The sequence below is a fragment of the Bombus vancouverensis genome, chromosome 12 (genome assembly GCF_051014615.1).
Source record: "Bombus vancouverensis nearcticus chromosome 12, iyBomVanc1_principal, whole genome shotgun sequence".
Lineage (NCBI taxonomy): Eukaryota > Metazoa > Arthropoda > Insecta > Hymenoptera > Apidae > Bombus > Bombus vancouverensis.
In genome coordinates, this window is record NC_134922.1 from 4,901,617 (window position 1) to 5,023,512 (window position 121,896).

Consider the following 121,896-nt stretch of genomic DNA (forward strand, 5'->3'; position numbering starts at 1 on the left):
GACAATCACGGACAAATAGGAAATCTCAATCCTTCCCGTCGATTGTACCATCAGTCAATGTCCATAGAAGAGAATACGACAAAATTGGGAACGTTTTAATCTGTGGATAGATTGAATTCGATTGCCCTCACAAGGAAATGAATTGGCGTCGTGAGAAGAATGGCTTAGAAGGAGAACCGCGAATTATATGAATGTGACAAATGAACTGCTGCAAATATATGCGACGAAACAATTCTCTGCGTTCTAATAACCAGGAAAATTATTCAAAATCAAACGATCAAGAGTATTTTCTATGCAGAAAACGAATGTTCATAGGTCGAGACAGATGACCATGGGTTTTATGATTTTTCTGCCTATAAAATCGTGAGTTGAATGACGCATTTCAGATTCATATCGACACAGTTTTAAAGAATTTGCACCCCTGTTTATTTGCGATAAAGGAAGCTTTACTTTACACAAAAAAAAAAGGATCATCCTCAATTAGTTTTTGTGTTTCCTGTTCGATGATAGATCATGCCAGTAGGCATATGTCTAGCTTTTTCGCTTCCAAGCGATTCGAGAAATAGATATTTATCACGTAACGTACGATTTCTTTGATCTCATCTCTTCTTACCGTGTGTGTGGAGTAATGCGGTATCTTTCGGAGTCACTTTGAACACGCAATGCCATTGCTATCAGTTCGTATACTGCTTCTAAAAGCGTGTCGAGGTTTCGACTGTGGCTTGTTCCAAGCATTCAGACACCAGTGAAAAGACATAGGGTCCATTTGGTACAAAGCTACGTCGTCAATAGATGTCTCAAGACAAAAATTTCTTAATAGAAAGTAATATTAACACCGGACGAAGGTACTCGGATTACCCTCGCAGCGTTTCTAATTAAAATAAGGCTTCGAACTTTATAATATTTATATAATGGACTAAGAAGTTTGTAGTGAATTAGTTACTTGAATTTTATTTGCTAAATAATCGGCTCTACCAATTTTGGGAGAGTGAACACAAAGTGTAAATACATTGGCTGCTGCTTTTTATCAAAAAAACGTTAGCAGTGGATAAGCCTCGACATAATGGAGAGTGGTGGTGACATGAATCAAGAGGCTTTAGCTAATACGCTGGATATTAATCACAATAGAACCTTACTGTTCCTATGAGTAGAAGAATGGAACAGGGTTTGTAATCTCGGATGCTGAGCTGGTGTGACGGTATTTCGGATGTAATTGTTCCTCCTAAGGAAGATTAACTCGAGCTCGTTGGATTTTATCGTGTGACCATGAATTTAGTTACTTATCAGTAGTTTAATATATCCGTTTACACACTTCGGCGAGATGTCTTGCGACTGCTTTCCGTTTGACTAACATTGTATAATTACAATTTTCTTATTTATTAATCTATCAAGAACATTATACCTTCAATTCAATTTCATATTGCAACATATTTCAATTACAATATAGTCGACAAAACCACAATTTAGTCAATTCCAGTTTGAATAATGAAAAACACGTTACAGAGGATGTTATATATGTATAATAAATGATCCTGTAACAAATTAAGAAACTGGATCAACGAATAATATAATTGCAAACATATCGGAACACGTGGATGTATAATGTTGATGCGAATATAAGTACGTCATTTAATTATTAAAATAGCTATCAAGCATTTAATCTGCTTACATGGGAAATTTGTTCCATATTACATAAACTGTTTATCTGTGCCAACGAAGCATGGAACTCAAGCATACTTTGAATAATTATTTGCCTCTTTCTTCATTTTCTAATCAAACGAATACTGTTTCCAATACTGTGTTTGACAATACTGTCGTAATTGGTCAATGTAAAACCTGTTGAATTACATAGTTTATGATCATAATACGATAACATAGTAAGAAGACAAGTTTTCCGGATGGCGAAATATGTAGGACTCTCGAGTTTGAGGTTTTGAGACTGTTATAGATTGTCTTCCTTCCTGGAGAATAGGAAACTCAGTAATTCCTTGTTTCGGCACGATCAAAGGCTTAGGCTAACAATTGCTTTACAGCAAGACAGTTCCTGGACTTTGATGACGCTCATATCGAAGGGATGTAGGGGGTGTTTGTATTATCAAACCTCTATACGTCAGTGCCCCTGTATATTGCGCGAATTAATCATTGATTTCATTACCAACTCTGGCTAGCTTCGACGAAATCTGCATAAATTTATTAATGTTGCTTGTATGTGACATCTTTATTCAGTGGCTCGCTTTCAAATTCCTGCTTGCTTCAGTTATTAAAATCGAATAAAATGTAATTAAAATCTTATAAAATTACGTGAAATTTATTTCTGGTTAGTGGAACATAGATTTTTAAATATTCAAGGAATGAAAATGCGAAATGAAAATTTTTAATATCCATTACATGCAATGAAATCAAATTTTAATATAAATCGCATGAAAATCTAATATAATAGATTTCAATAAACGTAGAGCTTAAATATTAATTTAATAATATTTAAAAAGAGTTTTATACACGTTCGCTACAATAAAACTCTTTATATCTTTTCAGTGACTATTTTCATGATAATTATCGAGCAAGTTAATTGAAAATGTCAACAATTGTGAATTTGAAGTGCAACGAGAAGTTTTTATTGGTTGCGCAATGACACTGGATTTTGACGTCAATCTTTTTATAATTATATTTTATATTTTTAATGACCCCTAGATACCGTTAAACTGCTTGAAACCATTCACGCGAAATATGTAGAGCTTTCCAAAATAATCGTAATATAGATTTTGTCAAATTTCTATTTAGCTACAGTTTCATTACAAAGTGTTTGTTAATAAATTTACGATTCGTTTCGATTAACTAGAAATTGTTTAGAAACGTAGCCGGTAATAATACCAGTTAGTATGTCTTTTACTACAACTATTTCATGAATGTAGAATAACTATCTACAAAATTTATCAGTTCATACAAGGCATGTGCAATGAAAATTAATATTCTGCATTTCCTTTATTTATACCGGGAAGAGTTGCTTTCGAACAATGCATACCCGCATTTCATCTCTTTATTTCACATTTCCGCTTTAGTAATTATTATGTTAACAAACACAAACGGGTTTAATCAACTTGGAATTCTTGTATTTTGTTTTCCATCTCGCATTTGTTAAATCCTTTGGTATCTCCTGTCATTTGTGTCACCTAGTGTTTGTTAATCATAACTCTGACTTCACAAATTTGTCGTGCCTACACACGTAATATGCGCAACGATTTCCGAACAGTGATTTACATCAAATTAACGAGGCAAATCTCATCTGTTTGGTACATAAGCGACAAGATGAAGAAGTATCTCAATGGCAAATAACACAGATTCAGTACAACTCATTTGCCAGGATATGATCTGTTTGAATCTGATGATTGGATCTCGTATGACGCTGTTTATAGTTCGTGTTGAATAGAATATGAGTGGACTTCTCTGGTCTATTTACCATGATCAGTGTAGTGGTCGAATTTTGTATTTCTTGGAAAGTGAGATATACTATCGATTAAACTTGAATTAGAGGTAAGGATTCACGATAGCGAGTAGTAGATAGTATAAAGCGATAGTTGATAAATTTATGAAATATGCTATCATGAAGGAGGATCAAAAACATTATAGGCGATTTGCAGCCGATACAATTTTTAAGTTGTCCGATCAGTTCGAACTCAAAACTTTTTATCGTTGGTCGATAAATCAGTTAAATATTTTCTGTTGTAAATATTTTTGAGTATCTTTCATTTCGAGTTCTTTGGTTTCAGTTTTACCAATTTTTATACGTTGTAAATCGTTAGATCTGACGTTGAAGCACTTATAACTATGAATCACTGTTTTTATATCGGACAACGAAGGAGCACGACAACAGGAGGCTCACGAACTTTATTCCATAAGCTTTGATGATGGTCAGTATACATAAATTTGCAACTCTGCTCTGTACGTTAGATTCTCGTAATCCCTGGCAGTAACCTGCGCAACGACCGAATCGTGAACTTTATAATACAAGCTTATGCTCTCATCTGCAGTAACTTTCGAGGTTCAGAGTCAACAGGAGTTTATCTCTTTGGGTGGACCTTTGTTCACCATTATGAACATACGTTTATGATTGCACTTAGGCATAGTATATCTACCCAAACAAGATGGACACAGAAAACATTTGCTTAACACATTTAGAGTTACTTGAGTTGGAATTCCAACAAATGTTCTTGAAATTTTCATCGGATTTCTATGAATATTTTAGTGAATTCGAAATTTTCTTTATAAATTTGTGAAAAGGCGTATGAGTTAGAAGTTAGATGTTAAACTTCTTTTAGATATCGCCTTTCCAATATGACGTTAAATATTTATTGTGATCAAAAACTCATGCACGCCGTTGTACATATATTTTCTATGTATTCACTTGCAAATGAACTAATGACATCAACGTCATTCAGCTTTTGTTTCAAATATTTTTACGTGAAAGAAGTAATTTTCGTATAATTTCCTGTCATTCGCATAGTTATTACCTGCATTTCACGTGCCAAGGAACAATTTCCTGATGCATCGTCAAAAGGAAAATGCTACCTCTCTATTAGAGGCTAAGAGACAAAAAATACTGTAAATAAAGTTTAAAGGCTAAGGGGCATCATTCAATTTTTCAAAAGAACGAAGAATAATATTGGACACGGGGGATGAGTGTGCGATTATATTCCCAATAATCGGTTATTGGATTAAAGCATTTCATGAAAAGAAGCAGGAGCTTGGGATCATGGTTTTGAAGAAAATCGATGCAGCAGAAGCTTACCCCTTCAGAATGCAAACAACGAGTGCCGTCGAGTTTCAATCTTGGCAGCGGTTTACGAAAACAGATCGGATGTTGAACTTTATCAAGTTCTCGAAAAATGAATGGCTCTCTGCGGGTCCAACGACTGATCAATAAATTCAGCGGATGGCGTAAAAACATTCAGCGCCAAGTTTACCAGCGGAGAAAGTTTTAGGCACGTGTAAACGTTGGCCAAATTGCAAATTCTGAATAGTAGTCGAGTGAAACTTTGTCGAAGAATAAAGCATTTCAGCCACACGAGATATGGGATTAGTATTAAAATTGAGAATTAGGACACGTTTCATGAGACTTTAAGAATTTATGTCGTTGTTATTTTAAAAAGACGATTGCTTCCAAAATATCGAAGTAAATATATGTAAATTTCTGAACTTACCTCTTCAAAAATAGCAAAGCTTTACTTTACCAAGAAGGAGATTTATACCACAGTCGGCAAAAAAATGCGTCGTTTGGTTTTTACTTTGATTTACAATTTTCACTTTAATCCGGTAAGAACGTCGAACAGCGTAGATTTAACTGGCATTGGTTCTTCCTTAAAGGGGATAGAACTTTTCACTGTTAACGAAAGTTCCGCTGTATTCCACTCTGTCAATACTATAAAACACAGATTGTACGCTTTCACGCAAAAATGTCGACAGTTTAAAACATGTGTTACAAGGTAACAATGCCATTTCGTAATGTTCTAGGACGTGGTGTGCAATAAATTGTCTTGTCACAGATATCAAAACCTTCAGTATGAAATAATTAAAATACTTTTTAGTACCATATAAATGGTGAATATTAATTTTTCTCTTTCTCTCTCTCGTAGTATTCATTCCTTTTAGTGTGTTTCACTGTTGACATTTTATCATAAGATAAAACCGAAATTTTAATAAAATGTTTTATATAGGATGATGTATGCTATGACTGTGACCGTATTTATTTCGAACATTTTTGACGACAAAAATATGTTTCCAACAAAAGTTAATCAGTTTTTAGTCAGCTACAAATTGCAATATAAGAAATTTCCAAAAAAATGTTGCGATAAAAAATCAACATTACACTGGGTTTTTTTATGACACTGTGTATTTTTGGCTTCACGATGTCAACTTTTGCTTGACATTTTTTTATCAAATTAAAATCAGAAATTATTCAATACACAATTTTTCTTCTTAGTAATTATTCGAAAATTATTGTTTGAACCGTTCATTTATTCTACTTTTTATTCATTATCGTTCAATTTCACCGTTATTACCCTGACACTACATTTTCCTCGCGACGTAAGCTAGGAAAACGACGTTAAAAGCGGAAACTCTTTCGTTGCGAGAATTTCTTTTTTTCTTTTTTTCACGTATGCACACACGTTTGCAGCCAACACGAAAGTGCTCAAAACCCAAATCTTTCTCCTGAAAGCTGAAACGCATCTCCCGTTAATGGTACCGTTCAATTTCGTGCGTCTTGATTCTTTGCTGCTTGCTCAGCTGTAAATTTCTCGTTGCTACTCGGCAGCTGTTGCCAGTTGTTCTTTTTCTCGGGGAACCAATCTTCCTGGCTTGTTTTGACTGTTTACTAGCGAAGAGGTCGAAAAAAGGGGGAAGAGAATTTTTGGAGTATTTCCTTAGCACACTGATCTTGGAAAAAATCTGAAAAACAATATGCTATGATCATTTACACTCGAAGGATCATTTCGTTTCTCATTGATTTGTGGAAAGCGAGATAAACTCAGGCAGCTTCTGACCTTATTTTTTCATTGGGTTTAACTCGGCGAGAATAGTCGTTTTACGAAAAGAGAAGTTTTGTCGAGAATTGTGCAAACTTCTCTTCTTGGAGGCCAGTTTACTTGATCTTCTTGGAAAAATCCGTAAACTATGATACTCTTTATCACCCTACGAACCAGTTACAAACTGTTTGCTACGGTTGCGCATATTCCGCTATTAGCTTTCTCTTACGTAGAATGGATAAATGCATTGTCATTAATTTCTATGTAGAACTTTGTGGAACTTTCCGAATCAGATGTGCTTTGTGCAGTTGACGGTGCAGTCTTTAGCTGTTGGTCGGATTGCTTTACTTTTACACTCGTGTTAACGATAATGGCGAAAATGGACGTATTTTACTGAGAAAAGGTAGCTAAACGAAAGTTAATTTCATGCAAATCTGACGATTTCATGGAACGGAACTCGTTTTAAAACATAAGATTTCGAGGTAACGTTATGTAAAAGCGGGTGTTAGGAGATGGAAATATAGATTGAGGTGGTACGGCTATAGCTGTAAATCACTGTTCGCGGCAAATAGGGGGCGAATTTATAGCGTTCGATTACGTTTATCCTTGGATAGGAGGGTGCAGCCTTTCCAGGAAAACCGAAATTCGTTTGTAAGGAACGTTCTCCTTTATTCACACGTTAATAATACACGCCAAATTGAATCTATCAGTGTCCCCTATGATTAACCTAGTGCCCTAATTGAGAAGGTAAGCAATGGAACTGGGTTGTTCATGAGCGAATTTCGTTCATAAGATTGATAGCTATTTAATCTGTTATGAAAATTTTCTAGTGGATTGTGTCCTTGTTACGTTCAAAAAATCAATCTAAATGAAGATGAAAAATAGAGTAAAAGATGGAGTGAATAGATTTTAATAAAGGGGAGAAATATAACAAGTATGAAAGTGAAGCGTTAAGAGCTCGAACTCGTTCGAAATGTTACAAGTATAAAGTTTCTTCGTGAATAAAACTTCGAGAAAGTAATTTTGTACTCTTTGAATAAGAATTCGATTCATGAGAAATTTATGTTTTTCCTATAAAAAGAAAATGTCAAGATCTGGTTTTTGTTAATCAATAAATACCACCAGTTCTAAATTTACGAAAAAGTATTTATTTTTATGTTACGATGGAAATGTTTCAAAAATTTCACGAAATCATCATTTCGTTTAATACTTAACGATATCAAGTATCATCTTAAAGTGAAGATTAAAAACGTAAATAAATTCCAGTTCAGTGTTTGTAATTCTAATATTAATCAAATTATTAATCCAATTATTATTATTAATTAATTCAATGTAACGAATATAGATTAAGCAAGCAGGGCATGCGTTAAATGCTGTACAAGCTAACGTTCAGGGAAATGTTTTTATTCATTGAATGCATAAAACGATGTTCCGAGGAGAAATAGGGTAAATTTGAAATTTAAAACAATTAATGCTAAGAAAAGCGTCCGTGTACACATATATAATTGTCATCATTCTCAGTCTTAAGACGTAAAACAAGTTTTCAGGATTACAGAGATCGGTAAAAAGGTGTCGTTATACTCTTAAATCCTTTTCAATATCCTCTCAGCTTTCCATAAGTTTCTCCACTCTTTTAAAGAAACATAAAACCCCCAAACATTTTCTTAATTTTGACTATCGCGATACATTTCATTAGTACACACCATTGTACTAGCACAAAATAATTTACTTGTTCTCATTAGGCTGTAGACATTTATGCAAACTTGTATTTTATTTAATAACCCGTATTTAATATTTTTCTATACATATTTCCATACTTAAGGTTCCTATATTGCAGAATTTATTATAATGGAGTATACCTTTTTTTTCCTAAACTTCAGTTACAGCTAGTTAAATTTGGAAAAGCCAAAATTCTATGAAATGAAGAAGTATTGCGGAGCTTAATTGAAAGCCTTACATTTGGCAAAAAGAAAAGGGAGAAAATGAGAAGGTTTGTTGTTATTTCTATGAGGATTATGAGATATAAACCAGGATCAGAAGAAAAGTACCGTTTTAATTAAACAAATTGTTTCTCTTTGTACGTGTTATACGGATTTAAATTACAGCGGAATTTCCCGTAGCTTTTCAATGAAACGAAATCATCCTGAGAGTTAACGAAATTAACTCTGCGCTTTTATTCAGCTGCATGGGTTTAATCGAACATCGAGCAACGAGGCAGACCATTTTGATTGCACCTCCATCTGGTCGTATATTCTTTCAAACATCTGCTAGAATTAACTCGGTCGTACGTTCGTCTATTTGATTACTCCAAAAAATTGCGTTACTAATGAGTATAACAGAGGAATTTGAATTTTTCCAAATTTTTCCTCAGTTTTCATTTTGAATCAGAAAAAATATATTTGTCGGTTAAATTTAGTTTACAGCACGATCTACAGTTTATTGTTCGTCGAATATACAAAAATCCTGTCTTTCTCATGTTTAGAAACATAAGGATTCCTTCTATTACGTACCACGTGGTTTCTTCCATGGAATGCCGTGGAAAAATTGAGATCAAATAGCTATGAGCAAGGAATGTAAGCCGTTCTTTCTTCTGTCATCCTATTTATTTGCCTGATGCCGAACGAAACGTCACTCGTTATAAGATCGTAATGAAAATTCCGTACCACGATCATCGGTGCTTCTTCTTTACAGTTTTGGATCTTCGCTTCTAAATTAATGAAATTCTGGGAGACACTCTTTCCATTTTTCGTTTCCTATTTCTTCGTGGAATCCGATGTGGATAGAATACAATCAAGCATATTTCGTTCAAGATGCGATGTGTTTGTGTAAAGAATCGATAAGATAGAATGTTCTTCGAGTTCTTCAAATTTTTCGTCGTCTCGTTAAATTCGATCTGAATAAAAACTTTATAAGTGTCTTTTATAAAGTCGTATGACATATTCTTATCTTTAATATTTTGGTAATTAATTGTCGGTAAATTAGAGAAATTATTTAAGTAATGAATAATAAAATGTCTCATTTCAAAGTTTCGTCCATCTCTAAAGTAATTTCAGACTGTTTGTTTAACTCTTTCAAACTCTTTGCTGAGAATGGATATTTACATCGTCCTGCATCCGTGATAAATGACGGTATCCTTCTGTGCTCAATGGATAGAGGTTTCCTCCTTCAAGAGAATTTATTGCCCGTTTTGGCCCGTATAATGTTGAACGCGTGCGGTTCTTAACCACGCCGAATGACTGAATTTCGTGAAATTCTAGGGAAATAACAGCTGAAATATGAAATAATAATACATCATGTTCGAAAACATGGAACGGCACAATTTAGCGACATTAGGACTTGTAACTTGTTCTTCGCCTGTTGTAACTTGTTGAATTAGAAAGTTGCAAATATTCTTTGTAGAGTTCACGATAATGTAACGATTCACTATATAATTTATTCTTGACTTCTCGGCGAGACTTGCAAGTTTTAATTAAGACGAAGAACCCCATTGTAACAGAGAATGTTAAGCGCAAGTGAGGATAATGTTGCTTGCGTCATTATGCGCCCTGTAACTGTCACGTCATTCCACTGCACCGGACTTTATATAACTTGCGTTTAATAATTTCCATGACAGAATATTATAATTTAAAAAACGAATATTACATCTAACAGTGATCGATGTTATTTATGTTATTTTAAAAGGATGTATTAACAAAATAGTTGGTAACATATGAACTGATTTTCTATAGAATTGTTCATAAAGTACGGATAAAATTATTAGACGTAGAATTATTAACAACATAAGTAGAATTCTAATATATGATGTTCTTAATGAACGCTGAAGCAAAGCATCCGCAACTATTCATGCACCGTTTTTGCTAACTTTTTGGCCACGCCTAACGTGAAAAGTAAACAAATATTTTTAACTACATTAAATGGTTGGCAAGTACGTTGCAATCCTCGGTATGTACGGTCGAGTGATACTCGAGAAGCAGAGGAGAAACATTCTTTATTGTATGATACAAATGGACGTATCAACGCCAACGCGCCATAACATAGGGATTCTCGGAAATTTATCTCCGCGGAGAAAAACGCAAGGAAAAAGATGCACACAGTTACGCGGATTTTCGCTATTTATAAATGCAGGAAAAAGGTGTTCTAATTTTCCATGATTTGTGGCATGTAAGATCTTGTCACAAGTTTGTTACTCTTCTTTCTGGTATCATAACGCTGCATAATGCTGCATAATGCAATAACGCAGTTTATTATACGAAGCAATACACATGGTCTCGGGACAATATCATTCTTTTTCCAGAGATATGAAAGGCACGTGAAGCACAGCGACGTTGTGTCTTCGTGGTTTTACGGCTGGCGATAAAAATTTGTAACGCGCGCGACAATGTTGCGAACTCTCAAAAATAAACTAGCCAAACACCTGCAAGCTTCGTAAAAGATCACGGGGAAATTTGTACGATCGAGGTAAAAAGTTGCTAGAAATTTATCAAAAATGATAAAAACTTCTTTTTGTTGTCAGTAAATTCAACGAGCATTGGGTATTTATTAAAAGGAACTATTTCTAAGCTCACGGCTTAACTAGAAAATGTAAATTGGTCTTAATTTGATGGAATAACACTTATTAGGGAATAATATTTCATTAATATGCGTTAACAATAAAAATATTTATTAATTAAAGGAACGATAAGCGCGATTCATTTACACTTTGCAATTATTGAGCAACGATGCTGAGCGAATTCATAAATCGAACGTGTATTCATCACGCGTGTATTTTGTCGCGATGTAACGCAGCGGCAAACAGCATACTGATGCAATTTAATTCATATAAGAGCATCTGTGTGATATACATGTATATGTGCATCGTATATCGATTCCACGAGCAGAACGATGTGGTCATGCTTGAACTGAATATTTTCTCGGAGCTTTAGTCGTGCACGCCACAAAGGTGCATAAAAATTGTCGATCCGTGCAAAGCTTTTAGCACAAACTATGGCCGACGCGACGGGACATTCTTATCCTCGAATGAAAAGAAAAAAGCGAGAAAGATATCGAAGAGAGAAAGGGATCCTCTTGTATTATAAGGGATTTAATCCATTGTTTTTCTTCAATTCTTCAACAGCATTAAACGAGGGACCGCAGAATGGGCAGGGAGTTTTTCAACCTTAATACTTTCTAACCAGCAAATAGCTTCCACGAAGAACAAGACAGTTTAATTAACTCAAAGCAACCCCATCGTTCGTACACGTACACTTTGAAATTTATAGATTCTGAATGTAGAGAGAAACAAAGCATCTAGAAAAGTATTTGACTACTTTACAAGAAATAAAGACGTAATTTGGTAGATTTTATTTCTGGAATTCAACGGTGGTTGTTGATAATCGAAGAGAGGAGATAAAAAATGTTTTTAATTTTCATTTCGTGGTTCATCATTTCTCCAATTTTCAAGATATATTTAAGTACAAAACTTCAACAATTCAACGAATATAAACATTTCGATCTTTACTACTTGCAGCAAAATGTTGGGAAAATCTGCCAGCCATTTTCATCAGATTATGGAGCTTGTCGTTTCCTATGTTTATCCGAAAAATTTCAGTTGACAGCAAGTCTCACCAATGCGATTTTTGCGTGATTTAAAGAATTAAACGACTCGACAATGAACAAAGCTCGTGATGCAGGAGGAAGGAGAAGCGACGAATGAAAATACAAAGACGTTGTGATATTCGCGTTCAGATTCGAAAAAAAAAGGAATAAGAATTTCTGAGGCAAGAGCGAAAATTGCTAGAGAAAAAGTATGGCCTGACCGTCGGCTGTCGAACAATAGCTCGCCACCGTCGCAATTTGACGTCAAAATGGCATCGCTTCTGAAATTGGCAAACCGCCTGGTTCTAATGTATCGCCTTGGCCTATTCTTTCCAGTTCATTACAAATAAACAAAAGTATAGACGCGGACGAATAGAAAATTATGCGAGTTGTTGAATGCAAAAAGGTAAATAATGAATATAAGTTATATACGATAGCTAAAATACGGTATTTAAACTTGCCACGTGGTATACAATAATTACTCGTTCGAAAATAAGGACAATGTTTGTAAGTCTTTTTCACTAGATTAGCTTTCTGATAAATGTTGCGTTTTGCATAAATAAAATGGAGAGGTCTTGAAGTAAAATTGCTTTTAATTGCAAAACTAATCTCTTTAGAAGCCTTGAAAGATTAGCAATTTTACAGAATTTAAAATATTACTCTTTTCGAGGAATTGTTTTCCTGACTTTTACAATTCTCAAAATTGTAAGAGATTATAGATCGTTTTCGTTCAAGGATATCGTGGAAACTATTCGTTCCTTTTTCTTGTTGCTCGATTTTCTTTTACCTCTTTCGTACACGTGATATTTCGTCTCATTGTTCCTGCACTATTATTCCACTGGAATTTTCTTCTACTTTCCTCTCTAGCGTATTTTTCTTTTTAATCTTGTACTGTATTTATGCTGCTGCCTTTGTTCGTTGAATTTTTCGTAATGTTCGTACTTTTTTCTTTTTTTGTTACTAGAATATCTTTATTCTTAACACCCCACATCGTGCTATTCTCCCGGTATTTTTGAACAGCTTCTTGTAATTTTCGGATAATCCCCTTATCTGGTACCTTGCATCTTGTTCTTAGGATTACTACATTTTTCTTACTTGGGAATCTGATCTCCGTTTTCCTTCCCTCTTTCCTTCCCTAGATTCTTCGTATCTAGCGAGATTGCTTCCTCGACTATGGAAAATTTTTCGAGATCCGAATTTCATCATGATAGAAAGAGGGCAGTAAACCCATGGCCGAAGGGAGGAAAATGTTCGAGAAGTGATAGATTATTTCCCTCCACTGATCCATGTGATGGTCGCTCTTCATGGAACTACTTGGAACCGAAAGTTTCTGTTACTCGTGTCAGGGATGATTTTGGAGAGAGTTGGTCATAGAGATAATAGCGGCTGACCATTGATTGACTGAAGGGTGAAGGCATCGTCAACGATCAATAGCTGGATCAAAGGGTAGTTGATTAGTATAGAAGGGTAGTATAGCTATGGCCTTGAGCACTTGCAGAAATCGAAAACACGGTAATTGGATTGGAACCTTATCCGTCAAAAATGTGTGCACCTATCGTTCCGTGAATCTCGACGAACGGCGCTTATCTTGTGATAATTCGTGACTGGCGACACGTACTTTGACAGTCGAGCCGATTTGCCTTTAACAAAGTGTAAGTAGCAGTAGCAGTAACATCTTAATTGATTTCGTATCTCGGCTTGCATACGTAGTATGTGCCGATTACTGCAGATCGCTGTATTAGCCAATCGCTTTGACATTGAGGAAATAATTAATAAATCGATAAATGAAGTACACGGAATGAACAGGATATGAGCGATAGAGATACTCGAAACTTTATGGTCTTCACAGAGAAGTTATGTTTCAGTCTCTACTAAAAAGATGACTGTTAATAATAGTACTACTAATATTAGAATAATAGAGTATAAAAATAGTAGAATTATATTATACTGTTAATATAGTAGATATATCTCGTATTACATGCTTCTTAAAAAAGGGAGGAAATACAGAAACGTAAAAAGAATCCAACTGCTAGAAGCGATAAAAGTTTCTTACTTAAAAGTCTCCTTAAGCACAACATCGCGATCCCTGCTTTGCTGAATTCCATGGAGACATGAGGTAAACGACTTCCTTCCCCTTCAAACCTCTCGTCTGCTTTCTTTTTCTCACGATGCAACTTAGCACGAATGCAAAGCACATATATGCATTTAAAAGACCTTACACCTTTACGGAACCTGCAAACAGTTGGAAGAGATTGTCTCGATAGAATAAATTACGATGAGCTTCTCACGCGAGGGTTAAGTCACGTCGATATACTTGCTTGCATCGTTCGAGTCACGAATAGAATCCTTATTTTTGTTACACTGCATTCGCGAAGTTGATCGAATCAAAATATTCAACAACGAAAGAAAAATATTCTTAACGGAGAGATTTATGAGATTTATGAGATTTATGAATCGAACTAAATTATTTAAAAAGAGGGACGTTATAGAAGGTAAAATAAAGAGTTTGCCTTAAGGGCCATCATGGTCGAGCAAGATTTTAAGGTCGAGGCATTACGGATAGAACCTGCCTTAAAATCGCGCTCAAAGCTTTCTTCAGAAGTAGTCTACAGCTGAAGGAGCACTTTAGTTATAATGTACTTAGATTCAGGTGATTTAGTTGTCGGAGACAGACTTGCAGTCTAAATTCTTTAACTTCTTAATAAAGCTTATGCCTTGAGAATAGAACCTGCGTTACATCGAATGTTGAAATACGTGCAATCGATTTTCTACCGAAATCAGTTCACATTGGTAATTTCCGAGAATGGATGATGGCACAGATCGCCGCGATCATGTCGTAATAGAGGTGAGTCGAGGAATTTATCGTGTCATCGAAGCAACGTCGATTTAGCAAGAACCGTGTGTCGCCTAAAAACTTTTCACGGCGCGGCGCACCCGTAAGAGGGACTGATATTTTATCAATAACGATCTCCAGTGTACACAGCTCTAAAACGAATCCGCCTGTTTTATATTTTTATAAAGTCTACGCGTCGTCGTTGCTACGATTTTTGGAAAATTTTGTAATACTCGATACGTTAAAGTTGATCATTAGCGAAATTACAAGCTTTAAACGTCATCAAGCAAAAAGTAAGCGATTGCAGGCGAATAAAAATATTCATCGAGCATTGAACGAGATTTTGAAATTTCTCTTACTACTTTTAAGTATTCGACTTTTAACGAAATTCAAACTCTCTGCGACGTTTCTCTTTTAAAATAGAACATCTTTGGAAAATATGATTGTAAGCGTATCGCAAACACATACAAATATCCATTCAACAATGAAACTCTGGGGCGATTTCTATAGAGAATTTTCTTTAATAAGAATACTTGCAGAAGCTATGAATGCTCTTATTAAACCGGGCAAAACTTTTCTTCACCACACAACCTCAAGATTTCTTGAATTACCTACAGAAACTTAAATGCCGTTCAATTGTAGTAACTGTCAGTTCACGTGTTATTGGAGCTAAAGCAAAAGTAAAAATCGTAAACTGACGTATCCTCGTCCGCTGGCTGATACAGTCACTTGCATCTGCAGGGTAGTTTCATAATATCCATAAAGAAATCTTAATTTCCATTTGAAAACGCCTGAAAGCGTCCTGTCGCAAACAGACGCTTCGGTCGCATTGTTTCCATCGTAACGTTGCCTGATTGGTTTCTGTGCCGTTGGAAAAGCCTGATGTGAAGAGTTTCGGTAAGAAGTTTCGTTAAAAACCATTATTTTACCGATTAGATATCTTTAATAACTTCGTCATTTGACAACTATTCATAGACGGAATGCATTGAACAATTTTTATATCTTCGTGATCATTTGATTTAATTCGACTCCTTTCAAAATTTTTCACGTTCCTAATTTTGTTCGTTACTTTTACTTCTCAATTTGTTTAAAACATATGGATCTCCTCATATACGAATTTCTTCATATTCTTGGACGAGACACATACACAGGTACACGACACAAAATATTGGAATATGGTAATAGTCCCTGAGAAACTGAAAGGTAGAAATGAAACGAGGAGAATAAGTAAAGCAGTTGGGAACTTCGAAATAGATCTCGCACTCATCTTATTTACGCTGTTATTGAACGAGTTCTTGCACTGCATTTCGAAAATCATTATACCTACAACACGAAATTGTCAAGCGTTTTCAAACATCTCGCGATAAGTGTCGAGTTCATTGGTTGGAAGTAATTCGTACTTTCAGAACGTAAGGCAATTGTCTTTCCGAGCGATGCGAAGCGATAACTCTACCTCGAGTAGAAGGATGACGTAAAGATCTTACAGGACTATTAAATTTAACTCGGTCGTGTTACATCACGTTATTGTGCAATCAACACAGTACCTTGTGAAATACAAAAGAATAGAAGATCATAAATACGTCCTCTAATCGTTCTATATTATTCGAAAAATTAATTAACGCTTTATGAAGCCGTACAAAAAATCAGAATTAAAATGAATCCTTAAACCGAATGTTTTCTGTATTATTTGCAAAACTAATTCAGGCTCCGTGAAATCAATAACTCGGTTTAATTTAAAGTCGAACATCGAAACATATCGAACATACGACATACCGGACATACGATCTCAATTTTAATGTCATAGTTGGAACAGCACGAATTGTTCGAAAAATGCCACGTACTGTGATCGTACTACTCACAAAATTGCAACTGTACCTCTTTTAGTCTCGTTTGCTCAACTCTTGATTTCAGCAGAGCGATATATTAAAACAGAAGGCAAGAATATCCGTGATGACATAGAAATTTTACAGGGGCGTCTTCGATTTCGTCGCAAACGTAACTCGACTTCGTTTCACTTTATGATGAAACAAAGTTACTAAAACCTCCGATGCTATGCTTAATGATCAGAACGGCTTCCACTTTCTACTAATTGCAAAAGTTTCATATGTCTGTGCGCAGATTGAACGGTCTGCATGGTGGAAAGTCATATGTTTGTTTTCGTAAAAAAACGTAGAGTGTCACTTCGTAAATTGTTGCATTCGCAAAAATAATTGCAATACATTTAGAAGGAGCAAGGCGATGACACGTTCCGATTTCAATAACGAAATTAACGATAATACCGGTAATAATAATAAAACTACCCAGTCACTGATAATGGCTACAATATATGACTACATACCTTGTCTAATTTACATTATTCGCAAACAAAACACGTTCTGGTGAAGATTAAATGTACTACCTGACCCAAATCACGTGATATCGTCCGAATACACTAACACTGATGATACTTACATTAAAATAGCGTTCTACGGATCTTCGTACGTGAGCCTGTCATCCTAATAATCTTTTGTTTCGCACGATGCAAATGTCGAGTGAAACATACAAGAAGGAAAAAGAGAAGCGGCAAATTGATTGCCTCGATAGGTAGAATTTTACTCGAAGAAACTAACAATTACGCGGAAACTGGATTGAATTCTAGCTGTGACATTGTACTATAATTTTGAATTTCCTAAAAGCGAACAGTATTTACAGAGAAGTTCAGTTTATATTCTAATTTCAATTTCAGTTCTCCGGAATGAGGATCACTTAATAAAAGTTATTTATAATATTCCAATATTTTGCATCTGATGTGATGTTAAAGCAGTTAATAGGTTTTTAAACTATTGAGAAAGTTCATATACTATGAATAATGCTATAAAGTAAAGGTACATAAATACGATGAAAATTTTTCGATAATTTGTTTTTTTGCGTGATAGATTAATTTAGAAATATAATTGAATTTCTCTTCAATCATCTGCTCAATTAAAAAGATTTAAATGGGAAAGACGGATGCAATTGAAGTTAAAATTAGCGTAGTAAAGAATGAATTAATATTTAATAAATGAAGTGAATTTATTTAAATATTTAATGAATCAATAAATTGTTTCTGTATAGGAGAGCTTCTAGTTATAAAAGGAAACAAAATTGACATTTTATTGAACTTTATTTTTTATTTAATAAAGAGATAGAAGAAATTATCATCGATGCCTGTAGCACTAATTCCGAATTAGTATCAAAACTCGCAGAAGATTCATATCTATAACTAGGAAAACGATGCCAAATTCAGAACTTCATTAACCGAAACTTTGCGAGGGTTAGATAGTTCACCTGGTTAAGAGTTCTAGCTTAAGCTTCCCGCTATCTATGATTTCTCGTTGGAATACGTCGAATTTTGGATTCAACGTGCATCATTTCGGTTAATCAGGCATTAACTAAAATTTCGTTCGAAATAACTGAACCTCTACTGTTCCTGATCGACTGTACGTAAAAAATTAACGCATTCACACCACGTTTGTCATCTGTCACACTTTAGTAAAATTCCAATAATTTTCATACTTTTTATGTGACCGACGTGACACGTATGTTAATACGAAGGAAAAAAGAATTTGTTTCAAAACGCACGAAGGGACAAAAAATGGGAACAATATTTCTAGCTATTCATAGAATGCATAGGTATGATAATTCTCCCAATACTCGTCAGCAATTCATCGGTTCAGTACTTATGTGGTGAAGGGTTGGTTGAGAGCATGCCGCGTCGCAGAACAAGAGAAAATTGTCAGCAACTAATGACAACTATTCAGAGCATAATACTTAGCTCAGTTTCCGTTTACGAAACCGGGTTCCCTTACCGAACACGAAATTTTAACCGCTGAAACCATATCAGTCAGATCTAGCATACGGATTTATCGGTGTTTGATAATGGCTATGTCACACACGCGTCCACACCACAATTTGTAGAATACCACTGGTACTTGCAATCGAGATGCCTGTTAATTACTATGGCTTGTCGTATCCGCCTCCGATGTCGGTTTCCGTTAGAGAGACATTCACCTTGATTGACGAGAGATCTCATTTCCATTCGAGCCACTTCGAGTCGTTTCTGAACCGCCGTAACGGAAAAGCGAAAAGAGTACCACCTACGCGATGTATCCCGGCTTCTAAGAAAATCGCTTCCGTTTCCAACAGCCCACCATCGATTTGCATTACCTTCGTTCACCGTTCTCATCTACACGAACGTAAATTCGTCGTAAAGAGTAACGAAAGTTGTCGAACAACTGGGGAATCGAGACACAGGAGACAGCAATTTTATCGATATTGGAAATTTTTCATGAACATTTTGTTCGAACGTTTAATCTTCAAAGGGACGTTTTATTCGAAATGAGTTGATATTTTGAAAATCAAAGATTTGCATTTAGAAATACCTACCGGGCTTTCATTCTTTCCAAACGTGAAAAGAATTTAGATGATACCGGCGAAGGTTTTTATCTGTTGATAGCTTCGCACAATCAAAATTTACATGCACGTGTTTCCGGAGGAATTTCATCAAACTCAATCTTCTTGAGAGCAAAGTCTTACGTGAAACAATTCCAGTCCAAATTTCCGATTCATCTTTGCACGTGAAGCGAGTTTAATTTTGATCTTACCACTTCTTGTAGAACATATATCGTTGGTGATCGTATATCATGTAACAAGAAGGAAGAATGTATAAAATACCAGATATAGAATAAATTATGTAAAAGCGAAAGTCGGAAAAAATCGTAAATATCCACTGAAGTAAATGAGAGTAAAATATCAATGGCTTTTATTAATTTTATCACGATATCTGTGTTGTAGTAAAAATGTAAAATATTAGATACAAGATAAGAGATATAAAAGCGAAAGTCAGAAAGAAATCACAAAAGTCCACTGAAGTAAATAAAAGTAACATTTCAAGGGCTGTTATTAATTTTATCGCGACATTTGTGTTGCAGTAAAAATGTAAAATATAGAACAATAGATACAAAAACAGAAGTCAAAGAAAATCACAAAAATCCATTGGAGTAAACAAAAGTAATATCTTGAGAACTCTTGTTAATTTTATCGCGACATTTCTGTCGCCGTAGGAATGTAAAATATCAGATATATAATAAAAGATACAAGAACGGAAGTCAGAAAAATCATAAAAATCCACTGAAGCGCACAAAAGTAATATCTCGAGAATCTTCGTTATTTTTATCGCGACATTTGTATTGTAGTAAGAATATAAAATATCTGATATAAGGAAAAAGATATAAAAACGGAAGAAAAGATCATAAAAATTTGCTGCGGTAAACAAGTAATATCTCAAGGATTTTGTTTAATTTGAATTTTTCTTAATTTCGCGACGTATATATTGCAACAAAAAGGACGAGAAAAACAACATTTTTCTTCGTTCTCTAATTTCTGGAAAGATTTTTTTATCCCATTTCATTATATATTAGAATATTTATTTCATTAGTTGTCATCGACACGCTACTTGGCTTATAATCCACAAAGTGTTTAAATATTGAACAGCTTGTGTAATTTGCTCGCCACACGGGCTTATACTATACAATGGCATTATCGTGCATCTTGTCTATAGCAATAAATCCTCCCCGTCTACCGTGTCATTAAAATAATTTTAGAAATTGCCGATGATAAGACTAATTATTTCGTGGTATTCTTGCACACAATCAACAACCTATGACTAAATACTAACACACGTATGAAATATAAATATATAAAACATTTAACACTCATAAATGAATGCAGTTTTAAGTCATACCAATTTATCTCACGTGGAATATTTATAAGCTAGCGGTACACTTGGAAAAATGGTTAGTGATTCTATATCGATAAAAATCATCGTGTTAATTTCTCCAACAACATATTTCTAGTAACCAAAAAAATAAAAGATCAACAGCAACTCCAATTTCTACGTACTCGTTTAGAAACAAAAATACTGTACTTGACAAGTGTGAGTCATAATTACCTCGTACGTAAGACACAGGCCAAGTACGAGTAAAATATTCAGACCTTCCGTTCAGCTAGAGGTGCTCTGAATGTCGATTTTTGAGGAAGGCGTCACTTCCAGGAAGGTACTCGAAGGCTATTTACCGTAACATTCGGAACAGGAAGCTGAAAGTCCTTGCCGGATATGTCACGTCCTCGCGTCTCTTCGGCGAACATCTTCCATTTCACGAAAGAAGAAAGGAGCCACGATTACGATCCTGAGTTTTCAATTGAAGTATTTCCTGCTAACGCCAGCAGCGGAATAATACATAGTGTTGATGGCCCCGATGATCGTTATTCATCGAACATCAGATTGCATCGTTGTAGGTACATCAAGTAAAATGTATAAGATGTATGGATTGAAACGAGGATAACGACGAGAGAATGATTAGTAGACATCCAGAGAACGTATTTGTGATGCCATTAATCGATATAATTTCACGTTGTATGTTTTGCCTTTGATTCATATTCCAATTGCGTTGCCTTTCAATTAGTACAGATATTCAGAATGGCTGACAATAAGCTTTGAAATAGCAATATTACGAAAAAAATAGAAAAAATATTCTATTTAAATGAAACGTGTTCTATAGTCTGCATTTACATTTCGTTATAACTTCGCATGGTCGTGGAGAATAGTTTGATCTCTGGAACGACAGTTTCACAGGAAAATATAAATTCCTCTGTTTTGAATCGAAAACGGAAGTTAACACGAACAGACTCGCGTGAAACTGTCACGTTGAAGTATAACGTCGTGTCGTTGGTCATAACGATTCGTCCATTTTATAACGAAAATCGTATTCCACTTTGCCAAGCTCGGATTCTCGCGTCTCTCTTTATGACAAATGTACCGCCTTAGGAAAAATCAAAGCCGGGTTTACGCGGCGAATACGAGACGTGTGTTTTTATCGTACCGAAAGGAGCGCGAAAGCTTTCCCTCGATATTCCATAAAAATCACTCGCGTCTCGCTTCTCGATGCGATTGAATTTTAACTCAGCTGTTCCCTCGACTCGATTCAACAAGCTGCGTACGTGGCCCTTAACAGGCGAAATCGGCTCAACTGTAAAGAAATACGAAGTAGCTGACTCGAATGTGCAAATTCTAATCTTTCGAGATCAATAACAAGTGTGCACGCGTACGAAACTAGAGGAACCAGTATTACAAATTAAATAAAAGAAAATATGTAGAGAATATTTACTATAACTACGAAATTTGTAAATATAAAAATCCTCATGGCTGGTGAAATAAAACGAGGAGTATTTTATGGTGAAATAATTCGTAACAGGCAAGTACTTTCCAATTTAAATTAATAATATTAATAATTAATATATAAATATATGAATATATATGTATAATGATAATAAATAAATAATAAACAAGTATATATATAATAATAATTCATATTAAAATAATTACATGTGTTTATTTTGCAACGTATGTAATAAAACACCGCAAAAGTGAATCTAGCCACTTGATATAGAACTTTTCGTGTACAACGAAATCTTGGTAAACAATCGAAATTATAAGGGGGAAAACTACCATAAAGTTTCCAGGAAGGTTAACCACTTTCTACCCCTCTGTTAATATCTTGAATGTTCGTAAATTACATTTCCAGTATCGACGCCTGAGGTTGGACGAGAGGGCACCTTTCAAACACGTCGTAGATTTCGACCCTATACCAATCTTATCAGATTTCGTGCTGCCGGCATACGATAGGTTGAATATATAGGTTGAGCGTGGACATTAGAAGTTGAGAGCTTTTTAACAGTGATTTGCCGCGAATATTTCACTAGCGCTGTAGCTACGAATACCCGAACACCATAGTTTATCGCGAAAGCGTTTTACCGTACGACAAACTCTCGACAACGACCAACTCTCGACCTGAACATCGAAAAATATAAGAGGAAAGCTTCCAATTTTTCCGGATTTATATTGGAAAATTTTGTATTTTTTATCTTGACTTTTTGGTGTACGTGCACATTGAAATGTGACGACTCTAGAATTGCTTGCTATTCTTTTTTTTTTTCAACCTGCTTTTAGTCTTTCAAAATTACAACGAAATCACAATTAAATTATAAAAAAGAAAAAAATAACATAGAAATGTTGTAACTCTTCTCTCGATAAAAAATAAAAATCTGGACATATTGTCGCGACACGAGAAGATTTCGAAATTTGGTTATCTCAAATAAAATTTTGTTATATTCCAGCCTGGTGGTTCAGCATTCAATGTAAACATAAATGACAAGGGAAAACAGAATTTGGAAGGCAAAGTTGGACAATATTAAAATAAAAATCTGAAGTTATAATCTACAGTATTGTCACAAAACGAGAGGATTTAGAAATTTGATTAGTTCGAATTAAAGGTTTTTATTTGTCAGCTTGACGGTTTGTTAAATATAAACGTAAATGACAGAGAAAATAGAATTTGAAAGCCGCCGACTACATGGACAAGTCGGAAAATATCAAACACCGTGTGCCTTATATCACGATTGAACAGGCATGATTGTAATAATGATCCGATGTCCTTATGTAAGATTTGAACAGCTATCATGTTATTAAGAGTAATGCATCTTACATAAGATTGGAATTTTAAATGGCAATGCATCAATTTGTACTCGAAACCGCGTTTATAAATTTCAACATCGCCACAATTTATCTATGGCATCGATTAAAAATTAATTACAATCCTCTCGCGAATCAATAGCATAATTGAACGAAGATAAAACCGATGAAATATTGCAACCAATTACGAGTGTCAAACATTAATTTCAACGGCGATTCAAATTTTTCTCGTCACACATTTCACGTTGCATTTTTATTGTTTTTCAAACAAAGCGCACTATTTCACAAGGATGAAGTACAAATTATTCAGCCAGAGTTGAAATATGTTTGCAACACATTGTTGTAATGTTGTTACGTAACTCCGTTATATTATGGTATAACCAAATAATAAATGTAGGACTACAATTCTTAGGAAGTGTTACTCCAAGTGTTGTTCATACTGTGCATAATTTCTCAGACACTGCATTTCTTCGGCAGCTTTATTCCAAACGTTGTTAATACCATGCATAATTTCTCATAAGCTGCGATGGAGCATACTTTGTTTAAGGACGCTTTAATTCCGCTGTTTATTTTCAGCCATGATCTTCTTCCGCCAACGGAACTTGGATTAAGTATGCATTAGAAAAAGCTCGTCTCGAGGGATAATAAATAATAAATAGGACAATTATCATTCTACAATAATATCAAATAAGCTAAAAACTACTTAAATCTGTGTGTTTTACTTTAAATATTCCAAGGTTGCTTCGTCACTTTTTCCTAGGAACTTATACAATATTTGTAGTCAAAAATTCCCACCATATATTTGTCCATGTTACCGTAACATCCGCCTATTTTTCTATAAGAAAGAAATCAAAACTGACGGTACTGTAATTCCTTGAATGCGACCACTTAAAAAATGTCATCCTCTGTATTCCCTGAAATAAACTTTTTCTCGTGAATAAAGATAAGTCCGGTTGCAGAAAGTTGACTTGGTCAACTTTGTTCATTTTGATCTTGTGGTTCGTGCCAAGAACGTATTATTCATCGAGTGGCGTTTAGCAACTTAAAACAGATAGCTACAGCCGTCAGCTATATATTAGCTGTGATAAATAGCGTTTCCTATAATAAATTATTTTCAATTTTTTACGTAACAAAGAACACTAATTGACAGTTCAATTATTCTACAAGCATTCATCGTAAATAAAACAAGATTTATCCGAAGAATCTCGATGATTATCACAAATTTGCTTATTAATGTCTAAACCGTTACTGTTTTCGTGTGATTTACATAAACGTTGGTTAATTAACAGTGATTCTCCTAAACATAGTGTCAGATGTATCAGGTAAATGTCAAATAACGACCTTTTTACGCAAGAAATTATGAATCGTCATCGGATAATTGCTTGAACAGATAATTTTCTAAATAAAATAAACATTCGATTTGGGATATTGATTGATAATCGCGTCGTATTCTATTACGACAGCGTATGAGATATTATCTGCTTCCCTAAAGGAATAATTCATTTTTTCTTCCTAATCTGAAATTCGTGAGCGATATTTACATGATTTACTATTGCAGTAATAATGATTTACTGTAATATCTTACACTCTGACATAACGACAGTGTAAAACGCGGCCACAAATAAACATTCTGAATAGCGTTTGTAATTAATGTAATCTAAGGAGGAAATGTTTGAGCTATCTGGAATACGTGAGCTGCTTTACGGTGCGAGGCACATGATAAAAACTAGTAAATGTTCTCAATAACGATGTTGTAACGAAAAAGATCGAACAGAATTTTGAAAAAAGTTTGTCGAAACGAAAGCGCCTTTGGTCTAGGAATCCGATTGTAAAACGTGGAATTAACACAGTTATGAAGAGTATGAGCGAGATATCAACTGCAATACATTTCATTTCACTGTATATTTTCTGACAAAAAGCAGATGACGGAATAAAATTATTATCTATAGAATTATTTATCTTTCTTTAACGAATTCTAAAGAAAAATAAAAAGTTCCTTATTCCATAAAATTATTATGTATCTTTATTTTCCAATCTTTAGTAAAAGTGAGTGCTAGAGTAAAAACGAGAGATGATTTAGGTATTTCAGTGCCTTAAGTTGCATCATCGATTCGAATCACGTATGGGAGCTTGTATTAAATCGACCGTAATTCGCGGTGCCAAAAGGGAGATGTCGAATAATAAACAATTATTTACGTAATGCGCATACGTTCTCGTTAAGTAATGTTTAGTTTCAATTATGTATATTTCACGGACAAAATTAGAGGAAGACAATATCCGCGACCGTGTATGTAATAATAACAGGAATTAATCACAAAATTTGCCATCCACGAGTGCACGAAACATAAACAACGGATGTTTATGCATTAATTGGAAAAATCGAAGATACCCAAGTGGCTAGAACGCACGCGATACACCAAAATAAATAAATTACTAAAAATATAGTACTTGCAATATTTTGCGAATGAAATAAATTTCTGTTTAAGTTCTACTACTTTAATGCTACCTATGAAACTATAAATTTGCATAAATACCAACAAACTGTTTCTTAACTTCCAGTTAAGTGTAATTTGCGATACATAATCACATGTCAACTAAAATATTGGGTTATTCGTTTATTCAAAATAGAAAATTTATTCGAAGGGGAATTTAAAAAAAAAAGGCGCTTATCAATGGTAATTGCGCACAGAGAACATGTAAAAACTACTATTGCAGATAAGGCATAGAATATTTAGACAAGTATATAAATTGTTGATTATTAAAAATGCTTTGCATGTTTCGCAATACGTCACAACAAATTTGTTTATCTTTTACGTACATCAAAGGAAAATAACTTCTGATTTTGTATTCGTTTCTACTTCCAAATTTGATGAAAACTTAGAAACCTACTTAGAAAATCATCGAAGAATATTAATTTTGAAGTAAATGTACTGTCAAATCTCTTCCTTTAAAATCATCAGTGAAATTTTCGTGATTATTAAGGTTCTGGCGGCGTGTGAGCGCACTAAAGAAAAACTCTAAATCTGTTCGTAATGAATGGATGCAACTAGCACAATTTTCCCATCGTTCCCGTTGAGATTGTCTAGTATCTTTTCGTTGACACGCTCTGTGGTTACTTGAATTATTCATGGGGATAAAAAAGATTTCCATGAGGTGAATGCAAGTTGTCGTGGAACGATCGCTTTTAAAGAGCAATTTGTTTAAACAGAGTAAATTACGGCACAATGTAGCAAACACTTTTTACAAATTACAAAGTACAACAAATATAACAAACGGTAATAAATTTTATACCGTGGGAGATGCCTTCGTTCAAGACTTCTTTTTTTATGGCAACTGAAAAAGGATCTAATTACGTCTAATGAAAAGCTAAATCGCCTGGAATGTCTTCTGTGAGTCTTGTTGGAAGAAATAAACACTTATACGGCAAGTTACGCGTTAAAATAGTTGCAGTCATAAAAAGACAGAAGAAAGAAGAAAATTATTCATCGTTCGAGAATATTTTTAATAGAAAAGTCGACTCGTTAATTTCTGTTCCCGTAGCACAACGTTCCTTGAAGCGGCGTTTCTAACTCATCTCCAACGAAGCGTTAATCAGATGATATGATAATAATTGCAGTTCATCAGCATATAAGAAAACGAAATGATATAGGAGCAGTAATATTATGAGAGAGATCACGGAAAAATTTAATTTCCTTCCGTTCCTTAATAAACGTCCTGTAGCGTTTGAAAAGATTTCTTTTCACAAGAGTCGTTAGTCTTCTACGTTTCATACTTTTTCGCTTTGTACCCGGTTTTTCACATGTTGGTGAGAAGAATTAGAAAAATGTTAAGGTGAACGCGCACGTGACTCTTACGAATCGAATTTAGGTTTCGATAAATGACGAATTTGTTACGACACATTTCAGAAAAACGATGTCTGATGTAGGTAATTCTAAAGTCATTATCGGATCTGAAGAATTTTTAAAGAATTCTTAAAGAATATTGGGTCGAGTTTAATCAATAACAGCTACCCATATCTTATCGAATCAAACCAAACAAACTTTCGAGTTTTCAGTTAATATCAATGAACCGATTATTATAATCATCCAACTTTAACCCCGAAAGACAGTAAACATCATAGTATTTTCGGGATGTGCAATAATCATACTACACGTACCTATAGTAAAATCACTCAGGTCATCTGAATTTGATACTAGAATTCATTTATCTAAAACCTAGAGAGTGATAATTTTGTGCATCATTTGTCAAAGGCTGAAGTAATTGACGTGTTTTAAACAAAATTCCACACATAGTGAACTGTTACGAATAATTACAAAACATGATTAATGATTTTAAGTGGTGACATAAGGGATAGAAACCATTCATAAAATTCGAAAAAATTTCAACGTTCGCACTAAAGGGCAACAGAAAAAGTGACAACAGTAAAAATTACCGTGTCCAAGATGCAGATATTATCAAGCACAGTAATCATTCCTTGTCTCATCAGGGCCTGATCAAAATTCCCCGAAGGAACATTAAGACAAATTCGGATGAAAGAATCACGGACGATCCTTACGCGAGATCCTTGCACGATCGATCACAAATCCTTGTCACGTGCTGGCTAGGAAGAACAGGCAAAAAACTCTGCGTGAAGCCTTTCGCCTTGGTCGCTTAGAAAGATAAACGGATAGTCGTCGCGGTCGCAAAGTTAATCGACAGCCAATCAGGCTGGGGGAGTATTCCGGTGTCAGACCAATGAACAAGCGACTCATTATCAACCGACCAGACTCATATAACCGATCGCGACTTCCGTCAGTGTGCACAAAGGGTTCGGAAACTGAGGCTCCGTCGCGGGCTTCTTTCTCAGCGTTGTTGACCATCGTCTATTCTTGAACGATAAGAAGTGTAAAGTCGCGTGTCTCCGTTTACACATTGGTTGGTCGCTTTCGACATCAACAGTGTCCGAGCGAGCAGCCGTTTGCACCACAGTGTGTCTCGCGTGCTGCAACCGCAAGTAGCGAACTGTCAGCGGAAGGCCAAGCGCGATCGCCAGGAGCCGTGTTTGTAAGTGGCGCGCCACGCGTATCAGTCGGTCGGCTGATCGTCGAACGATTCGGCTGCGTGCTGTTGCTACTGGGTGAAAGAGTCTTGGGCTTGCTGGAAATCATCCACAGGCGTCTGAGTTGAACCAAGGGCCGAAGAGGTTCGTCGACTTTTAACCTGAGCTCACCAGCCGTGTGTGACTCCTTCCAGGAAGCACTATGCCAAGTGGACTTTTGATCGCTGTCGGCGTCATCGGTCTGATCGCTGCCTTGACCGATGCCGCCTCGATCGGACATGCCAGCGTCAAGGCCACGGACTGCTATAGGTGAGTGAAAGGGAAACAGCAAGCGTGTGCAAGGTGCCGCTCGAACCGCCTTCTTCCTGCCTGAAAAGCCTGCTTCCCCCATCGCGTAAGACTGCCAGCGCATGGTATACGCTCTTGGCCCATATACGCTTCCTTTCTTCCTACTTTCCCCCGATGAAGACTCGGTTTCTTTGTTCTTCCCTTTTCATTCCTTTCCTTTTCTTTCTTCAATCTTTTGTCCAGTATCTTTGTTCCACCACGTTTTCTGTTCTTTGCCAATCGGGAATGAGGATTTGGAAAAGGGAACGTGGATTAGGCTCGAAAAGTCGCGTTTACTTCTCGATAGATCAGGTAGAAGAAGAATTTGGGGTGGTCGATCATTCGGGCGAGTATTTTTAGATAGAGTAGGCGATTGTCTTGGTAATGGCTCGTGGGTTTTTCATCGGTTTGTAGAATTTCTGGGTATTTAGTTAAGGTGTTTCGTTCGGACTTACAAGGCTTCTGAGTTCAAGCGATTTGCTATCACTTTAACAGCGTATAAGCTGTTATTTACTTGGATAGAAACACGCTTGTAAGATTTTATCCTTATCCTTATTAATTAGTTGAATTAAGAATAATTATGCGTAGAAATTCATGCATGCTAATAACGATTACGAATTCATAAAAATTGGAGTCGGATTTACGCATAATTCTCATTCAAAATGTCGAACGTTCGATTAATTTTCATCTGTAACGTTCGTGTTTGTCAGTAATGTAAATGAGTTGACTGGAGCGAAAATACTACTTGTTCATTTGCATCGACGCAATCAATTATCGATACGAAACGTAAAGTCCCGTTCCTCTTTTATTAAAAGAAATATATATATAGATATTCCATTTTAATTTCACTTGAATCGTATCAATACTGGGTTTAAACAAAGAGAAACGAACAAAGTCAACGTCCCGTAAATACAACGATAATACTTGAAAGCGTATTTAACACAATAATATGTTTACATCAGTTTGTAATGCCGACTGTTTCTATATTTACGAGTGGTACTTTCCTTTCACCTTACTTGAAAAATATTTCGGCTGTCTATCGATGTTAATTTTTCTTACTCACGAATGGAAATCCTTTAACATCTACAATAGTATACGATACAAAAGAATAGACAGGGGCAGTCATTGAATTGCAATACATTGCCAATAAATCATCTATCTACCCCATAAATACACTAGTTCATATCGTAGTACATAAAATACAATGCTATTAAATCGTTTCTTAGAAAAATTTTGTCGAACGTAGAATTTAAAGTAAAATAAACACAAATATAATTTTACTGGATACGGCTAGTATATATTGCATGCTCGTACATGCTGGTTTAATTACAAACGATAATATTCGCTTTGCAATTATTATACAAGAACGATGCAAATTTCCATTTTTTCTAGTCTTTTTAGAACGAACAAAAGTTCCAACGCGTAGTACCGCTGAAAATTCATATCTAAACAACTTCACTTTGCATTAGTACGAATTATCACTATCTTATTCGTGGCCTCAGCAGGGAAAGCACTGAAACCTCAGATAAACTTTGTTAATCTACTTTTACGTACGTGCACGAGCCTGATTGGCGATAAAAACAGAAATTCTGATATCATCGAGATACTATGTTTTATAATGATGTGGGAAGTAATAGAATATGGTCAGCACTTGTGTCGATTGCTATGAACACACACCATGTGCATCATCCTTGCATTCATATATTTTCGTATTCTTTTTTTTCTTTTTATTAAGGTAAACGTAGCGATTTGCAAATTTGTTACTAATAAATCCGCACGTGTTTATATTCCGGAAATATTCTGAAAATTAAATGGATTTATTGTTCCAAAAATTTTCTTGAGTTGTTGGAACTTACAAAAATTTCAAACATGACGGTTCTGGAATTTAACACAGATTTATAAATTAAAAAGAATTTTCTTTCTAACGTACATTTCTTTGTCAAATCAATCGTAAGGTGAAAATAAATATCGACTCGATAAAATCAATTTCTCGTAATCTATTCTTACGATCGTAGTTCAACAAAAATAGAACTCCGTTTCAAGATAAGTTTCCTCTTTCAGAAATTTGATGAATGAATTTAATAGATTCCAGTTTTCTTTAGAACGAGTTAATTTACGATTTATTTATTGCATACTACGTCGATGCAAGGTTGGCATCCATTCCAATCCCGTAAATGCACGTTCGTTAGGAGCAGCATACTTGGTTATCTTTTTTACGCAATCGTTTCACGCATCCACGAGTATCATTATGCTCGGCTTTTTGCCGACATTAAACTGTATGGGAAAACAACAAAAAATGACGAGATAAGCGGAAACAGTATGAGTAGGCTAGTGCTAATGAGATCGATAAGATTACAATAATTTCTCGCGAAAGTACGCTTTGTACGCACTGCTCGTGGTTTTGAAAAGCCGCGATGATCGTTGTTGGACACCTGTATTTGTACCGTATGATGATGCAAAACAGATACACGATTTCGTTTATGCTCGTTATGAACACGAAAAGTAAATACTGAGAAAATTTTTGTGCAATTTGTAGCTGTAAAAGAAAAAATTAATATTATGATATATTTGAAAAATTTGTATTCAAGTTCTCGTTATTTTATGTATCGCAAATCTGTTCTTGGAAAAAGTATTTTGTTGTAAAACACTGTACATTTCTTGATAATACCGTTATCGGAAAACATACTATAATTGATACAAATATCGACCTTATTTGTTTAATTCACGAGCGATAAATTATGCAATGATGCATTTTTGTGGAGTCATAGACCATTGGTATCTCCGTAGATAAAATGTTAGTAATGACTGCACAAAAGTGGCAGGAATAAAAATTATCATTAATATTTATTTTCCGGTATTATACCGGCAAGATAATATTTTCAACGATAATTTATTCAGTTCTAACTGAACAATGCCGTATAGTTATAAGGAAACAATAATATTTCTTCAAATGTTGTTCCTGATAACAACATATTTTCAGTCTGTTCTAAAACTTTCGAAAACACGTGTCCTTAAAGAACTCCGAATGATAATTTTTCTTTTATGCTGCCAGCGATTACTGTATTGTTAAACTGTTAAATTGTGGCGTTAAACTGTGTTGTTTAGAACTAGAATAGTCAATTACTCCGGAATAGATAAGCATACCATCTTCATCAATCAAATATCCCATCAGATCAATCGGTATGAGCAGCTCATTTTAATGTAACGCATTTCGAGCACGTGCATAGTATTTGACCATTCATGCTTGCATGCGACTCCTTGACCAAGGGCATGATATAAACGTTATCAATTTCGAATGCAGATAAATTATCATTAATCGTACGCCTCTGTTTATCTGTATTATCGCTTTAATGAACAAATCGATGTTGCAAACAAAGAAATATTTTTTAATTCGTCCCCTTTTGGTTAATCTCCGCGACTTTATTACGAGAGATTTAAAGTAGTATATCACTTTCTTCCTTCTAATTGAATCTACTTTTATTCCTCGCTAATCCCATTCTTAATAAGAGCTCTACAACAATATATTTACCAAGAGAATTAGGTTACCCTTATCTTCGCAAATAAATCGATAATTATCGGTAATATGTCGTTTCTTCATTTTTATTTTTAACGATGATACTTCTTAGTCGCACATTCGTTTCGAGAAAAATTATTTCTTCAGTCGAACGATTGCTCCAATTCGATTCAGAATCTGATTTCTCCGATCAATGATCGAGCGAAAGAAACGCGAACGAGAAACGGCATGCGCGAAAGGACCGTAGTAGACTCGTTCACCAATGCAAGCTAAAACAAACGAGAGGCACTGGTACAGCACTTTCGACGCTATTAGATATAATTGAACCGACCTCATTATCGCACTGTGAATTCAGTTCAATGGCTTACCTTCGAGTTTAAGATTAATTCATAATTCGTTACCGACCTAATGCACGGTTTTCAACTTTTTCTTTTTTCACCCGTTTTGCAACTTTGTAGCGCAAAGGATACAAATTTCCTACTCTCCCGCGAGCAGTTTCAAGAGAATCATCGTACAATTCTACTTTCTTATATTCGATGAAATAATCGAGGACTGCAATTTAGTCGATATAGACTCTACAATCAGCATTTTTTGGCTAAGATATGACATTAAACTTATTTTTAACATTGACTTAGACCATCCCTATTTCACGTTAAAGCAAATTTACATTCCTCTCTAAATCAATTTACCTTCGAATAGAAGTTTCTCCTAGCAAACACTGTACGGAAACATAAGTCCCAAAAGGCAAATGTATTCTCCTTAACATTGATTGTACGTAAGCTCGTTGTATTCTCCTGGAACCAATTTCTATTCCCCTCTGATTATCGATTCGCTCTCGAACAAAATCGTCCTTGTTCCTCGCCAACGAACACAACACGGAGACATATCTGTTTCCCGTAAATTTAAAAGCAAGTATTGTTCTTAAAGCATTGATTAAGATCACCCATTGAGTATTCACGAGAATTTTGATTCCCCTCTGGACATTCGATTCGCCTGAGTATTCGCTGAGCCATTCAACCGAACCGCAATGATGGTAGAAAGTTGGAATCTCGGATTTCCAGAGATTTCAGAGCGGGAGAATGGCGTAACTTCTTCAAGTCATCGCAGAAGAAAGAAGAGGTAACTTGTTCAAAAAAATTTCGCGTCGTTTCAACGGTTGAATTGGCGGCAGGATTTGAAAGCATCCCGGTTTCTCCTTTCATTTTGGTAGCACGAGACGTCATTTCCAATGGAAGTACAACCATTTCGGTCTGGTATAATGTCGCCATAAAGGGTCAGGTTTACGATCCCGATGAAAGCCGGCTCGTCGATATCCCATAAATTCACGACACAGGTTGTTGCCAAGGCAAAGTGTCCAATGATAACGGCACCGTTCGTCTCGTTACAAGTCAGATTATAATCTAAGAACCTATAGAATTTGTGTTTAATTCCGTCAAATGGATCGTAACACGCAGAAAGAACAATAAATTCGGATGATTCAACGCATGAAAAGGATCGTGACGAATAATAGTTATTAACGATAATAAAATTGAAAGGATTGATTACGATATTATTGATATTGGTACATGGTGATAGATATTGATTCCTTGGAGATGTACGGCCCCTTTCGCGAGGATTGTAGCGCTGCCATGAATTATTACGTCGTTTGAAATGAAATATTCATTATTTTATGACACTTCGTGTTCATTATCTTTCAACAGAGGGAATTAATTGAGTAGTTAATATTCTCAAGTATTAGTTGTAGTTGTGATATTACGTGCAATATATATGTATATATGTATATATGCTAGTTAAGAAGTATGTAATACTTCGCGTGCAAAGCATTCGAATAATATGGTTATCATCGGTATAGAGAAGGTGTGTGCATTTATATAACCAAGAATAATATTCCTTCTTGAAAAAAATTTGCCTCTATTATCGCGTAAATCACGCACTCTCTAAACGAACATATACCTACTTCATAACAGGATTTACTTTATATAACGCAGCTTCTCAAAACTCGATATAAGGGGTATTATTAAAATTCGAGGAACGACGTTCGTGAAACATTCTTTTCCAGGAATACATACTTTAGCAAGGGAAGAATACGTATCAGCTGTATAAACTCTTTACATAAATTTTTGTGCAAACTCGTGATATTTTACATTTATTCGAGAATCTTAGACATTCTTAGATGAAGAAATACCTTGGAAAAATCGAATATTCTTCTTCTTAAATGTTGGAATTCCCAGAATGATTGGAATAATTGCATTTGTAAAAAAAAATACTATTTGTACATTCGTGAATCAGTCTGACAAAATAACCTTTCCTGAATGCTTAGGCAGATATTTCCTTGTGGCTTGATATACGCTCGCTACGTACTAACGTAGAACAGCAATCATACGTCAAACTTTTCTCCATAAATTCACCGATTTGCTAACATTCAAAGAGATACAGGAAGGAATGTATTCATGTCGTCATGTATTATGGAAGAAAGCGATGAAGAACGGATTGAAGGTTGTTTCAAGAGGTGCGCACGAACCGCGGTATTTTCCTCGTAGGATCAAAGATGCGCCAATAAAAAGGACCAAGCACGAGTACATTGAAATTCTTATTACGTGACGAGCTCTTATACGCGAATATCTGTTCCTTTGTAGGGCGTTAGACTGTTAGAAATATATCGCGCGTCGGAAGAAGAAACGGAATGGACCGATGAAACGTGAGAAATAGAATGGACGAATTTTATTGCTTCGGCATGCTGAAGATATCGGTGGAAATTATTTCGCAGCTGTTCGAGCTCATAAAAACTTGCAGATCTATATGTCTTGAGCAATAAGCCGGTACTAGCAGTAAAATATGGTCCCAGCTGCATAAAGTGTCAAATTTAAATGAGAGCACAGGGAAATAAATATTATCGAGAATTTTCTCTTCAAGTTTCAACGTTACAGTATTTCGTCTATCTTCGAAGTCTTCCTGCTCTCCGAGATCTTGGCTGTGTAAAAATGTTTATAATTATGATTGTGAATCGATCAGACATCTAAAGAAGTGAAACTCCAGGCATGTCCTTGTTATGAATTCGTTACGAAACGTTGCTTGTCCTACTCAACATAGGTAAGCAGCCGATAATGGCGTTTTATATTAGATTGTCTCTTAGAACCAGTCCATTGCGACATATAACGGCCGTTAATATATACTTGCACAAAGCTTTGTGTTGCTTTAATTATCCAGGAAATAATCAGAATCTCCCTGTGCTAAAGAATTTTTTCTTGTTTTACTTGATTATTTAGGAATTGCTTGAATCTTAAAACATTCGTGCGATTCGTGGAAGCTGCCAATATCGGAATTCAGAAATTAATTTAGAAGAATAACAGTATTTATATGTACTCACTTTAAGTCGATAATATCAGGATACCAAAATCCTGCACAATTTGCGAGGAATGTAACTAGGTTCGTCAAACGAATCAGATTTGTAGATCAGATTTTCTAATAAGAATCTAGCCACGTATTAACACTCTGGAACGAGATCCATGGCAATTCCTGAAAATAGCGTTGCTCCAAAATGAGGAATATTTAAAGGGAACGTGATAAGGGTGCACCGAATGCCGGAAAATTGCTAGGACAAAATACAGGCTGCGAAAATAGAACGAAGATAAAAGCGGACGGTTAAAAAAAAGCAAAAAGAAAGAAGTAATATGAACCGTTGATTCTAAACCAGCAAGGACAGTTACTAATTTCTTGCTGTCTCTGTCGGTACATAAGGAGGCATAGTCGTGCAAATTTTTGCTAGGTTACGAAAAGTATCGAGCTTGAAAAATTTTAGGAAGCTTGGTTGACGCTTGGAAATTTCCCTCGACGCTTCATTTCTATCCGGCTGCTCGTCGTAACTGAGCTATCTGCTTTTCGATATACTCTTCGCCTTTTTGTTCCGCTGATAGGAATAGTTTCGAATATTTACACCGCTCATCTGTCCTTCAATCGAAATAACTTCCATTCAAAAGTCGGTGATCATTTAGATTTATCCGTATCGAATGTTGAATAATTCCAGTAATCAAATGGGAACCAATTTCCTTTTTAATGTTTTCAGCGTGATTTATTTAGATTTATACATTTCATCATTTGCAATTCCTGCTTTCAATTATAATCTTTATGCACTCTGCATACCATTTTTGAAATTCATTTCGTGCTCCGATAGATACGAACGCATGGAATATTAAACGATAAAGAAGAGCAACGAAAAAGAGATACGTGGATGAGGAAAGACTCCGTTTGTGGAAGAAATTTTCCATCCCGTGTAGCGGCGAAGATCTTGCTAGATCAATCTGTTGAGACTTTCGTCTGACGGTGGTTGATGAAGACAGAATAAATCGAAGGAAAATCGTCGCAAGAAGGAAAACTGAAGGAGAAATAGACAAGCGCGATCGACTCTTCAATTGACCCGTGAAACCCCGGAATAGTTCAATCTCGTATCGAGAAGGTGATAAGGCAGGGTGAAAAGGTCAAATTACTTCGATCAAGAAATCAATTCGATTTGCTTCTTGCCCGAGTCGATTCATAAAAAGGAAGTTAGTCTCTGGAGAATCTCGCTGACGTTCGATCGACGTTCGATTCGAAATTCGAAAAAAGCATACGAAAACTCTTTAAAGAAATGTCACCAACCAAAATATGAAGGACCAAGTTAGAAGGGACTTCTAGAAAAATGATCGCTTCTTTATTGCAGGAATATTTAATTATGCGTATCTGTCTCGTAAATAATAACGCGATAGCAATTTAATTACACACAATGATTCTTACCTTGCACGATAACACTCTACCTACGACAGTAATTCAATAATTTTTATTTTCTCTCTCTAAAAGTTCTGCTACTCACTTTAAGCTCTAACTCGACTGTAGAGAATTTCTCTTTTTGTAAAAAATCGAAAAGGAAGAGCAAAAAAATGATAAAGAGTACTTATATTATGCGGTTTTTTACAGTTGTCGTGAATTTTACGGTATATTGATTTGACCTAACAGCCCCGTGAACTTCTCTCAAAGTAAAATATCATTGGCAGCGAACGTATCGAATTCTATTATCGACTTAAATTTCTCAGTATTTTACCTGTTGCTCCTATAGATCCAGGTTTACCTGTACGATAAAGCACACTCAACTCACGTTACACACGGTGCATCTTTGAAACGAGTCTGGCGACACTCGAGCTCTTAAAGCTGAATATACAACTTTGTCGCGTTTTACTTGTTTTTCTTTTTCTTTTTTTTTTCAGCCACCCGATTCCTCAAAGACATCGTATCCGGGAAATCGACGTGCAAACAAAATTACAGAATTCTACCGAGCAAATTTACAACCATCCAATCGGATCGGGTGCTGAATACCGACCGATTACAAACGATAAATTTTCGCGTGTCGCAAAATTATCCGACGAATGTAATTTCCACATTATCGATAGCATATCTTGTGTCCCTTTTCATTGGCGTCAAATTGCAAATCTTGCAAACAGAATTGCTCGAAAATTACTTCTACGTACATACATAATAGCGAATGAAATCGCTGCGATATAAAGCTTTCGCGAAGAATATTTGTTAAAATACGATTCGAAAATGCTTTTCCGAATTATGTTCCGTATCGCTGAGAAAATTAACGCATAATCAAATATAAATGAAAATTCCAACGTGTTTCATATAAAGTAATGTTATTTCAACGACGTACAAATTGCGTACCAATTCTCAAAGAGAAACAGCGAGCTTTACGTTTAAAAGGATTTCCGTTACGTGAATGGATAGCTAGTGTCCTAGGACACCGTTTCGAGAATTGTTCTATCAACGCTTTTATTCTCCGATTGAAGATAGGAGAAGATTCCTGATCTTGACTGTGTTCGGTAAAATCAGCGAACGATACACCGAATGAATTCTGCGAACGAACGAATTTCTGCTGTATAAAAGCACGCTTACCATAGAACCTTCATTACGGAAATTGAAAAGGGTGGCAAAGCTGTTGAAATTAAGTACCATACGACTAAGTTGCGCTAAATAAAAGCATAATTGAATGATTAATATCACGGGCTGATATTGTGGTGTAGGTGTTTCGCAACGGTTTGTGTTGAGTTACTCAATTTTTGTGTAATTTATATTCTATTTGACCTGGTTACCATTTTTCCACTTGTTGTATGAAAAATATGCAATCCGTGTAAACATCTTGACGTTTGGAAATATGTAGAGGTTGTTTACAAGTAGAATAATACTTTATCTGCAATTTTGTGATTAATACGTACTACTTCATAATTCTAACTATGTAGCCATACGACAATCGTGGAAATTGCCATTACCACAAGTGTACGTTCGATTATATATATACTTGCGTTTTAAGATTTTTTACAATTGAAGCTATTCAAACGCTGAGATCTTCCATTGCTATTTCCGTTCAACGTGAGATTAATCGAAACGAATACGAAACATATTACAACAGAATTCCCGAAAATGGAATATAACAATATAAAACAATACACCGGTGTTATATCCCAACGCTTTTTTCCCTATCAATCTACTGCCACCCTCGAATCACCTTGTTTCTCTGAAATATATTGCCTTCTAGTTAGCAGGTAAGCCACAAAACCATTGTTCTTCGTGCAATTTACTTGGCTTACCAGCCAATTGGTCGCTTTAGAGACTTCCAATTACGTGAACAGTCGCTGTTAACCCTCCGACTTGATCCAATTCAGTTCATAGTTTTAATCCTCGCCAATGCTGGATATATTGATCTGTGTACCACCCCAGGATACTCTTAACAATAATCCAGAAATCGGTAATGGTTCCTTAGGCAAAGACCTTAAGCGTGTACGCATTATCCATAAATACGTATTATCCGTTAAATGAAAATAAATCTCGCTGTCCGTTTCATTGGTTTGTTTTATCATTCTCCATACAACGATGACGATTTACGAAACGTCCCACGAATTCGATATTAGGACGATATTCTGTAATTAATGGTACAATTAATAGCTTGAAGTTATGGAATAAAATTATTTTATAGGAGGTTTTGTTTTCAAGTAAATTCACTTAATGCTTGTCTATACGCTTCATTATGCCCTGATTTAGGAGTTCTCGTTGTTAAATGCTATCTCTATATACTTCTGCTTGTGTTTATTGCTTTAGATAATGTAGAACAACGCACGATGAATTTTATTAGCTTAGAGATTATTTAAACTGTTTCTATTCTATCGAATACGCGATACTTTCCAGTGCGCACCTTATTTTATCTCGATGCTTGTACTTTTTTCAGGATATACAATCGATTTCCTATCAAGTCGAGTGATAGCCACGATCGTCCAGATCGTCAAAAAAAATATCAACGAGGTAAAGCGAACATTAAAGTTGATTTAAAGAATATTATATAGCCAAAACAATCACAACTTTTGGGATCATGGAAGGAGAAAGTTTAATCCGTTTTAAGGCGTGAATCTTGGTAACTTGAAACGTCTATAGACGTTTCTGCAAGCAGAAAATTACGTCGTTTCGTGGATCGTGGATCATTTTACGAGGGAACGCGAGATTACTGGAATTCCGGTTTGATCGGAGTTTCTTAACGGTCCTGGATCGAGCTTCGCACTTAATTGACCGGTCGTCTTGTTGCTAATTTACGAGATACTTTGCAGAATTTGATGGTCGAATAAGTATGGTTTACACGAGTTGTCTGTGATTCGCGTTTTCATGGCGATTCGCCAAGAGCTTTTGCGTAATTTATGTCCGTGAAATTTACGATATCAGCCAGATTTGGTTTCAAGTTTAATCATTTTGAGCAAACGACTACGATTGACTCGCCGTTTGATACTCTGATTTCGATCAGACCATCGCTTTCTTTCAGTGGTTTCATGGTTTTCCAGATTGGTAGATAATTATCGTGGTAACAGGACTTTCCCTTAACTTTCTATCGTGCGGACTTTTCGTGAGAAATCAACGTCCCAAATTCAACAATTTTTTGAGGATTCTGTAACGAAATATCTAATATTATAGATATTAAATATTATATATTGATCTGGTACTTATTATTAAATTCTAAGTAAAATTATTTATTTAAATAAGATTTTATTGTGCTCCCAAAGATAATTTTTAACTTTGGAATCGATGTAAATCAGAAGGATATTTTTATAAAATGCTTTTCCATTTCTAAGATTTAACATGATTTCCCGTCTTTCTCCCAGCTTGTCGTATAATAGCGTCGTGGGAAAATCCACCTTATAATCCCATAATCGTAATCACGGTCATTACAAGAATATATGAGAACGTGCGAGGTGTTTAATAAACGGACATAATAGCGTTATCGACCGTTTAAACACGGAAACAACCATAATACAACCCCTTTGATACTTTTGTTTTATCGCAGCTAGAATTTCAAACGCCTCATAGGTTCATCTCCGGTGTTATATTACTTCGTTTGCATATTATTTACAAAATCACCTATCATCAAATGTGCGTGCTATGCTACTCTTGCTCGAACTTTCCTATCGTCTACTTCCAAGGGATGTAAAAGTATACAAAAGTCGTGATACTTGGCAAAGTTACTTGGATAACTTTGAATATTATTTACGATACTGTATGCATAATATCTTGACACAGCCCGCTGCATAATTCTTTAAACAGGAATATTTATCCCTTCTTGCTGGAAATAAGGTCATCTCTTACTGACGTATGCGCGTAAAATTTATTTTAGTGAGAAAATTTTTCTCTGACTCTTCTTAACTGTTAATCTTATTTTCAACTTTTTAAACGCAGATTTAACCATTTTCAGTCGCAATAAGAATACATGGCTCGACATTTATCTTTTTCAGAATTAATCTTATCAATTCGATTCCAGTGTATCTTTTAATGTTTACTTGCTTTTTCAACAATCAATAATATAATTCAACGATCAACAATATAAGAATCTCTTATGGAATTTGCAATACATACAAACATAGTACGTATAAATACATACAAAAGTACCGTGGTATTACCGCAGGCCAGTTTTAACCTTAGTCTTTACCACTTTTAGGTCAAGTTTTCATCATCGCTATCTATCATTCTAGATTCATGAAATATAAGTTGGCGACGCGTCTAATAAACATATAACCGAGTTCCTCCCGATCAAGGTAACTGACATAATTTCCTTGAAGGAAGTTAGCTACTCATATTTCAAAGTTTGAATGTAGTTCGTTGTTGAAAAGTACATTCCTGCCTGACCTTAAGCGGCGTTTCTCTGACAGAGAGCATCATCCGAAATTCCTCAGAGGCGAAGAGTTAGTCGCAGCGTGGAAATGTTGCGAGGGCGTGTATCTCAAATTACAAGGGAAAGCAGATTTAGTTCAGCGAGCAACCGTGAATCCTCATTCGCTGAAGATGTAACGAAATTTGTTAGACACGCGAAACTTTCCGAGATACTCGATTCAAGTCTACAGATTTGTATCTCGAAATTTGCCTTTAGTTGTTATTTAATAATTGTCTTCTCTCTTTCATATTAATTTTCTTTATTCGCTCTGACCGACGAGTATCGCGAAACTTCATCGATGTACCGTTGATAATAGATTCATAGAGGCAAAGAAGAAACGATCGAAAGAAAGAACAAGTCAAATACCCTAACGCGAGTAATTTGTCTCTCCAGTTGAAAACCATAATAAAGTGGACTGATAAAATATATCATACACAGTAACAAGCCAATTTTCTTGATAATTGTCATATGATATATGTATAGTGGTAATAGTGTATCACAAATTCTATGCAATCCCGATTTTGATTAATTTATTTTATACATCTTGTACGCTTTAAGTGGTAGAATATTATAAACATACTTCATTTCGAACCTCGCAAGGGACTCGAATTTAAGAGGCAATTTATTCTGGATTATATCCCACGGATCCAGATAAAATATGTGTGTGTGTGCGCGCGCGTGTGTGTGCGTGTGTGTGTGTGTATCAGAGAGAGAGAAAGAGGAGTGTTGAATATGTCGATTGAAGGAACCCCCGAGGAACCTTTTTTAAAGCGGAATTCACCATCTTTTCTCTGCTTGAAGCTCGACTGATGTCGATTTCACGAAATAACCTTAATTAATTAAGGAGAGCTCTCGAAACATTATCAGCCGGGCAAATAGACAAAAAAGAAACAAAGGGCCTGGGGGAAAGACATAATCGGGGCAGGGCTTCGTAATGATGATTCGTCGTTTGCTTTTTATTCAAGAATATCGGTTATCGGTATTGAAGGGCGATGGTTTTACACGAAACCATGCAAAACCCTTAAGAGCTCTCAGAAAATTGAGACAAAACCTGAAGGGAGCTTGCTAATCGAACATCTCGCGTTTTCTAAAGTTACTTTATAAATTTTCATACGTAGCTTGAGGGTTCATGAAACATGTATAGGAATTTTTATGACGGGATTGCGAAGAAATTTCGATCCCAAACGGGTGCATAATTCTCTATCGGACATTCACGTACAAGTTTGACGAAGGTACATCCGGCCAAACGATAAAACGATAACAGAAGAAGCAGGTAGCCTCTAAAGAAATTCATGGCTCGGGTGAAACGGCTTGCCTTATCCGAAATATTCTCGAAACGATTGAAGAAGTGGTTCCTCCATAGAGAGGTGACCACCCCGATATGGAAAGATCGTGATTTGTTTCATCGTCCACCTTCTCGTAGTATCTTCTATATTTTTATCTTTCTCTCTATAATTTTACATGTTCTACGCCGTATAATATTTTCTTACATTTCCCGAAGACTGTGGACTGTTAATAACGAGTTTTAACGCTTTGCTATTTTCAATCAAGAAAAATATAGTACCACGACGATAACGACAAAAGATACAGGAAATCTAGCATTACGTACATTTACTTTTAGGATTAGTACGTCCCATGGGAGAAAAACGCTTGGATACACGTATATTTTAACGTGCACACGTATCTGTCGAACTGTGAAAAAAGAAAAGTGTGTCATCCATTAGGAGTTTTGAAAGCTCGAGCAACAAGATTCCATCAATCAAAAGTAGACTTCCGATAGCTTTCTCTGAACCAAAGCCAAAGATAAAACGCTCGTATATATCCGGTAGAAAGGGAAACTGTAACAGAATGACGAAGGTCGACAACCTCGACAGCTCCGTAATATCTTTTTTTCTTCTTCCCTTTTCCTTTTTTCTTCTTTTGTGACTCGCGGTGGTTAGTATGAAATCTAGGGTGTAGCAACCAGCGGTAGTTACGTTATCGTCGTTGCTCTCTTTTCATCTTTCGAAGGGAAGAGAGAAAAAATGCAATGCAAGATCAAAAAAGATAAAAGGATTTCGAAAGCTGAAAGAGGTGGAGGACACTCGGTTTTTTATTTCTTTCTTTCTTTTTTTTTTTTCAAACGAAAACGATAACGTCAGGGAAAATCGAGCGATTTTTCTAGATCTCGGCACAGGATTCTTCTGTTTTCTTCTCTTTCAAGGAAATATTAAATTAAACAAGAAATATATCAGTTGTACAGTGACAATGAAACGTTCATTGACATGGACCGGACTTCTCTACGAACAGAATTTTATAATCTCGAAATTTACCGTGACTTGTAGAAACAAACCTTTTTATTCTAGTGCGCGTGCATGCGCCGTGAAATTCAACGAATCTCCGGTTGGATGGTCTCGTGTGATTCGATGGAAGCAGATAAAAGTTGTTTCCAACGGCAATGTATTCCATAAACACGATTCTCGAGGTTTCGCTCTTTAAACGTCGTGTGATAAAGCTGAGATAAGACCGCAGATCGATAGATAAAACGAGCATATTAGTCGGAGGTAGAAACAATAGTTTTCTACCGAGATTGAATTGATCGCGTCGTAACACGAAAACGTATGTCGTAACACAAAATACTTACATTTCTTGTTTATAGCGCAATTATTCCCCATAGGGCGTCAATTATATGCTATTAAAATGTTAAATCATTGCCTTTTAACTATCAAATAACGTCAGAATCAGAGTCACGAAACGCAAATTGATTTATGTTTTATATATGTGTATGTGTTTCGCTAGCCTTTACGCGTATATACATGCATGTGTTCATCGGTAATAGCTATATAAATGTCATCTGTTTAATGTACCGTGTGTACGGTTGTAATAAAATGGAATTTGATTAGGATTTTCTAATAGACTTTGTGTTTATTCCTTGCCGAATGATCTTTCAATACGACCAAAATCGGATCGCGAGTTAATCGGTTTAGCGAACAGTTGATCAATGTAATCAGATTATCGATTCATGCTATTGTCTACGGCTGCGGCGATAACTCACTATAACTACGTTTATAATTCTGATATTACGTTTGAGAACACTGTTATCTAAGAAATTATGTAAGAATAGTACACAAGACAAATACGATGATTCCAGATCGATAGATTTGTCATTTATTTATTTTTATTTTCCAGTGAGATTTATTGTACCGGAGAACTACTGAAAACTGTGCAGCTATCTAATATCTACAGCGACAGCAAGACATTCGTCGATCTTCAACAGATAAACGACCCTGAAATAACTCTCGCCAAGTAAGTTCGACCAACGATTTTTTTAACGCAATTAAAACTTGTTGCTATCGAACAGAATTTCTTTTAATATCGTAAACGTTCCATCGAGTGTGTCGTATAATTATTATCAACTCAGCATAAATCAGTAATAACATTTCATTTTTCTGAATAAAAGAATACACACAAACGAGACAATTGCTCGATATTTTGTGATCTTAAATAGTAGAGTGAGCTTCATTTCACTTAACACTAGGTTTAGGGGACCCGTCAATTTGACGGATTTCGAACTTCGAAATGAAATATCTCAAAAACCATAGCACCAATTTTAACCATTTTGCATCGTAAATTAATCATTTCATCTAAAGAATTTATACACAAAAGTATTCTTTCCTAGGCTTTCTAATTTTCGAAATCTGTATCATATGAAGTATACCTATCTCTACGGGACCCGTCAAATTGACGGGTAAATGAAAATACGCATTTTTCTCTAAAAAATCGATTTATTCAAATTAAGTCAGAAAGGACAATATTAGGCTTCACATTTAAATAAATTATTAATAAATAAAAAGTCTTTTTTTAAATTATCACTAAAAAAATAACAATAACATTAACGGTACAGGGTAATCATATGTATTGAGCACATTTTTTGCAAATATACTGAATGTTGTTTGTGTATTTTCCGCATATGATCTTTTTGCAATATGTACAATAATTATTACTTCTATTTTTTTGCAATAACCCACTTGGCAACTTTTTCGCACTTCTGACTTTGAAGGTGACAGAAATGAAGCGTCTGATCTTTGGCAAATGTTTTTCTTGTTTTCTCCAGCTAAGTCCTCGGCTAAACAAAATATGAATTCCTTTCTGAATAATTTCGATCTGATGCACTCTCTATATAATATCCACCCGTTTATCGCTGCCAAATCCAAAATATTGAAAAAGACTTGAAGGGGCCATCGGAAACTCCCTGCTTTCACACTATATTTGCGTGCCATTTGGTCAACGACGTCCACACCAAACTTTGTTTTATTGTAAAAAGCAATGGTTTCTGGAACACGATTATAATTATCTTCTCTTCGTACACCTGTATGTTTGGTGCTTAGAAGGAGGACTTTTACTTTAGGTTTACTTTTATACACAGTAAGTGTGCAGTTTTCTGATTTATATAAATCTGAGGAAAACAAAGTCATCTTGTCCTTTTTTCCTTCGATGGTTTTGCCAGTTCTCTTTTATTCGACCGGATGGTCCCAACCAAAGTTGTTTTTTGTGCTAGCAATTTTTTAGTTAGCGGGATGCTTGTAAAGAAATTGTCTGTCGTTATATTTCTGCCTCGTTGTAAATATGGTTCGACTAATTTTAGTGTTACAAACTCGCTCAACGGTATTGAGCATCGAGTTTCATCTTTCCTCATATAAGGGAAATCACTCAAAATATACTTTGTTTGGACGTCAACTGCTAACCAAAATTTAATGCCAAATTTATGGGGCTTATTCGGCATATATTGTGTAAATCTGCACCGGGCTTTCGTTGGAAATAATTGCTCATCTATCGAAATATTTTCATATGGCTTATAACAAGCCTGGCTATTACTTATAAACCTGTTCCATAATTCGGAAAGTGCAAAATAGTTAAAATTAATGCTATAGTTCTTGAGATATTTCATTTCGAAGTTCGAAATCCGTCAAATTGGCGGGTCCCGCAAACCTAGTGTTAATGTTATTGTTATTTTTTTAGTGATAATTTAAAAAAAGACTTTTTATTTATTAATAATTTATTTAAACGTGAAGCCTAATATTGTTCCTTTCAGACTTAATTTGAATAAATCGATTTTTTAAAGAAAAATGTGTATTTTCGTTTATCCGTCAATTTGACGGGTGCTTGTAGAGATAGGTATATACGAAACACCCGTAAACTTAGTGTTAAGGTAAAATTCCAATGTTCCTTCTTTCTTTCCGCGTAACATGAATAAGCGGCACAAAGCCGTCTGCAATTTACGATCGCTCCGAAAACGAAATCACGGTGACCAGACGCGTTTTTAAATTGTTCCTACGTTAAATCACTCCGTTTACTGGGACTTTTATAGTATCCAGTTTACGATACTCGGCTACGTTCGCTTTCGTCCACTTCCATCGTAGCGGATTACTCCGTGAACTTATCCTATCGTCGAATGCAGCCCAATTCGATCTTGCGATAACCATATCTATTAAATAACCGCTACTGCAAGCGAATAAAAGTTTTACCCGATAAAATAACAAGTACTTGGGGAAACTATAAATTCCTGCGATTATGAGATAGCTGAAACGTGAAATTTTTAAGATCGTTAAAATTAATTGTCTCGATAAATCTATCAGCAGTCCCCAGTTTTCTAAATATTGTCCTCTTTAACAATTTTCCCTTTCTTAACTCTGCCGCGATTCTAGAATCTTCGATATTTCAATACCTCTGTTTTAATTCGAACCAAGGAAAGCATTTTTAACATTTTAAGAAAATTATTCACATACGATGGAAACAAGTAATCACACGTATCAATGATTCTTTCAAATCTTTCTCAAGTTGAAAGATTTCTCAACAATGGAAGAATACGATTCGGTTGAAAACGACAGAAAGCTTGTTGCGGCGATGAATGCACGATCAATCAATCTTTCTTCTCCATTCAACGATGAAACGTTCTCACGACATTGCGTTGCCACGAGAAAAAAGTTTGGAAATGCATAAAATTCTTACAATTCGCTACTTGTAGAATGTGGAAGAACGTATCGAGAACTATAGAACGTCTGCACCTTTTCGCAATTTTCTTGGTGATCAATTCGTTTTCCGTGGTCAACCCACCGACATAAAGCGAACATCATTTTGGGCGAATGTCTCGTTCGAGAGATACGGTTGGCAATTTTCGCTGGCTCGAACGAAACGCGAAATTCTCTCTCGTTTTATGAGCATTGTAAAGCGAATTCGGGAAGAACGTAAAGCTCATCGTAAGGTTAGTGTTAACGATCAATGGAACTGATCGTTCCTGTATCAGGAGCAAGGCTAAATTATGAATATATTAGATGTAGATAAAAGTTTTATTTTATGTCTTATACGTTTCTGCGAACAGAAATATGTAAAATGGAAATTTATAACACCAGCATGGTACTTCAATTACAATCTCATCCATTGCAGGTCATTAATTATTAGACTGTGGATTTTTATGCAAATTCATACTTTTGAGAAACCCAGTTAAAAGATAGAACTTTGATAGAAAATTGGTTTACCTACTAAATATTATGGAAACCACTATACTTTGGATGTTTTTTATATTTTTTCATATTATGTGTATTCTGTGTAATTTTCCACATTCCAATTTCTCAAAAGTGCATAAAAAATCTGCAGTTTAATAATTCTCGAGTTAAGGAATGCTATTTTCTCTTAAAGCGATCTTTTAATAAAAAAGAATATTTATCATCAGCATTATACTAGTGAATCTTTCTGATAGATTTTCTTTACATCTCATTATTATGATTGCCTAACTAGACGATCGTGTTTCTTTTCACTCCCTACAGCTTCTACGAGTTGATGAAAGAAACAAACAACAAACCGACTAAAAGCCAGCTGACTCAGTATGTTAATGAAAATTTCGTCGCGTCGAACGAGCTAGTAAACTGGACACTGTCAGACTGGACGAATAATCCCTCGATCTTGCAACGCATCCAAGAACCCAAGTACTACGAGTGGGTGAAAGATCTGAACGAAATTTGGAAGAAATTGGCGAGGAAGGTGAATCCTGAAGTTGCCAGGCAGCCGGATAGGCATAGTCTGATTTACGTGCCCAATGGTTTAATAATTCCTGGTGGTCGTTTCAAAGGTAAAATAAATTTTCCAATTTCTAATACATCATACAGATTCCAGTAACTTTTACCGCTAAAGACCTGCTAAACATTAAATTATTTATTTGTCAAAAAGTTACTTCGTTTAGTAATTAACCGATCGTCTCTTTTTATTTGCTTGTAAAATATCACATTTGCAACAAATATTTGAATTTTAGTTTTTAACTATGCCTATTTTGTAATTGTAATGAAGATAAAACTTGTCGTCCATTGTATTTTGTGCAACTCGATACCATAGATTCAGCTGTATGTTTCACTCTATTGTATTTCATGTTTAACATATAATCCGATTGACTCGAACGATCAGCTGATATACGACCGCCAGCGAATATATTAATAATAAATCACGAACGGTATGCAAATTAAGTAGCGGTACAAAGTATGGTATTCCGAAGTGGTCAGTTTTGAAACAAATTACCAAAAATTTGAAATTTTCACCAATGCAAAAATATACTTGATTTAACCCCTATAAATCGTAAGATATTAAACGCGAATCTGTAAAAATGCCAGAAGTACTAAAATATACTTTGACAATGTTCTTTTATCCCGACAGAGTTTTACTATTGGGACAGTTACTGGGTGATTGAAGGGCTACTGTTATCCGACATGTATCAAACTGCCAGGGGAATGATAGACAATTTCTTATACATGGTGCAGAAATATGGGTTCATACCCAACGGTGGTAGAATTTATTACCTCATGAGGAGCCAACCACCCCTAATACATCTCATGGTACGTCATACCTTTCCATATTGACTTTAAACTCGTTTTCCTCTCTCAACCGTGTACATATGTACGTAGCATCCCAAATATGTAGGATCTATCAAATCGCAAACAGATTCGTTCTTTTCTTTTCTTTTTCTTTTTCTCCTTTTTTTTTTTTTTTTTGTTTTGGCCCGTTAGCCATCGTTTTAACAAATATTTCTCATAATAATTTAAGAGAAAAAATCGTGCAAAATGTGATGTACGAATAAACGAACGATGCAATACACGTAGTTCGCTTAATTTTTGTGATTAATCGTAGCAACTTATGCATTTTGTATTTTGGAATTTCTGTAAAATTACGTAACAGGTAGTAGCCCCCTCGTTCTACTCGAAGATTTGTTTTCTCCCCGAAAATTCGCTATAACTACGAATCGACGAAAGGAATTATTTTTTTCACGAAAAATAAATCTGCTCGACCGCCAGGTCGAGTGGACGCCACTAAACGATAATGTTGTTTGGAATGTCAATTAGCGTCGGTTTTCTATCTCATCGAGACATATTCCATCGAATTTGAAGGTCATTTGACCGCGGCAGATAATAGCTTGTCCTTCGAAATTTCTACGAGCGACGCGAATGATACAGCATCTGAGGGTTATAATAGTCGAATCCTGCACTCGGTTTGTCGCAGAGACTTCGCGGGAACAAGAATTTTAAAGTTGCCTGAAACTCGACTTCCTCGAGGCAACATCGGCTAAAAGTTTTCGTATTTCCTTTCCTGTGGTGTGGCGAGAATAGCACTGGAAGATTTCCACACAATTGAGTTGGGGAAACTCAATAGTCGGAAAATGTCTGTAATTTAAGACCGAGATCGATATAACCATAGTGGTCCTTTCATAGTGAAATTGTTGAATTTTCCTGTTTCTTTCTCTCCTTGGTGCGATGGAGTACCGTGAAAAAGATATTAATATCTCGCGGTTGACGAATGTCGGCTCGCTGCTATTATTATCGGTTTTGTTGTAGGTATAACGTTGCAAGGATTGAAATGAAAGAGAAATTAAGTTTGTCGGACTTCTGTTATAGGGAATTCAATAAGCGAACTTGGAGTCGAGTAATCTTAGTCGAACAAAGGATTTTTTAATTTGAAATTCAATTTAATTATATAAGAATGGTGAAACATTTTTTACCGCTTACCTTGACAAATAAATTTGATATTACCAAAAACAGAGAAATAGAAGTTGTTTGCGCAGAAGCACGTGAACCGAATAACTTGAACAGGTCTTTGCATTTCTAGGAAATAAACGCGGCCTTTTATAAAAATGAGAAAAGGAGGAAAAGAAATATGGTTCGTGGCGAAGAGTCTAACTCGTGAAATTTAGAGTCACTCTCGGTGCATTCGTTTGAATAAACTCAGAAAACCCGCGAGAGCCACGAAAATCATGCTTGTGCAAACTCTTTTAGTTCACGCGGAGAAAATTATTTCCCTCAGCGTATGAAGATTTCAGAATCTGGTAAAAAGATTGCCGTGAATGTATACGGTTCTTCCAACCAACTCTTTGACAAGACGAAGAGCATTCCTCTTGGAATTGTACTTCGGATATTTCATTTTTTATTTTCAGAATCTTTTAAACTCGATCGAGATAAAGAGGTTGGTCTGAAATTTTTTAACGCGATCTCTGTTGGATGTTTCAATTAAAAATATCGAGTCGTTTTACCAGAAAACGCTAATCAAGTAAGATAAATTTGATAGACTTTAATTTTTATAATTTTAAATGTTAATGATTCTTTGTAAAATTCGAAAACGGAAAACCCAGAGATAAGATAGTTGACGAGTTAATGTATCAAAATAAAAAAGTTCAGGTAACAGTGCTTTTATGGCGGGAAGAAGTGTTTAGTGAAACAAACCCGCTAGCCAAGACTATTGTAGTCTATGACGCGCGTTTCGAAACTTTGTTCCGTAGTACCGCACTCGAAAAGTTCGATACGGCAGAATTTCTACTTCCAAATGTCAGCCCCTCCAATGTGTTTTCGGTAAGAATAGTCTGATTGCAGCTACGCCTGTTTATTCCAAAGATATCGAAGTTCTGAACAACAATCGCAAATATCGCGGAAGTTTGCTGGACATGGACATATACCAACGTTTATAAATTACGATTTTGCTCGATTTATACTGGAGGCGCCCGAGTAGCGCTCAAATTACTATAGTAACCAGTTCGAATACTTTGATCATTCGTAATTCGAACTCAAGAAATGTTAAATAACTCTAAAATATATATTAATTTATTACATATTTAGTTATGTATATATATAATATATATACATATTATATATATTTAAATATATATTTAATATATTTTTATATTTTATATTATTTATTATATAAATATATTATAAATATATATTTTATATTTTTTAATATATATTTTAAAAACTTTTGAAATAATTAAATGACCTTATAAAAATTGACGTCTGCAAGTGCCAATTTTGTTATTGCATAGTAGGTTCTACAAATGAATTCTACACTACAATTACGTTCTGTAAAAGATATTGTACATATAATAATGTTCGATTTTGACTGATAGGTATCAAAATACTTGGACTTTACTGGGGACTACGATTATCTGCGCAAAGTTATACCGACCTTGGAAAGTGAGTTTGCTTTCTGGCAACAGAAAAGGATGATCGACGTAAAAAAAAACGGGAGAACGTACAAAATGGGACACTATGCCGTCAACAGCACGAGACCTCGACCGGAAAGTTACAGGTTAATTTTTAATTTCATTTGAGATCGTTTTGGATATTTACATTTCGTGTATAAGCATGCATGATTCCTAATCTTAGATAACGAAAACCACGACGTTGCCATAGATAAAAATACAGTTTATCTTCCATAAGATCTCGAATGTAAACTTTTCCATTAACGAAGTATTTAATTCGATAAACCGACGTGTTTTTTTTTTAATGTATGTCATCTTAAGTTCGATCTACTTTCTTCCAAAGATAACGACATGACTTAGAATGGAGTGATCAATATGAAATAACATCCTACACGTCAATTTTATTGTTTCAATGTCAATGTATAGAAATGAATTAACTTTCGAAATGGATTTGCATAGTGGTAAACGAAATTACATTCAAAGCACGTACACTGGTATATAAGCTTCGAATTTGTTACGACAAATGCACACCCTGAAACTACAATGGAAATTATTCAAATGTTTCAGCTCCTTAGAACTGTTAATATGATGCGGCATAATCAAATGCAAATAACGGATTCACGAGTTATGGCCATATTCATGCTCCTCATACATGAATTTCGAATGCAGTTGCGTTCAAAGTTTGCCAAATTTGTGTTTGTATTTCGCTCACGTGGAAACGATGATCTTATACAACTTAGCATTTGGGAGAGAGTACTCTGAAACTGCTATACCTTTGACCTGATTTACATTGATGTTTGGCTTACGTTGTCACGACATATCGCGAATGATTATGATACGCGACGCGTAGCTGTGTTTACAGTGAAAAAATGTTGGAAATCGAGGACTAGCATCTTAAATTTTGATCGATTGCTGAAAAGATGGTTTTGTTTTCTCAGTAAAGAATTATTGGCGATTATTTATCAGTTCAAGGTAATTCGTGAATCCGCCAATCCTGTCACCTCGGTATCTCTCGATTCTTCGTACTGTCGGCATTGGAATTTTTTGATTTTTCGATCTGTCCATCTGGGAATCCTTTGATTCCTCGTTCTTTAACCTCTTGATCCTCCGATCCCTCGATCCTTCGATTTGTCTATTTTTACTCATACATGCGTGTACTTGTTTTCTTTTTTTGATATCAGGGAAGACTACGAACAGGCGCAACTACTGCCCGAAAAGTCTCGGGATTTCTTCTACAACAATATAAAAGCAGGCGCCGAAAGTGGCTGGGACTTCTCCAACAGGTGGTGTATAGCGGACAACAATAACAGAACGCTCAGTTTACTGAATATCTCTACGCAGCACATTATACCTGTCGACCTTAATGCGATTCTGCAACAAAACGCCCGGCTCCTCGGCGAATTTCACAGTCTGCTTGGAAACAATGCGGTAAGCCGTGGAGCATTCATTGCGAAACCGAGCTTTGTTCAAATTCTCTCCATAAACTCGCCTGCCCGATGTTGTTCTAATATATGGGTAGAGTTCGAAGGGCTCCAGAGAAGCCTAATCCAGAGAAACTTATATGACAAGTGGATAAGCCACCTGTCATAATCTGATTATTTAGAAATTTTATCCCAATGTAAAGAATCTAGAGAAATTATCATCATTAGAAATGTGATAATCTAAAGACAAATCTAAAGATACATCTAAAGAACCTAAAGAAGAATATCTACAAAAATTAGCTCTAGAAATGTTCTATTTACTGGAGTGAGATTATCATAATTATCCAATAAAATAGGATTATATGCAATACACATACATAGAGGAGATTTCTTTACAAACTAACGTTGTTTGTTCATTATGTGCATACGTAGTAGTTTGTTCTTGAAATATGTAATTAAAAATTCTAACGCCATGTCTAGTATATCACACCTCGTTAAACCCGAGAGTGAAATGAAGAATGAAAATGGTATGCTAATTAAAAAAAATATGTGAAAGGAACGTGGACAAAAATGTTAATGGAAAACGTTAGATAAAACTGATTTCTATGCAAGCTTATGTAATATTAAATTTCTCGTGGTTGAGGTTGGTCGATATAATTAACATAATATTATAAGATCGTTATCTGAAACTAATTGAAGGGGAATGTGTTCGCACTCGGTTAAGTAAATTTAATCTTCTTTTGCTTCGTACTCTTTTTCTGATTTCAACCAATCTTTCTTGTAGAAACTGTATCCAATTTCTCGAAATAATTGGATTTATGGGAACTGGACGAAATAAGAAACAATAAGCTTTCTAAAGGTTTCAGTCATCTTAGGTCTTGTTCAACATACAATTGTACATACATTCTTTTTCTAGATATAAAATGTACAATGCGATGTACATATAGTATGGTATTTTTTAAATCCGCTTCTTTTATGATACACACGATACAAAAAGACGAAAATAATATATAACGTAGAAGTCAATAAATATTTATATAAATTTTGTATTAGATTTATATTAATATATAACTTGTAATTTTCTAGAAATCCCAGTATTATCATAAAGTAGCGTCGCAACTCCAAATGGCTATCGACAATGTTCTATGGAACGAAGAAGAAGGAACATGGCTGGACTACGACATGAAGAACGCGAAACCTAGGCACGCGTTTTATCCGTCGAATCTTGCGCCACTCTACACTCGAAGTTACAATCGCTTACAACGCGAGCGCTACGCGTTATCCATTGTGAAATATCTCAAGACACAGAATATCGACACTTTCTTGGGTAAGTTTTCGCAATTAAAAAGTCGAAGTCAGTCGCATAGGCTTTTATAAACGTTGGGTACTTCAAAGTGGAAAGAAATTTAACGAGTTTCATTCGTGTTTCAACCTTTTCGATGAATAATGGCACGCATCTTCTGGTGTCCTCCGCTTAAAAGCGTAAGGGGAAAGCGGCAAAGAGAAAAATACGAAGAATGCTTTTGAGGGATTTCACGGTTAAAGGTTTAAAAGTTTAAAAGGGAAGCGATGAAAAGGAAAATACAAAGGATGCTTTTCGAGGATTCCGTGGTTAAAGGTTATTTCCTATACGAATGAAATCGAATGGAATTGCGATAAGAGATAAAGAGTTGCATGCTTTTGCGTCTTTGGTTACACAAAAAGGAAAACCTTTATCATTCGTAGAATGTGCGAACAGTATTGTTAAACGTCGGTTTAGTCAGCCGCACACTGCATGTCATGCATCGAATATAGTTCCCTAAATTCTTTCTCTTATTTACTGTGTAAATTTAATTTTTGCGATTTCGTTCGAAACGGGAATATTTCATTTCTCCCTGCTCTACTACGATCATAATGAATTATTCGCTGCACGAAATGCACGTCGCTCTAAGCTCTGCAAATTATCATAATTAACAATTCAACCCGCGATTTCTGGTTAGTTACACATCACATTCATGCCGACACACCTTCCATTATCCAGCTTAACAGCTTCGGCTTTAAGCTTGAAAGTTCCCCGTTTCCAATTTCCAGTGGAAATACGTACGAAGGAACTTGAAAATTTTTGGCAAAAACCATTCGGCAAAATAGCAAAAAGCATGCCTTTGATATTGCTTTTTGTTTCACATCGATATTTCAATACCAAGATAGATAAGTTTAAAGCGTTTGCACTTAAGCCACGAGGGATGCCTAATCATAGCCTAATTCGCAGAAGCGTAATCTATATTTTCTTGTTTGGAGCGTACGTATGTCGGTTTGCGGTGGTAGTAAAAAGATGCTTACATGGCGTTTGTCACTGACCACCCTACAGGTAACACACGTGAGACAGGTCAGTGATGCGTGTGAAAACGAGAGGTCCGTACATGGTGCGAGACAGATACAAAAAAAGAAATGTACAAAATATTGGCTCGCTTTAACGACGATGTCTCGGGAACGAAGAGTCATATCGACATGAAATAGGAACGATTCTAAAGTGAAAGGTTTGCGTTTTCTTGCGAAGAAGTTTTATCAGAGTCGTGTAAGTACTTTGGAAACAGCGAGTGGTTAAAGTTCCAGTAACTTTAATAGCTTCAATATTGAAGATTCGCTGGATGTTTTCGATGTTTTGAATTCTATTTAATTTACTAGTTATCCTTTTTATTTACTAATATAGTTATGTTCGGTGAAACATGTATTTCTGGTTACAGTTTTAGTTACGTGTATCGCGCTATAAAGATTTTAATATAACATCGTTAACGGTAAAAAAGTACAGGACATTTTGTTCCTTCATATATAGATGTAGCAAATTATTTAGTGGCTAAAGGTAAATAATAGCTTCTGCGAGTTATTGTCATAGAGTTAGGGCAGCTCTATTAAATTGAAATTATTACGTTCATTTAAGTATAAAGGCAAATAAGGTTAATAAGACCGTGTTGATTAAACTTGTTTTCATTTCTTCCCCTGCAGGAGGTACACCCACATCATTAAATTACACGGGAGAACAATGGGATTTTCCGAACGCGTGGCCACCGTTACAATCATTTATTGTAATGGGTCTCTACTGGACAGGGGTTGAGGAAGCGGTGAACTTCGCCCACGAATTGGCATTTAGATGGCTTGGCTCCAATTACGCTGGCTACGTAGAATATAAGGAAATGTTTGAGAAGGTAAGATAAATATACATATCGATAGACGATTTTCTTGAAAAATGATGGAAAAATATAGGAGCTCAACGTAAAAACAAGTAACTCCATAATTCCTAAACAAAACTGAATAGATAATATTTTAAGTTTCTAAACTTCAGAAGGAAATCGGTGCACTTCTTGAACAAAAATAAAAGGTTGTTACAATATTGTCTATTCTCTTGTATTAGCGCCACATTTATTTATCTAGATAAGAACTCTGTAAATTTTAGAAAGAACTGTTGTTTTCTCGGCTTCCTGTCGGAATTTTAAATCTTAATTGTTAATCCTAGTTCCAACTAAAATCAGGAACAAAAGAAAAGTAATACACATCAGACCATGACTCAGAATATTGAAAGAGCCCTCGCTAAGAGTGATTTAATCAAAGCACTTTTTCACAATATCTGCGATAAAACACGAAGACTTAAAATAAGACAGTCCAATCTTTTCTACTCGAGCAGAAAAATGTTGTCCCGTAAAGCACACAAGGAGGATTCTCACACGTTGAATATCACCAAAGTTTTCATTACTGTCATGACGATATAGAACATAAAATTAATTTCAATAATTCTTGGCATGGTTCTGCTACAATCTCTCCGTTCGCGGTTCGCTTTAAAATAATTCCTGCATCAAACAATTTTCTGGATAGAATAGAGAACATATTCAACCTTTCCAATTGAATTTTACGTCTTGTTTTGATTCTGAATTTATTTTGATTAATAATTGACGATGAAACAGTGAATGATATTAACATGCCATATTCAAACTTCGAAGGTACAACGTTCCATTTGTCCCAACCAAATACAAATAGACACAACCTGTTCAATTTCGTTTCCATAAACGAAGCTTCGCGTCGTTTTGTTGACTGACATACGTATATCTGGCTCCAGAAAAGGGTCTATCAGATCCGCAAGATAGATGCATAAATTCACGTTCAAGTATTCTCCCTCCCTTCTACCCCTGTGAAAGAAAACACACTGGCTGCTCGTATACGTTCGAAAACGGAATGAATCACTGTCCATCATTTTTCACCCGTGGCTATGAATTTTCACGTAGTCAGAACCAGTCAAGCCTCGTCTCTTTCTGTCCGTTTTTTCTCCCCTATACGTTTCGCTCCTTCCCTCTTTTTGCCATCCATTTTTATATCACACGATCGCGAAAAAGATACTGGAACCGACCGCAGGAAACATCATAGACTAGAGAACCATGGAACGTCCCATACCTCATTTCGGCCATGATACCGTGACGCAGAGGGAAATTTATGGAGCTTGTTCGCAACGGGCAGCTTACCGATGAAAAATATCGATACGTTTTTTTGCCACGCATTTCTTTTTTGCACGTCGGGCAAGACAGTGCCAAGCTTAGGCGGCTGTGTTTCAAAAGTTTTCTTTCAACGGTTAACCGGTTTATTGATTCGAACATTGTACGCTCGAAAAAATAGCGAATTGTTATTCTCGCCTAGCGAAAAAGATAAAGAAAAAGATAAATTTGCAAACCGGTAGAAATTTTTCATATACAGGGTGGTTAGTAACTGGTGGTAAAAGCGGAAAGGGGGTGATTCTACGCGAAAAAAGAAGCCGAGAATATAGAATAAAAATTTTTCGTTTGAGGCTTTGTTTTCGAGAAAATCGACTTTGAATTTTCGCTCGGTACGCGCGCGGTACGTTATAACGAATCTCACTGTAAATCGTTATCTCGATGGAAAAATAAAAAAATAAAAAAATAAAAAAAACATTTTTGTTCTATATTTTCGACTTCTTTTTTCGCGTAGAATCACCCTGTATATTTTTCCCGAACATAAATCGCTTTTGAAAAAAATATAGGAACACTCAAACTTTGTAAAATTTTCATTCTTTTAAGATTTAGAAAAGGGACTTAAGATTTAGAAAAAACCAACTGGTCAAACAAAAAATTCAAACAGTCACATTTGAGAAAAAAGAATGGCTAATTTTTTTCAGAATAATCGACTGTTTTCTACGGAGACTGAAATGCGCGAAATTTCGCAAACTTTTCGTCTACGTTAGTTGATATTCTTTCAGTTTATTTCGATATTCCACAATTTCCCACTTTACGCGTAAAATTTTCAAAGTAGAATATATTTCTCTATACATCTCCGAATCAACTTCCCAATAGAGAATTCCGAGGTAATTAACTGACATACATTATCGCTAACTATAGACAGTTAACACTGATAAGTAGAAACGCAAAATTGAATCGCAGTTAACGACCAAGATCGTTACTTATTATGGAGGAGAACGGAGGAACTCTTTGTATATTCAATTCTGTGAACGCATATTGATTTCTTCGTGTGAAGTAGTTCAACGACATTGTCGAACCGTGGGGACAAAAGGAAATAACGAGTGAAGGAGAGAAATTGAGATACACGTAAAAGAGTCAGATTTTCGAACGTGTCAAGGACGGAAAATTAACGATAATTTAAAACATTCGTTGGAAAGATAGAGTGTGCCTCGGGCTATTCCTTATTGTAGCTAACAGAAAGGAATAGAAATAGAGAAGAAAGAGTCGAATGAAAATAGAGTAGAGTTATATATGCATACTGAGAGAAAGGTCTTCTTCTTATTGAAATCTAATGATTTCAAAGTCTTTAGAAAACACAATAGCTTGGAAATTTCATCCGATTGAAAATTGAAGATTTTCTAATTGCTGTGAATTATACGAACGGCATGATGATATATAACGAGCGTATAGTATCATGAGTATCATCTTTAAATTGAAAAGCTTTCCGTTGAGTCGAGTTGACGTTCGCGTGATCTTTGCCGAAGCTATATCGAATCGCGAAAGAAGATTTAATACTATACCATGCCATACTATAATTGCAACGTGCCACGATCGACAATAATTCTGAATTACATTTAAGAAATATCAGGAATGATCATAAACATTAATCTAATTGAACGAAATAAAACTATTAACTTCAGAGAAAATTTATCGAGAAATAATTGACTATTTTTACCGAAAATTACGCGAGTCACTATCTAAGATCGCTTTTCTTCGACAGAAGCTTATATCTGTCCGATAATCTGTAAAATATGAAAATCGAAACTAAAATCGGTTAATTTGTGCTACTTACTAAGGATGTTTAATATGCGTTTGAAGTTTTATCTAGAAGACGAAAAAGAAGAAGAAGAAGTATGTAATTAACACATTCTTAAAATATTCATCTTTCCTTTCTCATAAAACTTCCAGTACATTCTTAAGAATTAGATTTGCATCTTAATCCGACTCTGCCTTTCCTAGAACAGCTCTTTCGCGAATTAAACGCACTTATTTACTTTTAAGCTATAACAACTTGGCGTAAAGAAATGCAAATGACATCCGAAGGACTAAAACATTCTTGAGCACCCTCTGTTCTTGAGTAACGCTAATTGAAGAAACATTCGCACATTTTGTAATAATTCGCAGTGTCACAAAAATTTAAACATTCATATTCGTTTAAATACCTTATTCTAATATTAACCGCTGCTAACTTATTTAATTTTTATCATTCTTTAATCCATTCAATATTCGCCTAGTTTGTTGTAATTCCCAATCTATCTGTTCATTAGAAACTCGAAAGCATTCTTTTAAAATTCCTTTTCCTCCTCGCATTTAAATTTGAAACGTGACTCATCCCACGCTCAAATGATTAATATCACTTTAATCCCGCTCTCTGGTTTCAAATTTATCAAACAATTACTCAGCAACCAGTATAAATACCATCCACAAATCGAAGGGTAGTTTCTGTCTCCTCTAATTATCTAGAATTTCATTAAAGGCGAAGATGGAGTCTGCCGAACTGTGAAGTTTGTTAACTTTGCTTAGCTGTTATTCGTGATCCTCTCCACGAAACATTGATTAATATCGTCGACAATTAGAATACTGTGATAAACTCGTGGCAAGGCATGTTCGAAACTCGACGTTCCTGTAAAATTGACTAAGAGTCTAAGACAGCAAGTAGATCCGGCGCAAGTTAACAAGGAAGATCTCTGTCGATCACCCGGTGACTTAATTAGCCGACCGAGGGCTGGTCGCTTTGAGAAACGAGAACGTGTGATTACTAGGTGTAATTAGCGTTTTAATTGCAGTACGACTCGCTCACGCCGGGGAAAAGTGGTGGCGGAGGGGAGTACGACGTGCAGTCTGGCTTCGGATGGACTAACGGCGTGGTCTTGGAATTCCTTAATACCTTCCCGAACATCAAGGTGAAGGAGATTAGCTACATCAACGACATAAACACAGAAATCAGACAATAGCAGGTGAGTACGGCAAGCTGGTAAATTTAAGAAGTAAATATTAATATTATAATAAATATTAGTTATTAGTTATAGTTATATAAGTAACATTATTTGCAATTAGTATGTGGATGTTTATGCAAATTCATTCTTTTACGAATAATTTGCCACTTATTGATATTAACATTCATACGACTAAAGACGCAGAACTTAAGCGGAATTTGTTTCCTTCGTTAAATATCGTGTAATAACGAGTACCGTAGCTTTGACATTTTATATTTCTAAATGTTGTTAAATTTTGTTCCAGGTTTCATTGGTGATGGTGCAACGCGTATTTTCCAACGAATCTAGTCTACACGGAAAAACAGGGCAGCGCGTTTTATAAAAACCCACCGTTTGTTCCATGTGAATCAACGTGTATATTTTTTTAAGAAAATTTGCCTTCGCCGTTCACGGATCGTTTCTTTTTCAACTATCATTTTCGTTAATGTTAACGATAGTTACAATGACGACAGTTTTATCTTGGACCAAACCCACAGAAGAAGATTTTACATGAAACGTTTGTACAATACTAGCTGAGATATAATATTATTATACGTGTAACGAAAGAAAACTTAACCGACACTAGTTAATTTATTGTTTAGTATTTTTAATCGTTGAAATTTCGTCCATCCAGAGTGTGTTATAGAGTTTAAATAATTGTTAATGATCGAATAGAATAATTTAGAAATGTCGTTCATAAGGAATATTAGAGTTTGCTAAATTTATATCAGTCAAATATTCACATAAAATTTGCGAAAATTATTTTTCAGTACAATCTAAGGATATCATGTATCAAGGTAATAAGAATTATCTCGATGTCAACGATATTGAATGTCAATTATATTTTTAATGGACCTTGATAAATCGTGTACATCGTGTATGCGAAATGTGGGCACAGAAGGTATAGCAATTACGTATGAAACTCGTCAGTATTCTAATTTAGCCCTAGCTTTAACGATAGTAGTGTGTGTTAGAAAACTATAATTGCATGCATCTTTGTTCGTTTCTCGTGCAGGATGACACTGGCGACAGAACTCCGATACCTTAAGTTTTTCGTATATGTATTCTCACAAAATGTATCGCTTTTTAGACAATCGTGTATAAGCTATTGACCTAATTCAGGATTGATAATCGCCTTAATCGCCTTTATCAGGATTGATAAAGCCAAAAAATCAGGGAAGATCGTTTCAGAGACAATAATATGTATATATATATATTTAATACAACATCGATAAGAAGTTGTTTTCAGTGGAACAGAAACAATAAGGAAATTGCATGTGCATAAAAATGTAAAAAAATACAAGATCGATAAGAAAGAAGATTTATTTATTTTTATCCTATCCTTCCTAGGGATCCAAATTAAATCGCATAAAATTGCAACTGAAGGTATTCCTATCCTTTAAATAATTAGAAGAAATTCATAAATAAAATTGGGGAGAAGAAAAAAAATAATTTTTCAAAATAAATCTCAGGCGTCATATTTCTCAAATGGTAAAGTATACACGCACGAAGCTACCTGTCCTTTGTTTTAAATTACTCGTTACGTATTAAATTCGAATTTAATTATTTAATATTATATATAGTCAGTCGGTCATACGTGCTAGAATTATTTGACATTAAATATGGTTAGTAGTCATACGTTGTTTTTGTTCATATCGAGTTACTTCGGATAAAATCCGATAGTGGAGCGTGATATTCATTAAAATTTTCTCTTAAAATGTAGCCGTATCTCATTGCCATTTTCTTAATACGGTGTAACAATAATTCTTTAATGCAACGACTGAATACATATAATTACACATGTATAGTATCTTCCGCTTGGGGATCATTTATCGAATGTCATTCTATGTTACATACGTAACAATTAAGATCTACGTCCTTGTTTACAACGGAGAGAAGAACCATATTTCTATGCTCTCCATTTATCTTTAATTCCCTTCGAATGTTTCGACCATTCATTTGCAATATTTCGAGTGCATGAGCGTGCCGGTAGCGGAAAATATCCGTCTTTTTGAGACATTTTCCTCTTGTACCAAATTCCTCTTGTTGTGTTTACGAAGAAAAATGGAACGACCGTAATTTTCCATTTATACTCATTTACATCGGACATACTATTCCAAGGACAACTTTACCCGATGCTGATGTTTCCGTCATAGTTGATATTTCATTTTTGTATGGATTAATAACCGTTGTTAATACATATCTCTCTGGACAAATCAAATAACATAATTTTTTGGAACAATTGACATCATAATTTTCATTCTATTATCGAAGTTTAACAAGTACACGTATAGCAAGGTTCCTACCTTTTTAAAATAATCTAACATTTATTTGATTCGATGTGTTTTAATAAGCTCGGCAACTTACAGAAATTTGTTCTGAAATTTTAATTCGGTTTTATGAGAGTAACCAGCGCCGTATCAAAATAGTAAAACGATGTACCTTCTCGTTCATTATAATCTTCCGCGAATTCCTAATTAGCGTGCAAGAAACATTATCGCATCCTGTCTCTTGGAATTCCTTTTTCCAAATGATGCGTATTTTATAGTTTCATTTTACTTGGAACTTTACAACAATGTCTGCAACGACTTTCACGCGCGCGCGATTGAATTTATGATACATTAAGTATACCGTTGCGCCTGGAGTTTTCCAGGAACATCGTTTTATAATCGTAAATTTTGCGTGCCGGTAATTCAGCGCAGTCTCCTGCGATGGGACAAAGTTGAGAGAACGCAAGATATACACGTTGTTACACAAAAAAAAAGAATCATGTTATTGAATAACCTTCGAACAATGTAGCCTAAACTCAATTTTTTCCATTAAAAATACCCCGAAGCTTATTTTCACATTCCGATGTAAGGTTAACATTCCCGGATTATGAATCCTTTTCGCGTCCTATGTTTCTACTTTCACGTTCAAGTAAGTAAAAGAAATAATCACCCAGTATATGTAAATGTTATTCAACAAATAAACCTCAAGTTCAAAATAAAACAATTACATTAAACTCCTTTTCTGTAGTATACGTTGTATCCTCTGTATATATTGGCTTATTTGATTTGAAATTATAATGAATAATTCAACATACACATATACATATATATATATCGAAACACAAATAGGGTTTCAAGATTTTCATCGGATCCACTGTGACAAGTAAATCTTCGCATCCCCTACGAATTGGCAACGGTGACAAATGCAACTGGATGAAAAAAGTCTCTCGGGGAATTCCATTAAAAAATGACCATCGAGAATACCTTGGTTCGAACGACGTTAAATTACTACAACTTTAGCTATTTGGGGGAATTCGTGTTGCACGTTAGCTCCGTGCTTGTCAGCTTTTCGATCGGCATTCCGTAGCACGTGGCGTTCGATGGATTTTCACAGCGAAACGGACAAAACGAAATTGCAAAATGCGTCATTCTTTTCATTTCACTTGCCACGCCTGTGTATGATGTCCTGCTTGCGAGTGAAGCTCGCATTTACGCTTGGCCAGTCTTGTGGACATTTGCTCGCTCTTCCAGAAAGCAATAAATGAGAAGGAAAAATAACGCGTGCATTACCAATGCTCCTATGATGCACGTATGATTAATTCGTTCATGTTGATCCATCGTTCGATCAGCCGATTATAGGGAAATTTACGTAGTTACCCGTTAGGTGAAGCGTTTTATTAAATAGTTATCTCTGGTGCAAATTACGTACTCTGATTAATGCACGATGGAAAAATGTTAGAAAGTAGAGAAATCTGGAGACGGAAAGCTATCCAGTAGGAAACTGGAAGATTTCCATAGGAAATGAAAGGAGCTACGTTCAATGTACAATGGCTCGTAAAAGTATTCGTACGCTTACTATAGAAAACTTTTACGTGTGTATTGTGCACGTTATGTGGAGCATTTTGAAATTTTGTTAGCACTATAATGAGACGCGACTGCCATATATATATTGGCAAAATTTGAGCTATTAATTATAGATAAGATATTTGTTTACTAAAAACTTATAATTAATAAAATATTAATATATATGTGAATAGTTTCCTTAGAAACGTATAGTGAACATTAAAGACGATTACACTGAATATTGTGGATGATTGTCTACTTAAATACTTTTATGATATAAATAATTATGTTAGTTAGGTATCATTACAGTACCAATGAAATTTGAAAATGTTTCATATAATCGAACACATGATATGTTCATAAAACTAGTTGACAAGTGTACGTGTAATTTCACCAGCCAATATGCATAGAAATCCTGAATTCCTTGATAAAATCTATACCATTACTCATCCAAAATCTAAACCACTTCGTACCAATTTTTGTTTCGCAAAAACTTAATGGGTCATGCTACAGTTATTAGAATCACATAATCTTATCTGAAATTACGAGCCTGTTGCTAAAGAATACATAGATCACCCGTGGGGCTTGCCATAATTGCGACAGCCGTGTAAAGAATTGAGTATTAGCCAGGAGTAGTTGATACGGACGTCCTCGTAAAACCCACAAAACATCAATACGATATTGGCGGAGGCGATGCCTACCTGTTCAATTTTACACATTTAAATTATCTTCACTTGAGATTATACTTCGTGTTGTTTATTTTTCTTACGATAATTGCGCGGTTTAATCTAAAGGCATCAGATATTCTTCAGTCGTTGCTCCTTAATTTACATTTTACTCGTGACATTTTCCTACGGTGTGTACCTATAGTTTCATTAAAATTATCGCGCTCGTTTTAGCGTGAATAAATTAACAAAATGCAAGTCGAAGCGTCGTCGCGCGAAATGATTTCTTTTCGTTGCCAGGAAATCTCGTTGTCTCTGAAACTACTGAAAAACTATAAGATATGATAAATGTCATCGACAATTCTATATTGCTGTTCCTGTCTAGTTTATCTTTTATTTCAGGCAGAAAACAGAAACACAAAGTGATTTGCTGAAGCGATTCTCACACTCTGCCAATGGGAGCATCGTGATATCGACAAAGGGTCAAAGAAAAATTGGTAGAGCGACATAGTTCCCTTCTCTTTGTACAATTACGGAAAACGTCGTAAAAAACAAAAAGGGAAAACAAAAATACAACACAAGAGGAATTACTTGCTCGATTGATGATGACATTCATATATTGTTTTATGTGATAGTGTAAATATTTTTTTTTCAAAGAGAGCGAAATAGGCGAGAAAAATCCCCAACATATGGAAAAAATACCAAATATATTCCAATATTATTTACAAGTTACAATTTAAGTTATAAAACGTTAAACATTCTTTTAACCACATTTGGTGTTACGGATCGATGAAAAGGTTAATTCATCGGTCAGTATATACGACACTTTTATGTTACACAAAGACTCGCTCCTCGACAAAATATTACTCACACTCATAAGTACATGTTCGATTTCTAATTTTAATTAAACATTGCCTTTTCATTTTTCACAAATCTAGTCGTTCGTTTTCAGGTCTGGTAAATAAGATACATCCACGAATATTTACTTGTAAATTCGCGTCACGGTCAAAGAAATATAATTCGAAGAAAGATGACACGAGATACGAAGCCGCAGACGCGGGAAGCAAGAAGGAAATATTAATGTCGTAATCGAGGGCGTTTTACGTCGGCCAACAAATCTCATTACTTGTTACGTTGCTCGCCATTGTTGTAGCCCAACTTGAAGAAATCTTTCAGCACCACGTTGAATGTTACGGTAACAATACCTTCCACTCTCATGCGCGTGACTGCAATTATAAAGAAAGTTATTACTCGGGGTCGCCCATGATGCGTCGGCTTGCGAAACATCAGGTGCACGTAGCTTTCCAGCACAGTTTATGGCGTCTCAGAGTCGCGGGATTCTCGTGGCGACTGTTTAATTTGAACCACTTTATTCCAGGTCATTCTTAAGAGACGCGAAAATCATAAAATGCCTCTGCAACTGGAAATCGTACGCGATCGTGCCTGCACCCACGAGCGCGTGTCTCGATGCAGTTAGAATGTAGATGCATATTTCTATCGGAGATATTTTTGAAAAAAAAGAAGAAAAAGAAAACTGTAAATCTCTAATCGTGAAAATGGCACGTTTCCAGTTACTATGAATGCGTCATGCGATTGACGTAACGAGTGATATAATTCTCAGAGTTGAACGTCGAGTTCTCGAAAGTGAAATAAAGCATAGACAAAGTTTAGAAATAGAAAGCAAGGTATAATTAAAAATAATTGGCTAATACGGTAACGAAACTTTTACCAAGATACACGTACGTATCTCGAACCAAAGATCGTGGAAAGGTAATATTCTTAAATTCGCCGAAAATGCTACAACTTGGAATATATAAATAATTTCGAATATTTCCAAAATTCCTGCGATCACCGATAAAAGTTTCGTACCGCAAACTTGCCTCTACCGTCTACATATTTAAAAGCACAGAAAGCAACAAGCATTTTCATCGATAGAAAGCTGAAAAAGTAGCTATCGTCAGCAGTTTGCGAGAGTAACCGGAAAAAAACAAGAGATCAGCTACGTCGCGATAACAAACTGATATCAGTAAAATTGGACGTATCGATTAAGTCGTATCGGAGGATTCGTGAGACTCTTAATTCCTTTCTATCGACCGATACGAGAATGACGTAAGTTGACACTATCGACGTAACGACTGTCCTTAATACGCGAGTCTCGGCTGAGCTCGACTAATTTAACGTCAGGAAGAATCGTCATCGAGAGACGTGATATGCTTCAAAATATTGCCTTACGTTCCCTTCCGTCACCAGAAGCCAATATCGCCGGATCAATTAGTTCTGGCCTTCTTCCGGTTAACCAGGCCGCAAATCGTTGCAACGTCGAGGAGGACTCCGGCACGTACACGGATATTCTGCATAATTTCACAGACGTTACAACAAACGTCGTTAACAAACGATTGCGTGTGACTAATTAAATCACGTTTGATGTTGAGCAAATTGCTCGTAATCGACTCTACGTTACGGGCTAATGAATTCTCGGAGTAATTATTCACGGCGTGGCAAATAATTCGGGGAATTTGAGGGATTCGATTAGGCAAGAAATTAGACTATGTATCACTGTAATGTTTTATTGTCTTTCTAGGATGTGAGGAAAGGGAGGCTGGGTTTTAAGGTACGAAATGTTTCATTTGTTATGTGTAAACTGCGATGAGAAATTGACTTTTGTGTTTTTTTAGGAGTGTAATTCTGTACTGTGACTGTATAATGTAACAAAATGACTTGTAATCGTGCTGTAAACTTTACATTTTTAAAATCGTGCGAAAATAAGTACGTCCCATATCTGGAGTTGTTGAAGAGCGTTAGAAAGTAATTTAAATGCAGCACAATCGCAATAACTTAGATTAATCTAACACGGGGCATTATATTTACATAATCCAACAAAACTTAGGTAAATCTGAAAAATATGCACTAAAGTTCCAAAAATATTGATCGTCGTATTATTGATTTTACAATAAAATTCCAATCATAGGAAGAGGTCCTAATAAAATTGCCATTTTTAGCCATCGAGTAACGTCAGAAATAACAAGATTAAATACAGATCTATTTATCTATGTAGGGTTTTCCCCTTGCAATCTTCATTTATCTTTTGGTTCGAGATATCCTAATTTGGTGTATTGTAGTATGGTGATAGACAAGATCGTAATTACACGACGTTACATCGCATTGTGAAATATTAAAGAATTTTTTGGTCATAATCGAATATAATACCTTTTCTCGTGTTGACCTGTTTTCAGCGGTAAATGACACACTCCATATCCTCTGATGACGTCGTGGCCGAAGATATCCAAGCCATAAACAGACATTATTAACTGTGGCCCTAAGACACCATTTTACAGATGATTGGTTATATTTCACGTGTTTAATAATATTTCCTAGTTATTTTAGGAATTTTCAATATTATGAAATCCTTTGATCCTACTATTCGCTATATTTTCTATTCATTATATATTATAAGAAGACAATATATAGTACTTATATAATTTTTCCACTTTTTTAAGAAGAAGAATTCAGCAACAATCAACATATTCTAGAACGACTAGAAACCAGAAAATAAAATTAAAAAAGTAAAATTTATTGGTTCAATCGTAGCTTTGGGGCTTCGATTTCCTCAAGTACGTAAATCGAGTATCATTGAATCCACTTACATCCATGCGGGTTAGTACTCTTGAACGTGACTTCTAGCGGAAAATTCCAGACTGCCAGATTTCGTGGATCGCTGCTGCATTTGCACATCTGCGTCAAACCTTCCTCGATACCCTAAACGGGATTGCACAAGTCACTAAACGATCGACGATAAAATTCCGCCGTTGAAATCGATAGAACACTGCGTCTAGTCGACGCGACAGCGTGTCAGATAGGTAAGCAGAATAACTCACGGCAACTACGCTCCATTCGGGACCAAAGTGAAATCCGTATTTGCAGTAGGCGTTGTCAACATCGTAAAACTCCGCGTGTTCGATGGATCCTGTGATCGAGAGGAAGAATTCACCTTCGACTGACATGACCAACTTACGTAGGAATCTAATCGAATTAGATTTACAAACTCACAGAAAGGGAAACTAACTTAGATTCACGATATTTGTTTATTCCTAGTATCGTTAAAATACATCGACGCAGTACAATCATTAAAAAGTACTGGAACACTTATCAGAGAAAATGTTTATTTCGATCTCTGATCAATATAACTTCGTTAGGATGCTGATGAAATTTCCAGATCTTTTGTACGAAGCACGTAATATTCACAGAAATACTTTTTATAATCAGAGTTCAATTATTTTAGCGAGGAAGGTTCTATGAACGAAACATGACTAATGGTAGGCTTATTTGTGCTGATCGGAGCTTTGTGTACGATTAAGCGAATTGGTTGTCGTGGTAACGAAGCATGCGCCTCCATTTTCCATAGCATTTGGTTCATTTCAACGGTCAAAAGACGCGGTTACTAAATATAGATGGGATCTTCCCCTTTAGTATTCAGAAAGCGTCGGCTATGTTATCTAATATCTACAACAACTTGCATTATTCTGGTAAACGTAGCCTTGACATGGTATGAAATATTAGGAGAAATTATAAGGTACTTTAATTCACGGAGAGACGAAGATGCAAATTAATTTGTTGCTGTGTGAACCTATTTAATTAGAGGAATCAAATTTAATGTCGCCAGGATGCAAGGAGGGTTGATGGGAAATCTGAGAAGACAAATAAGATAAGTCCGATCAGAAATTTGTAATTAAAGTTGAACGTTTGAAATTGAATTGGAACGGAGATCCTGAAATTAATAGAATGTCAAAGAAAAATGTGTTTTCCTTCGAAAGTATTATCCAACTAAATGCTAATCTTTGTAAAAGAAATTGACTGCACGAATTTAATTAGTAAACCATTTGAATATTTTAATGATATCAGATAATCATACGTGAGAATCCAATAATTCGTTTATTTTTGACATTTACATATTATACTATAATATAATATTGTAAAATAATGCTCATTGTATATATGTTTTTAAAATATAGAATTGATAAAAACAGAGGAAATGAGTGCTCACGCCCATAGATCTAGTTGTTTCATAGTACTGGTGCTGCACCATGCGGCCAAGTGCCAAAGAGCATGAACGTTAGCATGTACAAGAACCTATGTATTTAAGCTTAATGTTCGGGATCTGCGCTGTTTGGCTGTACATTAGAATAGACAAGAACCTATTGAGTTGTACGTTACAAGAACTACTTAACCGCACGGTTCTACGGAAAAGTTCATATCTTCTTTTCCATCCGAGATGGACAAGTATGAGAATGACAAAATCGCGCAGTAATGAAAATAATTGTAGATTGTCTAAGAAAGAGAAATTAATTGTTTGCTATATTTCTTTTAGAAAAGAAAAGAAAGCGTATCCCAAACGATAATGGATCAGTGGAATGATGTAATAATTATAATATTTTTCACACACGATTTAGCATTAATTCTTAGTACTTGATATGTCAATTGTAGCGACATAAAAATTTTTTTTTCTCAGCCACGTATTCTTTTTCCTCAGCACGTACGATGGTGTTCGTTGAGACGAATTCAAGGATCTTTTACATTTGATAAAAATAAGAATTATGCTAGTATCCGAATATTTTTATAATCATCAATATAATTATAGTCTGAGAATTTACTATTATCACGGCGCATGCTTGAACGTCTGACGATCATCGATCGATCGTTAACGAGAAAATTAGTGATGTAATATATCGTTCATTTCTGTTGACTAATTTCCCTCCCTTATTAGGCCATTGAGATCTATCTCCAGCCTACCTTCATCCTTTTTGTAATAGGGTAAGTGACTTTATAAATATTTAGTATTTTAATTCATATTGGAGATGGAAAGAATGTTGATTTGTGTTAGTTTCGAGGTTAGATGAATTTATTAAATAAGTACATTGAGTCGTGAAAATATTATACATTGTTTAATACTTACCTTCTAGAGTACTATTTAAAATTTTATTCGATATTTTAGAATATAAATTGCTAGAATCATTTAATACATGATAAAATGTTATTATCTTAATGCTTAAATGTGTTTATTTCGTCTGCTGTTTTCTTGTTTCGGCAATTTAAAAATTCAGTAGGCAATTATTCTGGAATGTTTTTAATGAATTAAAATAGTTTTATCCTCAAATCTTATTGGTTCATCATTAATTATAACGACGCTTCTATAAATCTTCCGAAAGAGACCTATCTATATGTAGTTTTCGTCTTTAACAGCAGATGATATTAACACGAATATTCAATTATGGTCTTCATAAACAGTACTAAATATTTATGTATTTTAAATGTCTGGAACCTCTAGTTTATGAGACCAAACACAAGCTATCAAAAGTTTCAAATACCAATCTTTCCTGCTATTAAAAATTAAAAGGTAAATATTTCTAATCATTAATTTTTCCATCTAAAACAAACATTAAATGGGAATTATATAAAACATTATTCAACAAATTAAACACGAATACATGCGATATGAAATAAAGAACCCACAACGTTCGCTGTTCAGTACAATTTTTTATTCCTCGAGTAACAACAGCGAATCTTACATTTGATCGAATCAATCATAAATACCTAGAAAACGGTATAACCACGATGTGTCCTACATTGCGAACAATATATAGTATGTACAGAAGATTCCACCGAGGTAGAATAAATTTCTCGTCCGATAGAAGCATGCAATCTCGGCGTGCCATTGTCGGCTGTACACGATTTAAAAATGAACACGTTGGCACGCGTGAGTTGCACCGCCGCCTTATCTACTCATGGAAATTTCCTCTTGCACTTTGTACGAAACTCGAAGAATCTGTCGACGCGTGATTTGCATTGCGATACATGTAATGAACAATGAACGATTCGAATAATGTTTACAGAACGATTCGATCCGATTCGCTTCTTCTATGATTGAACTGATGCGCGCTAAAAATTTGTCTAAAATTATTCTTCGTCGTTCGACTTTCACCCGATCATAGTTCATTACCATTGCTTTCTTCCGTTCTTTTCTTCACTACAAATAATACAGCGGCATTGTCACGAAAGAAACGTGCGCTGTTCGTTTTTTCCATTTCTTTTATGTCCTTTTTTTCTCTAAATAACCCTCTCTTTAGTTTCGAAACGTCACGTTGCGCAAAGCAACGACGACAAATCTCGCCATCACGATTTTGTTACGCAAATCTACCTGGAAGATTAGTGTGTTATACCGTAACAGTCTCTGTTCGTGTCTTACTAACGATATACACACAACGAACTACGAGATCGTGGCACGTCTTCTCAAAAAACGATGACGGTTTCGCGATTCTGATAGACGAACGTGTTTTACTTTCCACTAGCGAGCTCCTTCATCCGATTCAGAGCCGACCCTGCTTTGAACCAGGATATTTGTTGCTCGTTCATGGTGTGGTTCAGGGATATAGCGTCCACTTTGCCATCCTTGTGCTTGATTTCTGCTTTTACTGGCTGCAAATTAAAAGGGAAAATTAATCTTCTTTCATTGATTGTATAAGAAAATTTTTCCCTTGGTTGCTAGCCAAATGTTTACCATCTAGGAACGGTGTAGTTGAAATTAAACATTGTTATTCTGGAATCAAGGGTTACGTGCTCGAATACTTCAATGCTACGCATCAGCAATGATTATAATAGTATACTCGATATGTTGCGCTATCGCAAGTGCTATCTTAGTGCTACCTTTGATCGTCTATATTTAGCTGACTTTCAGATTAAAGTAATTATGCTATATGTCATAGTGATCTAATAATAGTTAATTAATTCTCAAAATACACTCGACATAATACAATATAGTGCTCGATTAATATTCCATAAAAAAGTTCTACCATTCAGAGATAGCAACCAAACAATCAATCTAAAACTTTAAATTTCCATACAAGATGTCTTATCTAACAAAAGAAATAATTAATGTCTTCAACAAAAGTGTACCTTGCCAGGCGCCAGATCGTTCAATCCCAGAAGACTGATTTTATCGGTAGGCTGGATCTTATCGTAATCACTAGGATTGGCAAAAGTCAGAGGCAACAGTCCTTGTTTCTTTAAGTTGGTCTCGTGGATACGGGCAAAACTCTTGACGATAATGGCACGGCCACCGAGATGTCTTGGTTCAAGAGCTGCGTGTTCTCGAGACGAACCTTCTCCGTAGTTTTCGTCACCAATGGCTACCCATTTGACGTTATTTTTCTTGTAATGTCTGGCAACATCCGGAACTTTTCCCCATTCACCATTTAGCTGATTCTTTACCTTGTTCATCTCGCTATTTTCGGCATTTACAGCTCTAAAAAATGTATGATAATTTTTTAGACAAAATTTAGAAAATTGTGAATGCTATCACTTTTACGATATTCCAGATTATGAAAAATTTACCCAATGAACATGTTGTTGGAGATATTGTCCAAGTGACCACGATACTTCAACCATGGACCAGCAGCCGAAATGTGATCAGTGGTACATTTTCCTTTGACTTTGATTAAAATAGTCATGTCGGTGAGATCTTTGCCGTCCCATTTGTCGAATGGTTCTAATAACTGTAATCGTTCGCTCGTCGGGCTTACGTCGACCTTGACACTGCTACCGTCAACTGGAGGAGCATCGTACGTCTCCATGCCAGGGTCGAAACCGCGGCTTGGAAGTTCATCACCTAAATAAAATTTTATTTATATTTATTTTAAAATATCAATTAGGCAAGTAATGTACAAAGTTTGTTATCAGTGTTTGAGAAACGTATGAAATGTTTCACAAATTCACTACATCCGAGTTCCGCTAGTAAACAGATTTTATCATCGAAGATTGTCGCATTAGACAGAGATACGGAAGAACTTTGTTCTTTTCATAAAAGACAAAAACATACGGACAGGCGACAGATTCACGAACACTTTATCACTATCTGTGCACGAAGCAGTCTCGCATAGTTAAGTAATAAACCACTCTTAACCTCAATAATCAATTTCAAAGGCGAAAGTCTACGTCCAATATTTCACAATCGGATATCCAATTGGATCTTCGATTTAATCTCTGCATATTATTCTTAACCTTGTAATTATCTAGTACTGGGCACGATAAATTATTCGCAGACATCTCTATGAAACAATCTCGTTATGAAACAGATATATACCATATGCTGTGATTCATGTTTAATCGTCTGCAAATTAACTACGATCTTGGTTACCTTTTTTTATGGTTTCATACATAATGGCAGAATATTTGCATTAATGAGATAATTTGTTAATCATAAGAAAATTATATTTACCAAACGGATCTTTGAGAAGGAATTCCTTCCCATCCTTGCCCTTGAGTTTATCGGTAACAGGGTTAAAGTCTAATCGGCCGGCAATCGAAAGGGCAGTGACGAGTTCAGGGCTAGTGACGAAAGCATGAGTCGCGGGGTTGGCATCGTTTCTTCCCGTGAAATTTCGATTGTACGAAGTGACGATCGTGTTCTTATCTCCCTTCTTGATGTCTTGACGATCCCATTGACCGATGCAAGGTCCGCAAGCATTAGCCAATACAGTGCCGCCGAAGTTTCGAAGGATCTCCGCCTAAATCAAGAGGATTAAAATTTTTTTTAGTATCTCAGTTACGAGATATATTCAAGGGAATACTAGTGAAATTTAGAACAACTTAAATATTCGTAGGGACTTGAAAGTTTTGCTACATCTTCGCAATATATTTGGGACTTTTTAATTTGTAGATATATTTAATAGCTTGGAAGTTCGAAATATCTATATCTAATATTTTTGGCATTTCGAGTGTTTACGAAATCTGTAGTATTTTTAACACAAAAGTCTACAATATCTCTGATATTTTTTTTATTTTGAATAATTTTGCGACATTTTTCAAACAATTGCAATATCTCGCTTACTTTTTGATACTTTGAACATTTGCAATATCTGTGATATCAATTTAAAAGGTGAGAATATCCTTCAGTCTCGTTACATTGTCTTACAGTCTTGTTACATTGCTACAATGTTCTAACAATCTTCATCCCTATCTTTAGCGATGTATTGTTCTAGATTGTATTCTAAGTCGATTTCATTGTCATCTAATGATCCCGTCATGTGAATCGACAATTTCTATTTTTTTACTGACACTGTCAAAATATCGAAGCCAAATTAAGAATTGGCGTAGGTCGCGTTACTTGTTGCTAAGTAACATGTACCAATGTTTGGCACGGTTCCAAAGAAACTATGCAACTTTGACTTTGGTAGAGGCTTTGAATTCTAATCAGAAACTATTATTCTAGAAATTGACTTACAATTCCGTCGCGTTCGATGGTAGCACGGATCTGTTCAGATCCTGGTGTAACGTTAAACGCAGATTTTGCTTTCAAACCGTGATCGAGAGCTTGTTTGGCGATGTTCGCACATCGGCCCATATCTTCGTAAGAACTGTTTGTGCAGGAACCGATCAGGCCAACCTTGATCTCGTTCGGCCAGCCGTTCTTCTTGGCAGCATCACCTAGTCGGGGTACAAGTAATGAATGTCCCTCGTTCAATTTCTTTGATGAATTTAACACTGAAGTTTTTCTAAACTTTGTACTTTCTTCAAATATGAGATCAGATACAAAGTTAAGAGGATATTTTTTGAGTCGATAAATTTCATGTTCTCCGGAGCTACGTATTATCTGAATAGATACATATTTTCTAGACTTTACAGTTTTTTAAAATACAAAGCAGAAAGTTGATATTATATTTACTATATTTTTCCAATCGAGTAGAAAAATATTTACGTAAAATATTTGGAAATTATTTGCACATCCCGCAAAAGAATATTCACAGTCAAATGCCATCGAATTTTAACAAAAATCATATTTAGTTTATCTTCTTTTAAAGCTTTTCAGAATTAAAAAAAATTAGTATTGTAAAATCTAATCAGGCACGCCTACCTTAACTACGTCGATCATTCACTCCACTTACCCAATTTTGAAATGGGATGAGCGAGATCAGGCGTAAACGGTCCATTGACATGTGGTTCCAAGGTAGACAAATCCAATTCGATCAGTTGATCGTATTTAGCATTAGGATCGGCAGTTAAGAGACTTTTTTTATGCATATCCGCGGCAGCAGCGATGTCAGCTCGTCCAGTGGCCTTCAGATAGTCTTGCATACGATAATTGTACGGGAAGATTGAGGTAGTAGCACCAATTTCTGCACCCATGTTGCAAATAGTCGCCATTCCGGTACAGCTAATATTGTCGACACCAGGTCCAAAGTATTCTACGATCGCTCCAGTTCCTCCTTTGACTGTCAAGATACCAGCTACCTTCAAGATTATGTCCTTAGGGCTGGTCCATCCTTTCAAGGTTCCGGTCAGTTTCACTCCGATGACTTTGGGGCATTTTAATTCCCATGGTATGTTAGCCATTACGTCGACGGCATCAGCACCACCCACACCGATGCACAGACAGCCCAAACCACCGCCATTAGGTGTATGAGAGTCGGTACCGATCATCAATAGACCTGGGAAAGCGTAGTTTTCCAGAATGATTTGATGGATGATACCGGAGCCTGGGTTCCAGAAACCAACGCCATACTTGGCACCAGCTGTCTTCAAGAAATTGTACACTTCCTTGTTGATGTCTTTGGCGCGTTTCAAGTCTTTCTCGCCACCCATTTGGGCTTCGATCAAGTGGTCACAGTGAATAGTGGAAGGTACGGCGACTTTTGGTAGTCCTGCAGAAAATTAGCAACTTTGAGTAAAGGATTAAAAAGTACCATAGATGTGTCTTTATTGTTAAAGTCAACTGGACATTTCTGTGAAGTTTAATCGTTTCTAATCTGAATTGTTTCTCGTAAGTGAAAAAGACATTTTCTTATTTGGATATGGAATCCTATAGTCGGGGAGGATTAATGCTAAGTAATTTAATCTGTTCATCTCAAATGACAACTTCATGGTGACATCACATACTATATCATATTTCTTGAAATAATTCCTGCATACTAAAATAGAAAGATATAGTGAGCATCTTATGATTATCATCATATAGGATCATCTTACAATTAATAGCATTTTGTAAATGCATTTTGTTTTGTGTACATTTATATGATTAATGTAAAAATTGTTTCCGGTCGTATCATGTGACTGATTTTTGCCAGACAAGCTTGTAAAAAGCGTTAATACCTTTTGTGTAAGATAATATGAAAAGTTTTCATATCATCATTAATAACGCATTATTGGCTTAGAATGGCCCAATTGGAGAAATTGCACAATTTATAATAAAATTATTACATGAATCCTTATCTTTTACTCAAACGACAGAATATAAGAGAATGTCTTCCTAAAAAGAAAAATAGGAGTTCTTTTTAATTAAATTACAAATGCTTTAAACCATACCAGAACTAATAAATTGTAACATGGCCATCTGGGCAGTGGCATCTTGCATAGCCACACGATCAGGTCGCAACCTGAGGTAGCTAGTACCACGGACGATTTCTTGTTTGTCGGGTTCATCGAGATGGGAATACAAAACTTTTTCGGACAGTGTCAGCGGTCGGGTCAACCTACAAGTATTTTATCATATGTTCGATTAGGAAATCAAAAATACTGTGCTTGATTATGCAGACATCTTATACTCGCCTTTTCTTCACCACTTTAAGTTTTTCCTCTAATTTGTCGTACGGAAGGTAGGTGTCCTTATCGAATTTGGACATTGCCACCTTGTTGGCGGCAAAATTCAACGCGCTCACGCTGAAGCATCTTTGCTGGATGTCTATCGCAAAGATAGCGAGCTTCTACAAATGAAATTCACTAATTAATTATCGTACCAATCTTTGAATATCAAACGAGAAAGAAATTGAATTTAAAAGATATGGAAATCATGTTTCAGAAAAAGTAAAGAATGCGAAAGTTATATCTGCATATCTTAAATTAGGTCAACTCAGGTATGAATTTCAGAAATAATTTATGATAGCATCTAACTTGTGAATAGTATACACAGTTACGCGCTATACCTGAGCCTGATGTATACTAGCGTAATTAATGTTTATTGACGATAGTAACGTTTCGCTTGCAGATAATGCGAGCTTAACATCTTCGTAGATATGTTTAAAAGTAATTTTATTGTTAACAACTCAGTAATATTTCCTGAGTTCAAGTGGAAAACTTACGCCTATACGACAAAAACACGATAGTTGAGAAGAAGATTAATGATAATGAAATAGTTTAGCTATATCTCTACTTTACTGTGTCCTTAACTTGTTACGTATAAGTATGTACATGTGACGAAATAGTATGAATAGATTCATCTACATACAACAGTTACGTAATTCTTTTATTTACGAAGACGAAAAATTTGCTCAACTTCTCGCGAAATATTTTGGAAAAAACCATATTCCGGAAAGTATATAAAGCATCCAGTGTAATTATTCTTGATTCAACAGCACACGCTCGTTATTAGTTAGTATATATATTCTTATCATATAAAAATTTATCGGACGTCTCGAAGAAAAACCAACGGATCGAATTACCGATTGATGAATATTTTCCATTCATCTTTGTCTGTCACGCAGCCCTGGCGCAATGGCCGCAAACCTAACCTCGAAATCTCCTAAAAATGTACTTGTTATATGCAATAATTTCGAAAGATATTATGTAACGTGTCTGTATCGTCTTATTCGGTCCATTTCCCTAATCACTCGTACATTGTTATTATCGCGATATATCTTTCTCTGCTGCACTGTCTTAAGTGCTCCAAATGCGCTTTGCTTCCAAAATACCGATTAAATGATTTCGTCCGATGATTGTCACAAAACCTGGCGATCAAATTATAGAGTACCCTCGAATGTCACAATGAAAATGTAACACGATCATTTTCAGTTAAGATAATCAAATATGCGGCGAATACTCATCACTTGAAAGATCATTGCTCTCACAGACCATGGTTAGTTGATTCAAAAAGAAAAAAAGTGGATTTTTGTCAACATTCAAATCAATGATCGATAGTTGGTCACTTCAACATGACACGATCGACCTTGATAATGGGGTCGAGCGGTCAAACTCAAGGCACAGACTGATTTCATATCACTGATTCAATTTGATATTCTTCGACGATGAAATTCTTTTGGTATACAAAACGTTGAAGAAAATTAAACATACCTGATCCCGAAGGATTCGGGTGCAATACGACATTCTCGTGATAGGAAACCTCCTGGTGACGTCGCGACTCGTGAAGTGGATTCGTAGGCGAAGAAAAGCGCAGGCGCGAGACGAGGAACACTAACAAACCGCGTCTTCTCTTGTGGCAGCCCTTCTCAAACCGGCCACTAGAGAACTGAGTGAAATTCAGCTTAGCTTCCTCGTGTCAATGCAGAGAAGTCACGCATGCGCCCCCTTTCTTCGGCCTATTTAGATACGAATTTTGTGGGAATGAAAGACAGGCGCCCTCACTGCATCGACAACTTTCCGAGCAGACGTTGATACCATTAACGAGCCAATAAGAGTTTTGACAGAGAAAATTTTAACAGCTGTTCATTCAACCTCATGTGGCGCAGTTATCGCTACCGCTGTACAGTTTGATCAATCAGTTCTGGTAATTGCGCGGTAGAAAATTGACGAGAGTGGAAAGAAGTCAAAGTTTAACAAACATCATTTGGAATAACAACACGTGAAACTAGATGTTAAAGTATAGAATTTTAAGAATAAAGTATCATTCAATGCTGCTAACCTAAGGAATAACGAATAGAAAAATAATAAATACAGTTTTAGTGTTTATTCATGAATAACAAATATTGGCACTGTTTAAAGGATTTATCGTTAGACACGAATAAATCTGTAATGTTGTGAGGAATAGATATCGCAAATAAGCAGCGTCGTTTGATTGGTATCTATGGAATAAAGAAAAATCTTCCTCGGATAGTATACATTCATACATGTATAGAATGTTTGAATTTACGACGCAGCTAACTAGTAAACTTATTAATTAAACTGTACTGAAACGTAGTACGAGCAGTTTCTGGGAAGCAGCGCGGCTAGCGTTGCTGAATGGAACTGTGAGAACCGGCTTGTCACTGATAATTCAGGGAATATCCTGAAGGGGGCCTCAAGCTTGTTATCGATCGATGTTTACCGGCTTAGAGTAGAGCAGATGTGGGAACTTTGAATATTGGACTGACTTTATTTTCAGACTGTAACATATTTATAATGGTACTTTTATAAATAGATTTCCACATTTTATGTCTATCTTGTTTGAGCAACGAATTGAATAACGCAGAATAGAAGAAGGGTGATTTCACATAGATATCTTTTATATCCACTAAAAATGTTATCTCTAATATTCATAGTCACGCCAAAAAGAATGAATTGTAAATTAATGATGAATAACGATAATGAATATTTAAAAAAATACTTGAAGAAACTCGATTGGATTCTCAGGAAATATCAGTACCTAATTCTTTCTTAAGTCAATTAAGTTATCTTTATAAATGACGTCGTAATATCAGTTTATCAGTTACTCCGACGTAAGCATTATTTGCAACATATCTATCAAAGAAATAATAAAGCATCATACATTAGTATGAAAATATCTTGAGAGTGATTTCGTTGTTGGATTAAATTTTTAATTTAATTTATCAATAAAATTAACATAAATTATTATTATGCACTGGGCGATTTCAACAGCACCGCAATCAATTTCATCATCGTTACATACGTTTCACGCGTTTCACAAGTACGTGAAGATAGTACGTAAATTGTGTTCCAGATTATTTTTATCTATCAATTAATTCCATTGTTGTATGAATTCTGGCTAGACTTTCGTGATAGTAATGCGAAGAAAATTTTTAATATCTTTGTACAGATGGAACTTATCAGAAATTACGAACAAAGTAACGCAACTCTGTGAAGTGAGAAAAAAGGAATTTTTTTTTTTTGTCTACAATTTGATCGTCAATTCTTTTAGGAAATTAATAGTTACTAATGGCCAACTTTTTTCTGTAAAATTCTATTTTGCATATGATTTCTTCAATTCTATGTATTCTATTAACTATAACGTATATTTACTAACAAAAATAATTCATTTTACGTGATACTCTTTCTGATCCATAAAACGTAATCGCACCGTATCAAACACGCCTCGTCTAATCTAATCAGTCACAATGACAGCAAGTTCGAAAAAATCAGGACACTTTTGCCTTCACGATCTGCTTATGTCACGAAACGGGTATGGTCGTGTTTATTCGACTTACAACCGAATGTTGATAATAAAGGAATAAAAAACGAGAGTAGAGTGGCGTGGTTGGAGCATCGACGATGATCTTACGTTCGAAGAATAGGCTTTGCAAGTCGTCACTGTGGAATTTACAGATGTCAATCGAAATTGATAACTCTTCGATTGCGACTTTAAAACCGTAGTGATCTTATCTGAGCGACGATAATGCGATTATATGGAGTCTATGGAGACTTTATTCGCTTACGTAACCGATTGAAAAATCTGGTGAGTCTAAGCCAGAAACTTTGACTGAAATTGCTCGAAAATACCGATTGTTTCAATGTAGAAGCGAATTGCTCCAATTGCAACCGATATTGAAAGGAAACGCAGTATTTATATAATGGAAAGGGGAGCAAACACGCGGATAAGCTTTGTTAGATACAGTAATTAAACCAGTAATTAAACTAAAAGGCAGCTGATTACTTCAATAGGACTGGATTGCTCGTTCTTCTTCCGAGACATCGCAAATGATTCATCGAAGCTGTCTGAAAAAGATCAATGAGGAATCTAATTGGTGCTCAGAACCAGGAGAATCGATCATGGCAAAGATTGAAGATCGAAACACTATCGTAGATACATTACAATATTGCAAAGTTGGGTCATCGATTATTTCTAAGCCGTCTTATTACGACGTCATAAAATCAGATGACATTTCACTGTTACCATTGTTCTGCAAGCCTGGATCAGAGGGTGATCTAAATATCCATCCTAGGAACAGTACGATTGTCTTGTATCAAAGAAGAGGCCGTAATACTTTTTTCTGGGAATGCGTAGGAACAATAAAAAATCAATTTCTGAGTAGTATGAAATCAGTAATCTGGAACACGAGAATTACTTCATGCATGAAGTAAAAATACAACTATATTAGTTACGAAAGTATAGAATAAGAGTGAAATGAATATTTTTCATATCTAAATTCTTCATTTCATATCTAAATTTCATATCTTTCATTCATTTCATATCTAAATTTCATATCAATTCTACATTTCATATCTAAATTTTCATATCTAAAATCACTCTAAATTCTTCCGAAAGATAATACGATTTAATATTATAATATCCAGTTTTCATGTAAAGTTTATCATTTATGTCCGTGTACTTTTATTTTGTCCGAAAAAAATAATAATCGCGATTTAGAAAATGTTAAAATTTAATCCCTGGGATCTTGATGTGTCGTAACGCAATTGTCAACGTTGGCACGCGTCCGAATTCCTTTAAACTCATTATCATTAAACGGATAAGCGAGAGCCGAATAAAATTGATTCACTGGCGCCCGCGCGTAGGGTTAAGAGGGTATTATAACAAGATTATACGAAGCGGAGAGAAGGCTGAATGGGTCCTTGACATGATTAACTCTTGTTGTAGGTGGACCATGTTTCGACACGCTCACGTTGATCCTGCTCGTTGTTCCACAGACGGATCCTTTCGTTTTCATTTTGTAGCAAACAAATTAGCCAGTTTACGGTGTAACACAATTTCGATATTGATCCTGTTCCTTACACGATACTTGAACACGCATGCTTAATGTTAAAACTCCTTTTAAGATTAAAAGGTTCTTGAAATAACACAATTTTGAAGTGAATATGATTTTTTCCATTTCTTTCTCTGAATTTTTTGTTATCTATTTTATTATTATTTTATCTGTCTATCGTGCGTATGACATTTTTCAGAGATATTTGTGTCCATTGTGAAGCACAATTATATAAAGATATAAATAGAAAAAGGAATGAAACCTGTTGTAATAGGTTTGTGTATAGATGCATCGGTAATATTGATTTTTACAGTTGTACAATCCGCGAAATGACACCTTTGTCACATAACAGATAGGAAGAATTCTTAAGAAGCGAAGGACTTTCGCGTGATGGCCAGTTACTCGCGATAGAAAATTACGAAACACTTTGTTTCAAGGGTGGGAATAAACTTCGTTTGTTCTATAGAAGGCACTCGATATGTCTAATGTCGAAACAGAAGTGACATACATACTTCCTGAACATATGCTCCATTCTCACTACGCAAAGTATATGTAACTACTGTAATTTAATATCACTCGCAATTATTATTCTTCTAATCATTCCGGCAATTTCTTAGAAATTGTACCCCTAATAGAAGAATTATTATTCAGCTATATTTCAACCTTATCTGCTATTCATCTTCCTATCTTACACATACTAGCTTAATAATAAATTTATAGCATTAATATGTAAGTACATTGTTTCTCTTCTTTTGTACGTCTACCTGACTAACCTGTCTTGTAATTTTTATGATTCTTTAGTTTCTAAATTTCTTCGTTCCTTCCCAATACCTTAATCTTAAATTTATTACATTCTTCAATGTCTTCTCTTCCCTCTACAATTATGAATTATTTTCTTTTTGTTTCTAAGTAATAGAAATTTTCGGTACTACAACGTAGGAATGTATAAGTTACTCTATTAACGTTTTTCGTTTATCGAATCTTTTTACATAATTTCATCGGCTGGTCCTTAACAGATTTAAACGCAAATTGTAATCTAAACGATCCCTCGCCCTCAGAACTCGATTTAAAAAATACAGAACTTCGCACATATTTCTCAAGGCCCACCGTAGATAAAGAATCTCTCGTAACGTGAGTCGAGCAGAGCAGTACTCGTAAACCAAACGAGTTTCAACTTATCTCGCGAAGGTCTGGGTTAGGCGTGCGCCAACAGAGCGCGGCCTTGCCGATTTGACAATGCCGATACTATACGATGGACCAAGTTGCCAAAAATGGGGGCACGTTTAAAAATCTGGCGCCAGGGTGAATTGCATCACCTTTCGTTAAAGTCGTTCCGGCTTTACATGTACTACCTACCTACAACGTTTCAACTGTCGAATAGTGGATCTCTCAGCTAGTCAAGGAGCAATGCGTTAATCTTCGTTTACACGCGACGTAGACGAAGGATTGCTTAATTGTGCCGCGTGAATTATTCAACCAACAATCGAAAGCCTTATGTGCGTCGATCTTAAGCCCAGGTCCAATGAGGCAATTCAGAAGGCACTAAACCTCGCGAACAATGCCGCTTCTCGAATCACTTAACGAGAAATCGTAATTTCCGCTGATGAGATTTAACATTATGTAGTTTGAAAATACCGTGACCATTTTGAAGCATTAAATTAGTAGTAAAAATGGTGAAAGTTAAAATGCTTGGCTCTGGCCTTTATATCGTACGGGGTGTCCATGAAAAAGATCCTTCGGAATGGTGATAGAGGGGATGAAACGACAACATGTCCTACTAATATCGTGCCGAATATATGAATATATTGGTTAAGAAGCTGTCAAATCAATTAACGTCATCTAGAGTGCTATGAACTAATTAATTTATACAAACAAGGCTAAGAATCAGGAGGAGTTGTATAATTCTGCACTATATACATTGCAAAGAATGATCGATAGATCTAGAGAGAAACGGCAGAGTTATCTAACGAAAATTTTTTGGAAGTTAAAAGATTAGTATTTAAAATTTCGTAGTAATTTTGTTAACAAAATGATGATTCATAAACCTGAATATCTTGACGCAGAGGTGGAATGGCGTTTTCCATGCCCTGGGACGGAATGCTTTCCTTGGAACTGTTGGAGAAAGGAGGAATGCTCTTAGCTACTATTCAACCTGGCTGACTAATCGAACGATTGAATGTTGAAGAAATTTAGAATCGAGTCCATCTCACGGATCAGTAATACAATACGATGTCAATTCCACTTGCTGAGTAAGTATCTTGCGAAGTTGCTTGCATTCGAACTAGGACCTACGTAATGGCATGGAGAATGTGTCATAGTTCTAAAAACAAATGAACATTTGCACGATACTCGGAATTCTATTATATTCCAATCTTCGATCGAATATTTCATGACAAAATTGTCGTAAATAATTTTTTTCTAATTTTTGTTATTTTATATCTATGACAATTATCGATGATGATTCATACTCCATGATAAAACACACATAAGAAACAATTCTCAAACGAAGTCGTCCAATCAGCCGCCTTCTCCTTTCAAACGTCAATTCCCTCGGTCAAACTTTTTTTTGCCAACTATCGAGACCATTCCCTAAGGCCATCCTATTACAGACATAGCCCGCAGCGTCATCGAACGGCAGCAATTAAGAATTAAAAAAATAAAGATCAACCAGACCAATCTACATACATCAGAGTCTCTGTTGGTTTCACCCGTGCAATTTAAATAATCGCCGTCCACGCTCCTGTCTTTTTTATCATATATCTAGAAAGTCGTTCTAAACGCTTCGTTATTGAACTGTTTGCACCCACATGCGAGCGAAGGGATGTGCTCATTCTAGTCATAATAAAATACAAATTAATTGTCAGTAAACGCATAGCATACAAGCATATAAGATTAACTTATTGAATTAACGGCAGATTTGCTATGATCGCTAGATTATTGGACACAATAATAAGAGGGTAAACCAGGTAATTGGCAATTTAATGACTGAGTAATTTTGTTGATCGTTGAATTTATGTACAGCTGTAGATCAAGGTGACTTATTGACAGTGGTGTTCTGTGAAGCATACCGATTGACCGTGGCAGTAGTTCGACCATGACGAACCATTCTACAGGAGTATCAGAGAACTGCGAATATGTAACGCGATCGTAAATTAGGTAAGTTGTATCATGGAGGGTAAAAATTTTATGGAATATCTGAATGTAGAATAGAAAGTAAATTTGCACATATGATATGCTATTGGATTAAAATGCGAATTCGGTGATCGTCATTAAACATAACGTAGTACTTTTTAAGAAAAGCTGTGAACTCTTTACAAACTCTATTGATGCTCAATAGATTGATTAATCCGCGAAATACGTGAATGGTATTACAAACGATTGCATACCATAGCATATTTTATCGCGATGGCGACGGTAGGGTCATCATGTACATACCACCTTGAAATTCGAAAAAGAGCCAGCGGATTAATGAAAATCGGATGAAACTTGCGTTACCGCCCTGAATAAAATTCCAAGTTTTTATCTCCTCATATTTCTGTCAATGAGCCGGTCTCAATCTCCGAAACATGTTTGCTTTAACACCCGATTGAATTTACGAGCTCTCTGTATCGTTTACACTCGGTATACAAGCTGGTTACTTGCAACGTGCAATGTAGTTGAATAACACGAAGAATTGCGAGTTTTAATTTTAGTACACATACTGGTTCTCCATGAACGAAATAAAGGACATCGTATGGCATGTAATTTGACAGTGAATGCAACTTTGGGTAAGGAATCTGACGAAAAAATAAATTGCAACTTTTCAACAAAGACAAAGTTGATAAAGTTCATTTTACATATAACAATTGTATACAATACGTATATACAATTTCGTACGTTCGAAAAAATTGTGCTTCGAGCTTTAAGAGAATCTCTTCTCTGTGAAGAGCATAAATTATTAATTAAAAAATCGTTATTCGTCCGATTCGACGTTCGCAGATGTGAGAATGAAAAGAACGCAAAATATTCTTTGTTACAAATGGACACAAGTGTCCACACATTTTGTCAACTTGAACTTTCGCCATTCATCTGCAGCTATTGTTCCTTAATGGTGCCTACTCCCTTACCAAAACGGTGGACGATGCTTCACAGTATCGTAACTTCATGAATTATGCAAATGTGCACATCGTACCGCATAAAGTTTCGACCAAACGATTTGATTTATGATCCTCCATCCTATAAAATGTTCGATCAAATTAATTTCGAACCGTGTCGCGAATGATCAATCTCAGTTTTCTGGAAAACTGACCCATTCCATTAAATTCCCACCCTAAATTGCTGGAAGATCTAAGTTGCTAAGAAGCACTTGATTTACTTGGTAACAGTAGACAACACCGATTGCACTACATTTTGGACGAGTTTACGGATAAGGCCAGCGAATTCTCAGCTGACGCATCGATTTGTAGTTAGTACACGTCTCTATTTAAGTGGCAGTTCTGTCACAACTGTTTCCAGGAAGAGTTCTATAACATTTATCTCATTTAATAAAGAAAAGATAATATTTTCAAAAATTTTCGTATATTCTCCGATTGATTACTGAATTATAGCATTGCGATTGCTGAATTTAGAAAGGTTCGAAAATGTCACCTTTGACATCCTAAAATGAAATTTTTCGTTCGAAAAATTCCACTCAGTATGATTTATTACTCTGTTTACTACTTTTTTTACATTCTTATGTGGATAGACTGTTCGTCAAACTGTTACACTTTTACTTCCGTGATCTATAGAAAGTCACGGGGAAGATCGGCATCGTTTTTCGATATCTCGATCGAACGTGGACTTGACGTCACCGTGACTGCTAGCTACAAGTTCACTCTCGTTCCAGACTCCTTTGTGATTTCTAAGCGAACTAAAGACGCAATGTGTGTGTTTCGAGACAACTTTCTTTCCTGTCTACGATCCTTATTGAAAACTGGATTCCTCCCGCGTGGTTTTATTTTCTTTCCTTTTTAGCGTGGGCCGTTAACGCGGGCTAACGCCGATTAAATTCGGGAACGTCGCATTTCCCGCTCGAATCTGTTCTGCGTAATCTTTCTAACTAATCGATATTAAAGAAACAAAATGAAATTGGCCCAAGAAAAGGAAGAATCGTGCAGTCTTGTATAGTGAAATAACTATGCAGGCTGTTTTTTTGAGGCTTCTGAGTACAAACTTAGAGAAATAATGAAGCCAAAATCAATTTCTTTTGGAATGAAATATCATTTTATAGTTGCAAGCAACTTATCTCGTGATGATGTAAATTATGAAACGATTTCTTGATACAAAGAATTTTGGCAATATTATTCAAATCGCTTAGGTAATTCAAGTATGTCTTTCATCGATAAAACATTATCAGCCAAATGTCATATCGTTCATGAGATCATATCCGACAAAATTTATGACACACAAAGATTTAAAAAGATTGCGTGTTCGCGAGTTACGAATACCCAATGACAGTGAAATTGTTCTTTCTCCTTTCTCGTTCGTCCGATGATCTGAACGAAACGATCACTAGATCACGAACGTAATTTCACGCGAACGATTCAAGGCCCGGTATCCCTTCCCAGCGAATAAATCTACAATAGTTCAAATTGCGTGTGACGTAAGACGGGCGCGCGATTACTTTTAAATGACTTTGCGAAAACGAAGCTTTTGTGGCGGCGTTGGCTAAAATAACACGGATTAACACCGATAGCACGATATAGGATGAATAGAATGAGTTGATTAATGGTCAAGTAACAATGATAGAAAGAGAAACTACAATATGGTTTCGTAAAGAAGACCGTGGTGCTCTGTTAAAAGTAACGAGCAAGAAAGATCCCTCGTCACACCGAGTAAAATTGTAAAATACTTCAAATAAGTAACGATTACATCGCACGTGTTCTTCTCGAAATATTTTGACATGTGAAATTTTATGCGATTTATTCTTTGCGAAACGATCTTTCCCGAAAAATACTATAAATAAAATTCGCTCGTGTGGAATATGACGCCTAAGTTACGCTTTTATTGGAGATTTTATTGAAGAATCAAAGCAATAAAAATAAAGGAACGATATTCCGTGTTCTAAGTGTCAGTAAAGTCAAAGTAAATTTGACTGTACTACTTTTTAACCTCGCGCATGCAAAAATTTCCATAGGATACCTATTACAAAAAAAATCTTACACTTCCATATTCATTTATATTTCCATATTTCCTTCGTCTTTGAAAAAGCACGCGATGTTTCACAGCTTTGGATGTTTAACGACTTCCCTATTGCCGCTAATATTCAACGGATTCGGCTGACGAAAATATTTACTCGATATTTATGCGCGTGCCTGTGGCAGCGCCGAAAGCAACCCGCAGCTGTAGGAATGGGGTGCCATGGGCCAGCAGCGTATGATGTAATTCTGGAGAAAGTGGAGAACATGGGTCTTACGAGCGGACATCTTGGGTGCTACCAACGCTGGAATGCGAAAAAGCGAAATGCGTTCGGAGGTGGATCACGGATCGATTACGTAAACCGATTTCGGCCGTGTGTATAGCAGGCGACGATTTAATAAGGTGAAGTTACGCGAGGACGAGAATGGATCTGTTCCCTTGTAATTGAAGAACCATGTAAAGGAAACGAAATCTCCAGTGAAATTAGTTCGCTGTCTTTGTTACTTCTTTTTTACTTTTTTCTTTCCGGATTAAGTATCGTTAATGAGTAGGCTGCTGGTGTCTATTCATATTTGTAAATGGTGTAAATTCATATTTTTATGGACAAGAATTTTTTCACTCGTTAAATGATATAACGAGTAATTTATTTTGGATGTTTTGTATATTTTTGTTTATTATTGGCACTCTATGCATCTTGTGCATTTATGCAAATTTTAATTATCTAAAAGTTCATCAACACTCATGGTCTACTGATCAGATTGTAACGAGTAGAAAAGATAGAAAGAGTGACAAACTTACCAGCTCCGAAAAGCTTGTGAAAAGTCTGGCGCGATAAATATTTGTTTACTGTAATTACTGCTCCCTCGAATATGCACGAATTCTTAAATTTAATGTTCTACATTGCAAAATATCTAAAGTTTATAAGAAAATTGTAGATTGCAAACATTTCTAATTCATGGAAAGTAGAAACAGTCAGATTGAATTCTAATGCTTTCCTTGACTCGTGTTTCACACGGAAATAACGGAAGAAGAAATTCTTGACGTTGAAAGAAGGTACATTCTGCGACGATGAGACCTAATAATTTCGCAACTCGCGTCCTTCGAGTGCGTAACACCGTTATGAAAAAAAATGACTTATTAAAAAACCTTCGTCCTTCCTCTTCAAATCTAATTGCTTCCTTTAAAGCTACGTCCTTGCACATATGAAATTGCAGCCACCTACGACTCAAATTGCGAAACACGAAAATTGCTTTTAATTGTCCGCTTGTCTGTAACTGCCTGTATCATAACTTATTTGTACGAAATTCTTTCCATTTATTTTTCCATCTTTATATTTATGGCAAGAAATTTGAGGAATTTATAATTGGTTTTAATTAAGATACATTCGGTTTGGCGATAAATTTAGTAATAATTCCTTGATGAACGATAAGCGAAAATTATGCCATACGTCACAGCCATTGTAATGAATTTACGTTCAAATGATTCCTCTTCACCTTTCTCTAGCAAACGCAATTAAGGTCTATACACGTTCCTTAATGTGGTACGTAATACGTGACATTTCAGAAAATGCAGAATTTTCCATAATATTTATATATTCGGAGGTCGTGTAAATATAAATCAATCGGTAACCAGTTTGCGTTCATTTTCGATTACCTAATATACTTTAAAGGGTAATCGCAATTTAGTTCCTTTCGAGTCATTTAGAATTGCATTTAATTAAGAATACGATTTTTAAGCTTCTTTTTCAAATCTAAATGTATCGTGCTCGACTTATCTATTATAGTTATTTAGTTTATCGTTGATCCGCATTTATAAAATAATTCATTCTTATGTGGAAAATGAAAATTCTGCATTATGATATGGAACATAAGTAGGATCGAATATGTATAATAATCGTCGTGCATTACAAGGCAAGTATACTTATACACTGTAAATTATTCCGTGAAATTCTTGTTTGATTGCGTCATCGAAGGAGTTGTCAGGACCTTGACAATGCAGAATCGTCCACAGTGTTACTAGTTTACTATACTTCATTATTATTATTTCCATTATCAAATAATGGAACTACTTTACCAATTAAATTTTCATCGCTTTCAATTGGAATTATAAAGCCTAATTACTCCTCAATTACAAGTGTCAATTATCAAGCAAAATAATATGGGGAAACTGAAGTTAAAACTTTTACTTGGTCATCGTAAAGTTTTGCATGCACGAAACCGATAGAAATTGATCTTCACAGTCGAATAGTCACAGGCGAGTTGCTACACATTTGGTCGAAGGTGCGATCCTCTTTTAACCGTTCGCTTCGGCTGTTATCGAATGCAAATAAGCTCTCTCCTGTCGAGTATACTTTCGTGTCACAAAGGAATCGGCTCGTCAAGAATCCACTTACCTAAAACAAGTGGTTCAAAAGCCTGGGGCTTATCTCTGACGTACTTTTGTCGACATCTTAGAACTCACGATCCATCCTTTTCCTGTCAAGATGTAGAAATTGAATTTCATAGCGAACACGCTTGTTATGGTCTCCGACGTTTCGGAAACTTTTTCATCTTCGAATTGTTAATTCCATTATTCCAACTCCATCGCGTATTTTTCCCCAAATAGGTATTAAGACAATTTTAATTAAATTTCATAAATATTTATCAAACGACAAGGTCAAAGGAACTACGCAAAGATTTAAGAATGGTCGCATCTGTTTCAAAAACAATGGGAATACGTACACGATTTATCTTTATACGTTTATTGTAAAGCCTAAAAGTAGCAACAAGCCCGTTCTCATGATATGTTACTCGTGAATTTGCATACGCTTCTTCTATATCGAATAAATTAATCGTAAATTTGTTGCACAGCGTAATTTGTCGGCAAAGTGTCGTTTTAACAGATGCAAAGATTTCATTATGTGGTCATAAATTCTTTTTACATTGAGCTCTCTATAATCTTACGTAATACTTAATTCCATGCTTATTGGACAACCGTTTTTATTATTAATGAGTACTCTTGGATTTAAAAAAAAAGAAAGAATCTTATTTAAATCAACTGCGTCAATGGTATTGTATTATTTATCATCCTCGTAAAATTTTTGCTTTCTTTTCTTTGTTAATACGAGATATTAAACATTGGCGAAAAAGAAAGGTTTATAGCTGGGATTCGTAAAATTGAACTTGTAAAAGAATGCAAAAGGAGAAAAGCAATAACCTTTTATATTATACACGAGTAGGAGTGTGGTTGAAAATATGGTTTATGGTGGCACCGTGGCTTTGTCACCCCTTACGTAACCGCAGGAACTTTATACCCACCTCGTGAGGCCCTCAGGTACTTGGGTGTGGTCCCTTTTTCCACATAAGCTCCATTTATCGAATGATCGCCGCAGATCGATCAATCCGCACGCTTGGAGAGATATAGACATATTTCTTCCGTGAAACGGAACAGGAACACTTGCCCGTTTCCTTTCGACATTTTAATCTATCGACAACGCGGTGCTACTGAATATTTATGCTATCTCTGATATTTATGCTGCACGTTCAAAATAGATAGCCCGTTTATGTCGCTACGTAACATTTCCTCAGGATTACTCTTACGCTAGCTGCAACTGCGAGGAAAAATTATTACCCAATTATAAATTCTGTAACGTGGAATAAAGAGGTGACCGTTATTTTCACCCTTAATGTAAAATTATCTGACGCAACTTCAAACGTCTGTAGTGGATACATTGAAGTGGAAGAATAGACACGAAAACTACAATCAACGCGTGACTTGGAAAATGAAATCGATCTTTTCTATCAAAAGTGGCATATTTATTTGAAACATTTAGATATACCCGTGTGTGTTTCGAAGCAACAACAATTCTTCTGTCTAACATTTCTGGTTCTGCACAATTGATGAAACCTTTTAATCAAAACATAGACATATTAAGATTAAGAAGAAGTAAGAATGTCTAATCTACCAAGAAAGGCAAGGGAACAGAAAGAAAAAAAGGAGACGCCGGTGCGGTATTCAACGTGCATATTCATGTAATTCAGCTAGTCTTACGTCCGCTTTCCTGACCTTGCATGTCCCCGAAGTCCTTTTATTGTCCGGCTTATACGATATTTTGGCAAGCGGCGTGCACGAAGGCCGATTCGCGTGTAAATTACGAAGGAGAGAAAAGGAGTGGTTACCCAATGTGACACGAGCAGACCGATTTCATCCTCGGGCTTTGTGTTTTGACAGATCATTGGTATGATAAGACGAAGGCATTCCCTTTATTTTCAAGTACAAGCTTTTACGTCGTCGCGCCAAATAAATTTGTAAGCGCCTCCTAGAGGTTTTCCCGCAACGTGTTGTGCATATCTGTCTCTGTTCCACTTCAAAATAAAGATTCAGGGATTTTCGGACGTTTTATTACACGATAAATCTCCACTTTTTATTACGTAATAAGTTTAATACAATCGTGGGTGTTTCTTGTTTTTATTTAGCTGATAATAAAAATAGCAAATATATTATAAATTATAATAATCAAAAATCAAGTAATGGTAAATTAAAATAGAATAATAATAATGTTCTTGTGAGTTTGTTATCGTTATAAAGACCAATTTTATTTATAAATTATTCATATGCCATATACCATGGTATACACATTTCCAGGAAAATTGTTTTCTTCGAGCTAACGATACATATTTCGATTGATTTGCAACATATCATCCATTCCTTTATAGAATCATCGGCCATTTAATACTATTCTGTCATCTAATACGTTAATACTATTATCCAATGCAATAATAGCTATAATATTACATATCTGTTTAACGCATATTTCTCTAGCAATCAACAAATGAGCAATGATATTCCGCAGCCTATTAAACTCTAATTTCATCTAGCTTCATCTTCGCAAAAAGACACACATTCATCGTCCATAGATAATCAAAAATTACTACAATTATCAGAAGTACTAAGAATAACTCCTACTTATAAAATCAGTATGCGATTTCCGTGAAATTGATTATCGAGCTTGTGCCAAGACAGATCGAAATCGATGGTCCATCGCGTGGAAAAAAAATATTTTCCCTATCGCGTAATGCTACGTTTTGAGTCGCGGAACGTGCTACCAGTGCGTCACAAAGAAACCCGCGGCACAAGCAGAGTTTGTAAAAGGCGGCACGGCCACCTAGACGCCCACAAGGAGGTAGGTGTCTCCTTTTCAAGTTGATCGCAGCCTTTTTACGGTCTCGATAATTTTCTAAAAGGTTCCTTTCCCTGCGTGGTGCACGTCCCAGTGCGTGTATTGTTGCCTGGTTGCACCAGATCGCCCGAAGCGTGTCAGTGATGGACGCGTGCCGCTTTTCTTTCGTCGCCACCGCGGATATACAGCACTGTATAAAAGTTTAAGATCACTTTGTGTTATCGGTCTCTTAATGGCTAGTCAAATATACTTGTACGAAGTATCTTTACGTGTTTTTTTTTTTTTTTTTTTTTTTAAGAAAATGCGTTGTATAGAAATGAATCTTTAAATATTCTATTTGTCACGTTGATATTTACGATGTTCTCTGGTTTATACATTTTGAAAAAACGCTGCGATAAATACAATCTTCGTCTTCGTAAGTAATATGAGAAACGGAAAGACATTACAAATGAATTAAAATTTCGTTTAGTTAATGATTTGTGATCTTTGCACGGCGCTGTAGAAGCAGTATAAATTCTCGCACAACGATTGATATCTGTCGGACACTGAGATTTTATTGCCGGAGGCGTATACGCAGGACGGTTTTTATCGTAATTTGTTTAGTCAGGACTACTATGCACCACTTGTTTTCCTTTTTTTATTATTTAAAAGAAATCTAATTTATTCAGTTTCTTCAGAGAGAGATTCTACTTTTCTTCCTTTTATATAAATGATGGAAAAAAAATCTTTTATCCATGTAAAATTAAAGGAATTGTAAATGTTTGTTTCTCGTTGAAAGATCGATGAGTTTGAGCGACGTGTTCCTACGGATCGGAGAAGTGAAGGCTCGTAAATAAAGGTAATCACAGGAAACGGATTCTCGTTAAAAATCCGGCGTCGACGAAAATGGCCAAGAGCGCCGAAAGACCATTCTTTCTTTCGACACGACGCAATATTTCATTGAAAATTTATCGCACGCGCAGAGATGTCGATACTATGTGGCAATCATAAAGTCCGGCACGGAAATCGCGACAGTGGGACCGTTCTTCGTCGCTCTTCTGGAAAGTGACGTAATTCGTAGGAAGAAACTGCAATAACGCGATACACGTATGCAGACCTGGATATTCGCGAGACGACCTTATCGACGATGATTCACCTGATCATCCATCTTGTTTTCAGTGTGGGCACGCGATATTTTATTGGGAGGAAATCGGTCCTGCTGAAATAACGGCACAGGGAAAAATGAAAAAATTTCCCCTCGATTATAAATATTCCCGACTCCTGCATTAGGAATCGGCGTTCGCCTCTTTACAATACTGAAAAATTGAAAAAAATTCGGAAGTTTGAAAATTTCAGATTTGAAAATGAATAAATTTTAGTTTCAGGTGAAAGGTCTCACGATCAGAATCTTCAGAATTTTTAACATCTACAGAACATTGAAACGTTGATTTTAAGTCTTCGAAAAATTCTTTATTTCTCTATGGATAATAAGTGGATAATAAAATTCGCGTTTCAAGGAACTCATTGCTATCCGAAGAATTAGGAAACAACTTCGATTGTATTAACCTTTCATTGGTCAACGCAAATATCGGTCTTATCACGAAACCAAACTATCCGCATCGAGTCGCCAATGATTTTCTACACCCTTTCTCGGAACGTAGTTTTCTCACGACTCAATCACTATGTCGATGACGATCTCCTTTCAACGCTCGACCTACAGTCAGATATCGACCCTTTTTTGGTTATCACCTCGATCGATCATGGTTTAGAAAATTTCTGGAACATTACCTTCATAGTTATCCGATCTCTGCGCAAACGTATCATTGTTCCCATATAACAATGACCATTTATATTTTCTAACAAACTATAAAAAAAACCCGCTCAAACCATGAGAACATAAAAAAATTCCAAGCTTTACGAGCAAAGAAGTAGTAGGAATGAAGTATACATAATATAATATACGCAAATGTATCTATTTTGGAATCAATCATCCAATGTAAAAACCAGCGATTTGTTATTAACAACGGTCAATCATGAGCTGAAGAAGGCGCGATGAATGTGACGCGCGTTAATTCGTAATACCTTTCAACGCGAAGTAATACGCGAAACTTTCGATGACGTAACATAGGTACGTGCAACGGTGATCATTGTCGATTAGCATACGTCGCTGATTAATCCACCGGGCAACTGAGTTTGTCGTGGATGCTGGATACCGGATAGACCGGTTAACACGTGCAGCATTATGAAAAGGATGATTCGAAATGCTCCAAGTACAGTTGGAGCGAAGCTGTCGTGAAGCGTGCTTCTGGTCAGCTGTGAATCAGGTACAAAGGACATGTTTTTTCCTCTGAAAATAATCCAGATCGCGAAGCGTGAAATAAAACTTCGCAGGCGGCGCGTTGACTCACCGTCGCAAGAACGCGTTTCCTCGTCCCTTTCTCGTCATCTCGCGAAAGAATTACGATGTTTCATCGTACGGCAGCATTGTACTCGTTGCAACTATCTTTCGAAAGGTCAAAAAAGATTCTGTAAGGATGCTCAGGCTGTCCCAGATTACAGCAGGAGGATCATCCCTGAGATGACAGCCTAACGAATGACAGTGTAAACAGCGTGTCGACGAAAGTGTTAAAAGCGCTTGGCAGTTCGATTGCAGAAGCGGAATCCTGCTTATCCTAACTCGGCCGTTTAATAAGACACTAATCTTACGCAGCATGGTGTAAATCGTTAACAATAGTAGGATTATTACTGGAGAAAAATTGATTCGATCTGTAGTCATCGTGAAAAGTGATGCAATTTCTTATTTTTAAAAGGCACTAGCACATATATATAATTTTTCTATTAAGTTTAACAAGTTCTTCAGACAAAGCAATTTTGTTTGGGCGCAAAGGTAAGATCGAATCGTGTATGCTTGGTATAAAATGACATTTTTGGGACAAAAAAGTTGCCTTGGAAAGGGCTAGTCGAAATCTGATACGTTTGTACATCCAGGTTTCACATGGCGGTAGCCCATTGTAACATTCAACCAAGGCCAACGCAGTAACGTCAAAATTTGCATAAAAATCGTTGAATCTTTCCTTTGTTATTTAAAACTCGCCGAAGCCCTGAAATTTAGTCACCCACCGGTTTGTTAGATCAAAGAACAGGCCCAATCTTCATATATTCAACGAGATTTCGTATCATATATATTTATGGACGCTTATAGTGCATCTTTTCATGTATATATTACGCAACCACGTTGCTTTGATTCGCCCACACAAGCAAGAAGCATTGCTAAAAATAACACCTTACGAGATAATCGAAAAACCCATCGTATCCTCTCTAAGTGCTTCAATCACTATTGTCAACAAACTCAGTGTATCCGCGAAAAATTCTTCAGACGAAGTCTCGAAGTTCGTCTATCGAAAATCATTCGAAGCTCGCTATGCATTCACCTTGATCCGCTGACACGGAATAGGTTGTATGTGTGTCGATCTACGATGAAATAGAGAGAAGGATCGATCGAAGGATCAGAAGGTTCATCTTTGACAGTGATTCGTCATTACGAAGCTCAGCGTACCTATTTTTACGCTTGAAATTAAAATCTGATTTTCTCTCTTACGAAATAATACATTTTTTCATGAGAGAAACTTTTGCTACGTGACCTAGCTTTGCTATCAGCTATTATTTAGAGTAACCAAGTACCATAAACGAAGAAGTAATAACATCCAGTAGCTATTATCATAGTATAATATTCTCCTTTTAAGCGTGAAGGCATGAAAGCATTAGTTATTTACTGGATTGCATCAAGACAATTGACTCTGAGCAACGTATATGTCAGTAATAACGAAAGAGCTAAGTTAACTTGTTTCTTGAACCCTCTGCGGTGCCATTTGAAAACTTGCAAATTACATATGTATATAGCCATGCTCTTTAGGCCTTACATTATTAACAATTATTAACTCCTAGTCTTTAGATTCAAATAAGATGATTAAGCAATCCCAAATCTTTTTCTCATAGTTGTACAACATTCTATTTAACTAATTTAACGATCAGTTTGTGACACGTTGACATGAACTTTCTTACCTTACTACACTTACCATATCATGCCTAAGGGCAGTAGATTATTATTGCCAGAATATTATATTCTACTGACTTTTGCCACTAAATCTCCACAACTTCTGCGGTTTTTACAATACGCACATGTATTTAAAAAATATCGGAATTCAATTATTTCGAATTATATATTAAAAGGATAAAACCGTCAAAGCGAGATTTCAGAATTTGAGAAAGGAAAATAAGAAAAATAATTATTCCCTACTGTCTATTCGTTTTATCAGCGTTATGCGTTTAGTAAATAATTTTCGTAAATTTCCAAATAGTTTCTTATTTTTTCCTGAAAAATTTGTAGCTTGTGTTCGCTCTTTAAATACACACAAATTACTATCTCTTTTTCATAATTTGGCACTGTAGAGAAATTAAGAAGCGAACAAAATCTAAAGTTGATCAGTTTGACTTGCGAGTTCCTCAATTTTGACATGTATATATAGGACACGAAAAGGTAGTGAAATTCAAACCGTTGGGCAGTAGTGTACGTGTAACACGGAAAGTGTTCCGATCTGGGCCAGTCCGCGTCACCCCACCCGGCATCCGGTAATCCGGCGGTTCGGTGTTAACCGATCTCTCGTCTCCCCCTCGATCACTATATCCCTGCGGCTCCATCTCCCTCGGTATTTGTTCCTCGGCCGCGCTTCTATCCGATCGGTAGGGTTTACTAAGAGAGCACGAATCCTCCGAAGGTTCAGTGCGAAACGCGCTCTCGAACTCGAAGGATCCTTCGAGCTTCCTTTGATCCCCCACCTCGGACGTCAACCGGACGAAAGACGGAAAGAGAGAGGCTTTCCTTGGCTACGAACAACGCAACATCTCGTAGACGCTGTTTTGTCGTCGCTGCTGCTGACTCTAACGCGGGAAACATCTCCATCGGCTCCTTCCCCGAAGAGTCCCCTCGATGAGCGACGATCTTGGGGCTCGAGCGTCGATCGTTTGGATTACAGTCGCGGACCGGATCTAACGGATCTCGGACGACACTGAACGCAACAGAGGACTGGAAAGTCAACGGGATGATCAACAGGACGTGCTTGGCGGTCCTCATTGGGCTGCTGGGTCTTGCTTGTGGCTTGCGTAAGTTTGATTTTATGTTATGTTTTTGAGGAAATTCACAGGGGTTACTGGATACACACGAGGCACTTAGAAATCAGACCGATCTACCTTTTTCCAAGTTTCTTAGTTTGAATAGCAGGATATGTAATTCGTGTTTAGTTCTTTAGAAATAAAAAGCTTAATATCCGTGTAGTTGATTAGTTTGATTTTTGTGTGGCTCATACGTGTAAATTCGAAGGGTGTTTTTAGAAATTCGTAGAGTAGGTACCGGTTGGCTTCTTGATTTAAAAATTTGCAATTTTTTTGTGGCATGTTACTACTTTCGTACAAAAATGTTCGATGATTATGGAAACATAAGTAAAAAAGCATTCTTCTATTTGATTAGTGGACCAAATAGAGAAATCGGTATTTTCGGCAGTCCTATATTAATTTATTACTAATGTATGGACCGTAACTTGTTTAAATGCTACGAGAACAGATAATACTGAAAAATCTACGAGCAATTATACTTTAATGAGTATAGCTATACTTCAACTTAAAATTAATGAATGAAATATATCACAACATAGATTGATCCTTCACTCATTTTTTACTAAATTCATCGTTCATCTTGTACTAGTTGATTCAGTCTAAAGAAAGAAGTATGTGTCTGATGTGCTCCTTTCAAGACGCAGTCACCGTTGTCCGTGATTATGAATGAGAGCGATAAGTGGAAAGCACATAATGAAGTGTAACTGAAGTGTACACTGCTCTACGTAAATAACACGTATTATTCACACTATTCATTAAAATTTGCAGCGATTACTTACAAACTGTCTGTTCACAAAATTAATTGCTCTGCACATTACAAATGCATTTCCGTAGTCCCGATATTCCACGACAAGATTCGTTTCCCGTGTCTTGACATTTCAACCTATTCTCATCTAATTCTCATTTCTATTCTTTCTTTTTCTTTTTTTGTCTTTTTTTGTTTTCCAATAAGTTCATAAATTCCAAGTACACATTACCAAAACACTAACAGCATCACTTAATTACGAACATTTAAAGTAATTAAAAGAATCGTATGAAGACACCAAGGTTATGCCGAACGATCATGTTCAGAGCATTTCTTCGTCTCTAACATCTGCAGAACGGCGAGTTACCATTAATTCTCTCGTTAATTAAACCGATCGCCATGTAAGTACCTACAATGATTGTGCGGCATCTATCGTCGTTCCCTGATCTTCTTCTCATTTCACGCGATTTCGCGATCGTTTGATATATCGGGAACGCGTTGTCCTCTAAGGTTAGATTGCGCCATTCACAACTGGAGCAACGATCCGTACAAGGACGGTACACCATTTACGCTGTTAAATCCGGTCGATCTTCACTCGTAGCACGTGCAAGAAACTCCGAGGAACGGATTCCTCTGATGGGCGGTGCATACGTTACCCTATCTTTCAGACAATCGGTAAACATACTTTCGTTTTCGAACGTAGTCGACGATCACGCGATTTGAGAAAATAAAAACGATCCACCGTACTTTCTCCGCCCGATCACCATCTTATTGAATTGGCAAATTTTGTTAGGCAGTCTAATATAATCTCTGACCTTTCACTGACATTGATCGGTTAGATCTTTGTTTCCTGCGATAATATAATACATTAGAAATAGCTATATGAATATTATAGATATCATATATATGTAGAAACAAAATAAAAGTTTGCAATCCTTGGAATCGTGAGACAAAAATTTTTTGCAGCATTCCTAATGCTTCGTATGAAATAAAAATTTTTGACGCTTAATACCGCAAAATAAAGATTTCCAATCCGTGGAATCACGAAATAAAAATTTATAACATTTCGTATCGTAAAATGATCGTAAAATAAAGATTTGCTACCGTTTGTATTCTCCATTTATAAAACTTACAGAGATTTAAGAAGTGTGTACCAAGTTTAGGTGATCGACACTTTTCTATCCTTCTTCATCGTGAGAATGCTTTCCTCGTAGTCGCTATAACAAACCCGACATTAACTGCAGAATTTATTAATAGTAAATGTCGCTAGCTAATCCGCGAGTTGTTTTCTCGTGCGGAGCATCCTTTGCACGATTCTTCTTTTTCTCGTCGACGAGTCGCAAGGCTGCGTGGCTATGTAAACGACTATTATAGCAACGGTTGCATAGTGTACGCGAAGGATGATGTCAACGGTAACGTCCAATCAATGTACATAACAAACGCATCTCTCGAAGCTATTAATTTTTGGCTCGTTTATATTTTCCTATGCACGGTCACGGAAAATTACGGCTTGATCCCGTTAATTCTAGTTCTTTACAATGTAAGTCACCTCGAGCACGTTCGTTAATGGAATTGCAAACATGATATTAACAGATAAGCTCGTTGGTACTTTATTAGTAGAATTTTATGGTTTATCTCATAATGATCCAACATGTATAATTTATACCATTAATGATATAGGTTTATTATATATTAGCGTTATTATAATAATATAAATGATAATATGAATTTAATAAAATAAATAAATAAAATAATGATAAATTTAATATAAATAATATAATAATATAAATGATCAAACTGTTATATTTTTGACACTGGATTCATTAACTAAATTTAGTAGCAATATCGAGGCTTAAAAAAACTATATTGCTTCAAAATAATTTACATAAATTAGAGAAGAACATAGTCTCTTCATTTATTTTTCTTATTGCGCTATTTATTTCTTATGTAAAACAAAACTATATTAATTTTTTATTTAAATATCATTGCGCATCAATAATCTTTTGTGTGATTGAATAATTGTTAAAATAGATGCTTAATCAATTTTTTAATCAATTTCAGAATGCCCGAAGCAAAAGCTATCACCAGGCAGAGAAGTAGTATGCTACACTTTCGTTTCCGACGTCGATCAGCTAACAGAGGCTGTGTGCAAATGCACCTCTTTGGTACAACAAGGCTACGACGTGCGAAATCTCTCGGTTTCCGGTAAGTCCCAGACATATTTCATTAGCGATATGATCGTCGATAATCGTATGCAGTTTCAAACTAATGCGTTAATTTTAACGTAAAATCACGGCCGTTTGAAAGACATGTCCCTTGATTCGCGATAATCGCGACGATCGAAGCTAGACGATTATGTCAGACGATTTCTTTATCGATATGAACAAAACAAAACGTGCAGAAGTCATCATAGTAACGTAATATATCCGGAAAGGAACATTCTTGGAAATGGATGTTTTAAAAATTTCAAACGATTAAGATTTTTCAAATTGATTAGTTTTAATCGTAAATCATAACGCAAATCGATAAATGTAATAAGATAGAATGTGCATACGATGAATTAGAAATTTACTAATTAAAGAGTACGTGTTATCTTAAACATTTATTCCGATCATATGAAAAGACCGCAATGTCGAAGGTAATTACAATCGTTAAGTGGTTTAACTTGGAAGATTCTGTCGAAGGTAGGAAAAACTTTCTAGAAAGGAAAACGAGGTAGTCTTAATAAAAGTGGCGTGGATGGAAATAAGATTCCCCTTAATGTCATGTCGAAACAGCGAGTAATAATTTTTTAACGTATTTTTCAGATTAAATATTTATCGATAAATACGCGTATCAAGCGTTTAACGGTGCATAATTCAAATGATTATACGTTCTGCGATTGCGTAAATGCATACCATCCATATAAATACATCTGTATCCTTGCACTTGCAACAGGATATCGAAATCCAACCACAACGGGAGGTATATTTTTACGTCTAGTGATATCGTCAGCGTTGAGAAATCAACTCTCGGTTTCCGTCATCAAAACTTGTGTAGATGCGTAATATATAATAATGATCCTTCTATGAATCTTACTCGTTTCAATATGAAATTCCTCATTTTTCAATCAGGATGACCAATTAACATATATTAGCTTGATTATTCGACGATAAGCAATAAGAATGATTTACATTGTTGTATAATTGACGGTCATCACATCGTTTCCTGTTATTTGAGACGCTAAAAGAGAATAGTTGCATGATTACACGTGCTTGCGTCGGCTATTTTTGGTGGATCTTGCCATCTTTATTGTCACGATTAACGATCGCTTGTCATCGTTTTAATAAATGATTTAATACGAGTTCGTTGGCTCTTCGCAGTCGGCTACCACAGATTTCATCGATAACCATAGTAGTGATCGCTGAATATTTAGAAACAATGTTAAAACAAATCGGGAATTGATATGCCAAATTTATGTACTCAAGACTTAATAAATGAATGTCAAAGATAGACGCGTTAAAGTCGAAAGGAAATTCTAATCGCAAAGGAAACAAAGTCAAAGACTTCCCTTGAACCGCATGGACAAAAGAATCTAGAAGGGAAAATCTGCTTTGTGTCGAAGTGCGTCTAGAATGTATAAAATCGAAGCAGAAACGTGTTTGACACGGGACGTTGCATTGCTAAAATATTCATACGAGACAATGCTCGATGAATATTCAAGCGTGAATAAACGATGTTAATCCTCGACGAGTATCACACATTTTACACCCTTTTATTCGTGTCAAAAGTTAAGTCTCGAAGGTTCTAATATGCCAATTAATTCGCACCTTTGGATCAACAGAATCGCAACGGAACGATTACATTACATAATCTCAACAAGCTTGTCACTTCGATCTTCTACTGTTTTCCAGGGACATTTACTTACTTAACAGAAGTGTCGAAATAGTTGCAACGTTTAATCGATTGCTTATCAATCATATAATTAACGGCGCTCGAGGCTTTCAATTAAATCTCTCGAGTTCTTGTAAAAGTATTTTCACTTTTACGTACACCTGCGTTCAAAAGCATGAGTATACTTAAAATTTTCAGTGCAATTATCCAGTATAATTTTTATTTCATATGGAAGGTAAAATATTTATTAGATTATTTATCACATATGAAGTGATACGAATGAAATATGTAAAATTTAGTAATATTTATTATAGTTAAGCAATTACACCGTAATACTTTTTAACAGGGATATATCTTGTATCTTCGTACCCTTCGATCATCGTCGAATAATTGATATTTTTTCCCAATTAATTTCCCTATTAATTCTGGAATTTTATCAACAAGCATGTCACGTGGCTATATTCAACATTTCATTTAACTACATAGTATGTTATACCATGAAGAAATACATCGGCATGAATTTTCTTTTTCCTTTCGGATATTTATCCATATGCAGTTCGACTTTTCGACTGGCACGCGTAATGAAGTCAATGCCATTGTTATTAAGTGGTTGCGACAGCGTTGTTTGTCCCCATAAATCTCGCCAACTTTTTGCAACCGTTAAACCCGCAAAAATCGGACGGCGTGCGAAGCACCGTTAAAGCACCATCTGTTGCGCAACACGAAAAACGCCCCGGTGAAAGAAGACGAAGAAGAAAAAAGGAAAGAGGCTGGTTTCGAAATTTCACCAAAATCAATTTGTTATGCATAACAGAGCGGTGGTCGGCTGACGACGGTATGTCACGCGTGAAATTCGATATTCGTCGTGCAGACCGCGGATCACGAGATCGAGAACGAGATGTGTAAAAGGAGAAAAAAAGAAAAATAAAGCGAAAAAAGGGAAGAAAAGAGGGGGAAAAACTGAAAGAAATTCAAAAAGGAACGAAAAGTTCGAGATGTGAGGAAGAGAGACGAGGACAGAAGTGTCTACACGAATCTCACGTTTGTGACATAATCGCGCGAAAACGAGCTGCGTGCTGATCCTCCTTTTTCTCTGGTTGGTGTACCCTTGCCATGAATGGTTGCGACCGACCCGCCTCGTTTCGTGGAAAAAAATATCTTTTTGATAACGACGGAGCCAGTTTCAATTAAACTCGAATGGCAGCAACGAATTGGAACGAGTTTTAATGCGAAACTTCGTTTCTTCGTTTTGTCTTCGGCCAGTGTGCTAATTGGTACGATTGCGTGTTTCGTGACAATATTTTTAGACACCGAAGGATTGACTTCTTGTCGATACAGGGTGTTCAAAAATAAGGATCAAGAATTTTAAGGGTATAACGAGAGGAGCAGAAGTGTTTAATTTACAAGAATTAATAGATTTTAGAACGTAAGGTCAATGTTTCAAGACTTTTGTTTTTTTCCTAACATTGTACGTTCGTAGAAAAATTGAATCGCTTTCACTGTCTATGAATATAGATTCGTATCGCCATGCAAAAAAGAAAAAACTGTTCCTGCTATATGTGTTTGGATAAGTTTCGAAAAACGTCGCATGTCCATACCAAATTCGTGCATGGGTGTGGCTAATGAAACGCGAGGACAGTGGCGTTGAAAGTGGTTCTTATAGATGATCCAGATGTAACAAATATCACTTTCCCTCGAGCGCTGCTGAATCTTATTTTGCATGTCAGCGTCCGTTCTTGTTTCTTTAACATCTAGTCTCTTTCTTGTCTGACAAATATTCCAAAGAATAATAGGATATTTGCGAATCTTTTTTTAATTCAATGCTTTCACTCGTTTGTAAGAATGAATAACAATCAAGATACAATGTTCGTGTATCGATACAATTATCGTGTTTCATACGACTTAACCTGTTATGCGAGTATAATTACATGTTGTTAAAATTACTAAAAGGAATCCATCATCGGACTTGTAATTGATCTGCCTACGTATTACCAAATTTCGATTAAACCAGTTTCCATGTCCTCCTTTTTATACGTAATTTCAAAAAAAAAAAGTTAATTGAAATTGTATGTCGCCAAACTCTTACGCGACGTACTTTGGTAATTTTACTTTGGTACTTTGGTCTATTAACATCATTCCTGAATGTAATTTGTTTTTTAAATATTTATTATACGTAATGTTTGAAGGTATATATGAAGTATTGATAAACGAGACATATCGAAGAATGATAAGAATCAAAATTTTAACTATAAGGATGCTGTACCTTTACAAGGGAACTGGTAATAGGAAGTAATTTTTACGGTCATGGCCAATTACAAAAATACGTGAGAGTTCGTGATTAACTATATTATGGAGACAGAGATTTCGTTTCACCTAACAGCATCGTGTCGTGCTGATTGTGCGACGAAATCGACAATCACGTGGAAAGGAAGGCGGAACTTCTAGCGGACAGTTCTTTTTATTTGTAAGCGTTACTATCGCAAAATCTGCCTCACAACTAAGCCACTTTTATGAAAGTATACCTTAGGAAATGTGAACTGTGAAATTTAAGGAACATAAGAAGACGACATGGTAATGGAATTGTAAAGAAACAAAAATCGATAGAAATGTAAAAAAAGTTGCGAAAATAATTACTTGTTACGTTAAAAATTGGTCGTCATACCTTTTATTCTTTTCTCTCTTTTTCTTCTTTGCAACCATCTATACATTTTACGTATTTTTCAGGATTCGAAGATTTTCAGAAGTCGTTGAAGAAGATTATTCCAACGCTTCAGTTCGTGGTTTCCGTGGACGACCCTGGAAAAACACTAAGCACTTCCGGCACAGTTCGTCAAGAGATCACCGCTCGTTTGATCGGAGTTTTGAAAGAGGCAATTATTTATCCATACTATCCGTCAGTTTAACGATATTCTGCAGTTCCTCTCTAAAGAATTTTGATCGATTTCCACAGGTTGATGGAGTCGAGTTAAATATGACTGCAGGATCAAAGGAACGTTTGGTTCACTTTGTAAAGGGTTTGAAAGACGAATTGGTGAGAAAATCATACGATAAGAGAATATTCCTGGTTCTACCCACAAAATCAGAGGAACTGGCTAAACAATTTGATCTGAAAGAACTGACCAAGTGAGAACTTTTCTATTTCGTTTAATTAATTTATTTAACATTAACAAATATTTCTAAGAGCAGTAGATACTTAATATTTTGCATTAAATTATGGTTTGCTAGAACCAAACAAGAATCGATCCTTTTCAAGATTAGTTTCCCTTTCATGAATTTTAATGATTTCGATACACTTTCTTTTACACAAGTAAATTCGTATATAAATAATCAACATATTACCTGTGTGCATAAAATGTTTCATAAAACGTTATAGCGATCATCCATCAGAAAAAAATCTCATTACGGCAATAAATATACTTAAAGATGTAATCGCTATTCGCTACTTTTCTATAATTAAATATTATGACACTCTTCGACTTTCCATGCCTTCTGATCTTCTGTCACAATCATTACCTTTTGTGCGTCAAAGTGCGTTACAAAATCTCTGTACACGCCTAGGCCAGACCTGAGCTAGACACATTCTACGAATCATGTACCGGCTACATTTAAGTTCATGAATTATTGACCGACAAGTTAAGTGAAAACGGATTTAGTAAAAACTACTCATCCATGTTCGGTGTATCTGCCTAACCTTGTGCCAGTTGCCGGCTGGATAGGTTGTTAGGAATGCAGCGACGAGTCGATGCACCACTTGATCGTACGATTGTCCGCGGATTTTCACGCGCCTTGCAATTAACGGAATGGCCGTCAGACAGTCGTCGTACCGTTCGGTATTTTTTCATTGAATATGGATAAGGGATCAGGTGCAAGGAACGAGACGACCGTGAATGCGAATGAGATCGAAACGACGACGAAAGTCATCCGCGTTGAAAAGATCGTGACACAGTGGGAACGTCAACGCGCGAAATGATCCGCTCTTTTGTACGCGTTTTATTGCTAACTAGATTCTGAGACGAAAAGTCTTTTCTGTTTTGAAAAGTATCAAGCAAATGCTTTCTCTGATTTTTTATAGACTCTATGGTAATCATTTCTCTGTAATCTTTAACTCGTATAATTTCTTTTCGTATCTCTCGTGAAGTAATAATGGAACTTTGAGAGTTTAAGGGTAGAGCTTCGCACACGTATCTGTATTTGAAACAATATTCCTTAGAAAAGTGCAAAAAGAAAAAGGATCGACCGATTTGTTCATAGACCTATGACAAAATATTCAAATTACAGACCTAAATAAGTAAGCGAGTACATAAATGCTAGACAAACCATGCCCATAGTTCGCATATAATACACAGGATGTTTCATTGAATATGGATGACTTGAGAGTATTCGAAGCTGTTCTTGAAATATAAATGAGATCGCTCTCAATGTGTTCTCTAGCCGACACTTTGAGGCAATTGTAATCAGCTTATGAGACAAGCAGCACGTTCTATGGGATAATTATGTTGTTTCGAAACACGAATATGATTCATAGAATTTAATAAATCGAGTGGCGATTATTTATCTAATTTTTCCCTTTTGCTTTTTTGCTTTTACATCCGTAAACATATTGATGCAAATGACGATGAGAGTTCCGTGTTTTTCACTGACAGATACGTGGATCTGTTTACGGTCCCGACGCACTACTTGGTCGAAGATGACGAGGCCAATCACACTTTTCATCCGTCAAGATTGATGGGTCTCTTCGACATGTTTAACGCCGACAGTTTGATCGACTTAATCAGCGGTTTGGGCGCGCCTAAGAGAAAAATTCTGGTATCAGTACCAGCCTCTGCGTACAAGTTTACGCTAAAGGATCAGAACGATAATGCCCCAAGGGCGTCAACTGAGGAGATGCAACCTGTTACCATTGATCAGAAGCAGGTGTGACATCAATGATTGTTGCGAACAAATTTTACTGACACTCGACTGATAAATAGAACGTATGGAGATTATAATAACTGCGTACGATTAAATTTATCGGCTATTTTTTCAGTTGTGCGATTTGATGAACAACGGAGAATGGACGGTGGAAAGGGACGAAGATCTTACTGCTCCTTACGCTTTCAAAGATAAAATGTGGATTGCTTTCGAAGATAGAATATCTCTATCTATAAAAGTAGGGACTTTTCACTTTTATTATTGAGTTTTGGTTTCGAGCATTTCGATAGATAGTTTTGCGACGAATTGTTCTTTTTCTTTTTTAAGGGAAAATATGTACTGCTTCGAGATCTTCCTGGATTGGCTGTGCATAACGTAGAGAATGACTTTAAAACTAATTGCGGGATGCCTCTTACATACGAGGTTCATCGATCGTTCTCGAATTTCAAGAGAAAGTCGAGAGCCGCTGTTTTGAACGCTTTGGAAGATGATCTACACGTAAATAAATATATTTATAATAATTATACTATATATTATATTATATTTTATGATGTTAGTTAATGTTTATCGATTGAAGAATCAGAATGTTCATCAGTACGCCACCTTTTGGTGAAAGCTCAGATCACAGACTGATCTGTACTGATATGTACCAGTAGATGGCAACGTTATTTAAATTAATTTCAGTTTAGATCAAATTTCAAAATTAATAGAAGTAAATTGTTATTTCTGTATGCTTTATTAATAGTACACAATTAAGTATCAGTACTTCGTTTCTTTATTAGTACAAATGTTATAAAGTGTTCGATTAATTGTTAAATGATTTTTAATTTCAGCAAAAAGAGCTTGAGTACTCGACTAAAGTTAAGTCATCCGATTTTCGAGTTGTTCGCGTAGTAGACACCGAAGGACACATCAGAGTTGTTCGAGAAAACACGCAAACCGAATTTACTTGCTCTAGACAAGGATACTTTGTCCATCCTAAAAGTTGTAACAGGTACATCACTATCCGCAGCGAATTAATCATTGCTCGAATATTGTTTCGCTTCTTGTTATAATGGAAATGTCCTACTTGCTCCTATAGATTCTATCGATGTGTTAAATTCAACCAAGAAGTGGAAGATTACTCCGTATTCGAATTCGACTGTCCAGCAGGTTTATCATTCGACGAGCGTACAGAAGTTTGTGTTTGGCCAGGCTCCATGCCTGAGGGATCGCCATGTCCTGGAAGTAGCGAAATTGCGCCAGTAACTCGAATAAGGTTCGAATGTCCTTCCAAATCTGGCTACTATGCAGATCCCCAAAATCCTCGTTGGTTCTTCGCCTGCATCGACCTAGGTTTATATCTTGCGTTGAATAATTTTTCAATTCTGTTCGAAACATTTCATTAATTAAAAATTCTGATGACAGGAGGTCCTGAAATAATGGCTTACGAATTTCGTTGCCCGTTCGGCCTGATCTTTGACGAGCAAAAATTAATTTGCGAGTGGCCTTGGTTGGTAGCAGGCTACTCTGGTACCGGTTATACAAGATCAGAATATGACGGAGGGTATTATGGCACTGGAACTACTGCAGGTACTGGTGGATACTATACAGGAGCATTACCTCATGGTTACACGGGAACATCAGGAGGAGGAGGGTATACTGTTTCTACTGGGTCAGGATTTTCTGGAGCAGCTGGCGTTGGTCATGGATCGTCGTTTGGACAAGGAACAAAATATACTGGAAGTGGAAAAGAAAAGGGATACAGTGGAAGTGGACAAGGAGCAGGATACACTGGATCAGGTGTAGCTGGTCATGGAACTTCATATGATGGTCAAGGAGCTGATGGTTACTCTGGAACAACTGGAAGTGGATATTCCGGAGCAGCAGGAGCTGGTCATGGAACCACATATAGTGGTCAAGGTTCTGGTGGTTACTCTGGAACAACTGGAAGTGGATATTCCGGAGCAGCAGGAGCTGGTCATGGAACCACATATATTGGTCAGGGTTCTGGTGGTTACTCTGGAACCACTGGAAGTGGATATTCCGGAGCTGCAGGAGCTGGTCATGGAACCACATATAGTGGTCAAGGTTCTGGTGGTTACTCTGGAACAACTGGAAGTGGATATTCCGGAGCAGCAGGAGCTGGTCATGGAACCACATATAGTGGTCAAGGTTCTGGTGGTTACTCTGGAACCACTGGAAGTGGATACTCAACAGGAGGTGCTGGTTATGGCACTAAATATACTGGACAAGGATTTGGTGGACATTATGGAACAACTGTAAGCGGATATTCTGGAACTGCAGGAGTTGGTCATGGGTCTACATATAACGGTCAAGGGTCTGGTAGACATTCTGGAACAACTGGAGGCGAATACGCTGGAGCAGCAGAAGCTGACCATGGAACTCCATATACTGGACAAGGATTTACGGGAACAACTGGAAGTGGGTACTCCAGCGCAGGAGCAACTATAACATCTGGTCATGGATATTCCGGAACTGGCACGAGCTATACTGGATCGACTGGTAAGGCAGGTTATGGAGGATCAACTGGCACAGGATATTCAAGAGGAACTGGTACAGGTCAAGTATCTACTGGCACTGGATTTACTGGTGCAGGAATCATTGAACAAACAGAAAAAAGTGGAACAACTGGTACAGGCTATACTGGATCTACGTATTCTGCTGCTGGATCTACTGATGGAGGATATTCAGGAACAAAGGAAGGATCTATTAGTGGAGGGTATCCAGGAACAAAGAGTGGGTCTAGTGGTGGAGGATATTCAGGCGCAACTGGAGGAACTACTGGAGGTTATGCAGGGCCAGGCGGTATTCATGGTGGATCTACTAGCGGAGGACTCGCGGGATCTACTGTTGGCGGATATACAGGAGCAGGAACAACTGGTGCTCATGCGGGATCTACTGGAGGATATACAGGGCCAGGTGGTATTCATAGTGGATCTACTGGCGGAGGATTCACGGGATCTACTGCTGGCGAATATACTGGAGCAGGAACAACTGGTGCTCATGCGGGATCTACTGGAGGATATGCAGGGCCAGGTGGTATTCATGGCGGATCTACTGGCGGAGGATACGCGGGATCTACTGCTGGCGGATATACAGGAGCAGGAACAAGTGGTGCTCATGCGGGATCTACTGGAGGATATACAGGGCCAGGTGGTATTCATGGTGGATCTACTGGCGGAGGATTCACGGGATCTACTGCTGGCGGATATACAGGAGCAGGAACAAGTGGTGCTCATGCGGGATCTACTGGAGGATATGCAGGGCCAGGTGGTATTCATGGTGGATCTAATGGCGGAGGATTCGCGGGATCTACTGCTGGCGGATATACAGGAGCAGGAACAACTGGTGCTCATGCGGGATCTACTGCAGGATATGCAGGGCCAGGTGGTATTCATGGTGGATCTACTGGCGGGGGATTCGCGGGATCTACTGCTGGCGGATATACAGGAGCAGGAATAACTGGTGCTCATGCGGGATCTACTGGAGGATATACAGGAACTTCAGGAGGTTACGGTGGAACTTCAATACCTGGTCAAACCATTACATTTGGTACTGGACAGTCACGAACACCAATTTTTGTTTCTTCTGGCACAACTGGAGCTGGAGTAGATCATGGTGTAACCAGTATATATTCACAGACTCGTAAGTTTATTCTATAAAACCATCTTATCTTTACTCAGACGAAATTAAAATATGTATATAATTTATTTTCATTTAACTTATAGCTGGGCCTATTATCGTGGAGAAACCTGAGAAACCAACCTGTCTCACGAACCTGTGTTATGGGTCTTCTCAACCATCAGGTGGTCAGACTCTGGTAACAGACGACTATGTTTCAAGCCACGGAGCTATTTCTGGAACAAATGTTTACCAAGGTACAACTGGATTCCCTGGAAGCTTGAATGTTACTTTTGGAAGCCACGTACCTTCCATTGGAGGCGTTACGTATCATGGAGGCGTCACACCCGCTGGTGGCTATACAGTGACAACAGGTACGGGTGCTATCGTGACAGGACACGGTATTCAAGGATCGATCATCACTGGAGATTCCACTCCAGGGACGCTCATTACCCATGGAGCTACCCCTGGCGCAATCTTCACAGGTTCTTCTGACCAAGGCACCATAATAAGTGGAGGAAGCCATCCAGGATATACGAAGACTGGTCTAAGTTCACCTGGCTATGTAATTAGTGGCGGAGTCAAGACCGTATTCCCAGGTTCAGTCAGTTCTGGAACGACAGTTTACGGAACACCTTCACCTGGTGTCATAGTAACTGGAACACCTTCACCTGGTGTCGTAGTAACTGGAACACCCTCACCTGGAACTATTATAAAGGGCCAATCGAGTCCTGGAATAATTCTTACAGGACAAACAGCTCCTGGTGTGTCTATTGGGGGATCTATTGTGCCAGGAACAGTCATTGGTTCAGGTTTTTCAACGCATCCAGGGGCTGTTACCCCAGGATCTCCATTTGGAACTAAGATTGGAACCACACCATCGACTTATGTCACCGGCTACAAAACTAACGAATACCATGACAACGGAGGACGTGGTACCATTAGATTTAACAATGGCGATGTGACCACCAAATATACAGAAAATGATATTCCAGACTATAGACCAACTGGCGGCAATATTTTGCCAGATACTCTCATTCCAGGAAGCAAAGGTATTCCCGGTGTATCGCTATCTAGTGGCTTCACTAAGACTGGACCTACCAAGACAGGCTTTACCACTGCTACTTTAGGTGCTGGTGGTAGTTACGTAATTAGCACTGGAAAAACTAACCCCCCACCTAATCCTGACCATATTGGCGCCAAAGCTTTCGAAGGCAACGTGGCAGGATATCCAAAATCATCTACCGAAAGTAGTGCCAAGACTTATTCAGGAACATTCTCAACTTATGGTCCAGGCTTCAGTCAGAAACCTTCGAAGGGCACTGGATATTCCTATCCCACACCTAGCATTCCATTTGATACAGGAGTGACGAAGAATTTGCCTATTTCTTCGACAGAGAGTGGCATCTTTAGTGGAACTACTCCAACGCCGTTCTTGAAGGTTGAAGTGCATAATACACCAAAATTCGGTGAGGCCGGATTCACCAGTTCACCTGCAGTTGTGAATACGTATCAGAAACCAAGTGGCTTTACGCGTGCACCATCTCCAACTGGAACACCTGTGCTTTATACCACTGGTCCATTGGAAAATTACAAGACGACTGTCTTTGAAGCGGCTAAAGTCCCAGTTACCATCTCTACTATTCACCCAGTGATCGATACCGGATACCAGACTGTCATATCGTCGACGCCATTGCCTGTAACTATAAGTCAAGATAAATTTAGCATTCAGACCAAACCTCAGTTTGGTTTTGGAACAAAGACTTCTCAACCTGGTATATTCGGAGATCGAGGTTACGTTTCTAGCACGACACCAACGACTGTATTTAAAATATCATCGAAGTATCCTTCTGGAGAACCACAGGTATGATTCTTTACAATTTTCGTACATAAAAATGCAATTCTCTTGTTGTATGATTTATTGTAATTCTACGGATGGAATTTTTTAGTATGATTATGGACCTACCACTCCATCATCTGGTTCTGGATACTTTACAACTTCGAAGAACGTGTTTGAACATGTGACACCGTCTGGAATCTCAGAGTCACCGAAACCACAGGTGAGATTTTAAGAATAATTATAATAAATCACTGATTACTAATTATCAATATTTACTAAAAAAATATTTCCATTTCAGACTCAGTACATACCTGGCGAATCTATTTCGCCAGCCATTGGAGTAACTTACAGAAAGCCATTCCCATTGCCTGGCGTCACTTATCAACAAGAATTCACACCAGCATCTGTCAAATCGTACACCACTGCTCCATCGGGCATAGGATCAGGTCCCGGCTACAAAGGATCGCCTACGAACATAGCAATTCCCAGAGATGAAGTCGGAAAGCTCGTTACCAATTACAACAGAGGCACCACGAAATATGTTCCAAGCCAATACGACGTTTACACAACAGGATCCGCAGCAGGAGTCGATTACTACCAGTCCCAGACGAAGTTCAAACAGGGTTATGATTCATCGACACCATCCTCGGTTCCTAGAACACAGTCACCTCTCACAGTGACGACTTACTCCGGAGGATACTCAAAACCATCTTCAGGTATCACGTATCAGACCACTGCGAAGTCTACAGCCGTAGGTAAACCTAAAGTGATCGTGAAGTGGAGCGATCTGCACCCTCTTCTCCTTGGAAAATTAGGAGCAGAGTGTACCTGCAGAGGAGATCCTTTCGCTAATCTCAGAGGTCCTGGCTCCAAGTTGATCAACTCGTCAAAGGGCAAAGTGGACTTGTCTAATTATGACGAGTCGGAGATTTATGTAGATCTTGAGAAGGAAGGATCCTACGAAGATCAAGATTACCAAGTGACCAACTACGAATCGTCTTCGAAACAACCAGTTAAGATCTATAATGAACTTTCGAAAGCTCTAGGAGCTACGAGCATTCAAGTTCAAGAAAAGCCATCGTCCACGTACTTACCAAGCGTTACTCCTTCCGTGGGAGTAGGAGGTCGCACTTCGGGCCCTTCAAGTCATGGATTAACTGCCAATTTCAGATCTGGAAAGAGTCTGAGCAACGTTGGATCTCCTATCAACTCGATTGGAGGTGGTAAAGGTTTAGCTTCCACTGTGGATCATTCTGTCATTGGTCCTATCGATGGTTCTGTCAATAGTCCTACCGACGATTCTATCGATGGTCCAATCGATCGTTCTGGAGAGTATGAGGATAGTGTATCGGAAGAAATCATCGATGGAGCTACCAATTGCGCCAGACCAGGTCTGTTCAGACACCCTAACTTCTGCAACAAGTTCTATGCCTGCCATTGGGACGAGTGGAAGAAGAAGTTCACGCTTCACACATTCAACTGCCCCGTCCATTTAACCTTTGACAATGGCGCGGGTGCTTGCAACTGGCCTAGTATGGGCCCCGCTTGTCAAGACAATAACTTGTTAGTTTAGATGGTTCACTGTTGATGGGGAGGTCTTATGGATCTCGCATACCGCGGACTTCTCGTGACACCTTCCTTTTTGAAAAACTGCAGATGGAAATTTGAACGCAGAGAGTTCTTATTATAAAAGTTTCTGAAAGAAGATAATTCTATGAATTTTGTAAAATTTTTTATATAATCTTAGATTAATTTGCTATGTTTGAATTTTATACAATCGTTATATATTTATTAATCTTCTGATGTAATTCTAGATTTCTATTACGTTTTATACAACAACAATTATTTTATAGAGCATCGTAGATTGCAATTATCAGTGTACACACTTTCAGCATTATTTGTAGAATATTAGTCACACTAAAGTAATAACACGAAGTTTAAAAATATTATTTTAATGGCTGAACGTTCAAGTTATGTGGCAAGGCATACAGAGCATGTGAGGTAACATTTAATTATAACGTAGTAACGGTATACGCTCAGTTTCTTTTTAAACTGAAAGACGTGAAACGAGCATAAGAGAATGCTTTTCCCGAGGTAACGAGAATGGAGACAAGGAGGAAGAAAGATCCAAGGCGATCGAGGTGCCGCGATGCGAAAGCACACTGTCCAGAGTGAAAGTCAAGCTGCACTCGCCGATTCGAATCGCGCGAAAGAAGTCGATAATGTGTGCGATTCCATGTCCAAGACGAATTATTGTATATAACGTGCCCTACTCTTCCAAATTTGTAAATAACGACGAATTACCTTTAAAAAGAAGAAGATATGGAAAAAGTTTAAAAAGTTACAGAAAAGAAATTTTGTTTAAATAAGACGAAAGAAAAATGTGAAAATCAAACTAACGAAGCAAAAAATTGGTTCGAAAAAAATGACGAAGAGATATTTCCAATCAATTGATATTATCGTTTCTGTTGATCGTCGTTGACCTGTTGCTTTGATCAAATTTTTTTTCTTTTTTTATAATTGTGTCATTGACGATTTATATTTGTATATATATATATTTTAGATATCGATAACGCGATTTGCATAATTGACGTATCCCTTGAATTCCTTCACTTTCTTTTCCGGATTTTTCGTGCTTCCTGTTTAATACAGGGAAGTTAATTTTGAATATTCTTTGCGCACTGCTTAAGCTTGCCTTGATTCTGTGTTCATCTCGTTCCTATCTCTATTTACTATTTTTCCGCTTCTTCCCGATGCAATTATTATTTATTTGTCGCTTGTTACTATTGTACTAGAAGTTAAGGGTATATTACGACAAAAATCCTTGAGCGATCAACGATCGTTTCTCTGCGTCGATAAGAATTTCTTTTTATCATCTGTCTTGCACACTTAAATCGGAGCTTCGATAATCGTGCCATTTTATCGTGGTTGTCTAATGTAATATTACGAACTTAGAATAAATATGATAATTGTACAAAATATGATAGAAGATAATTTCAAACTAAATTTTTCCTGGATCCAACCATTTTCCGGATCTACTTTCCTTTTATCTTTTAACTATCGTTGCACCTATATTCTAATTCATTACGTTATTAAATAAGAAAAAGAACGCGTTTGTCATTTGTTGATATGGCCTGAGGCTAAACTTTCGTTTGTTTCATATACGAGAGATGTGGTCACCTTCCACTTAAAAATGAAAACGTTCACAGTGACCTTTCGAATGAAATTTTCCATAAAAATTAGTTATATGACAACTTTTAAATGAATTGAATTATCATATTATTTACATTCTTCGTAGCTAATTACTTTTGCAATCGATAGTCTTGCCATGATCTTATTACACACTTGTAAAAAATCAGACGTGATAATCCTTGATGATAAAATATTTGCAATAATTAAGCGCAGCAACACTGTATCCTACAACCTAGGTAGATAGAAAATTATGTCAACCAGACAGCCATAATTCATACTCGACGAAGGGCATTGAGTAGATAGATAATAATGAATTCTATGCCGGATTATCCTTTCTCTTTCTCTTTGATTAAATTAGGAAAGTCTTTTAAGGAACGTGGGAGGGCAGTAGTCATGGCAGAAGTGGCTTAATTCGTTCACAAAGTTCAACGTGTGACTCTAATTGATAGTTTCAATAGATGACTCGTTAGCATAGAAAGCAGTTTGCTAAATGAAAAAAGAATGTGGCCATAAAATCCAGTTTCTCTGCGTTAACCGCAATTGACGCGATGATGAACTACGATCACACCTGGTTGCATGATTTTCACCACTTATACCGATTCGCCTTTTCAGTGTTTAATGGCCAGATCAACATTAAATTTCCAGTTTATGAGAGAAATCAACCACGATGGAAATATCTTGTGATATACACGATTATATCTATCGATCTATTTTTCTTCACAATTAATCAGAGAGAATAGCGAGAATTGTGCGATGATTCTGATGTGTAAAATTCTACCATTTATTGTGCGGTTGAGAAATTGAAAGTATAAAATAACTGAATTATAATTTTAAGGCAATTATACATATTTGTAAGTAGTTAAATAATTATCGTATCATGCGCGAGCGAATATATCATTCTACGGAATTATACGAATGTAATATTGTTCTCTTCAGAGATTGATATTCGAGTCGATCTTTGTAACTTTAAAGATGTCCCATTTCCCATAAAAAGAAATGGAGAGTTCGTGGAGGAGGAGGAATGAAAATGGAGGTCAGTGGAAGTAAACTCTATCTCAAGTGACCCACTGATACATTTCCATCGGCTTCATAAGTGGGTAACGCGGCATACAAACACATTAATTTCATTTTATTCCTTATTTGTGATACAATTGTTTAAAAAATGCAAAAAAATATTCGCCTTTCTCCACAGAGGATTTTTTCGTTTATTAATTTCTTCTATTTCGTCGAATTCAAATTCTTAGTAAATTATATTTACGTAATAGTAGTGATTAGTGGGTGTCAGATAGCGTGTTTGTTATATAACAAAAATGTCGTTATGGAGAACAAAAGAAAGAAAGTTTTTGAAAAGGAAGAAGGAGAGCACGAAATGCTTATAATTTGTAGAATTTCCTTTAACAACGAGCTCCCATATGAGCTACTAGCTACGTGATCACCATAATCATAACTTCATGCTTTCGGGTCCTTTCTATGTAATTCATGGATTGCGCAAAACTTGCACATTCTCTCAGAGAAAGAGCAGTTGTTTGACGAGATATGGCGAAGTATAATATTCTTTCGACATATTTGTCAACCACGTAATATTAATGAATTAGCATGACCAATGCTTGATCACTTCGCTATGTCGAGAATTTATAATTTTATTCTTATTTCTGTAAAACTTTAACAGTATAACTGCAGTTCTTTGGTAACATTTGTTAGAATTAAAGCAATTTATTAAAAAAAAAAAAAAAAAAAGGAAAGTTATGTGGTTATAAGTAACGTGGTTATAAATTCCTGTATTTCTATATTCCACGTTATATTCTACATGTGTTAAGACTTCGAGAATTGAGGAATTTATTAATTTCTGTCATAGAATGTAGTAAGATTATACGTATCATATGTTTGAAGGCGATAATGATCGCGACCAGGTTGTTTTCAAGAATCGGGAGTACTTTCAAAACCGTGTAGAACCAGTATACGCAACGTGGAACCGAGGAATACGTAGTTTGAAAGGAATACCTAACTAATAAACCAAATAACGCGAACCGAAAGCCAAAGTGAAAGTTATTTTTAATGACACACAGAAATCGATATATCGTGGGCGCTGGAACTTTATTCTGATGGAAGATTAGCCACGCCAATTCTTGCATAAATTTCCATACGATTTTAAATAGGAAAATGTTTCAAGACTAGCTGTCCAGTGGTATGGAATAAATTATTCGCTAATTGCATAGGCGCACATACAAGAATGGGATTGAATAACCGATGTTCACGGAATTGAAGTACCGATTTACAATGGCGTCGAGGAAGTGAGCGAATTGCTGGAATTCAAACGACGTTACTGTATGTCAGAAGAGAAAATTCATTTCTATTCGCGTTCAGTTTGCCTATAGAATTTTCTAAGTAATTAAGAATGAGCAACGAATCTTGTGCATAATTGAGATAATACATACTAAACAAACGTTACCTCTAAATTGAAATATCGCTTGCAAGCCCAGGAACACGGTCGACCGAAGAAGAAATTTACTTATTGATTATGTACACAAGTTTGAAACCAAGACTGGTCGAATAACTATGCACTTTTTTTGTATCAAATGTCATCCATTGTATACTGCAGTCCAATAATTTTTATAATAATATAATTATCGTGATAATAGGCGTATGTAAATATTAAAAAATACTTGATTTAAAAAAAAAGCGTGGAAATTAAAACGAACTAAAAATTTTAGCATTTCTAATTTTCTAATATTTCTCTCTTTGTATTATTTAATATTTTTTTTAATTAAGGCTAACACCATAGTAATAAACGCCAGATTTCCATCTCCAGGTCTACTTAACTTCGTATCGGAAAGCTTGCCAAACCAGCCTTCCAGTAATCCGATTGTTACTATCTACGCTCGGTTGTCCCTAACTGAAGTTAGCAGAGAGTGAGAAAGAGAGAGGTGGGGACTTAAGATCGAAGCACTTGACACGAGGAAAAGAAAGGAACGAGACGTGAGAGCACAGATATTGGAGGTGGCGTCAAGACCAAACTGTCCGGGCTCCAAGGTAATATAAAGGCGTACGTCGACTTCACCTGGTTCAACTTACCTGGAACATCGAACAGCTGCGTTGCCCAGCACCATTGAGAACGTTCGCCACTGCCACACCACTTTCTACCATCATGTGAGTCCCTTTAAGTGCTCGCTTTTTAAACCGCTTCTATTTCCTTAATATTGTATATTTATTAAATTAAAATTTTGTTGATATTTTTGATCGATTAGCAACGTGGATGTTTTCTGAATAATTTATATTCAGTTATTTATGCAATTCTATTTCTAATTGATCGAATAACTATTTTTTGTAGTTGTAGAATTTGTAGTTGTAAATTTGTAGTTGTAGAATTTGAATATGTTGATTAATATACCTTTTTTTCTTTTTTTTTTTATATTATACTAGTATACCGATGACGAAGGATTTATTAAGAAAACCTAAAAGGGACTTTGAAGAAGCTAATTTTTCGATGCGATAAAATTCCTGTAATTTTTAGTTTGATATTCCTTTAACTGTTCTATAATAAATCTGTTGTTTTAAATGATAAATCTTAGTATTTAATGCTGTTACTTAAATTTGGAATATTTCAAAATTTAAGCCAAGAATCATTCTTTTGAGTTGCTTGAATATTTAATTTAAGAGCAATCACAAGTTTAAAAATGTATTTCAATATTTAAGTACTTATTCATATATAATATCCATTTGTAGTCGATATATAGCATTTTTAATTTAATATAAAGATTCGAATAGTCCCGACTGTCTTTAAAAAAATAGTTTATCAAAGTTATAATGCAATAAGACGACAATAATGACGATGAATATACCTTACTCTAGAAATAAGAATAATTTACATGTCGTTAGCGTATTTGATTTTATGCGTCGAAGTCGCATTTCAACCTTTTAACTAATGAGATGATTGTTAATATTTTTCGTTTTCGTTTATTGGAATGAACACTGACACAAGATGAGTGAAGTACGTCAAGAAGATCATTCCGCATTCAGCCGTACATACATTATCTCTTTAATTTATACTCCGTTATAAATGGATCACGTTGCATATTATATTATGATGTATGCAGATCCGTTACATAAGATGAGC

At 36.1% G+C, this 121,896-nt stretch overlaps 4 protein-coding genes across 8 annotated transcripts; 2 read left to right on the top strand and 2 right to left on the bottom strand.

Annotated features, from left to right (window-relative positions):
* The first annotated feature begins 28,256 nt into the window (after positions 1-28,256).
* On the top strand, positions 28,257-62,263 carry LOC117160821 (trehalase). The gene is made up of 10 exons (XM_033341848.2): positions 28,257-28,823; positions 44,735-44,851; positions 48,370-48,671; positions 49,247-49,425; positions 51,978-52,159; positions 53,234-53,480; positions 54,560-54,800; positions 56,456-56,655; positions 60,756-60,926; positions 61,210-62,263. The coding sequence occupies exons 1-9, from the start codon at positions 28,717-28,719 to the stop codon at positions 60,921-60,923; spliced, it is 1,743 nt and encodes a 580-aa protein (XP_033197739.1). The 5' UTR covers positions 28,257-28,716; the 3' UTR covers positions 60,924-60,926; positions 61,210-62,263.
* LOC117160841 (uncharacterized) lies at positions 43,296-121,345 on the top strand. 5 transcript variants are annotated; one of them, XM_076623465.1, is made up of 18 exons: positions 71,036-71,250; positions 85,199-85,384; positions 86,157-86,291; positions 99,204-99,588; positions 102,404-102,547; positions 106,940-107,085; positions 107,166-107,338; positions 108,859-109,129; positions 109,242-109,364; positions 109,454-109,624; positions 109,960-110,120; positions 110,208-110,461; positions 110,534-112,774; positions 112,858-114,614; positions 114,700-114,810; positions 114,889-120,107; positions 120,592-120,929; positions 121,203-121,345. In XM_076623465.1, the coding sequence occupies exons 4-16, from the start codon at positions 99,528-99,530 to the stop codon at positions 116,161-116,163; spliced, it is 6,888 nt and encodes a 2,295-aa protein (XP_076479580.1). In that variant the 5' UTR covers positions 71,036-71,250; positions 85,199-85,384; positions 86,157-86,291; positions 99,204-99,527; the 3' UTR covers positions 116,164-120,107; positions 120,592-120,929; positions 121,203-121,345. The 5 variants fall into 5 exon arrangements, with proteins under 5 accessions (XP_076479583.1, XP_076479580.1, XP_076479582.1 ...); XM_076623467.1 differs by lacking the exons at positions 71,036-71,250; positions 85,199-85,384; positions 86,157-86,291 and adding an exon at positions 96,688-96,752 and having other exon boundaries at positions 110,534-111,688; positions 111,767-112,774; XM_033341880.2 differs by lacking the exons at positions 71,036-71,250; positions 85,199-85,384; positions 86,157-86,291 and adding an exon at positions 96,688-96,752.
* On the bottom strand, positions 66,133-69,822 carry LOC117160846 (B9 domain-containing protein 1). The gene is made up of 5 exons (XM_033341885.2): positions 69,318-69,822; positions 69,087-69,198; positions 68,650-68,758; positions 67,675-67,793; positions 66,133-66,668 (listed from the first exon to the last, which is right to left on the bottom strand). Exons 1-5 carry the CDS (start codon positions 69,441-69,443, stop codon positions 66,565-66,567), a joined length of 570 nt encoding a protein of 189 aa, XP_033197776.1. The 5' UTR covers positions 69,444-69,822; the 3' UTR covers positions 66,133-66,564.
* On the bottom strand, positions 71,954-79,751 carry LOC117160842 (aconitate hydratase, mitochondrial). The gene is made up of 9 exons (XM_033341881.2): positions 79,555-79,751; positions 78,037-78,191; positions 77,794-77,960; positions 76,377-77,132; positions 75,716-75,918; positions 74,711-74,999; positions 73,828-74,101; positions 73,390-73,738; positions 71,954-72,912 (listed from the first exon to the last, which is right to left on the bottom strand). The coding sequence occupies exons 1-9, from the start codon at positions 79,585-79,587 to the stop codon at positions 72,772-72,774; spliced, it is 2,367 nt and encodes a 788-aa protein (XP_033197772.1). The 5' UTR covers positions 79,588-79,751; the 3' UTR covers positions 71,954-72,771.
* Positions 121,346-121,896: the final 551 nt, after the last annotated feature.

Excerpts from the sequence above, each read along its gene's own strand:
- LOC117160821 (XM_033341848.2), top strand. The coding sequence starts at position 28,717 with ATGCCAAGTGGACTTTTGATCGCTGTCGGCGTCATCGGTCTGATCGCT. Across the intron at positions 48,672-49,246 it reads TCCTGGTGGTCGTTTCAAAG|AGTTTTACTATTGGGACAGT; the intron begins GTAAAATAAATT and ends TTATCCCGACAG. Across the intron at positions 54,801-56,455 it reads GAATATCGACACTTTCTTGG|GAGGTACACCCACATCATTA; the intron begins GTAAGTTTTCGC and ends CTTCCCCTGCAG.
- LOC117160842 (XM_033341881.2), bottom strand. The coding sequence starts at position 79,587 with ATGTCGTATTGCACCCGAATCCTTCGGGATCAG. Across the intron at positions 75,919-76,376 it reads TCATCCCATTTCAAAATTGG|GTGATGCTGCCAAGAAGAAC; the intron begins GTAAGTGGAGTG and ends TACCCCGACTAG. Across the intron at positions 75,000-75,715 it reads CCATCGAACGCGACGGAATT|GCGGAGATCCTTCGAAACTT; the intron begins GTAAGTCAATTT and ends CTCTTGATTTAG.
- LOC117160841 (XM_076623465.1), top strand. The coding sequence starts at position 99,528 with ATGATCAACAGGACGTGCTTGGCGGTCCTCATTGGGCTGCTGGGTCTT. Across the intron at positions 107,086-107,165 it reads TGATCGGAGTTTTGAAAGAG|GTTGATGGAGTCGAGTTAAA; the intron begins GCAATTATTTAT and ends CGATTTCCACAG. Across the intron at positions 114,615-114,699 it reads ATCCTTCTGGAGAACCACAG|TATGATTATGGACCTACCAC; the intron begins GTATGATTCTTT and ends GGAATTTTTTAG.
- LOC117160846 (XM_033341885.2), bottom strand. The coding sequence starts at position 69,443 with ATGTCAGTCGAAGGTGAATTCTTCCTCTCGATCACAGGATCCATCGAA. Across the intron at positions 68,759-69,086 it reads GAGTACTAACCCGCATGGAT|GGCCACAGTTAATAATGTCT; the intron begins GTAAGTGGATTC and ends ATGGTGTCTTAG. Across the intron at positions 66,669-67,674 it reads TTCTGGTGACGGAAGGGAAC|TCACGCGCATGAGAGTGGAA; the intron begins GTAAGGCAATAT and ends TTATAATTGCAG.